At 41.6% G+C, this 123659-nt stretch overlaps 1 protein-coding gene across 1 annotated transcript; it reads right to left on the minus strand.

Moving 5' to 3' along the window:
* Window positions 1-2110: 2110 nt before the first annotated feature.
* On the minus strand, window positions 2111-120912 carry TAF3 (TATA-box binding protein associated factor 3). The gene is made up of 7 exons (XM_043479338.1): window positions 120539-120912; window positions 115769-116011; window positions 35557-37385; window positions 28025-28107; window positions 7973-8228; window positions 4932-5038; window positions 2111-4011 (listed from the first exon to the last, which is right to left on the minus strand). Exons 1-7 carry the CDS (start codon window positions 120702-120704, stop codon window positions 3897-3899), a joined length of 2799 nt encoding a protein of 932 aa, XP_043335273.1. The 5' UTR covers window positions 120705-120912; the 3' UTR covers window positions 2111-3896.
* Window positions 120913-123659: the final 2747 nt, after the last annotated feature.

Genomic DNA, 123659 nt, shown 5'->3' on the forward strand with positions numbered 1-123659 from the left:
AGGAGACTGCTATGATCTGGAGAGATTGGCCATAAAACTATTTGTATTGAGAACTTAGCCCGCGCCTTTAGTGGACTTCATTCATTAGCATTCTCACCGGCCGGGTTTCCATATCTCAGTGTTCCTTTTATACTTTAATTTGGTTACCAGGGTCTTTGTTGAATCGTCCTATTCAAGGGAGAACAAAGGCGGGTGAGGTGATACCCCGGAGTGAGGCACTATGTTTTATCTTTGCGAAAAGCCAGACAGGGCCAGAGTGCTCCGATGCCCTCTGATTTTCTGCAGGACGTTTGGAGCCGCAAATCATCTGGAGGGTAGGGCTCCTGGCTGTGCTTCAGTGCAGACACCTTCAGAAGACAAGCAGCTTGGCGGTCAGAGGGGAACGTGTCCCACTCCCACCGGAGACACCCTCTATGCCTTTACATCACGTTTTCTCAGTCCCGGGAGTCTTTCCAATGCTTGCTGCTCTGTGACCTTTTTCTCCCTCAAAAGTCAAAACCCACTCTCTTACAACCCTCCTCCACTGTGGGTGGAAATGTAAATTGGCACAGTCACTGTGGAGAACGGTAGGGAGGTTCCTTAAAACACTAAAAATAGAGCCACCATATGACACTGCAATCCCACTCCTGGGCACACATCCAGAGAAAAACATGATCCGAAAGGATACGTGCACCCCAATGTTCAATGCAGCACTGTTTACAATAGCCAAGACATGGAAGCAACCTAAATGTCCATCAATAAATGAATGGATAAAGAAGATGTGGTGTGTATATATATATATATATATATATATATATATATATTTCATGTATATATGGAAATGGAATACTACTCAGCCATTAAAAAGAATGAAATAATGTCATTTGCAGCAACATGCATGGACCTAGAGAGTGTCATACTGAGTCAAGTAAGTCAAACAGAGAGGGAGAAATATCATATGACATCCCTTATATGTGGACTGTAAAAAGAAATGATACAAATGAACTTACAAAACAGAAAGAGACACACAGACTTGGAGAATGAACTTATGATGTGGAGGGTGGGGGAAGAAGGGTCAGTTTGGGTGTTTGGGACGGACATGCACACACTGCTGTATTGAAAGTGAATAACCAACAAGGACTTACTGTATAGCGCAGGGGCCTCTGCTCAATGTTATGTGGCTGCCCGGATGGGAGGAAGCCTGGGGGAGAATGGATACCTGTGTACGTGTGGCTGAGTCCCTTTGCTGTCCACCTGAAACTACCACAACATTGTTAATCAGCTATGCCCCAATACAAAATAAAAAGGTTTTAAAACAAGACCAAAAAATGCCGTGAATTTTCCAGTCAAAAAAACCCCCCCAAACCCACTCTCTTTCTATTGCATGGGTCCCCTCAAGGTTTTCTGCTAATTAAAACCATCATCTTTCCCAACATAACCCTTCCTTCTCTCGTCCAACACAGGCTTTTCATTTCCCTATTTAGTTCGACTGCATTGGGATGACTGAATTCATCTCCATCCTCTTCGTGACGTCTGTGAAACTCTTTTTCTTCAGCGCAACTTTATGTGGGGTGAGTCAGCCCAGCTTTCTAACTCTGCTTCGGAACACCGGGGTTTTATTCTCTAATCCACATTTCCTTTTGCAGTTTCTTGGACCCCTTTTGGTTGGTGTACAGCTAGCCACCCTGTAGAGATGGAGACCACCAGCCCATTTCACACAGGCCGCTGAACAGTCAGAAGGTGGTAACAACTCCGAGTCTCTGGTGACCTGGGCTGGATTCAGCTCACTGACCCAGAGGTGAAAGGCTCTGTATTCCATTACTAATCCCCCGAGCTCTTCGGCCCCCTGAAAATGATTCTTTGGTTTTATTATTGCAAAGGCCATTTATAAAATCATGAACTGGATTTAGGAAAGCAACCATGAAATAGCAAAAGACAACGAACTGATTGAAATTCCTTCAGTGTCCTGTGGGCTGAGGTCTCTCAGACAGCGGGACTAGGGCAAAGTTCTATATGGGCACTGCGTTCTGATTTCAGTGGCGTGACCAGCTCACTTAGATGTGGCAAGGTCAGATCCACTGACCATGCCTTGAGGAACTAAATCCTAAGTAAAGAAAATGGAAAAGCAAACTATGAAATAGCCAATAATCCTTTATTTTGCACTTCCCCACCCTCATCCCTCTCCAAAAAGCACTAATGGGGAAGATTCTGTGCATGTGAAAATATCGTATAAAGTATTTAGGATGATCTGAAATTAATAGAACAAAACCACGTATCTCAACATAGATGCTTTCTTTGTAGGCATAGAAAAATGTTGGCTTCTAGAACAAGGAGGGCAATGAAATACTGCACTCGAGAGGGTGACACTGATCTGCAATTTAACATTCACGGCAGAAAACCTCAATATGATTAATTCATACACTAATATCAATTTACTTGGCATTTTTTAAAAAAAAATCACAATTTCTATTAATATATTTGTATTAGGTTCAAAGCCCATAGTCTAGCATTCAAGATATCCATTACACTGGCCCAACTTGGGATTATTTCAAAATCAAGTAAAAGTCCATATTTATTCCAAAGTTGCTAAAATATGCTAATAAAATTAAATTTGATGTTTTACATTAAAAATAAAATATTTGGTTTATCTCTCAGACATCTATTAACATATAATAAATAGTGGGCAGTATAGTAATATAATAAAGTTTTGTGATACCCTGAAATTTGATGAGTTTTCTTTAAAAAAAAATTGCATAATATACTTCATTTCAGCCTTAAACCACAATATAATGAACAGATTTGCAGAAATAAAACAATATAAACACAAAATGCTACAGTATTTTTTCTTTTTTTTTTTTTTACTTTTGGGCAATCTACATGTCCTTTGAAACAAAAGGAAGTCAAAGAAATTTACAGAAATGGAAGAGATAACAATTTCAAATCATAAGCCATAGATTTAAATTGCCTTGCTTTCCTTCCAACTGCTCAGGTCCTCCCCCGTGTTCTGCGAGGGTTCAGCTCAAGGTAGGTAACTGAACTTAGCATGGCTCTTTTTTTTCCAGCCTTCTTTGCTTATGTACAGCGGTAATTACAGACGTGGCTGAAACCGCAGCGCGTTTTCACAGAAAGCCAGAATTAAACACGATAAAAAAATTTTTAAAAATAACTACTTCATAAATATTTATTATTTACATTAGGGGAGATCTCCTTGTGTGCAGAGGTTTCATACAAGCTGATGAGATGGGTAAGCCATGAGAAGACCACCAGCAGTTTGGAGGAACGGGCAAAGTCCGCCGACAAGAGAGAGAGAGAGAGAGAGAGAGAGAGGACAGGTGAGAGAGTCAACAAAAACAACTTGCACGAGAGCCAACAGGACATGATAGAAACCTTTTTCTTAAAAAATATAAGGTATTTCACAAAAAGCCTGAACATTTTACATGTTAGTACTAAAAACAGGGGGTGGGGTGGGGGAAGCTTCATATATTTTTCATCACAAAAATATTTACTGACACTCCCCCTCGAGTTTTCTTTCATGTGATTACGATTATCTGACTACAGAGGGGAGGAGGCTGGAGACACATACAGCCGACCCACGTCACCCTCGGGCACGGTCAGGGCGGGCCACACGCCATCTTCTCAGCTAACACCTTAAGGAAAAGGCCCTGGAGAGAATTGAGGAAAATCGAAAGGAGAGAGTATAGTCTTTTTATTAATAATACTTGTCACTGGTAATAGGAAACGGAGGCGAGGCCCCCCCGCGTGAGAGTTCTTCTGCGGGGGCGACCACGTGGCCCTCGCCGGGGGCCCCGGCAAAGCCCCCGGGGGTGGGGGCGTGTGTTCCGTCCTCAGTCTGGCCGGGCTCAGCGTCCGGGCGGGCGACGCGGTGGCGGCGGGCGGGGGCAGCCCCGCTCCAGGCATCAGTGCGCCCGGTGCTTCCGCTTCTTGTGCTTTTTATCCTTCTTCCTGTTCGAGCACTTGGGGCAGAACCACTGCATCTCTTCCGGGGGCGCGGCCATGATGCCCACGCAGGGCCTACACGGGAACCAAGCGAGAGGAGCGTCAGACAAACCGGCTTCAGACACACACATCTTCTTGTCCTACGTTTTTCAGGACATCATTCAATAATCTGTTATGTGTATGGGTTCGATCCCTGGGTTGGGAAGATCCCCTGGAGGAGGAAAAGGCTACCACCCACTCCAATATTCTGGCCTAGAATTCCACGGACTGTATAGTCCATGGGGTCGCAAAGAGTCGGACACGACTGAGCGATTTTCACTTTCAAGGCGCATTTACCAGACACCCAAGTCACCAGCTCTGGCGGAGGATGCGGCTGCACCCCTGCTGGGCCAGTGGGCGATCACCTTACACGAGCCCCTTCCCCAGGCTCTGCTGGAGACCTTAATGAGCTCATTCATCCTTTCAGCCAGAAATAGTCTAATTCCTCTGAGCTAGGCTTTGTTTTTATCTCAGAGATATCCCACAGCACCTGACTAAGCAGATTCCTATCTTTTCATATCCGATATTTTCAAGATAGAACAGCAGGACTGTTCGCATGCACCCTGATGCTGCTCCTTCCGTTTGGGGAAGCTGTGGAGACCACTCCAGCTGCCCCTCTACTTCTGCACTTTATGGGGGTGTTTACGGGGTTCCCTCCGTGTTTCCACAGCTGCTACAGAAAATGACTGACAAGAAAGGCAAGGGAACCAACCTGCTGTATCTCCTTTTCCCTTTCTAAAGAATACGTGAGCTAAGCGACACATTCAGAATTTAGGCTGAAGAGCCACAGTCTAAAGACTAATTTTTTGCAAATAATACGAATGCCATTCTCTTGGCACAGGGATTCTGCTCCAGACGCTCCTCCCAGGAAATGAGCTGCTCTGGGAGATGAGCCTGCATGGGCCGGGGCCACGCGTGTCCTGAGCCTCTCCCCCGGTGCCCCGCAGGGGACTCACCAGTGGTACCAGTCATCACATTCGTCACAGCCGATCATGGGGCTCCCATCGTCGGGCTTGTTGCAGCCGGGACAGATCCAGATCTGGTTTCCCCACTCGTCTCGGATCTGGGGTGGGCGAAACGAGAGAGGCATTGAGAAAAAAGAAATCCCCAAAAGGGCATGATAAGGATTACTACACACTGTGGAGCTAATAAACTGACAGACTAAATGAACAGACGGAAAAACCCAGGAGCTAATAATTTATTAAAGCTGTGATCATGGTCCTCACTATCCTGGGATCATATGGAAAAAAAATGCTCCTTAGAGTTCAATGATAAGACCTTTCTTCTACTTTTTTTTTTTTTTTGGCCATGTTGCATGGCTTGCAAGATCTTAATTCCTTGACCAGGGATTGAACCTGGGCCCTGGCAATGGGAGTGCCGAGTCCTAATTACTAGGCCATCGGGGAACTCCCAAGATGTTTCTAATGACTATTTTAAACTGTCTTTTCAAAGTCATAAAAACAAAACCTTTGATAATCATTTCTGTGAGCAATGTGACCTACAGTCACCTTCATCTAAAGAAAGACTGAAACACACAGGTTCTGAATGACTAGTAACGCCTGATACTTCTGAAAGCTACCTAGTTCAACTCTGCGTTGTTCCCTCCATTGCATTCACAGGTCTGGAATCAATAAGTACGGCCTATGTGCATATATCGCCTTATTACTTATTAGCCAAACCCTCCTCCTGAACTGGCTGATAAGATCAAGGATATAAAAGAGTTGTTACTAAGTAACTTTCCATTCCCTTTATGACATTTTTAGCAAAGTACAATCAACTAAAGGGCAAATGAAATAAGGGACGCAGGAGGCCAAAGAGCCACGCGTTTTCACGTTATTTTGCAACAAATATGCTGTGCTCTGGATTTGACTTAGCAGTTCCAAATAAGAAGCATTCCTAACTGAACCACCTCCTCAAATTCCACATGAACAAGACCAATCTGGAAGAGACAATTCTCTGACAGTCTTTCAAAAAGCCAGCAATAACTAAGAGTTAATTTTTGAAGTTTTGCTGACCACACAGCATATAATTTCATTCCATTGATTTTGCAAGCTGTAGTCTCTCCTGGTGCGTTCAGATACAACGCTGACTGGATGTGCAGGAGAGAAACGGTTTTTTGTGTGTGTGACGGGTGTACGGGGGGCAGAGACGGTTCATTCCAACTCACGGAATTCTAACTATTTTAAGGTCTGCCATTCTGGAAAGTCTCTGCAAGAGCAGACAGGCTGTGAAGGCTTCCTGAACAAATCTGTGGGCAGCCACATCCCCGACTCGGTCCTAGTCTCCAGTTTCAAGCAGAGACCACCAGTCGGCCTGTGCCAGCTGTCTGGGGTGAAGGCCAGCCCAGTAACCTGCGCCCTGAAGCTGCCATGCATGCCCTGTCCTGCGGCTGATTCTTGAAATTAGGAGGCCGTGACCCTGCGACATGAGAAATCTGCTACAGCGCCCAGCCCCTCGCAGTTTACTAAGCTCTTTCGAAAACACCTGACTTGGTTTCATCCTCCTAAACAGTGCTTGGGTAGGTTAGAAATGGGGAGACTGGAGCTGAAGGAATGTCAGTGACAGTTCCAGTGTCATAGATCGGGCAGCAACAAAATCAGCCTGTGTCCTTCCTTCAAATCACACATTTTGTCTTCTGTCTACAAAATGTCTCTGAGGGGACAGAGGCTTTTCGTCTATGCTGTCTATGCAAGTCTGATCTATCTCCAGGGAGTTGACTCAAAAATCCACTGGAGAATCAGCTTTTAGAGCTAGAACACACCACAGGGATCACTTAGTCTAACAATCCCTGGTTACAGCTGAAGAAATGGAGGTCAGGGAGATCAAGCATAAAGTCCTCCCCGATTTACCCATCTTGGGGTGACGTGGCCTCAATTAAACACCTGTGGCAACTGGTCCTTGAATGCACTGATTTAATGACCACAGATCTTTGTACCATGTCTTCCATTGTTGTCTTGAATTGCCAATTTAATATTTTCTTGTTAATAGTCCATGTCTTTATATCCTCTCTGAAGACTTCTGAGACTTTCTTCTTATCCTCTGTATCATGATAGTGCCTCAAACACTTAATGATTCACTGAAATTTCCTTTCAAATGCCCGTATAGAAAAGTAATACTTGCATGATTTGTGACGTCAACGGCAGGGGTCCGAGTCTGTCGCTTCCCAAGCACATCTATTCTGAAAGATCCTAGCCGCCGCCAGGCTGACACATCTCAGTCTACACACTCGGTGGTCTCCCAGTGTCAGCTCACTGAGGACCTCTATGTGCCTGAAATCGTTTTGTCATGTGCTCGTGAGTCACACTACGGAGCCCAAAGAGCCTGTTTGTTACTTAACTGAATTCAGGGCTTCAGTTAGACCTGATACTAGTAAGTAGGGCACAAACATGAGAAAACGGTCTCATGACAACCGTGTGAACACATGTGTCAAGGTGAGTTTTTCCACCTGAAGACAGGCTTGGACTCAGGAAGTTCTGTGGTTTACAGGTTCATTTCCATTCATTCTGCAGGCCCAGATATGTTCTGGACCTCAGCCAGTGAGATACTATAATTAGTACTCCTGCTCAGAAACAGCGGCTGGCCTGTGAGATGTGTGTACGTCATGCTAATTATTCTCTGAAGTGAATCACTGCTTGATCAAGAAAGTCAATGAGGAGCTTGACTGTCACTATTCACCTCTATATTTATACGATTGTGCTGTATATATGTTTGTGTGTGTGTGTGTGTATAGTCATATTCCAAAACAATGATGCGTAACAAAAACAATGCTCTGGCATTGTTTATGGAGACTAACTATGCAGACATCCTAACACAATACTTTTCAGCCAAAAGCTTGAAAATGCAATGAATATGCCTTTCCAGTCCTGAAGAATCGCTTCTGAAATTCAATGATGATCCATCTGACACTGCTTTTTTAATTGGAAACATTTTCATGAGCAAAGAGTGAGCTCTTAATTGACTTTCTCTTAAATACTCCCCAAAACAGAAAGCTGCTCACCACGTAGGTGCTGACCGTCTCCGTGACCACACTGCGGACCGGGGCTTTGGAGCTGGCGGCTCCCGAAGCAGCAGGGGCTGGGGCGGGCATCCCGGCGAGGGGTGCGCTGGCCGGGGCCAGGAGGGGCAAAGGCACCGGGGCAGGGGTGACGTGCATGGGGGCCGGGGCGGGGGCCGGGGCGGGTGGCGGCGTCTTGGGTCTGTTCAGAGAAGGCGCCGGCTTAGCCTCGGGGGCTGGGACCACTTTGCTGATGACGCTGTCAACAAAGGAGAGAAAAGGAAAAATCAAAACACACAGTTGAGTCAAGCCAGGTAGCTACAAACACGATGGCACAATCGCTTGGTTCTTCTAGCAGCGAGAGACTTTTTGGAGAGAGCAGAGAGAGGCAGAGCTCAGGCTGCAAGGCTCTTGCCCAAGCTGCTGCTCCACGACCAGGGCAGGGAGAGAGGCTGGGCAGCAGGAAACAGGCAGGGGCTCCAGCTCCCTTCCATGGTCAGAGCTGCCTGCTGCTCTGCTTCTCCATCAACACTGCCTTCTTCACAGAACCCAAGCCAGGGAAGAAGAACTTGGCTCAGAACCAGGAGGTCGGAGGTCAAACTCTACGTCTTCCACAGGCTGGGGTGTGACCTCACACAAGGCATTTAAAAGCACTAGTTGCTGAGCACCTCTAAGCAGGTAGGTGTTATACTAGGTACTTCCCACACATTACCTCATTCAGTCCTCAGGGCAACGTCAAAGAAGCTGCAGTGACCCTTGTTTTATAAACAAGGGAACAGGAGCAGAGAAAGGAGTTTGGGTAAAAGTGGCAGGCTTTGAACTGAGACCTGCCTATTTGGTCCTCAAACTCTTTCTTTTTTTTTTTTTTATACGAAGTTCCTAGATTTGGCAGGGGGCCGTATATATCATTTCAAGTACAGAGAAAATGTATTTATTTCCGGTCTCTCTCCTTTCCTCCTCCAGAAGGATCCACGGTCCTCTGGCTAGCAGGTGTGTTTCCATATTTTTGTCCTTTGAATTTTTTCTGCAGATACCCATAAACAGTGCATCCCACTGCTGTTTTAGGCATTTCAAGTATACAAACAATTCACATGCTATTTATCGTTGGCAACAAGCTTTCCTCACTTAGTTTTTGCAACTGAGATATAACCAACAGGTAGCCTTGTGTCTGTCTGACCGCACAATGCGTCGGTTTGACACATTCGTACACTCCAATCTGATTACTGCCGTGGCTTCAGCTAATTACGTCATGTCACGTAATTATCATTTCTTTTTTCTAAAGAGGACCGTTTGGATCTAGTGTCTCCCTTACCTTCAAGGCTTGTGAATGGTACCCATGAAAATGGTTTAGCATTAGCAGTGAAGCCAATGGATGTAAACAGACTGCTGATCAGTTTATGGGGCAATACCTAAGGTCTCAGAAACACCTACCTGAACAAATCTGCTTATTTACCAATTTAGAGAAATGGCACTTTCATGAAAATAACTATTATAAAGATAATCCTTCCAAATGCGTATTCCTCCAATTCAATTGAATTACTCTAGTTCAATTAATTACTCCTTTAAATATGGTACGTATTGAGATATATATATATATATATTCACATATATATTTCTCATTCAAATTTTCTGAGTAGCAAAAGAAAAAACACTAAAGTGGGTACTCAGTGTTGATGAGACAAAATATGTACTAATTTTTTGCTTCTAGGAGATGAGACTGGAGTTCAGTTCAGTTCAGTCACTCAGTCGTGTCCAACTCTTTGCAACCCCATGGGCTGCAGCACACCAGGCCTCCCTGTCCATCACCAACTCATGTTGAGTAAACATGAGTTTACTCAAACTCATGTCCATTGAGTCAGTGATGCCATCCAACCATCTCATCCTCTGTCGTCCCCTTCTCTGCCCAGCTTCAATCTTTCCCAGCATCAGGATCTTTTCAAATGAGTCAGTTCTTCGCATCAGGTGACCAAAGTATTGGAGTTTCAGCTTCAGCATCAGTCCTTCCAATGAATATTCAGGATTGATTTCCTTTAGGGTGGACTGGTTGGATCTCCTTGCAGTCCAAGAGACTCTCAAGAGTCTTCTCCAACACCTCAGTTGAAAAGCATCAATTCTTCGATGCTCAGCTTTCTTTATAGTCCAACTCTCACATCCACACATGACTACTGGAAAAACCATAGCTTTGACTAGATAGACCTTTGTTGGCAAAGTAATGTCTCTGCTTTTTAATATGCTGTCTAGGTTGGTCATAACTTTCCTTCCACGGAGCAAGCACCTTTTAATTTCATGGCTGCAGTCACCATCTGCAGTGATTTTAGGGCCCAAGAAAATAAAGTCTCTCACTTTTCCCACTGTTTCTCCATCTATTTGCCATGAAGTGATGGGACCAGATGCTATGACCTTAGTTTTCTGAATGTTGAGTTTTAAGCCAACTTTTTCACTCTCCTCTTTTACTTTCATCAAGAGGCTCTTTAGTTCTTCCTCACTTTCTGCCATAAAGGTGGTGTCATCTGCATATCTGAGGTTACTGATATTTCTCCCGGCAATCTTGATTCCAGCTTGTGCTTCATCCAGCCCAGCGTTTCTCATGATGTACTCTGCATGTAAGTTAAATAAGCAGGGTGACAATATACAGCCTTGACATACTCCTTTTCCTATTTGGAACCAGTCTGTTGTTCCATGTCCAGTTCTAACTGTTGCTTCCTGACCTGCATACAGACTGGTGTTATGTAGGCTCCAAAGGGACTTGCCTTTCCCAACTCTTTTGAAATCCACAAGAAAACTGATGAGAATTTGGAAGCTATTGTTGGTTCCAGCTGCTCCGTTACTTTTGAGGTAACTGGAGGTAGAGTTTTAAGAACAACTTTTTTTATTATCGCTTTAATTTTGAACATTATCGAAAAAAATAGATAATGGTATCACATGATATAATTCCTCCTCAGTTGTAAGACAAACTGTCATCCTTCAACCTAATTTGATCATCATAAAAATAATTTTGGGTCCCCACTGGTCTTCGCTGTCAACCTTTGTTGTTTCCTCCTTTCAGACATTGCCTTCTCTGTTCTTCCCACCCCCAGAACTATACCAGGGGGAGTTTAAAGACCCTCACTAGTCAGCAGCTGTGTGCAAACACTGTGAGGCCGGCCATCAGAATCATCAAAGTCCAAATGGCAGGCTACTCAGTGCTCGAAGTTCACAAGTTCCCTCACAATAGCTCACTTACTCGCCCTTAAAAGCCAAGAGCCATTTTTAAATGGCAACAAAATGATGCCATAAGTAAAACCTACTGTAAGTGCCTCCATGAATTTTTTACATCAATTTTTCAACAGGGAACTTGTTTGATGTCTTGGAGAAAACTCACTTTGATAAAGCTGCAACTTGCTTTTCTCCTTCAGATTTAAACCTCTGATCAATCTCAGCAACTCTGTGCATCTTTTAAGACACACATGAAACAGACTCCCATGGTGTACTGTAAACTAGCCCCTCCTTACCAAAAAGAGACCACTGAGCTTTCACTATGTATTAGGGTGGTTGTCGTCCTAGCACTGCTGCATCAGTGGTTATAAGACATCACAGCTCTGCTTTCTTACTTTTCTTTTAAAAGTCCCAGAAATACTGAGCCCAAGAGTGGCCTCCAGCAGCACCCGCTGCCCTGGGGTAGTCTCCTCGCAGCCTGAGTGGGTCTGACTCGGGTCTGACTTGGGTGGCTGCTAACGGGCTGTTGTGAAAACAACTACACATGACGGCCGGCGAGGTCATGAGAGACACTGCAGCTCCTGCCTTGCTCTCTTTCGGATCGAGAGCTCTGGGGAAGCCAGAGGCTAAGTCATGAGGATGCTGAATCTGCCTTAGAAAGACGCCCACATGACCAGCCAGTGGGGCCTCCAGCCCATAGTCACGTGTGAGCCCACAGGCCATTCTCCAGCCCTGGGGAGGCCTTCCAGTGGCCGAGGCCCAGGGCAGTGGCTTGATGGAGACCGGAGTCAAAACCACCCCAAATTCCTGACCCACAGGAAACTGGGAAGTAATACCTGTTTATGGCTTTAGCTGTTAAGTTTTGGGGTCATTAGTTATGTGGAAATAGAAAATTAATATACCAAGTATTTAATTAATCTCAATTAGGAACAAAAATAAATACCTAGAATTTAGGAGAAATTATATTTGCGAGCATCAGGACTTAAAAGAACAAACTGTAACACAGTCATTTCCATATTTCACGTGTGATCAAAAGGAACAAACACCTAAAGACAATTATGGGAATTGGTGTTATGTTGATTCTTCAAATCAGTCATTACCCTTCTTCTTCTTGATCCTTACAGCTCAGCTCTGAGTGCTCATATAATTAGCACGCAGCTGCAAATGGAACGGAGCTAACTCCTTCAAGCTCGTGGCTTGCCTCCTAAACACTACATCATCTTATCTTGTCATAGCCCAAGTACATACCAAGTGGCAAACATTTTATCTTTTAATTCAGGCATGACCTATTTGAAAAATGAAACAGATTGCATGAAGTAATTAGAGGAAAATATAGCCATTGTAGAGTGTTCCTTTCCAAAGGAGATCACCAAGTGATTAGACTTAATAGAAGATGTTCAAAATCTGTAAAATGGTCTAGAAGGACAAGAGTGCTTAGATAAATAAAAATGTATATTTCTTAACAGTATTTTCAGAAATATAGACAAAAAGATAATTTAAAAAAGCAACAAAAATGGTAAGGTGTAGGGCCATGAGGATAAAAGCGGAAGGATAGGATGGAGAGCAAGACTTCTCTGAATACATCTTATTATACAGTCTCAACTTTGGAGGCAAGGAAATGTCTTACATATTCAGAAATTTTAAGTTATAAAACTGCCTACGAGTAAAAATAAGCAGAAAAGAATGAACCTCAATGTATATCTTGTTGGTGACACAACCAGCTACACCCACACACACACAATGACTTCAGGAGGACAGCATTTGAGACTCTCCTCAAATTCAGCTCCACCCAAGTCTTTTCTGATTCTTTTGGGCTGGAAGTAATCAACTTGAACATCTGGATCAGTTGAGATGTATCTCTTATAGACTTTCACACTTTCTACCTTCTGTTATGATTGTTTGTATCTATGTTCCTGAGAGAAGACACAACATCTGATCCAAATTTGTCACTTGCACAGTGTATTTCTGACAGTTTTACTATGTATATAATCAAAATTAGTATTTTTCAAATGCAAAATAATTTTTAAAACATGTAAAACCAAGAAGATGTTGTCCAGGACAAGGCCAGGGTTCTCTTGGAAAAAAACCAAATTCCCCGTAGTCAGAACTTGTAAAAGATTTTGTGATGTTAGTAAAGCTTCTGCTTCTCTCCAGCAAAGAAAGGGTGCCTTCAACAAAAAAAGCCAAACCAAATGAAACTGAAGAGTCAGCACTGATGAAAGCTCACCTTTATCACTTTCTGGGCCTGGAGTCTACAGAGGAGGATGAGATGCTTTTACATGAAAGTACGAAAGTCAACTATAAAAGATGAGCAAGCACTCATTCGTTCGTTCATTCATTCACTGTAGGGTTAAATAACATCCCAGTTATATGAAAACATTAAAAGCAGGAAGAGGATATTCAGTGAACTAGAAAAATGAACAAGAGTCTGATTAAGATCTGTGTCTCACTGTAGTGTTGTAATATTGTTATGACTGAGGTTGTGCTTGGAAAACCCAACGTTACTACTTTAAAATATACTAAAATTTGATAATAGCTGTTGTGTTTTTATCCAAAATGATCATGCTTTACATGAACTTTTACCTTCCTCTGTAAACAGCATGGAAACAATATATATTTATAGCCTGTGCTACATATGTAGATGTATGTTGTTGTTGTTGTTGTTTTAGTCGCTACGTCATGTCTCTTTTGTGACTCCACGGACTGTAGCCCACCAGGCTCCTCTGTCCATGGGACTATCCCGGTAAGAATACTGGAGTGGGTTGCCATTTCCTCTTCCAGGGGATCATCCTGACCAAGGGATCAAACCTGTATCTCTTGCTTGGCAGGCAGATTCTTTACCCTCAGCCAGCAGGGAAGCCCAGAGAGATAAATACACACACATAAATATGTACTTCCACCTTTGTGGGCTAAAGCAGCAGAAGTAACTGATTAAAATTCTAAGCACATGTTTGAAATGCCTCTCTGGTCCTCCCACTTGGGCTTTCTAGCAGGTAACTGGGCAGACTAGGCTGCATCTTGGGGAGAAATCTGAGCTGGAAGGAAAGATTTGGGAATCATCATCACCTAACTTTGAAAAGAACAAAAAAGAAAATTTAGGGAGAAAGAACAGAGTGGTGGATCAAGGGCAAGAAGAGAAAGTGATCAAAGAAAAACAGAAGCAATGATGGAGAAAGAGAGCACCGTGTCATGAAAAACGAGGACTGGAGGTTTTCAAAAAGGGCTTGGGGGGAAGAATGTATTGAACAGGAAGGATGAAGACTCAGGGCTGCGGCATTGTCTCGGGATGCATTTAATCATCTTAATGAGAAGCTTCAGGAAAGTTTCCAGAGCAGAAACCAGGATGTGGTGAGTTTAGGAATAAAATGGGGGGGGGGGGCGGGGAGTGGAAATTGGAAGAAAGTCCATATAAGGAATATGTTTTGAAAAGTGAAAATGAGAAGAGGCATCTATGTGACCTTTCCCTCACCTGGAGGGGAGGCTGGTGGGCGTGTGTATGAGGATTAGGATGGCAGAACCCAATGGAAGGTACCAGAAGGGAACAGAAGATACATTGGGAGGAAGTAACAAAGGAGGTGGGGGGGAGGTCAGGGCCAGGAAAGGTGGGGATGGAGAAGGAACAGGTCCTGAAGGTCAGGAGGGATGCTGGGCTCCCTCCTGGACCAGCCTGAAGGACAAGCCGTGAAGACAGGTGCAGCTCTGGAACCCCGAAGAATGAATCCAAACAGGGGTGATGTGGCCAGTCAGTCCCTGCAGCGACGAGTCCCTGAACCCAACCCGTGTGGGTTCTCCGTCACAGAGGTCGGGCAGGGACGTGAGTGTTCACCTCACAAGGAGGCCGGAGCGGGGACAGAGAGGAAGAAGCATCACACTGTGCCTCTAAAGTCCCTCCGGAAATATTTTAATATTGAAGTGAAAGTGTCAGTTGCTCAGTCGTGTCCGACTCTTTGCAACTCCATGACTGCAGCCTGCCAGGGCTCCTCTGTCCATGGGCTTCTCCAGGCAAGAATCCTGGAGTGGGTTGCCACTCCCTTCTCCAGGGGGATTTTCCCAACCCAGGGATCAAACCCAGATCAAAACTCTCCTGCATGGCAGGCAGATTTTTTACCATGAGCCAGCCCTATAAAATGACAGGAAGGATAGGACGCGAAGGATTGAAATTTTCTTTGTTGTTGTCAGTAATAATAATATACCTCCTGTTCTCATCAGTAGGTACACATTCTCTTTAAACACTAGAAGTGCAACTAGTTTGATCTTTAGGGGAAATTATAGGTAAGACAGTATCCAAAAGGTTACCATGATATAGCTAAATTACCTCTGCCTGTCACAGGTTAAAGAACATTTAAATGCTGGAAGTTCACATCAGCTTTTTCTAGATAACAAATCTTAAATGCCTTCCTATATTCACTCAATGAGTGATCCGGGGCCTTGATAACCAGCAGGGAGGAACTTGCCAACTATCATTCAAATCATATCTACAAAGGTGGTCATAAATATTTTAAAACCTAAGTCAACTAAATAAGACCTAGACCCATTAAGGATAAGATCTCTTACAACAAATTAAATAAAACAATTTATTGAAGTCTGGACGCAAGATAAGCTAGATTTACTAGCTGACCTTTTATTCATTTAAAGAACAAAATTAGCTCTAATTGCATTAGAATGGAATCCAGTAAATTTTCCCCAGTCTTCTAATGTGGCATCAGTGTAAGGACCGCTGTAATTGTTTACAAGTAAGATGGAAATGCTTTGATTATAATCTTTCCACTTGTTTTACTGGGTAGTAAAAACATTTCCCAAAACCTGAAGCCAGTTTTTCTGACAGCATACTATTTTTTTTTTCCTCTTGGATACACTGTATCTTTGGCAATAGTCGACAAACTACCATGCGTCAGGGGAAGAAGTCAAACTTGGGGATTTCATCTAAACTTTAGCTGGGTAAAAAAGAGAGAGTGCTCTAAGAAGGTCAAGATCCTCCCAGTCTGGAAAATATCAGAAAAGGGCTGAAGACCCAAGCAAGAAAAATGTTAACGACCTGCTTCCTCTTGGAATTATAACTGAGATATATGGGTTTGGGTCTGCTGAATTTATCAATATAAGTACAAAAAGTAGCAAGAATAATGGATACCACCCACAATTTGTGTTCTCATTGTTCAGCTGCTAGGAAATTTCATGTGTCACAGTACCATATTTCACTAGCATTAAAAATAAGTTATTTGCCATAGATTTTAAATGCAGTCATTCTTAAGTTTTTTATTCTTATTTATTAATTTTTTGGGGGGTCACTGTTCTTGTTAGATAGTTTCTCATACAGGCAAAATACCTATGAAATGTTTCTGTGTCCGCGGCAAGTTAACCAGGGCAAAACAAAGAAAACTATCAACACTTTTCAATCTTTTTTTTTTTTTAATCAAAGCAGACAGTTTTACTGCAAGAGAAACAAATTAAAACTAGAAGAAGAAAAGGCCTTCCAAGTCTGACGGGACGATGGTCTGAAATGTTCTTGAACTTTATTTCTAAAGGATCATCTTTTTTTTTTTAAACAACAAGCTCCCTTGCTCTGCCTCTTCAGCATGCTTTTATAAAAACATGAACTTGACTGCCTTTCTCTACATAAAAGAAAAGCATATCAATCGTTTCTGCCTGCCCCCCCCCCATCCCAGTGGGCGCGCCCTTCTCTGCTGGAACCTACCAGCCCTCGCCAACAGGGCCCTGCACCCTCCCACTGGGGCTGGCTTCAGGATGGGAGCCAACGAAGGGTGCTGTCAAGTGGGGGGCTGGGGGCGTGGGGGGGTGCAGCCTATGAGCACAGAAGGAACCACACTGGCCAAGAGCAACCAGGACCACCTCTGCCTCCACACAGAGGCCAGGCGGAGAAAAAGAAAGCGAGCAGTCTTAATGACACTTTGAACCTTGGTTAAAGTCACCTTGCCTAAAGTCAAATAAACTGCCTTAACCACGGTTTGAGCTAGTTTAATTAGGGTTTCTGTTACTTGCGCCCAGAGTCCTGACTAATAGAAAGCATGAGAAGTGTTTCTTTATTTTTTTTTAGTATCTCTACTAGTTTCTTTTTTTTTTTTCATTTATTTTTATTAGTTGGAGGCTAATTACTTTACAATATTGTAGTGGGTTTTGTCATACATTGACATGAATCAGCCATGGAGTTACATGTGTTCCCCATCCCAATCCCCCCTCCCACCTCCCTCTCCATCCGATTCCTCTGGGTCTTCCCAGTGCACCAGGCCCGAGCACTTGTCTCATGCATCCAGCCTGGGCTGGTGATCTGTTTCACCCTAGGTAATATACATGTTTCGATGCTGTTCTCTCGAATCATCCCACCCTCACCTTCTCCCACAGAGTCCAAAATTCTGTTCTGTACATCTGTGTCTCGTTTTGTTTTGCATATAGGGTTACCGTTACCATCTTTCTAAATTCCATATATATGCGTTAGTATACTGTATTGGTCTTTATCTTTGTGGCTTACTTCACTCTGTTATAATGGGCTCCAGTTTCATCCATCTCATTAGAACTGATTCAAATGAACAGTATGGTACTGGCACAAAGACAGAAATATAGATCAATGGAACAGAATAGAAAGCCTGGAGATAAATCCACGAACCTATGGACACCTTATCTTCGACAAAGGAGGCAAGAATATACAATGGAAAAAAGACAACCTCTTTAACAAGTGGTGCTGAGGAAACTGGTCAACCACTTGTAAAAGAATGAAACTAGAACACTTTCTAACATCATACACAAAAATAAACTCAAAATGGATTAAAGATCTAAATCTAAGACCAGAAACTATAAAACTCCTAGAGGAGAACATAGGCAAAAACACTCTCTGACATAAATCACAGCAGGATCCTCTATGACCCACCTCCCAGAATATTGGAAATAAAAGCAAAAATAAACAAATGAGACCTAATTAAACTTAAAAGCTTTTGCACAACAAAGGAAACTATAAGCAAGGTGAAAAGACAGCCCTCAGATTGGGAGAAAATAATAGAAGTGTTTCAACTGGAGAAGAGAGTACTCTTTATGAAGCACCCGCACTGTGCATGCTCCGAGGCTACACCCTTGGACTAGGGGTTGGAGTAAGAAAGAGTCAAAGAAAAACATGCCTTTTATCTGCTGTAAAAGCTGCTATGGAAGACGGCTATTTTGCCATCAGGTTCCTATGGAAATAAAGTTTCAAATTTAGCATCTTGAAAAACATTGTCTCTCCTGAGAAACTAAGGGGTACCTTCTCTTTAAAAAATGTATCTCACTCTGCCCTTATTGCTAGGAAGTTGTGATCATATCTGATGTATAAATTTTCTTTTTTCCTCACCTTGTTCTTGGTTTCCTAGTATTTTCCAGTATCTTTATTTTATGTTCTCTAAGTCACTCTTAAATTTATTTAAACTAGAAAAAAGCTACATATGAATAAACAACATTTTAAGTGTAGGAAAATATGCAGAAAGTGAAATAAAAATAATTTCCTATTATTTTTCTAAAGAACTTGCCACTAAAATACCACTATACACATTTTACCTATTAAGGGCCTTTCAGTTAAATCTGGTTACATAAGAACATAAAATGCTTACTTTCTTTAAAAATATTTTAAATGGTTACTTTTGTAATTGTGCAGTTATCCTCTATTTCTGGTTGTACTGTCAAAAAGAGTTAATCAGAAAAGTTTGGATCGCAGAAAAGACAGCAAATATCTATACTTACTTTACATTTTTAAAGGTTAACCATTTATTTTTCAGGACTAATGAGCAAAAAGTTTTAGCTTCCATTTTTATGGTACATATAGATAATTTAGAAATTAAAACTATTAAGCAGCCTTGGTTCAAGAGGAAGGAGACATATGTATACCTTTGGCTGATTTATGTTGATGTTTGGCAGAAACCAACACAATATTGTAAAGCAATTATCCTTTAATTTAAAATAAATAAATTTTTAAAAAAAGAAGCCTCTTCCTCAGCATAAACTAAACTCTATAAACTGCAACAAAAAAGTGAATTACTTACAGGAAAAGGAAAGCATCCAATTTTCAGCACTTCTGCTAAGAGAGGTCTGATTAATGAAAGAATTTCCTGGATTGTAAGAAATCTGATAATACTCATGGCCTTGGTGACAAAGTGTTAGTAGAAGGAAAACTCTAGTTGCCAGCAGTAAAGTAGTCACTGAAAAATAGTTTCGCAAATTGTGCGCATTTGGGGAACAGGATTAAACTTGTAACTGACAGTATCTATTGTGTCCTCTAGCCAAAAGAAAATTTAGACTTGGTAATGATACTGTTTTCATGAAAGTGACACAGAACGATTCTGGGTCACTTGACCAAATACAGTATCAGGTGTTACCTGGAGCAATGACTGAGCATGACTGGATGTGTGTACGCCAAGCCGCTCAGTCGTGTCTGACGCCTTGGGACCCTTTGGACTGTAGTCCACCAGGCTCCTCTGTCCTTGGGATTCTCTGAGCAAGAGTACTAGAGTGGGTTGCCATTTCCTCCTGCAAGGGATCTTCCTGACCCAGGGATTGAACCCACGGCTCTTATGTCTTCTGCAGTGGCAGATGGGTTCTTTACCACTAGCGCCACTTGGGACGCCGGCTGGATGTGTGGAGGGGCCCAATTCATTAGCTGTCCCTGGTGAGCGCTCTGAACCAGGGCAGCAGTGCCCTGAGAGCAGGACCAGCTCCAAACTTCTCCAGTATAGCAGCGCCACCAACCAGGCCAAATGATACTGCTGGCAGGACAGCCACGGGACAGACGGAGAAAAGGACAGACCCACCTCCCCAGCGCCAGCGAGAGGAGAGCCTAAAGAGACACGGAGAAACGTGAGGCGGGGAAGACCGCGTAACCCCTAACCGCCACTGTTACCCTCAAATCTTTACATACAAGGGCCTTTCCTCTTAATACTTTACCAATACTTTAAGTTACCTTTTTAAATGAGATGCTCCTTTAATAGAATTTTGAGCTTTATAAATATAACCACACATTTAATGCTCTGCATGTCTCTTCTGACAATCCTGTCTAAGCAGTCCCACCCCTCAGATGCTCCCTTGCTTACACCACTGTGTTCTGTTTACGTCCTTCATAGAAATGACTAAACGCACGGATGCCACAAGTTAGCCCAGCTTTCCTAGGCTTACTCATAATGAACTGACTCAGTAAATGACAAGGCCGGGGCAACAGGTAACACGGCAGCTGTGCTGCCACCTGGCAGCCCATAGCGCCTCTGGTCCCAGGGACACTCACTGCCCCTTCCGGCACCAGGTCTGGGGGGCCTCAGCAGCAACATACTGACCTGACCGGTAAGACGTCAGGCGCTGCTCCCAGGCCAGCTAAACCCACCTGCTCTCTCGGCATCAAGGCAAAGCTTGGCCCTTAGGCCAGACTCAGTTATTCATTGATTTACTTGAATGCATTGCTTCTTCCCCTTCACACCACCCCTACAAGCTACAGATGCTGAGACTATAACTTCAGGATCAGTATCTTAGTTTCCTCTTCAATACAAACTAAGGGGAACTCTGGGTCCTCATTCCTGGGATACCTGTTAAAGGAATCTGAGGTGCCTGGAGAGTGACCTTGAACTTTAACACAATCAGGAGGTGGCACTGGGTCCCCACAGACCCTTCACACCACACTCGGCAGGAGTGCTCAATCAAGGGAGACAAGGGCCCTCTGTCTGGCTTCCAGGAACAATAACAGAGAAGAGAGGAAACAGTCTAACCTCAAAGCACTTTCCTGGATCATGGGTCAGAGGCATCATTTCTTTATATAAGATTTAGAAACTAAATATTGTCCTAGAGATCTTCCAACAAGAGGGTATAATTTGAACCCTGTAAAGTGTTTTCTTTTTCCTATGGTTTCAAAAGACTCTACTCTCTGCCTGTTCTTCAGAAATAAACAACTCCTCCTCCTAGACTATTCAACCCCCCACTTTGAGTCCTAGTCTACTCATTAATTCTACTTCAAAAGAGCATCATTACAGCCCCAGGTGAATACAAACTATATACAGGCATGTTTATATGAACCTACCGTCTCTTTTCCATCATTACTGCCAAGGAATAAGCCATGATCCCTATGCTACAACAATAAAAGATTACTTTTAATTTCATATAATTTTCAAGTGTCATAAAGTGTTATCCTTCTTTTAATTTCTTTCAGCTGAGCCATAAAAAACACACAGTGGGATGGATTGGCCCATGGCCGTAGCTTGTTGACCACCGATTCAGATTTAAAAAAACAAAAAACAAACAGAAAGACCCCTCTTTACTGATTATGTTGTATTTTATATAAAATCCTATTGCTCATGGCAAAGGGGCTTGTATAACTCAACGAAGCTATGAGCCATGACGTGTAGGGCCAACCAAAACAGGTCACAGTGGAGAGTTCTGACAAAACGTGGTCCAGTGGAGGACGGAATGGCAAACGGCTCCAGTATTCTTGCCTCGAGGATCCCCGTAGACAGAATAAAACGGTAAAAAAATATGACACCAGAAGATGAACCCCCCCCCAGGTGGGAAGGTGTTCAATATGCTATGGGGAAGAGTGGAGGGCGATTACTAATAGCTCCAGAAAGAATGAAGAGGCTGGGCCAAAGCAGAAGCGACGCCCAGGTGTGGACGTGCCTGGTGGTGAAAGTAAAGTCCGATGCTGTAAAGAGCAATATTGCATAGGAACCTGGAAGTCAGGCCCATGAATCAAGGTAAGCTGGATATGGTCAAGCAAGAGATGGCAAGAGTGAACATCGATACCTTAGGAATCTGTGAACTAAAATGGACTGGAATGGGCGAATTTAATTCAGATGACCATTATATCTACTAGTGTGAGCAAGAATCCCTTAGAAGAAATGCAGTAGCCCCCATAGTCAATCAAAGAGTCCGAAATACAGTATCTGGGTACAATTTCAAAAGTGACAGAATGATCTTGATTTGTTTCCAGGGCAAACCATTCAACACAGTAATCCAAGTCTGTGCCCCAACCTCTGACGCTGAAGAATCTCAAGTAGACCGGTTCTCTGAAGACCTACAAGATCTTCTAGAACTAACACCAAAAAAAATATATCCTTTTCATCATAGGGGACTGGAATGCAAAAGTAGAAAGTTAAGAGATAACTGGAATAACAGGCAAGTCTGGCATTGGAGTACAAAATGAAGAAGAGAGAAGGCTAACAATTTTGCCAAGAGAACACCCTGGTCATAGCAAACAACTTCCAACAACACAAGAGATGACTTTACACATGGACATCATCAGATGGTCAATACTGAAAGCAGACTGATCATTTTGCATCAGTATTCAGTTCAGTTCAGTCACTCAATTGTGTCCGACTCTTTGCAACCCCACGGACTGCAGCACACCAGGCTTCCCTGTCCCATCACCAACTCCTGGATTATTTTGCATCTTTGCAGCCAAAGATGGGGAAGCTCTATACAGTTAGCAAAAATAAGACCTGAGGCTGACTGTGGCTCAGATCATGAGCTCCTTATTGCAAAATACAGGCTTAAATTGAAGAATGCAGGGAAAACCACTAGGCCATCCAGGTATGACGTAAATCAAATCCCTTAAGATTATATAGTGGAGGTGACAGATAGATTCAAGAGATTAGATCTGGTAGAGAGTGCCTGAAGAACTATGGGAGGAGGTTTGTAACACTGTACAGGAGCTAGTGATCAATACCTTCCCAAAGAAAAAGAAATGCAAGAAGGCAAAGTGATTGTCTGAGGAAGCTTCACAAATAGCTGAGCAAAGAAGAGAAGTGAAGAGCAAGGGAGAAAGGGAAAGCGCCAACCAACTGGATACATAGTTCCAGAGAACAGCAAGGAGAGATAAGAGGCCTTCAATGAACAATGCAAAGAAATAGAGGAAAATAATAAGGTGGGAAAGACTAGAGAGCTCTTCAAGAAACAGAAGAGATTAAGAAGAGGTGGCAAGAATACACAGAAGAACTATACAAAAAATATATTTTAATGACCAAGATAACTATGATTGTGTGGTCACTCACCTAGAGCCGGACATCCTGGAGTGTGAAGTCAAGTGGGCCTCAGGAAGCATTACAACAAACAAAGTTAATGGAGGTGACAGAATTCCAGATGAGCTATTTCAATCCTAAAAGCTGAAGTTGTTAGGTGTTGCCCTCAATATGTGCGCAAATTTGGAAAACTCATCAGTGCTCACAAGCCTGGAAAAGGTCAGTTTTCATTCCAGTCCCAAAGATGGGCAATGCCAAGGAACATACAAACTACCATACAACTGCACTCATTTCACATGCTAATTTCACATTTCACAACGTAACGCTCAAAATCCTTCAAGCAATGCTTCAGCAGTATGTGAACTGAGACCTTCCAGATGTACAAGCCGGGTTTAGAAAAGGCAAAAGAAGCAAGCGAAGCAACTGACAAAGAATTAATCTCAAAAATATATAAGCAGCTCATGCAGCTCAATACCAGAAAAATAAACGACCCAATCAAAAAATGGGCCAAAGAACTAAACAGACATTTCTCCAAAGAAGACATACAGATGGCTATCAAACATATGAAAAGCTGTTCAACATCACTCATTGTCAGAGAAATGTAAATCAAAACCATAATGAGGTAACATCTCACACTGGTCAGAATGGCCGCTATCAAAAAGTCTACAAACAGTAAATGCTGGAGAGGATGTGGAAAAAAGAGAAACCCCTTACCCTGTTGGTGGGAATGCAAACTAGTACAGCCACTATGGAGAACAGTGTGGAGAGTCCTTAAAAAACTGGAAATAGAACTGCCGTACGACCCAGCAATCCCACTGCTGGGCATACACACAAAGGAAACCAGAACTGAATGAGACACATCTTTCCCAATGTTCATTGCAGCACTGTTTACAATAGTTAGGACATGGAAGCAACCTAGATGTCCATCGGCAGACAAATGGATAATGAATTATCCAGGAATAGCTGTATAATTACTGGAATTAATGTTCCAGTAATAGCTGGAATATTACTCAGCTATTAAAAAGAATGCATTTGAATCAGTTTTAACGAGGTGGATGAAACTGGAGCCTATTATAAGTCAGAAAGAAAAACACCAATACAGTTATATTAACGCATATATACGGAATTTAGAAAGATGGTAATGATGACCCTATATGCCAGACAGCAAAAGAGACACAGAGATAAAGAACAGACTTTTGGACTCTGTGGGAGAAGGCGATGGTGGAATGATTTGAGAGAACAGCATTGAAACATATATATTATCATATGTGAAACAGATTGCCAGTCCAGGTTGGATGCATGAGACAGGGTGCTCAGGGCTGGTGCACTGGGATGACCCAGAGGGATGGGATGGGGAGGGAGGCGGGAGGCGGGTTCAGGATGGGGGACATATGTACACCCATGACTGATTCATGTCAATGTATGGCAAAAACCACTAAAATATTGTAAAGTAATTAGCCTCCAATTAAATTAATTTTAAAAAAAGATAAAAATCCACCAAAAAAATTTTTTATTAGGGTATAGTTGATTTACAATGTTGTGTTATCAATATCAATTTATATTTCTAATACTGGTGAATGGAAACACTGAGAAATCTTGTTCACATAAATATGCAAACAGAAATGAAAAGTGATTTGTTATAGTAGGGACACTCAATTCTTTGAATTTCTTCTGAGTTAAATGACAAAAATGAAAAAAACAAACAAACACAAAAAAGAAAAGGCAGAGGAACCAGAGATCAAATTTTCAACATTCTTTGGATCATGGAGAAAGTAAGGGGATTCCAGGAAAACATCTACTTTAGCTTAACTGACTACACTTCACTGACTCTGCTAAGGCCTTTGACTGTGTGGATCACAAAAAACTGCAGAAATTCTTAAAGAAAAGAAAATACCAGAAAACCTTACCAGTCTCATGAAAAACTTGTATGTGGGTCAGGAAACAATAGTTAAAACCTTACATGGGACAATGAACTGGTTCAAAATTGGGAAAGGAGTATATCAAGGCTGTATACTATCACCCTGCTTATTTAACTTATATACAGAATATATCATATGAAATGCCAGGCTGGATGAACCACAAGCTGGAATTAAGACTGCTGGCAGAAATATCAACAACATAAAATATGCAGATAATACCACTTTAATGGCAGAAAGCGAAGAGGAACTAAAGAGCCTCTTGATGAGGGTGAAAGAGGACAGTGAAAAAGATGGCTTGATACTCAACCTTTAAAATACTAAGATCACGGCATCCAATCCCATCACTTCAGGGCAAAGAGAAGGGGAAAAAATAGAAGCAATGAGAGATTTTCTTTTCTTGGGCTCCAAAATCACTGCGGACAGTCAATGCAGCCACAAAATTAAAAGACACTTGCTCCCTGAAAGGAAAGCTGTGACAAACCTAGACAGCATGTTTAAAAGCAGAAACATCACTTTGCTGACAAAGGTTCATAGAGTCAAAAGTACGGTTTTTCCTGGAGTCATGTATGGATGTGAGAGCTGGACCATAAAGAAGGCTGAGTGCTGAAGAATCGATGCTTTTGAATTGCAGCGTTGGAGAAGACTCCTAAGAGTCCTTTGGATTGCAAGCAGATCAACCCTGAATATTCACTGGAAGGACTGATGCTGAAGCTGAAGCTCTAATACTTTGGCCATCTGATGCAGAGAATCGACTCTCTGGAAGACCCTGATGCTGGGAAAGATTGAAGGCAAAAGGAGGAGTAAGCAAAGGATGAGATGGTTGGATTGTATCACTGACTCAATGGACAGGAATCTGAGCAAGCTCCAGGAGACAGTGGAGGACAGAGGAGCCTGGCGTGCTGCAGTCCACGGGGTCGCAAAGAGTCAGATAGGACTTAGCGACTAAACAACAACAACATGTGACTTGGACCTCTTTTTCTTTCAAGTTTAAAATGTAACATATTTCACTTAGTTTACTCCTTTGTTCATTATAAGTATATATTCCCTTGTTTCTGACTTTGGTCAAATGATTGATTATTCATATGATATGGGAGTTATTTCCCTAAATATCAGAAAGTTCACGTTACATAACGTTATACTTTCAAGGACAATTTGTCTAGAATGTCTGGGTACTATAATTTCCCTAATACTGGACATTCTGTTCCAGAGTCATAGGATCTATTTCTCACAACTTCCAATATCTTAGGTATATGAGTGATTTATTGAGAGGAAAAGGAATTAGTCAACCAAATAACTGAAAGATGCTTAAAGGCAGATGTGATGAATACTACTATCAATGCCTTTCTAAAAATCTTATTCCTCTAAAGGAATAAGCAAGCCGAACTTGTATGTGTAAGGAAAGGTGAAGTAATGGTGAGTTAGGACAAAACTGGAATAAAATATGAATGGGTAGGAGAAAAATATTTGTCCAGAGATAGGTAAGAGTATCTTTCCTTCAGAGAAATGAACCCAAGGACAGGAATTCTAAAGAGACGGCAGGTACAGGTGCTTTGGTTGGGTCCCTGTGCTAACTAGCTCTCTGCTCTCTAATGATAAGGACATGATTAAAATTTTTGTAGGGAAGGTAGAAGGGCATCAGCACAGTATTTGGTTTAAAAAGAGCTCAATCTATGGTATTTTTGTTCCATTTTCTAAGCTTGTCAGTAATACTACAGCCTACTGTCTGGGTCTCTCTTGGCACAACCAGAACAAGCAATGTGGAAATTACGTAGATAATTTAGGCAAGAAAAGCACTAACCAGATTTTCTTCTTTCAATCATCAGAATACACACTCTCCTAGAAGGCCATGTTTGCCCTACACCATCATTCATTGGAACGATGCTGGACTTTTCCTCAGTATTACGTTTGGAACTAACAGAAGCAGTGGCTGCATAAAATACACACTACAAACTCTAAGATGGAACGAACGACGAGAATGCAAGGCAAACTTCCTGTTGTCTACTCTACCTACTAAAGGAACAAGTTCATGGCTCCTACTTTGATCTTTATGGTTAAAAACGGAATGAAAGTTAAATGCCTTGTGAACCTATTTTCTATATAACATTTGATTGCTTGTGATGTAAATAAACTAATCCATCTTTAGGCTTTACTGGTAAAAATACAGTTGTAAATTTGTACTCTGAGCTTACAAAATTCACTGAAATGATGCATAGTATGATTTTTAGATGAATGATTTTCAACATGATTTGCAAAAAACAAGATCAGTGTTCATCACCTTATTAGGATCACATAAGAGCATTGTAAGCCTTAATTCATATCACAAATATGAATAAAGAAACACAGCCAACAAATTTACTTTGAAGAAGGATAGGTAGATGTGATGATTCCATGAAATTAAGAAAGTAAACAGTAAACACCATGTCTCCATTTCCAGTTCTCTCTTAAAAAAAAAAGGGTGGATAATTCAGACTTCAGTTGTCACTGATACAGTGCTTGACCAAGCTTTTGGCATTATCCTTGTTCTATACGCACAGAATAAAAGCACGTGCCATCTGAGCAAGAAGAGAATCTTCATTCTTTGTCCTGCTGACAGAGAACACACGCTTGAGGAGGTTTAATACTACGTCCACCTGGGTGTAATGTGGGCAGTCAGTCCATTCAATACAGTTTCTTATTTTTCAGATAACTGGGGCCTCACAAACTAAGCAGAAACAATGTCCTGTATTAGTCTTTAAAAGAGAAGAACTGGGGCGAGAGGGCTGGGGTTGGGCAGAAAGGCTCCTATGTGCTGAATAAAGCAGTAAGCATTTACTCTGAGAAAGAAACCAATAAACATTTTAGAATGAAGCCTTCTCGGAATAGAGCCTGACTGCACACGTCCACACTGGAAAGATCCTCGAGTTCTAACCCGCTAGGGTAGAGGAGTAAAAGGTACGTTCAATCTCTTGCCCTCTATACTGAACGTCAATACTTACATTTTGTCTTGGCCGGCTCCAACTCTGAGAGTCAGTCTGGGGATAACCGGGCTTGGGGCTGGGACCACGGGCTCCACTTTGATCTGTTGAAGACAGCACATTAGAGTCAACTACACTTTTCTCAACAGAAGTACTACCTCCCTTTTCTCCTACACCCTCATCCCCACAAACTTGACAGGCTTTTGAATTTCAAATGTGGCTGAGGTGCTAGAGGTAAAGCTAACCTGGGGCTCTTTCGTTTTCATTTCTCAAAGACTCAGGCATCATGAGAAATTCCCCAAATTTAAAACACTTTAAATATGGGAGCTATTTCTGTATTTGCTTAGTTTTGATTAATTTCTCAGATTTTATTGTCAGAATTTTTAAACAAGAATTGTTGCTTCGGTCATTCAGTGGAAAAATTACGTGACTGTCAGATTTAATATATAACAGGAAAAAACTGCAGCAGGGGCTCCATTATAAGATAAAATTTATGGGTCTTGAAAAATGTTAAACTCACCTTACGTTTATCATGCCATATAGGAAAACCGACACACCCAGTGTAACTACAGCACTGAACTGCTTCATTTTTTGACTAATAGAAAAGTGATCTAAAATAGTGTAAGCGACAAAACATATTTACTTAGAAAGCATTCACGGTGAAGGCAGTGACTGCTGAGTAAGTTGAAGATACCAGCTCGAATAGCTGAGCTAATAATCAAAAGGGAACATACACATGAACTATGGTGTTGAAAGGACTTTGTCACGATTTCTGACTTGAAGATCCTCTGTGGTAAAATCAGTATTTTAACTGAACAAAACGAGAATCATCTGCAGCACAGTTTTTCAGCAGGTTTTACGGGCGTTCTCGGTGGGGTGGGTTGCTGCTGAGTGGGTGACCCACTCAGCTACGTGTCAACATCCCTGGCTCGGCAGGAGGACGCTGCTAGTCACTGCGACAACTGGTGCCAGCCTCTGATTTATGTATTTCAACCTCAAGAGAAGTTAAGAAAAGAAGTAGTGCAGTGGCTCTCAAGGGAAGGAGTTTATAACACAGTGCTCAATATATTGCCATTGGCCAAAAAGTTCATCATGGTTTTTTCCTATGATGTTGAGGAAAAACCCAAAGGAACTTCTGGGTCAATCCAATAGTATCTCACAGAAACAATACATTGCACATTGATCAAACCGACCTTTTTTTTATATGTTTTAACCTGACCCCTTCTTGAGTTTTGTTTTTTTTTTTTTAAATCCACGGTCACATCAAGATCTATGACTTCATTCATTCTCTTGAGCAGTGCATGACACACAGGTGGTACTCAACCAACATCTGTTGAATGAACCACTCATCCTGCAAGTACCCTCAACTCCCTGCCTCTCGGTCATTTCACCATTTGTCCAGGACCAATCTGAAATCATTCCCCAGAGCACTAATTCCAAAGAAAAAATTTAAAACGGCTCCAGCTTCTGCCATCAAAACTCCAATTTCATCTGTGCCTTTAAGACTCTCTGCCTATTTGGATTCTCTGCTAAACTAGATAAGAGTGGAGACCACTCTGTGCATTGCTATTTCCCAGTGCCTGTTGTAGGGTCTGACACATAAGTGCTTAAGGTATATTTTAAGAATTAATCGGAAGCAATGATTTCAAACATTTACAGCTTTTAAGACCCATCCCATGATTTCCTTCCCCTTCTGCTCACAAACCCCACAGGAAAAAATGCTGAAACCACTGGGCACACAACTCCTCCAATTCCCTACAAATGTCTGCACCCACGATTACACTAGAGTCCATCACCTCCAGCCTTTGAAAGAAACTTCCTCCTTATTTGTGGCATCTTCACCTTCTCAGTTCATTATTTTCCTCCAGCGTTCTAACGCGCTCAACTCTCATTTAAAAAACTTACCTCCCCTTTACCCTCTCACTGATGACACGTTCTAGTCTTTACTTCATCTTCTCCACTTCTCATTCACTCCTCACCCAACTTCACTCTACTTTCTGGCCCCAATAAAGTCACTCTTTCTAGACACTTACTCTTCCCTAATGTTCCTGTCTATTTCTCCACTGAGATCTTCACCATGCTCCTTCCCTGACCCTAACAAAGTCCTCTTCTTTGGCCTGACCTCTCTGGGTCCTCTCCTCTCGTCGCCCGACACCGACTTCATTCACATTCACGGATTCAATTGTAAAAGTTTTCAATATGTCATGTCTTCAAAATCACCCTCTCTACACCAGCACTGACTGGAAGTAACACCAGAATATAATGCTGTCTACTGGACATTTTCAACTAAATACTCTAGAAAGACTTTACCACATCTAAATCTTATCAGTTTCCCCACAAAAACCGGCTCCTCTAAATGGTCTTACTTTTGCGCGATTCTTAATCCAGTGGTTTCCACGAAGCTTCAGGGACCAAGGGTCACTGGGGTGGAGGCAGAGAGAGACCCATGGAAGAAACCTCTGTATTCACTTTCTCTGATTCTTTGAACACCGAGGTCTATATCTAACACAAACCTGAGGACCAATGGTCTAGCCTATTTTGTAAACAACTAAGGTTTCTGTATTTTTCTCACCATTCTGGGTTACCTGTGGGAAAATAAATATGTCCCAAGCAAACAAACATTTATAAAACACTTAATTCTTGCCAGGCATTGCATTTGGTTATTTTTCAGATGTTCTCATTCAGGTTCTTTAACAAACAGGTGGGGTAGGTATTATGGTTTCCATTTTACAGAGGGAATGATCATACACGAAGCAACCATTTTTCCTTTCTTTCTGTTTCCTTTTCCTTTTCTGTTTTAAGGTCACAAAAGTAGCAAACCTAGGACTGAATACAGTTTTTTAATTCAGAGAATGAAAAATTGTATAAAGTTCCTAAATTTCTTCAATTCTAAAATATTTTAGGGTCTCACACATACACTCATAAGTGACCCGAGTATTAGAAGTAATATTCCATATTCCTTCAACCCACAATACTATTATTGAAACCCCTTAAGCTTTATTAAAAAATTAAAGCTGCTTGCCCTATCTTTAAAAAAATCTTCTTTAGTATCATTATGCTTCTCACTTTACTCTGGTCCATTCCTATGACCACACTGCACAATAATTACAACTTACTCGCATTGTACTTCACAAAGTCTGTCCCATACACACAATCCCGTGTGATCTCCATAACTCTCTAAGCTAAGTGTGGAAGGAATCATCACTCACATGTAACTGAGGGCTCAGAAAGACTGAGTGGTTTGGCCAGAGTTACAGAGCTAGTAAATGACTGAAATTCAGTTCTCCGCCCCCAAATTCATCCTCTGTTTCACCACACTATTTGTGACTCTTTGCCACATATTTTGGGTCTTTTTTTATGGTAATGCTGATGTCCTGCACGGAACTATTCAGTTTCTTTGTCAATGTCTTTTATGATGAGTGACACATACTTGTGAGATGGCTAGGGTAGAGTGTAAAATACAGTTTTTCCTCCTATGGGAAACTAACTAGCTTATATGGAAATTGAGATCAATGTCGGACTCACCTCCATTCAACTAAACTTGCTGGCTTTTTGAGGCTGACTGCAAGACTTGGCAGGACAAAAAGAATCAAGGCATGGTCTATTTACAACCTACTATTTAAAAAAAATTAAATGATACAATATGTAAAAGCAAAAGAAAACAAAAATGCAGAGCTATTTTAAGAGTCAGATTAAAAATGGTATAAATGTGCCCTGAGGACAACAGATATTTAGTAGAATTGCTGAATTAATGAATGACTCAGAACCTGTTACCTCAGCTCAAAGTTTTCCCTGTAATTAGGGTGACTACCCCGTCCAGAAAGAACTTTGACAGCGAAAGTAGGAGCTGTTATTTATGCCATGTAACAGGTGTAAATGGATTGTCCCAGGCAAGCCAGGACATATGGCAACCCTACTGAAAAACAGTTAAATACTTTCATTTCATTCTTAAAGAGGTCAAAGAAGATTTAACTGAAAGATAAAACTCAAGCAAGCATAGAAAAAGACTAGTAAGGATGCTAACAATGTCGATAGAGAAAGCACAGTTTCTAAATAAAAATTTCTCTCCAGACTTTTGTTCACACTGACTTTATCTGAGCGGCCGCCCAGATGAAAACACAGGGACGTTTCCTATAATCGTGCAATGACTTCTCATGTGCCCATCCCATGGCAGTCAACACACTGGATGACAACGGCTTCGATTTCTTGAACAGTAAGACTGACACCATCTTTTAATGGCATGAAGCCAAAATCCAGGGGAAAGAGGAGCTTGTAAGGGTTAAAATAAAAGAAGAGTACTTTAGAGCGATGCTGAGAATTGGGGCGCGTGGAAGAGCATTTACAGTGGATTACTAAGCTTCCCAATTCACTAAAGAAGCAAAGTCCAGTAATATAAGACTCCTTTGTAGCTAACTAAAAATACATTGTCAGTGGATTTGTCCAGTTTTATGTATAAGCAATACTTCTTTCACCTGAACTAATACTAGTAGTCATATAAGCCCCTTATTGCCATGTGCTGCATTTTTTTTGCTAATCTTCAAGGATTTAGCTTCTTTGCCACATACCTCAGGGCACCAACTGATAAAGCTCTAACTCTCCATTTTTCCAGGACACCAGCAGTGCGGCCTTGCAAAAAATGAAAATCGCTCAAGAGATTTAAAGGGGAAATTTATTTTTAAAATCCTGACTTGAAGCAAAGAGGTGGATTTTTTAAAAGCTTATCTATAAAGAATCAGTTTAAATTTAAATTCTATCTTGGAACTCTTTCATGCATTCCAGCTTTAAAGTTTATCTTCTGACAGGGACTTTCTGCAAAGGTAATGGGCAGCTTTGTCAATATAATCTGGCCAAGTTTTTACTTTCTATTTTTTTAATGTTAAATTTCTTTCATTAAACATACACACACACACACAAACCTAAATATGTGTGCCACTGGCAGCAAGTTCAGCCAGCACTGGTTCAGATAGCTATCTATGGTAATATATCAGAGAAACACCCCAAAATAGTACTGGTGGAAAGCTGAATTTAATAACCTAACATTTTAGATGCTCAACTATGTCAACTGGTAACTACTCTGCTGTCTTTCTTAACAATGAAGGTCTTTACATTATTTCCATTCAGAAACATAGTCTAACACTGATAAACTGTTTAAAAATTAAACAGATGGACATAAGATCTGCAGTTGTGGTCCAGTGGGGACAATGAAACAGCATTCGGGCTCTTGGTAAAAGAGTTCAGTTCGTGCCTCCATAGCCCTGGGTGTGGGCTTGAGGAAGCATCTATAAACTCAAACAGACTCATTTAACATGAAGTTACTAGTTTCCTTGTGGAACAGACAGTTATAAGAAACAGGAAGGGCCTATTCCCTGCCCCCCCTTCTTACTGAGGTTAGATTTTATTTACTGAAAGCCCCTCATTTCACTAGTGTATCATGGAAGCTGATGAGAACACGATGGAAATGAGTCAACAGTATACTTACAACAGAAAGGTAAGACGCCGGGGACCTTTTATCAAGAGGTTCGAACCGAGGAGACCACTCTTCAACCCCACTTAGTCTTACATACATGCAGAGAAGTCAGACTAAAGTGAGCACAGCAGGCTGCCCCAGGGAACATGGTGAGGAGGGCTACAGTCACCCGAGTTGCCCAGGCGCCCAAGCTCACAGGCTGGAAAGGTCGGGGTGGGAACTCGGGCTTAACTCCAAAGACAGCAACGTTTATTAATTGTAAAGCCCTCCTGGCTGATTTTGATAAGTTTTTATCTTTAAAAACTGCTCCATAACCATCAAAACTGATACAAGGACCTGATTACCTCTGTTAGGTGAAATCTGTGTGGCTTGTAACTGAGCCTCCAACGACGATGGTCTGAGGGACTGGTCCTTCCCAAAGGCAGGGGTCGTTTTACCAGCTAACCTGATGTGTTAGGTCCCCCACCATGGACTTTCCAGGCCTGAGATGGTGATGAAAGCAAGTGTACTCTTAATTTGCTAAGGGGTCCTCTGCCAAGTTACTATGTACCTAATGGACAAGCAGCTAACTACCGTAAACATTTCAAAACGGGAAGTCACTTTTCTGTGTAAAGGACCTGGCTCTTGCTGGCTGTGACCTCAACCCTGGACAAGTCGCTCAGGCTGTTTCTCATCCATAAACATAAACATCCATAAACATGAGACATCTTTATGTCTCATCCATAAATGTTGATAACAATACCCATGGGACCCATGTCACATGGGTGTCAGGGGAGAAACTAAGGCATGTGGAGGTGCTTTAAAATCTTCCAGGTACCACGGAAAAATAATGCAATAATAAAGCGATTTCAAAAATGGACAAAAAAAGAGTTGGATTTCTGTGTCTTGTTAACCTGCTGATGTTCAGTTATTAATTTCAGAATTTCCACTCTACTTCCTTCTGTTTTAGAATAATAGCCAAGGGGAACAGAGAAAGAATAAAGTTAGGCAGGAAAATGTGAGATTATCCTGGTGAGCTCATCAGCTAAACTAATTTTCCCAGTTAAGTCTGAAATGAAAATCAGTGCAGGAGTATGGATTATGGAGCTGCTGTAGGTCAAATACAGCACACTTTACCATGTGGGAAAAATTACTGGGTATGATTTTGTAGCCAGCCTCAAAGAGGGATGCTCCCAGAGGGCAGGGAGAGGCTCTTTGAGGGTCTATGTGTATGGCAGCAGGAATACTTGGACACTTTTTAAGAAAGTTTAAACGAAATTGTCTGATCAACCAGTCAACCACTGTAATCCAAAGCATGGTGGGGAGAGAGCAAAGCTCTCAAGGCAGAGGTCACACCCTGTGCCCCAGGACTCAAGGTCCTTCCCGCAGGATGTATCAATTCATCGGTTTCTTAGACTGTGTCCTATGGAAGCCTGAGCTACTTACATGGAAAATATTCAGCATTAGTTTCTCCCCACTAACCAGGCTGTCAGATGAGCTAGATACTCAAAAGATGTGTCCTCATCTTATTAAAGCAGAAAACAGAAGGATAAGACGTGTTACAGAAAGTAGAAGATAGGCATGACCTTAAATACTTGCAAAACGGCTCACCAAGCAGAGAGCCGCGTGAGGGAGCGAGGACCCATGGACCTTGCTGTCCTCTTAGGAGGGCAGGGCCATGGTTTCGCCTGCTCTGAGAAAACGAGGTGCTGCTTTTTCCAGGTATCTGCTATTTGGGTACAGATCGGTATGCAGCAGACTTGATAATTGTAAAAAAAAAAAAAGAAAAATACTATTTACAATTGAAGAGATTACGGATCTTTTTAAACTAGCCAGAGATTAGTGAGGCTAACAGAGATATGATGGCCTGTGGATTGGATTCCTCTCAGGCTATGAATTTTGAATGTTTTCTGGTGTACGGGGGGAGGGGGAGGCTGATGACAGGTTCATGGGTTTGAGAATTAAAATTAAGTTTTGTAAACACATTACAGGCCAGCTTCCGGTGAAGCCGCGGGTGATCTACATCGGGTCGGACAGACCGCTGCTGGCTCTGCCTGCGTCTCGCACCGGGACAGGGTTCAAAGGGCCCCGAAGGTAAGGCGCTTACTTTCTCGTGCTTGTGTCTCTCCTTCTCCTTCTCCCGCTTCTCTCTCTCGCGCTTCTCCTTCTCCCTCTCCTTCTCCTTCTTCTCCTTCTCCTTTTCTTTCTCCTTCTTTTTCTTCTTCTCCTTTTTGTCCTTCTTCCTCTCCTTCTCCTTGGGCTTCTCCTTCTCCTCGAAGAGCTTCTCGGGGAGCACGGGCGTCAGGGAGGGCAGCACGGCCGTGATGCGCATGGCGGCGGCGGGGCTGAACAGGGGCAGCGCCACGTCCTTGGGGGGCAGGACCAGCGGGGCCGGGGTGGCCTTCAGCTTCTCCTCGCGGCCTTTCTCTTTCGCTTTCTCTTTGTCCCGCTTCTCTTTGTCCTTTTTGCCCTTTTCTCGGTCTTTTTTCTTGTCTTTGTGCTTCTCCTTTTCCTTCCTCACCATCCCATCTTTCAACCTGGCTTTTGGATCCACATCTTCGAACTCTTTTATCTTAAACTTGTAGGGATCTGCCTCTTCGTCTTTGAGAAAGTCCTTCCAGGGATACTTGGCTTCCTTGCTGGCCTCCCTGTCTTTCTCCTTCTCCTTCCCTTTCTCCTTCTCTTTGCTTTTCTCCTTGCTTTTGTCCCGGTCCCTCTCCTTATCTCGCTGCTTCTCTTTCTTCTTCATCTTCGTCTTCAGTTCCTTTTTCAACTTCTTTTTGACGTCCAAGGAGGCGGGTGGTTTGGGTTTCTCCTCGTACACCTTGTGCGAGGGCTCGGGGGTGGGAGGAGAGACCGAAGGGGAGGAAATGTAAGGGAAGCTGGGGGGCATGCTAGGAGGGGTCCCCATCTTGGCCTTCCGAACCACCTCGTCGATGGATGCGTCCATTGTCCACGAATTGTCCGAACTTGAAGTTCCACCTGAAAGAGGCAGAGGGGTGGACCCGGACTTGGGGAAATTATTGGAGGAGGTGGAGGCTTTGGGGGTAGCAGATTCTGAACCTGAAATTCTCTTAGGGCTGGTAAAAATGTCTCCTTCTGATTCGGACCCAGAAGAGAACTCAAAAGGATCGGGCTCACGTTCCGCGCAAGCCCGTGCGATCACGGCATCGATGGAGTCGTCAATGGTCTTGTCAGTGATGACAGCCTTTCTGAGCTGACTCTCATTGTTCAGTCGCCCAGCATCAGGCAGTGCTTGTATCTGTTTCACCTGAATAGCCTCTTTACTGATTTTCTCACTTATTGTGGCTGAAGGAGTCCTGTTGGGTGTGTCAGGTCTGACAGGTACTTGGGGAATGTGAGTCATGACCTTGGGGCTCTTGGGGCTCTTGGGGCTCTTGGAACGTCCAGGAGATTTCTTTTCTTTGGATATGGTTTTTGGAGACCGAATAGGACTTCCGACCATGGCTGGTGACGGAATCATTTTGGGTGATTTCGTCTTCTGTCCTGGAGAACTGGTTTTAGTCTTTGTTTTGGGTGTAAACGACTTTGCTTCCAATGGTTTTGCAGTTGGCATCTGTGATTTTGCCACTGGAGCTAACATTGGCGGCTCTGGTGATGGAGGAGCTGGGTCCGTGCTGTCCTGGGTGTGGACGGGGGACAGCATGGGAGGGATCTTCTGGGGGTTCAGCGAGCTGAGTGGCTCTCGAGCCTCCAGTACCACCACGTCCAGGGCGTCCCCCTTGGTGCTCAGGAGGCGTGGCCGCTTCATCGCGGGCATTTCTTCAGCTTCCGGACTGTCCAGAGGTCTCTTACCCAAGAAGTTCTCATCATTAATAATCTCCTCATCCTCCAGCTCGTCGTCTTCTTCCAAGGGAACCTGCATGGCTTCTGCTGATGTGCCTCCATCTGTGGGCACCTGCTCCTCTTCTTCTTCTGGGGAAGGAAGAAAAAAGAAGTGTTATAGAATATATATACTAAAAAAATACCCTAAGGATAAAAAAAAACAACAACACTTCAAGACATGATTTCTAGGAAAGAAAGGAAATTATTGACAGTTGTTAGAGAGTAGAGTGGTTAAGTTTTCTAGGACCTTCCAAATACGTGTGCTGTCTTTGTTTGAGGAGTGGCGACCAGTGACAGGAGACATATGAACTGTTTTCCTTCTGAGCGACGTGGCCCTAAATGCAGGATCTGAAGTCTGCTAAGGACTTCCTCTTTGCCGTCTGCTTCCTTAATTCTTTTCCTAACTTGACTAAATACTGCCTTTCTCTTCTTCTCTTCCTCTTGTGTACATGCGCGCACACACACCCCTCTCAAAACCAAGAGATGGGTTAGCATGTAAACTACTAACCTCAGAAATGACAGAAAAGAATACTTTTTAATAGTTCATATGCTACTTCTTTCTCCCGTCTGCTGACTTGAGGACAGCCACTTTGAGAAGTGGTGTGGTGACATGGAAGACACTCAGCTTGGCCTTAGAGATGCGGTGTTTCCACAGGCGTGCAGGCATTGCAGAGCAATGGGCCCGAGGCAGTCTCTCAACCTCTCGGAGGCTGTTTTCTGACCTCTCAAAAGGGGCTAATGTTACTTGCCCTGCCAACCTGACCAAGTTGTTGTGGGGTCATATTCTTTCCTCCCGCACAATATTAACTACGCTGCATCTACCATGCACGATGATAAAGGCTGAAAGGGCTACTGGAAGAAGTCAGGAATAAACCACAACCTAAAAGACCTTACAGCTCAGCGGGAGACACCGCGCAGGTGGACAGCATGTGGCAAGTGATCAGGACCATGAGACAGACCAAGTGTCAAAGCAGCTCAAAGGAGAAACAGATCACCTCTGTGTCAAGACCGGGAAAAGACCTGACAAATGAGGTAGTGTTTTGGATATTTGGAGACTGGGAATGAAGAAGTACAGGATGAAGGAACAGATGACGCAGAGATGGAGGGGGGCACAAGGAAACTGTATAAGAAACTCAGAAAGTATTAAAAAATTTATGATGGCTGCTTACATTTAAGTGAAAAAAATTTTTTAACATAATGCTTGATTCAAAGTGGGTCTCCACCAGCTAGGGAGGATTATTCCATTTCTGTTATTTTATTTTTAATGTTTAATTTTCATGTTTTTATTTCCAGTCCCTATTAACTTATATGCATCTAGAAGCTTTATGTCGTTTAGAGGAATATAAGTGAATTATAAAAATACTTAAAAATTAATTTAATTTACAAATATTTTACACTTAAAGATTTTATAAGAAAGCTTCAATGGTGGCATCAAAATTAATCAAAATGGAAGAGGGAATTTTGCTGGAAGAGAAAGACTTTAATAAAACTTTAATAAGAACAGGAAAAGTGTGAAAATATTTATAACAGTTTTCTGAATTAGAAACAGATACATAACAGAGTGTGACTGCATGCAAGGCGTAAAGCATAACGATGAATGGGTACCTGTAAAACCACCACCCAACTTTAAGAAGACAACCCTAGCAGCACCATCAAGACGCCCCTTGGTCACTTTCTGATGGATGCTCTCCTCTCTCCACTCCACCCCATTCCAGGTAACTCCTCTTCTTTTTACTGTCCTTCCCTTGTTTCCTGTACAGTTTTACCACATTTGTATGCAGTGACTTGTTTTTGAACTTTATGTAAGTGGTATCATACTATAATATCTTTCAGCTCTTTTCCCCCCCTAACAATATGTTTCTGGGCATCTCCTATGTCCATGCAGGTTCATTTTCACCATTATAAAAATGTACCACGCTTATTTATCCATTCTCCTGGTACTGAAAGTTTTCCACTTAAGCAAATATATTTTATTTTTAAAATATTACAAAATGCAAACAAATGAATACAACTGATCTAGCTTATGCTTGTTCAAACACAGACTTAATTGATGATTCTGCATAATTAGTGTCTGGTTTTCTATTACATGAGTTATTTTAATTCTGTGGTCTAAGAGTTTGGAATAAGATAAATATGTAATAGCTACTGAATGGTTTATTCTCTACTGTCACCCAAACTCCCCCCTGCAGGTTAATTTCAGCTTGATTACAGGTGACTGGCAAGGAAGTGCTCATTGTGTGTATGTGTATAATGAGCACAATTCATAAAAAATCTGGAAAGTGCCCTAAAAGTGGTTTTTAGCATTTTCCTATACTTATCCATGAAAACAGCTTTATTATAAAATAGCATATAATTCGGTTAACAGAAGTTTAATATTACAAGATACCTGATCTTTTGACATGTTACTACACAAAGGTATAAAAAATAGTATAAAAAATTTGAGTCACAACTCTTTCTAATTTAACACAAATATAGATACAAGAACAGAAGCTGTGCTCCAAAGTCAAATAGGTGATGTTACTTAATATGAGAAGTATTTTAAAGATTTTTTTATTTCCAGAGAACTAAGAACTCACTTTCTACTGTTTAAAAATGTTTAAACTAGAGGGAAAGACTCTTCTGCATCCATGTGACAAACAAATATTGGGGAAAAAAAAAACTAGTTCAAGGAAAACTACTGTGACATTTAAAATAAGTTCTTTTTGACTTCTCAGTGCTTCAGGTCCTTGATCGAGAAGATGGGGACACCCTAGTATTGCTTATCTTGTGAGGACAGTGAAAAGTAATTGCTAATTAGAGTTGGGTAAGTATTCAAACCACTAAATAATAACAATGAACAATAATAGAGATATACCTTTTAAAATTGACTTTACAATCCTTTTTGAGAAGATTAAAAAAAAAAAAAACAGCTCTCCTCACTATAATCTCTCTAAGACCACATAACAGGGCAAGTCCAGAGTTAGCATCTCCAGGTCAAGTGGACAATCACTGCGGTCATCTGCCCTAATAACTCCATCCAGCAGTGAGAGCGGTCTGGAGCTGTTGGGGAGACTCTGGAAGGATAACAGAAATTTTACTCAAGGAGGCTAGTTCTCTGGAAGTGTTACGGTCATGCTGCCAAAGGTAGGGTTTGGAATTATTTACAAAACTGGTGTTTCCCTTCCTGCTCATGCTAAGATTTGGATAAAGGTAACAGATGACTTTTGATCTGATTATTCTTTGTGAGAGGGTTTACTCAAAATGTTGATATGTGTTATAACTGACTACTAGCACTGTCATTCATCAAAGACTACCATAAATTATGATTAAGTCCTACACTTCTAAGAGAAAAAAAAGGCCATAAAAAATGACATATGAAGAACAACATATAAACCAGGGTAGGAACCCCTATTATTTTTTTTTAATGTTAAATTACTGGGAGAGATTCATGTCCACTACCAAGAACCTTACTCTTCATATAAATTCACTAAAATGTGTGAACACTATAATCCAATCTAAGTAAAAACCTGACATATTAAGAAGTAACTTCTCATTCTGTCAAACGTTGTCCATATGTAACAATACTTTTTCATTTGTCAAAAAGGGAACAACAGGCAATAATATGAATGATTCAGCACAAATTTATCAGCACAGTTAGAAATATCATTTAAAATATATTTAATTGGTAGCAGAATATTACAACATGCAGAAAAAGATGGAGTTAATCTCTCTTTAAACAATCAATGATCTCAAGTCAACATTTGATTGTGAACATTTTTCAACTTGAAATAATTTCAAACTTATAGAAAAGTTCTAAGTGCTACAAATTACTCACAAATAGCTTTTACCCATATTTACCAAATCAATATTTTGCTAGTGCAGAACAATTGTCAGATTCTTTTAATGATATGTAAGAAAACAAATGGATCTATATTGCTGTCCATTGTTTTAAAAATTCCATAGATATTAAGCGGAGTTGGGGAGACACTACAAACACCACTCCAACTTCCTTCATTGATGACACAAATAAATAATCCACACTTCCTACATTTCCCAGGGAAGTAACAAGCAAAACATGTTTCTTCCCCAAACTTCTCTACAGCCACCTTTTTGGTCTAACACATGCAAGTGTACCTGCTCCTCAGGTGGCTCAATGGTAAAGAACCCGCCTGCCCATGCAGGAGACCAGCGTTTAATCACTGGGTTGGGAAGATGCCCTAGAGTAGGGAATGGTTACCCACTTCAGTATTCTTGCCTGGGAAATTCCATGGACAGAGGAGCCTGGCAGACTACAGTCCACAGAATTACAAGAGTCAGACAACGACTGAATGACTAACACACTTCTAAGTTATTAAAAATATTGGTTAAGAACATCTTTTTTAAGAAAAATCTTTTAAACCAGAATAATAAATGCCTTTAAAGAAATACTATAATCTTAAAAGCTGATGGATGTTAGGAAATTGTTTGCATGGGCATGAAAGGTTTTTATCTCATTAACTATACAGATGCATGATCTCAAGCAGAAAATATACTTGTGCTTCTGAACTTTATAAGGACAATAAAATGCTACCTGTACATCTCACCAAAAACTAAATGTACTGAAAACTAGATTTCTTGTGATTTTTTAGAAATGTACATGCAGAAATTAATTTCTAGCAACAATGACACAAACTTTCCCACTGTCTAATTAAGTTATGCATACTAATGTTTTCATAATAGATATGAAAAGATTCATTTAAAATGGATACTTTTCAGAACACATCTTTCTATATATTAGGTATGTTTATTACAACCAGTTGGAGTGACTCAATACTACTTACATTCATTCATTTACTCCTTACTCATCACTCATTTATTGGTTCACCTTCCAAGAGCCTTGTAAACACCAGCAGAGCAAGCACCTCGTTAGGTCCTAGGAACATACAAATAAGACACGACTTCCTATCCTGAAGAAGCCACCACACTGTGTGGCCACTGATTCAAGTGCTGTGGCAGTCACTGGCCTACGGTACCCAAGCTGTCACATCCAGGGACATGGGAACAGAAACCCCAAGGTCGATCATAGAGGAAGCTTGATGGAAATGAACTCTGGGGCCTGTTTCCAGAGCCGCAACTCGACCCAGGACAGCCCACTTACTTTCTCAGACCTGAGTCGCCCCATCTGCAAAATATAAGATTGACATCTGACTCCTGCTTCAAAGAACTGAAGATTTCTAATATTAGGGCCATCTCCACATGCAGGGGGGTGCTCTACAGGGCAGGACAGAGCCCTTTTGCCCCTAAATATCTCTCTAATCACACGCCTCAGAGCTTGGCATTCTGACCACTTGATTCATGTCTTGGATAAGGGCTGTATTTTTTAAAATACTGCTGCTGGAATATTTTTAAGACTGTAAGCCTGACAAATGATTGAGTCTACCCTACTTTTTGAGGTGAGGAGACTCTGAATAAGTGAAACTTCAGTGAAGCAATTTGATGGAATGCTGAGGATGGAGAGGGTCTGGTACCCAGGGTGCTCTGAGGAGGGCCAGGCTCTAGCGGGATGCTATGGGGCGAGGACAAAGACCTTGGGCAGCTGGAGAATGTCAGGCAGACACGGGACACCTTGGAAATGCAGGAAGAGTAGCAGCATTAAAACCACCCAGTCCAGCCAACATTTTCTCTTAGTTCCAAATGAGGACAAAACAATTTTTTGCAGCCCATCTGTCTCTTCATAAGATACTTTAAAAATTGTCCTGTCTATGACGTGACTGAAATTAGACCCTTTAAAACACAGCTCAACATGTATGAGTGCGTAGGTATTATCAAAACCAAGCTATTTTCCTGAAAAAGAAATGAAATTACTAACAAAGACAAGACAATTAGGCCATGACAATTCATACAGTACAACCAATCAATAACACAATAAATTAATAGCAGAGTGAAGCTGATGCATTACAAATACCTATATATACACTGACCTGCAGAAAAGCACTTTTTTCACTAACATTTGGCACAATAAAAAACTAAAATGCTATATAAGCAGGCCAACCTGAAATGACACCTGGTATTATAAATGGCCTAATCTATATGTTAATAGTGTTGTATCACATAACTGCAGCGAGGCCAAGATAACAGTATGACTTTGGGGTTTCTATGGCTACACCCTGGGCGAGCGCGCCTGAGAGGGCTGGCTGCTGACACCACACGGGCGCTCTGAGTGCTTCTTCTGGGTTATTTATGATATGATTTATGATAACAACAACATCTCCTATTTTCTCTCCTCCTCAGATACAATAAATTGCTATCGTTAATCACCCTTCTTGGTGCAACTATGATTACAACAGCATAATAGGGCCTAGCTATGGTAATACTGTGTTTTGTTTTTTTTTTTTGAAAGAAATAAATACAAGGAGATCTCTCCAGACAATGTCAATATCTCTAATATTTTAATCATCTGCCTTTAAGTTTTTCAGAATAAATTCTATTACAACTAAGATTCCATATCCTAGGATGTAAGCCTTTCGTGCAGATCAAATCCACAATCGAGCCCCACACATTCACAAGTCACTTCCACCAGGACGTTCTTACACTCACGACAGTTAAGACTATGCACAGGGTATGGAATCCTTTCCGAGAGAGATGACGGCAGTTGTTGCTCTCCTGTAGCAATGAGGCTAATCTTACTGCGGATTCTCCATCCCCAGAACTAGTCAAACAAGTTAAATCAGCCAGTGGTCTATCAGAAGGGAAAAGACAGAGAAGAGAAACTCTGCCATCATGCAGTGTTGTGTGACTTGCCTTTGCCCACCACTGGTGGTGTGGTTGCTTAGTCTTTCTGAATTTCTGTTTCCTTTCATGCCCATTCCAGGTAATAGTCAGCACTGCCTCTTTGGCTTCTGAGTATCAGAGGGATCCCTTCCTCCCTGTCCCAATGCCCCAATGCCCTTTCTATGGGTGACTCTAGGTCTCGGCAGGAGGTGGAGCCTACTTGATCTGGGTGGTTGCGTGACTTGCCGTGGCTGATGGATCAGAGTTGGCAACAGTGACGGCAGAGGACTGAAAACCACTTGCAGACTGGGGCTTGCCCTCCTGCTGCTCCTGGGAGACCTGCAACCCCCCTAGTGTGAATGAGCTTGGGTTAGACTCTAGGAGGTGAGAAATGCATCGCTCAGAGCCCTGGTCACACCCGTCAGACATACAAGGGAGGCCACTGATCACTGAGTGAGTGAAGTCTCTCAGTCGTGTCTGACTCTTTGCAACCCCATGGACCATACTAACTGATGGAAAAAGTATATCCACACCCAGCGGAAGAACCGCACTGCTGAGCCAACCCCAAATGCCAACTTGCAGGATTATGAGTGAGTATCAACAGTAATTTTAAGCCACTAATCTCTGAGGTGGCTTGCCACATAGCAACATATTAATTATGTGTTCACATGAACAGTAGATTTGTGTGATCTGTGGCGGTTACATTCTACAAAGGGGCTGCAAATACTAAATTAGTGAAGACTGAACCACTGTTCCCAGAGGAAATACAAGGCTAGGTTCCTCAGAGGCCCTGGTCACATCTCTGACAGCAGATCCATATGTAATCTCGCTTCATGTGTGTTTCTGTCTAAAGACATCTCATTTAACACACATGTGGACTCCCTCACAGTGAGCTCCCTGCCGACGGCTCTATGACCACGGCTGCATGGAGCACTCCGCTCTCACCATTAGTGCATCGCAGCCTTCTTGCATTTGGGAGCGCCAGTCAGCATCCTGCCTGGGGGCCACTCTGGAGAGCAGAATCACCAACAGCAAGCCAACAATGCGAGAAGCATGGCAACAAATAGAAAGCACACCCGTCGACAGTCTGAGTTGAAATAAGAAGGCAGGGTGTCGCCATGTTTGGACTCAGTTAGAAACATGCACAACCCAAGTGTCCTGTCAGCCATGCACCAAAAAAACAGTGGTGGTTTTTTTTCGAAACACCGAAGAAACAGTGGTGGTGGAGGTGGAAGTGGGAAGGCAGAAGGGTAAGAAGATAAAGACCATTTCATTCATTCATTCCTTTCTTTACCCAGCAAATGTTTATTATGATCAATGTACAGCAGGCCACACGGACCTAAGTAAACAAAGGACAAGGTTTCCCTTCCCAGAGACTTTACATGTCGGTAGAGTGGATAGGCAACTAATAACTATAAACAATATTCCATAGTGATTAAGTGCTCAGAAGTTCATAAAACAGGATCACATGTCTGGGGAGGGAAAGGGCTATTTTAGACAGAACATTCACTGAGGAAGTGACATATTGGCGGAGACCAGACTCCTGAGAAAATAACAGTTCTCTAGCCACTCAGGGGGAAAAATGCTAAAGGACTAGTCAGATTGAACACAACCACACTCAATAGAAGATCAATTATTATATGAAAATACACACATGTAAAAAGTCACTGAGCTTGCATAGCAGCACTGCTTTCCCAGTGTACACAGTGAAGCAAACAGGCACGTGCCAGAGGCCAACGTACTTAAAGAAAGTGGATCAAGAAAGGCCGTTTATCCTTGGGATGATACCTCATTCTATTTTTCACAGTTTGCTACCATAAAAACAAAGTAAAAACTAACAACTACATTAAGTAGTTGATGACTGACGCTATGCCTTTACACTGCACAGGCTTCTAGGTACGGAGTATACATGCTCTTAACCAAACCTTTATTCTAATGCAGGGTTGCTCCTGTGCTGTAAATGACCTTGACAAAACTCTGGAAGAAATATCCCAAGACCTGGGGCTCTGAAGCTATTTTAGAATTAGCTCTGAATAATTGTCCCACAATATGAGTTTCTTGATTAATTGCTTCAGATAAGGTCTCCTTTTCGTCGCTGGCCTCCAGTGGCTCCCTCTAGTTCCCATAATCACTTTTGTCTCATTCTTCTGAACCCTGGAAGGCCGAGAGAAAAATCAGAGATACACCAATTCCATTACTCAAGGATTAGCTAAGAGATAACCCTTTGTATTCCATTACTGACCATTATTTGAGTAATTATTCAGTAACTACCATACGTCTGAAAGATGCACTAATTGTTTTCTGAGGCTCAGTGCTGCTCTGCACCAGACAAATTGTGAATGTCATGTTCTTTAACCCCACAAATCTACATTTGGGTCACAGGAGAAAAATGGCTAGCAACTTCTACTGGATTTCCTTTTTCTTGGATTTCTTTCGCTACCTGAAAAAGAAAAGCTGAAACAAGAATAATTAGTCTGCTGAAGGTCTTACTGACTAACTAGAAAATTAGGACTCTATTTTTTACCAGATTTCTGTCTTGCAAGAGTCAGATTTCTGCATAATTTAGACAGAAAATTGGCAGGGGATGGCTGTTCCATCCAATTTCAACAAAATTAGTATTCAGCCACCTGAATTTTTGGCAGTATTCCAGTATATTTATCCAAAGCGATAAGTAAACAGAAAATAAAAGAAAATTAACAATCATGCCTAAATAAGTTAGTTTCTCTCTTTACCTCTGTTTTCTCTCACACGCACCAACATTTTAAAAAAAAAGTGAATAACTTTAAAAGCATATTTCATGAATGGATTCACAGTCTTGTGTTCTCCCCTTAGTACCAAATGCAGACAGAACAAGAAAATCCACCCAATTTTCAAAATACAAAGAACCCGAGGATGGTCAACAGACTCAAATGTAGTCTACAATGGGGGAATGTGTCTTTTTTCATTGCTTATCCTCCAAATAAAGCACATCAGTTATGTCAGCTCTTGATTACCCTTACTAACAGATGGGAATGATAGAGACAGTGATTCCAAATTCACTAGAAACTGCTTTGGAATGCATCCTGAAGAAAGCTGAAAACCCAAAGAGCTCATGTTTGCTTACCTTTAGTTTCTTCTAGAACTCTAGTAGGCACCAGGGAAAAAAACAAACAAAAAACCCAAGAGGCACAAATCATGCGTTTAATTTACCAAGTACCTACCATCTGCAAGCTCTGAGCTCAGAGAAAACTGGAAAGTGTCTGAGTTTGGCAGCTCAGAGATGCCCCCGGAAGCTAGCAGGGTGTAAGGTCTGGAAGCCACGTGGAAAGGTCAGCAAAAGGGGCGCTTCCATTCGCCAGTTTGCTGCGCACCTACTATACGCTGGGCACCAGTGCTAAGGACTCAAGTAAAGACCTTCAACATGCTCACCTATGGGAAAGTTACAAGCTGAGAACCACACGTATCATTTAAAACAAGACAGTCTGCAATGATAGACAATAAGCAGAGTGCTAAGGCTCTCAGAAGCAAACAGTAAGCGCAGCACCCACCAACAGAAAGTGAATGTGAGCGGAGCAGAGGGAGGAGGTCTGCTTCGGGCAGTGGCCACCGAGGGGGCAGCTGGTGAGCCCGAGCACAGAAGACCTGCCTGCCAGCCCCGCCTCTCCCACCTCCCACTCTCTCCATCTCTCTGAAGCCATCAGAGAGTTACTTGGAAGCCTGTACTTGTCAGACTGCGATCCAGAAGAAGAACCAGGAGGTGAGCCTGACAGTTGGTTTTTGGCTCCAGGAGCCTGGAAAAGCCACAGTCCAGAGCCTGGGCACAGTACTTAGCAGGCTCGCGGGACAAGAAGAACAAAACCTAACTGACACATGGTCTCAGCAGAACCCCAAGAGCCACTGTGTTGAGAAGAGACTTGGCGGGGACGGGGGGAAACAGGGGCACAGAGAAAAGCTGGGTGGCAAGCGTGGTGGCCCGGGGGTGGGGGAATGACTGGGGCCTGAGTCAGCTGATGGAGACCATTACAGGCGGTCACAGTCCTGTTGAGAGAAGAAGATTCTAGAAGTGTCTTTTGAGGGAGGCAGCGAACAGGAGGGGGTATATAATGTTTCTAAACATTTTCAGTTAGCTGCCAGGATTTGAGAATCCAGAAATGCCAAGAAAATAAAAACCTAGAGATCTAAATATTCTGCCTTTCCAAAAACATCAGATCTAGAGCCCCATAGCCTCATCCCCGTGAGGCTATCACCCACTATAACCTCATCCTCATGGGGCCACTTCACAGTCACCATATCCCCAGCTCCTCTAGGGATCTCCACCTGCAGCCCCCACTGGGAAGCCTGGAACAGACTGGCCCCCAAGATAGTCTCGGTTGGCATAACCTAGGACTTTGTTAGAATCCTTGAAGTTTTCTCTAGAACCTGGTTTAACTAAAGAAAGACAAAGCTTAGGGTTTATAGGCACATCAACACAAACATCCTGTTCTCATCAACACGGTTTCCTGTTACCTGTGTGAAGCAACATCATACAAATATGTAAACACAGTAAAAAATGTTTCTGGCTGAAAAATAAGTGCTATAATTTTAGGCTGAAAAAAATCCCTGAACTCCCAGAGATGAGTCTTATATATATGCCAATGAAATCCAATTAAAGCAAATGGATTAAAAATATATTTGATAGTAAAATGTTTACCTTAAAGTACCTCTTCAGATAAGGAATATTTGTTGACTCACTGTATATGGGAAGCCCTACAGAGAACTATAAAAGGCAATGTATGTATCCCCATGGATGTCTGAGGCTGACTCCTTTTCTCTGACTCTCAAAGGGATTGCTTCCAAATCGGAATTATGAGTTAGAAGAACATAACTAACAGAACACTATAGAACTAGTAAAAACGTCAACCTGCCACCTTTTGAAATATAACTGAAGAGGAGTCATATGACACAACCCCATTTGTGAAGAAACTGACCTCAGAACAAACGCCCCCGACTCCTTGAAGCTGTACTCAGTGTGACACTTCGGGGGAAGTGACAAGATGCAATTGAAATGGACCTATTAAAAACAAAGTATGTTCTAAAGTTAAATGTTATTTAAGAAAGCAGGAACACAGTGCCATGTTCCTCACATACTGTTGTCTTTCTTCTTCACTGCTTACAAATACGTTCACAATCCTCGATCACGAAACACCCAAGATTTTAAAAACTCAGACAACAGGCATTTCCCAACCCCAAGAAATTCAGTCGAGCTGGGAAGACACACAAGAAAATGAGAGCTCAGGGAAGCTAGGGAACCATCAGAGTACAGAAGAGGGTGCTCAGTCCTTCGTCAAATTGCTCCAAAAAAGGAGTTTTCCCCTGATTGTTCCAGTTCGCCACTTATTTACTCTTCAACTCTTTCCTAAGTGCCCCCACCACTTGCCTGAAATGCCCTCCGCTGGTTCCTTGTAACTTCCTCACCTCTCACTACAAAGAATCCTCTTCCTGCCCGCCCTCTAGATGAGTAAAGGCTGATTACGTTTCCATTTTACTGAAATTCTCTTTTGCTATATTCAGTTCAACTTCAGTTTAACAAATACTAATTTATATCTGGCAGTCTCTTTGAGAAGGTGGGGACTAACTAGTAATCTCTCTGTATCTTGTACCTGGAACTGCCTGTGAAGGTTTGTTAACAAAGGAAATAAGTACCCAGTGGCAGTACTTGTTGCCTGACAGTCTAGGATCAATTGGCAAAATTAAACTGCACGATGTACAATGTTGTCATCATCTAAGATTTGAAAACATGGGCTCTTAATCTTGCATTTTGAAGACTTCAAGTTATACTTACCATCTTGCGTTTTAGAACCACCATGATAATCCATGTTCTGTTTATTTACAAAGTCTTCTTGTAATCAGAAATGCAGGAGGGTATGTTCTGATGGTCTATGAGAACTTAGAACGGGAGCTGAAATTCCCCGGACCCAAGCCCACAGTGAATCACAGTTTCAAGTATCCACGGAAGCTCTCTTCCAGGGTGAGAAAGGGGACTTTGTCGTAAACGAACTTTAGAGTCAACAGAAACAGAAACACCACAGTGATTAAGAACAGAATTTTTAGGGTTTGAGGCCCAAGTCTGCCATGGATTAGCAGCAGCACCGGACGTCTTCATGCTCTGGTTCATCATCAGTAAAATGGGAATGATAATAAAACCAACTATGAGTTACTGTGAGAAGCAAAATAAATGAGACAATGCATGATGCATAATAAATGCTCGATACATTTTAACTTACATGAGTTACTAGGTGAATTAATCAAGCATAATGTCTAAATTATAAAAAGAAAAAGAAAAAAACCAAACACAACCAGAAGAGCCAGACAATGCTACTGTTAGTATGTGCTGGTGATGGACACATCAGGCTCTCCATGCTATTAATATATCTGTAGTGCTGCCACGGGCTTGGGAGACACAGTTCTGGAAAGGGAAAGTTGTGGGATTTCTAGAGATAAAGACCTCTTTCCCCAGTAGAGATATTAACATATTACATGTGCTACAAAAATATAACCCCCATATTTTCCTATGCTAATTGTACAGTATTAAGAAAACAGATATCAATCAGCATTACACACATTTATAGTATTACTAACTACAAAATTAATTATTCAAAATTACTTTTCTAGACGAACTTTGTTTTTTAGGGAATATGTGACCTTCATAACCCATTCATTGATGGTCAAGAATCAGTTATACATAATTCAAGTAGGTACACATTTGCCTATTTTTTTCCTTTTCTATTTACTGACTCCTACCTAAAAATCTAACCTATGTAACGCTTAGCCTTTTAGGATTTCTCTTAAGCTATATCCTTTATATTTACACAGAAATTCAATTTCTTACTTGGGTTTATCACTGTGGGTAATATTTTTACATTGGGTTTATTTTTCCCTTTTCTTGTCATTTTTTTTTTTTTTTGCATCTTATTATTTTAGACCACTGTGAAATTAAGCCCAACTCTTAAATGAATATAAACAGTATTCTATACTCTTATTTATTGGTAATGTATTGTTTAAATAATATAGGCTTATTATTTCAGAAAAGTAGAAAACACAGATAAGCAATGTGGAACATCAAAACAAAACAAAGCAAAACAAAATGCCACACATAATCCTAAATCCCAGAGGAACCACTCCCCGTGCTCGTCTTAACTCACACAGTCATCCTTGACTGGAAAGGACTGAGTTGATAACAATAATAGAGACTGTGGAAGAATGTGATCAAAAATAGAGAAGAAATTTACATCTCTCAATTAATGAAAATGAGGAGATTCTTACAGTTCTAGGTACAGGGAGACCTGTCTCAACATAAAACATTTTCCAATCAATAACAGATTGTGGAAGAACGCGATCAAAAACAGAGAAAAAAATTTACATCTCTCAATTAATGAAAATGAAGACATTTTTGTAGTTCAAGTTACAGAAGACCTATCTTGGTATAAAACATTTTCTAATGTTTAGAAATTAATTCCTTCTGAGTTGAATAAAATGCAGAAAGAGAAAAATTTGAAAGGCCAATAAAACCCCAAAAAGCCTCCCTTAACTATGCACTGCAGAACAAATGTAGTTTTATTACATTAAATTCAAGCTTATGAGAATTTTGCTTATGGTAACTAAAGACTGCTTATGATAACTAAACATTTCAAACAGAGCAAACAAATGGGAAACTCTAAAAAACAATTCTCCTTTTGAGATGAAAATTTTATCATAAGCACATGCCTTCAACCACATGGTGTAACCAGTTTTATAATATGCCTACTTCTCTAGAGGTCAAGCATCCAAAAAAAAAAAAGCAAGAAAAATTTTGATTTTCCAGACAGTTCTCTGAACCTGAAAACAAAAGCTACTAAATAGTAACTACCTGCCAAAAAGATCATTTCATTTGCATTTCCTGATAAGAGAAAGGGAGCCAGTCTTGGGCTATTACCCAGATAACTGTGGGTAGGCAGGTCTACAAAAGCCATTAGAATATTAGTTTTTATCTTTTCTAAGTTGCAGTTATTAACATAAAGGCAGTCCCACAAGCTTTGCTTGCCCACATAGGAATTATACCAATTATTATTCATAATGACATCCTTGAGCCAGCAGGTGAAGTATGTTTGGATGGAATACTCCAGTATTAAGAAATTAATACAGTGCATAATACAATTTGGAAATGTCCGTGATGCATTCAAATGGCATTTCTAACACAAAGTAAAATTTCATGGAAAATCCATTTATGGAACCCCCCCCCCCCCCACACAATACCTAAGATTCAGGTCAAGGGTAATTCTGTTGTGTATAACTATTTTAATTAGCTCATTTGACAACTACTGAGTGCTTCCTGTACCCTGGGCGGGCACTGTTGTAGGCGTTGGGGACCCTGTGAAGAAGTCAAGTATACACGTGGACTCTTGACTGGCTGGGGAACCAAGTGGTCACACACATGAGGAACATGAAATTCTCTGTTCAACTCTGAAAGCAGAACACAACTGCTCCAAAGATCAATAAAGAACTACAATTCTCGGCAATTAATTATACATTTATGAAGTTAAAACGAATCAACATAAGAACTGCTTTACCCCAAGGTTCACAGGAAGCTTGCTAGGTTGCCAGTATTAGTTCACACCTCAGTGGTCTCCTCTGGGGTACAACCGGGTGCCCTACGCGTTCAAACAAGTTAATTTTGAAAAAATTATTTATCAAGTTTGAGTGAAACAGTAGTAAGATAAGCAGCAGGAAACTAAATCGACATGATTACTCAAAAAGCAGAATCTTTAGCAAGCTATGATTTCTCAATGGCCTACCTTTTCAGTGAGATTTAGACATACCCGTGTCCTCTGATAGAATGAAACTAAGAAGACAACTAGAAAACTAGGACTTCTCAAAGTTTTAATTCTGATTTCCCTCCTCTTCACCCTTTGCTGCCCAAAAGCATAGACAGTTGCACTGGGATACAAGGTTATGGGTGTTTTTCTTTTATACTTTCCAATCTCTCTTTAATGCTGTGCATATTTAAAGAGAAAAAAATAACCTGAATAGATTTTTAAAGAATACTTCATCACTTACAGGGTCACCACCAAGAGAGTACACTCTTCACCTTTACCAAAACAAATGACTTTGGTGTTGAAAAAGGTTAAAGAAAAAGGAAGTAGACACAGTCCCATGAAGATGTGTGAATGACCTACATGCTTGACTTCTATGTTTGTTATGGTTTGATAGGCAGGTCACTGGGCTTAACGACTGAGGCTTGCAGGGAATTTCAAATTCCTGAACGATAAATGAAGCACAGACACTAAGGCAGACCAGTTTCCTGACAGGACAAAGTGCTCAAGACTGCTTAGATGTACTTTAAAATCAGAACACGCTAGCAGGAAAGTGTCACTTTCTTCGGTGTTTTTATACCAATATATTTTCTCATCAAGTCAGCACAAAATGAAACACATTTCATGTACAAGAAAACCAGCTTTGGCTTCTCCATCCCTCCTCATCTCTCAAACACCCTTGCACGAAGTACAAAATAGTAATTAATAAACAGTAAGCATGAGCTACTCAAACTTCATCACACTGACAGAAAAAGGAACTTTCTAAACAAAATTATGGCCTAAGTATTGTGAACTGTATGGTTCAACTGTCCTAGTTTTAATGTTTCTATCAAATTTCATAAACTTCAAGTATGAAATATACTTCGTATCTTGGAGTGGTCCTTTATTTTTAAAATGAAAATAAACAGTTTTGTTATTACACCACATCAAATGTTAGCTTTATAGATGTCCTGTTTGAGATATCTAACCTTGGTTTCTGTATAAAGAACCAAACACATGTGCAAAAATTTAATTCTCCTCCCAATTATTCAAATACAATGAACTATCAACTTTAGTAGTATTTGTATAGTGAATCCAAAAAATTGGGGAAGAGGGTCCACATTTTGTTTATATTTAAAGTAAGAAGGTACTCCTTAAAAATAAATATTATCATGCATCAACTACTGTATTTAATTCAGGATGAACATTAAGTCAATAAGGGACTAATGTGACAACTAGAGGTGGAAGGAAAAAGACAAGATTTGTTTTTACTACACAGAAAACACAGTAATACTAACTCCAAAAATAAGAAGAAAGTCAGAAGAAAAGAATGAAGCTCATTCAGACTGCTTTAAACATAAAGATGTGGTAAACACGAGAAAAATTAAAATTAGTTTTCATGCAAGTAATATTACAGATTACAGTAATAAATAAAACCCTCCTCCAAAGTATACAGGAGTCCGTTTTCATGACATACACACACAGAATCCATGACAAAGAGGTTAATAAACAGACACATAAACCATATATTATTACTTAAGATGTGACACAAAGCAATTTTCAATTACATCTGATAGTCTGCTCTTGCAGACTCTTTATTTTGGTTCATACAGCGTGAATCAAGGATATAAAATGTCAGCCTTCAACCTGAACTGTTTTGCTGTTGGAGATTTCTGTCATAATCATAATAGGATTTAGATAAAGATGCTCATTTTAATGATTTCGGTTTACTCACATAGATAGAAAAAACTTTTAATAAAGGTAGTATGAGGAAATAACTGTTGGACAGGCTGACCAGAAATCTTATATGGAAGATTTACACATATTAAAAGAACCCAATGTTACTAAGTGGTGTAAATGTATATGCTAGGAGATACAAGTTTCCTAATAAACCTATTATTTATGACAGAATACACGGCTCCAATTATGAATTGTAATCTGCTTTTGTTTTCTCTAAAGTGATATATTTGAACTGAGATAAAATGAACTGGTTTCTTAATGTTTCAAGGAGTAGTAGTATTATTCTAGAATGCTGCTTTAAAATAGAACACTTTTCTTATGCACCAATATATAAAACTGGCAGTTACTCAGTCACTAGGTTGTGTCCGACTCTGCGACCCCATGGACTGCGGCAAGCCAGCCTTCCCTGTCCTTCACTATGGACAGTAACTAATCAAAATATACACTGAAACAGGAATAACTAAGTAATAAACCATGATCAGGGGATTGCTAGTCATCTGCTTTAAAAGGCAATTAAGTGAGGATAGAGAACAATCACTTTGAATCAATGAGTCTTATTTGCCTGGCACAGTCATTATCTCAGTTATGCTGTACGTTTATCCAAAGAGTACTTAACATAAAAACACCAAGCCAGCTATTACTAATCACTACACTGTCATTTATAATGTCTTGGAGATTTGCATATAATATTATTTTAAATTAGATACTGAGGCATCTGTTTGATATCTGGAGTACTACTTGGTTATCATCTATGGTCTCCTAAAGAGGAAAGAAATGTCTGGAGAAATTAAGGGATGAGACTGAACAGTACAATTATCACACTTGAAAAACTGCACAAGTTTAAAACTCACAAATCGGTCCTCACCTGATTCCAGAAAAAGCAGTAAATGTATCCATCATATTGGGACCCCAATTCAGACCTAGTCCAAAACCATTCAATAATTAACATTAGTTCAATGACAGTTTATTTAATAAGCAGAAAAAAAATTCAAGCAGGAAGAAGTATCAATACTCAATTATAGCCTGGAGAAATCTGACAAGGTTCCAGGGACAAACATTCCTTGTAAAAATTCCTTTGCGTTTGAACGAAGAGTTGAACTTACTAAGTAAACAGATCACCATTTTTAAAGAGAAAAAAATAAAACATATATGAACACCAACTTAGGCTTGACAAAAATGTGACTGTGATTTCCTGGGAGATGGAAAACCGTACCTTACCCAGTTGAGTACATCTATGACCTGGCATGAGATCTTTAAATCTTTCTTGAATTAAGAGAAGCATGGTTTTTGCTTAGCTCTGGCATTTCAGTTCTTGATCCATAGGATAATGCCCACATTAGAAAATAAATATCACTTTCAAAAAAACAGAAAATTTCTCTTTTAAACTTCTAAAATATTCAACTAACAACAGTATTGGCCATAGAGCTGAAAACTCAAGATGTTTTCATCTTGAAATGTAAACTTACAAAAAAAAAAGGACTATAAAACCTTTACCTGAAATCTTCTTGGTACTAAGTTTCCAAGCTTTTTGACGGCAAGCCACAGTAAAAAATATTCTATATCTTCACACTTATACACACACATCTATGTATAAGTACAGCAAAAGTGTTGTGAGATAATACTTGCCCTCACTGTGAGTGCAGAATTCTATAAAAAAATTTTAATGCATTTTCAACCCACTAAACTGACTTAACAATCATTAATGAGTCATGACCTAAAGCTGGAAAAACTGCTCAGTTCGTCTCAGGAAAGTTTTTTAAAAGGGGGGAGGTGTCTAAGGGAACTGATGTAGGTTTGAGCTTTGAACAGAATATTTTGGATAAGTAACAGAATACTAAGTAGGAATTTTTAAAGCCAGTAGGGCAGCAACCTCAAGCATGGTAGTCTGAATACTCTTAATTTTTAGCAACTAAATAATGTGGAAAGGATAGAAAAACTACCTTATAAATAAAACTACCCTTACTGTCCTGCTTCAATTAGGTATGTCTTTTATTAGTTTAGATTTCCAAGAGGAACAGTGTGCATCATTAACAAGACGAAGAAAGAAGGAAGAAATGTAGAATGTCCAAGATAGCTTCTGACCTAAAAAAGAGCTCCTGAGAATTATCTGGGGATTCCAACTTCCCTCAAACAGAATACCACTAATATCCTCCAGATTGTCTGGCCCAAGCCCTTGCCATCTCCAGAAAATGTTTACATTACAGCTGGGTTCAAATGCAAGGTCAGTTAGCTTTAAGATTTGGGAAACCACCAAGAGCTTTTTAGCTACAGTATAAATCACTGTTAACAAAATTATTAAGTTTCTAAATTGACAAAAACAGTTGCACTCTATTTCAGTGCTACCATGTTTCCTTAAAATATATGGTGAAAAGATAAGCTTTATTCCAAAAATGTTTTACCTGCAAATCAAAAGGCTTTTCAGGTTGAGCCATATTATGTTAAAGAAGGACAACAATTAACTGTGATTTTTATCTCCCTTCTGCCTTCAAAAACGCCAGTTTATGTCAAGTAAACAAGATAAGGCATTTATATTGTACAAATGCAGACTTGTTCTTCAGAAATTGTTTCTGTGAATAATACAGAGTAGACACCAGGAGATTATTTTCTATTTCATTATATGCTACACAAAAATCAATATGACTTTATTGGGGATAAGATGGCTAGGAATGCATTTTATCATTTATATCTCGGAACAAAATGGACAGCATGAAAACCTCAACATTGTAAACAGAGATTGGGATCATACAATTCCCACAGCATTCATCTGGTGGGGGAGCAAACCCAACAAATGACCCAAGTATTATGCAGATACGTATGTGAGTGTATATATATATATATATATATATATATATATATATATGAATATAAGCATATACATGTTTTAAATATGTATATATATTTAGGATAATGTTAATAAATGAACAAACCATTATCAAGTACAAGCAAGGACTAGAAATGCTTAAAACACCTTTCTCTGTACATGTAAGGGGAAATGTCATGCAGCACTGCTCTAACTCCAAACCCTACTGGGTTCTATACATGCATCATCTCTAAATCTTAAGTACAGGCAAGCCTGGACTTGTCTCCATTTTACAGGTGAAAACACTGAGGCTGGGGAAGGCCCTATGACTTGCTCACGTGTACAATTAATCCAAGAAACAGCAGGTCCACGTACTCTGCGGGACAGAAGCAGGACTGCTGAGTTCCTGGTGGGGCCGCCCCCCTACGCTCAATACCATCCACCTCACTGGGGCCGGGCGCAGAAGAGACAGACCCCACAAGGAGCCCGTCGCAAAGCAAGCCGATCGGCTCCCCAGCCCCGGATGGAGGCATGGCTGACACCTCACAGGACAGCCCCGTTACCTCAGCCTTTCACCCCTGAGGCCGAGCCCCCCGGATGTCCATCCATCATCACCTGGCCGCTCGCCCTCGTGTGGCTCTCCACCCCATCTGCCCAGACTCCGCGCCTCCGAGGCTCACACCCCGTCAGGAGCAGAGCCTCCTGTGGGGCCGGGGTCTTCTGCCAAGGCTTCCCTGAGCTTTCTGTGGAATCTCAGGGGACACCCTGCCTATGACGGCCACTTCAACTGGCGCCGTCTTCTCTCCCTGGACCGCATGCCAGCTGTCCCCGGTGACCTGGGTCCCTTCTCCTCATCTTGCTTCCCCACCATCCTCCCCCCCTGCCATGCTCCCCGTGGAGTGACATCATCAGGCAGCATCATGACCACTTTCTAGAGTGCTCATCTCTGGCCCAAGGAGTTAGTCCTCTGCGTTTTGGGGCAAGTCTCATCCCCACTGTATTATCTCCACCTCTATTCAAGTGACCCAAGCAACATCCACGTAACGGCTTAAAGGCTGAATGACAAGAGCGGCACCCCGTGCGCCCCATCCCGGTGGGCTGATGCCCGACTTTGTGGAGCCTCGTCTGTAACCGGAGGACGAGGGCGGAGTCTGACCCACTAGAGATTCACTAGTAACCCCCACCAAGGCTCTCCTTCCTCCCTTCCCAGGCCAGCCTCCTCAGAGCACATCTGAACCGCACTTGCAGGCTCTTGACTCCCCCGCTCGCCGTTGCCATCGTCACACTCACTGGCCAAACGCCATCCCTGCTTACATCCAGCTCCTCACTCACCCCCAGCCTCTACCCAGCCAGCTCCATCTGCACGCTCAGGCCACGGAGCCATTCATGGCAACTGGGCCCCCAGCACTGCCTGGCGTTCCTGCACTCCTCCGGCTCTTCCTCTCTCCCATCTGCCTTGGAGAGCACGCCACGCCTGGGCCTGTTTCTTCACGCTGCCCCGTCCCCCTTCTCTCTCCCCAGCTCTCAGCCGTAACTGCCCCTCACTCTGCTGTGTCACCAGGGGAGCAACCAGCGCCGCCTCCTCCCCAGCCAGCTGATGTGCTCCAGACTCCCCTCCTCCATTTATACTCCCTTGCCACCACCAGCTGACTCCTCTCCAGCAGATCTTTCCTAGGAGCAAACACTATGCCATCTCCCATCGGAAACACAGAATAAAACTAACAGAAGGACCTTCCTTGGGCCTGCCACCCTCCTGTGTGTCTGCTGTCCTGTCTACACCCTTTGAAGTCCCCCGGCTGGCTGTCTCTATGACTCACCTCCCATCTGCTCTTCAACCTTCTCCAATCAGACTTTCATCCCCACCGCTCCCCTCAAACCACTCTAGTCAAGGCCAACAATGGCCTCTGTTCTGCCAAATCCAATGATCCGCTTTCAGTTTTCACCTTAGCTAATTTCTCAGAAGTATTTCCTTTCCAAATGCCTTTTTCCTCATTGGCGTCCGACTCTTCTCCTCACACTGTCACCCAGTCCATGAGCGGGCCACTCCACCACCTCCAACTGCTTCTCCCGCTGCCTGCTAACAGCCTCCTAATCTGACCCCACCTGCTAGTCTCCTAACAGCAGCCAGATTGATCTCACCAAAGCGCAAATGAGATGATGCCCCTCCCTTGATCAAAACTGCCTTTGGATTAAAAGAGATCCAGACTCTTCCAATGGGGCTTCCCCAGTGCCTCAGTGGTACAGAATTCGCCTGCAATGCAGGACTTGCAGGAGACTCGGGTTCGATCCTGGGTCAGGAAGACCCTGTGCAGGAAGGCCTGGCAACCCACTCCAGCATCCTTGCCTGGAGAATCCCATGGACAGAGGAGCCTGGTGGGCTACAGTCCATGGGGTCGCAAAGAGTCAGACAGGACTGAGCAACTGAGCACACACACAAAGGATACAAAGGAACTAGATCTCAAGGTTCCTATTCTCGATATTTCTGTATAATAATATGTGACAATGTACTTGGAATATATGCAATTACATTTTGAGTTTTACTAGAAAACTGTCTCATGTAGGGAAAACTGCATTAGAAGATAACAAATGTCAATCATGTAACTATGCTACTTACTCAGTGAGCTTCCCAGGCAGCTCAGTGGTAAAGAATCCCCCTGTCCCTGCAACTAGACTCGGGAGATGAGGTTTCGATCCCCGTCTCAGGTAGCTCCCTTGGAGAAGGAAATGGCGACTCACTCCAGTATTCTTGCTTGGAAAATCCCATGGACAGAGGAGTCTGGTTGGCTACAGTCCATGGGGCTGCAAAGAGTCAGCTGCAACTCAGCACGTGGGTTAACCCTTCCAGATGGCGGCTTACCAGCCTCTCCACTCCCGCCTCTCCACGCTCAGCTCCTCCCACCCTGCACTGCCACAGGCTACTGCATCATTCTAGAAGGGTGAAGTCCGCCTCCAGTGAGGCCACAGCAAGAACCCGAGCTGCACCCTCTGCTTGAAACGTTATACCTCAAGTGCACACACGGTGGGAGGGGAGACATCCTCCTGGACTTCTTGCTCAGGTTTGCTCTGATGCCACCCCGCTGGCTCCACTCAAAGTGCCGCCTCTCCGGATTCCCCGCCTCACCCTCTCTGCTTCCTTGCTTCATTCTGTTCACAGTACTTACTACTATGTGGTGGTGGTGTTTAGTCCCTCAGTCGTGTCCAACTCTCTGCAACCCCATGGACTGTAGCCCACCAGGCCCCTCCGTCCATGGGACTTCCCAGGCAAGAATACTGGAGCGGGTTGCCGTTTTCCTCCTCCATACTACTATCTGAAAATCTGTCAAATGTCTGTTTAGCTACTTTAGTATAGTCCGTCTCTCCAACTAAACTGCCTGCGGAACTAGCGCACGAACCTCGTGTGTTTTGTTTGCTGAGGCCCTTCTCTGTGGGGAGCACACGGCGGGGTGCAGCGAGCATCCGGTGGGATGCAGCGAGCATCCGCTGAGTCAGTGCACTTGGTAAGCAGTGGGGGGGCTGAGAGCCTAGGTTCCTATCATTCGGAAGCCTAAGAGCTTTCTAGGATACAACATACTGCCTGCATTTCTCCAGAAAATTAGACAAATAGTATAAACCCAATTCACTTACTTTTTGTCAATCAACTTACTTCAAAACTATGTATTATGTTTTAAGATACAGGATATGTCTCACATAGTAAACAAAACGGAAAAGCAGGAGTTTTGAAGGAAGAAAACTACATATACTCGTGGGGTGATTTAAAGCTACGAGATACGTGACAGTTTGAATCTATAAACACAAGAGTAAAACTGAATTCGTAAAAGGTTCCTTTAACTGCAGTTAAACTTAGACTCACAAACTAAATTAGCATACTGCAAAATCTCACCTGATATGAAAGACATGCCTTTCACCAGCTCAGCTGGCTTAGAGGTTACTTTAAATACGAAATTATGCAACAGATGTGGTGTTCATTATTAAAACAAACTACCTAAACTGAGATACATGTAGATACATCGACAGATATACGAAGGTTTTCAGAATTAGTCCAGTTCTTATATTTTTAAAATTAATTAACGTCTTCTATTTATTACATTTTATAGCTACGGTCCATATATGAAACTGATGGGCTGAAGCTGAGTGACGGTTCCATGAAGTTAATCAATTACACTATTCTACTTGAAACTTCCCATAACGAAAACCTTTTTAAAGTTTCTGAATATTCCACACTTAGTTTCTGTATGTATGTGACTTAAAAACATGGTCAAGACTGGAATATCTACTTTAATTACCTGAAGAAAAAGACATCATGGAATAATCCATCAACAAAGGAAACTTTAATAGCCACGTGACTGAGAGCCAGGTTTCTATTTTGTGTGGTGCTTTAAGGAGTAACTCCTGGGGAGTGTCCAAACCAAACACTTTGGGGTTAAGTGAAAGGACTACACTGGGACGATTTATGAACCCGTCGCTCACTCTGACACAGCAGGCACAGAGGACTGCTCAGACAGACGCTCAATGAGACCGGGGCTTTAAAAGCCACACCGCATTCATAAACTCGGGGAGACACAGATCTTCGGGAGCCTAGAAAGTCGGCGTCCTAAACCCCAACAGGAACTCACGGGTGACAGTGCGGGCAACTGTGGCCTTTCCTGGGACGGCAGCTCAGCGAGCGCTGATCGTTCAGTCTTCAAGGAAAGATCTAAAAAAGGCTTATGTGGTGCAGAAAAAACTATCCAATTTAAAAATGTTGGCAACAAAAGAACTTCTAAACATTTTTTAAACATGTGTAAGTCCACCTAAACACATCTGTGGGGTGAATGAAAAGTATGCCCCACCTAAGAAAGTACACATTATTCCTGGTTTGAACTTATAGATGGTATATTTTTAAAATTCTGACCTTGTTCATGATTCCACATACAAGCAGATATTTAAATTCAGGTCAGAATCCACCAAATTATTCCTAGCTCTTGGTTAGTAGTTAGGTTACTGTTCCTGAAAAGTCATTTTAACTTAATACTCAGTTATTATACTCAGAAACATGCTTAAAATTCACAAAGTATGGCAGTAATTTCAAAATTCCTGATATTTAGGAATTTTATGCTGCAATAGTTACTACTACCTATTTGCAACACGTCATACTATGCAATATATATTTTTTATTAGATACATTCTGCCAAGTAAAGCAGAAAAAATCCAGTGGGTACAAACTGTAGATGCTCAGCATCAGGAGGAGACTGGGGCCCTGGGGGCTCAATGGAATCATTATCATCACAGGGTGCAGTGAGCATAGGCTCTCGTGTCCTAGAGGTGCTGTGATTTAGTCACTCAGTTGTGTCTGACTCGCAAGACCCCATGGACTGTAGCCCGCCAGGCTCCTCTGTCCACGGGATTTCCCAGGCAAGAACACTGGAGTGGGCTGCACTTCCTTCTCCAGGGGATCTTTCTGATTCAAGGATGGAACCCTGTCTCCTGCATTGGCAGGCGGACTCTTCACCACTGATCCACCAGGAAGCCCAGTGTCATAAAGACCTGGGTTCAGATCCCGCCTCTGCCAATTCCCAGTTGATTCCTCTTCCCAAATGAGGACATCCTCACCTGCTTGCAGTGGTAATTCTCTTCACTCTTAAGATAATTAAATGTGACCCAATAAAGCACCCGGCATGTGTTAGAGGATTAAATCATACTAGTTTCCTTTTGCCCTAAATTTGCAGTCATCAAGCACAAATATTTCTAAAATTTAATTCATCACCCTCTCTATATAACTGGATTGTCATCCCATCTCATTTCCCATAATTTTAATCATTTTTTGAAATTCATTTGTTAGCCAACGCAGCAGTGTATCCAATGACAAAGAACACAGAACCTGGTGGAACCAGAGCTGTTCATTTAGCACCAGTGTGGCTCCAAGGGGTGGGGAGTAATGCGGGCCAAGTCCTGAGAGTGGGGGACACAGTTCTACCCACAGACTTCTTGTAAGCTACCCTCAACTCCTGAGTAGGACCAGCAATTCTCAAACCTCGGCATGTAACCAGAACGCTTTTAAAAAGCACAGATCTGGGGCTCCCAGGAGATTCTGGTTCAACAGGTCTGGAAGGAGGCCCTTGAACTTGAACTTCTAAAAAGCTCCAGGTGATGCTGCTATTGCTGGCAGGTGGACCAGGCTCTGTCTAGACCACCGAACATTCCAGACAACAGGCATCTGAGGAAGAGGGGAGGCCACAGCCATGGCTAAGAAGTAACACATCTGCTCAGATTCTGTTCAAGGCAAGGCAAGTGATGTAAAAATGTAACCTCGAAACATAGTTCTCAGCTGTGGTTCCCCCAACCCCACCACCAGTAGCACTTGGGAACTCGTTAAAAACAAAATTTCTTGGGCCCATCCCAGAGCCACTCATAAACTCTGGGGTTAGTCCCCAGAAATCTGAGCTTAATAGGCCTTCTAAGTGATTCTGACCTAAGCTAAAGTGGAAGAACCTCTCTCTATTCAGTTCCCCATAACCACTTCCAACAGAACACTTCCAAGTTCATCCTTCTTACACTTCAGGTTTCCATGTCAGCGTTTGCTGAAGAAAGGGTCCTGTGATTTGAACAACGTTTGATGTTCGCTTCCGTCTCGTTCCGTGCTCCGTGACTCTGGAAGCACACAGTGGCCTGGATGCTTCATGGCTAGCTTCCATGGCAGCTCTTGGCAATGCAGAAGAAGAAGAGAAGGTCGACGTGAATTTGGGGATGAAGACGATGGTGGTGCAGAGATGACATTTCTCAGGTACTACTCTACAAGACCTTTTCCTTTATGAACCCATTTAATCTTCATGGCCACCCCATGAAATAGCTATTGTGAGAATTTAGAGTATTGAAAGCTACCAACACTTAAAAACCAGGACGTTTCTGGTTTCTGGTTTTAAAAGTGAAAAACTTGGCGATGCAGGGCCTGCGTTCCTGCCTGAGGGTAATCAGCTGGGCTGAGCAGTGGCCGCCCACGGCTTTGACAGGAAAGGCGCCCTCGGGTTCAAGGGTCCCGCCCCCACCCGCGGGCTCCTTCCTCACGGTCCTCAACTCCTGGTCCGGTCCTCAACTCCTGGTCCGGAAAGGCAGGAGTCTGTGGCACCTGCTTTGGGGGGAAAAGGTATAATTGCTACGTAGAGGGGATTGGGATGGCGAAGCAGAGGGAAGAGCGCAGTCAGGGCCGGAAACGGGGCAAGGCTGACAGGGACTCACCTAGGCATGCGGGCACAGGGCAAACCCCAGATGACGCCGGCTCCCTGGCATTGCTGAGCCCCAACCACCTGCTGAGCCCCCGCCTTCCAGCAGCTCGCGCACTCCTCCAGCTTCTGATTACCGCAGAGCTCACTTCACTGGCTCCCTCCCTGAATCTTTTCTAGCTTCAATCCAACCTCCACTCTGCCTTCAGAGCGCTCTTTCTAAAACACAACTCTCATCACTTTGCCTCCTTGCCCAAAACCCTTCATGGGTCCACGTTGTTGTAACACCCACTTTCAAACTAAGACGGGGAATCGCCTCTGTGATGACAAAGTGTACCGGGAGATAAATGTGTCAAAAGGATGCATGTGGAGCAGCTCTAACTGTCCCTTACAACTTCACTCTCACCTTCCTCCCGGACACCTGCAGCGGTCCAGCGGGAGATGCCTCCTCGCAGCCTCTGGGGAAGCTGGGCGGAGGGGAGGGCCGAGTGTTGTGAATGGCGGGGAGGTACCGGCAGGGTCACTGCTGAGTCAAAGCAGCCCCCCGGACTCGGGGACACCCAGCTGGCAGTGACCCAGCTTCTCCCCTTGTGGACTTGGGCACTTCTAGGAGATGGCCCAGTGACACGGTGGCAAGAACCCAAGTTCCCAAAAGACTTCGGGGAAGACAGCTGTCCTCCAGGCCTAGACTAGCCACACTGGGAGCAGGGGAACTGAACTCCTGTCTTATTTAAGCCACTGTTTATTTGGCCTTCTTATGACTGCAGCTTAACCTTATCCTTAATGAATACAATTTGATATGTGTTTTCTTTCCCCTGATGTAGACTTTCAACCCTTTTAGAAAACAAGTCAATGATAAATTTAAAGGTCCTAGGTTCTAAAAAAATATTCTATGATCCCCAAAGTTAGAAAACACTAATACAACCCACCCGTATACCCAAACGTACAAAAATAATTAATCTGCTGAATGTTCTGGAAAAAGAAAAGGAGTTGGTAGAAGAAAGATACTCACAGGGTTTCCCTCCCAGTTAGGGGTTAGGCTGACTGCGATTTTTTTTCTAATTTAAAATGTAAAGCAAAGCAGAATCCAACAACATGGAGAAACTGACGGGAACAGAAAAGTAGGATTCCCTCCCTGAAGAGAGGCACAGGGAGACCTGGTGGCCGCCTGAAACAGCACCTCTCTGGAAGAAAGCGGGCAGTAATAGGAACTTACTGCACTTCCCCCTGAGGTGTAATCAGTTCATAAAAGCCAACACACAGGATAAGACACTACAGGGTTATACTATAAACTGTCCACCTAACTTGGGGAAAACCATTTCCCTTTTGCTTTTTTCCTGTGGTTCACCTGAGTCAGTATTTCCCAAACTTCTGGTACTTGTACAATACCTTTATAATTTTTTTATAGTATTGATATGACACGTGAGTTACTATCCCTTTATTTCTCTCAAAATTTGGCTGATTTTTGACTTGTGTGTGTGTGCTCAGTCGTGTCCAACTCTTTGTGACCCCACGGACTGTAACCCACCAGGCTCTTCTGTCCACGGGATTCTCCAGGCAAGAACACCGGAGTGGACTGTCATTGCCTTCTTCAGCAGATCTTCTGACCCAGGAAGCGAACCTTCATCTCTTATGTCTCCTGCATTGGCATGCAGGTTCCTTACTGGTAGTGCCGAACTTACGTACCCATTTTATCCTGTTATAAACAATAACACCTGTGAAATCACCCAGTCCTGTGTTAGTTATGTTTTTGTAGTATCCGTTAAAATACAAAAACTAAACCTAAACATTCGTCACCTGACATCACCTCGCTTGCCAGCAGGGATGTACACACACACTCTGAAGCACTGGACTCGGACAATCTCAGGAGCATGGTAACTGTCCTCTAAGTGGGGTCCCAGCAACAGACCCCCGGAAGGACCCCGGGCCTCCTGGTGTCCCGAGCACTGAGGCGACAGCACAACAGCCAGAGATGTGGATGCGCCTCCCTCCTCCGCGTTATCCCCAGAGCTTTCACGTGCGCTGGTACCCGCATGTGCCAGAGCCTGGGTTCAGAGCAAAAGCCTGCTAACAGCTATTCAAGCTATTCAAGTCTACAGAAGGCTAAGCCGCTTGGCCCAAGGAGCACTCTTCTTCCCAGAGACAGTCACCTAAATTCCAGCCCAAGATGCATGGGAGAAAAGCCCAGAGTCGCAGAAAGGCTGGACCGCACATGAGCAGTGTCAGATTCGAACACGCTGTCAGGCTGGGGGTGCAAACAGCTACAAGAGATCAACAAAAGAATATGATGTCCTTGTCAGTGCCACCCTGGTTCCACATGGCAAATAAACAGCAACGCAGCAGAAATCTTTAGGTTTTCCCAAAACAGCCATCTTCCTAAATCCTTCAACATTTTACTGGTTTTTTCAAAGCTTACCTCTGGGAGGAGAAGGGAGCTTCAGAGTGGTAATCTTAAAGGGCAAACATCAAGTTCTCCCACTGACCAGGAATCATGTAGCTGTGGTTAAACCTGTCTCTGACAGCTCTGTCAGAAAGGATATTGACTGAACCAGGCCTGCTCTCTTTAAACGTGGGCATTATTAGATGTCGTGTGTGTTCTACCTCTGGGTTAGAGAGGAACGTTACCATCCAATATTCAAATTAAAGACACGACGCTGTGAAACAGTAACTTCAGAAGGAAAAGTTAAAGGAGAATTGAGTGGAGAGAGGAATTAGACAAAAGAAGAAAAGCAATGCAAGTATTTACCTTCAAAAAAAAAAAAAAATTAATGTAACTGTTACTGGCCTTAGTTGATCAGGTGGAAAATTTTTTCATGCTATGACATGTTTGGAATGTTCTAATGTGAAATACTAATTTAGGAATTTTTCTGATTATTCCCAACAGATTTGACAAGTTAACTCTGTTAAACACTAAACACTCAAAATAACTGGGCTCCAGGCACACGGCACAGTGAGTCTAGCATATAACCTTAGCCCCCGAATGCACAGATTACGGGAAAGAAGCTGACGATCCAATGATACTCGCCATCTGAACAGCTACACGCAACGCTGTTTTCCACTCAAGCCCGATTTCAAAGGAAAGTCGTTCTCAATGGTTGGCTGGTCAAAAACAACATTAAGTAGCAAGCACTAAAAAGTTAATTGAATGTTTGCCAGAAAGAGTATGGCTCGTTTTTTATGCTGGATAATTAATTTCTTTGTTTTTATAAGAATTTTAAAGAGTGACCAACATGCACCCCGTGGGTAATTAACTTCACTCAAACAGACTTCTTACTTTTGTGGCATGGGCTGCGCCTCAGAGTGGAAACACTCCAAGCATGGTTTTATTTCAAAATTTGCGTCTTCTAGTATTTTTTTTCCTTACCTTAAGGCTATATATTTAGTGTAGTATTCAGCCTCCACTACAAATAGCTTTAATAATATCACTGACAGTACACGCCTAAGTAAATCCCCATAAGGAAAACAGGTTTTAGAATATGAGGCATTCTTAAGTAAATTACAATCAAATGTAACGATCTTAGTGACTGTAAACGTGCAAGCCAAAAATTCATTTGGGGATGACTGGTCTGGGTCTTAAAAAAAAAAAAAATCTGAACATCTGGAAAGTTTCCATAAGCCTGCTGAAAGAAATTATAAATATTTATATACACTACTACTTTATGAAGCATGACTTTAAGAAATCATTTTAAAGATTAACAAGGCATCCTAAATGTGAATTATTTTGTGATGAATTTGCTATGATTTAAAAAAATTATGATTTCTTTCTGAGAATAAAATTCACATGCTCCCAATCAAAATCTTATTTTGTTAATATTAATTCTGAAGAGAAGAACTTCTGTAAAACAGAATAAGCTAAAAACAAACAAGACCCTAGGACAAGTAGGTGTACCTTCCTTACAAAATCTCCCTAAAAATTGGGGTCACTGCTTCTTAAATACATCCTATGCGTGACCATTTCTACAAAAATGTTTTTCTGTTGTAGTAACTCAAAGAACCTGAGCCATTTCATAAGTTTCTATTCTCTGAGGCTGAATCTCAGTCGACACAGCACACGTTTTCAAGGTGCCAGCGTTGTAATGCTTGTGCCTGGTTCCTGGTTCCTCTTAGGAGTCACACAGGAGCAGCTGGCTGACCACCTCGCTGTTCAGTCATCCGGGTGGCTGCATGTAAAACAGTCATCCGTCTTATCTGTAACATCCTAGCTCCCCAAATCAATCAAAATCCCTAGAAATGATGCAGTATTCTAGGTATTTCGTCACTCACGTGACTGTGAGACAAACACCTCTATTGAAAGTGTAATCCATCAACACCTGTATATGAAGCTATGGGACTCTTCATGTTTTCTGGGCTTTTTAAATTTTTTTCTTTTAAAGATTAGAAGGCTTACTTTAGCCACTAGAAATAATGGGGGGAATGGGAAGCAGTGGCTAGATTAAAACCCTTAGGTAAAGGCAAGAGTGCAGAGATGATTAGCCAAGTTACCCCATCAGTGGATTTTTCACTCTGCCATCCCCAGTGGCTCAGTAGTAAAGAATCTGTCTGCCAGCACAGGAGATGTGGGGCAGATTCCTGGGTCGGGAAGATCCCCTGAGAAGGAAATGGCAACCCACTCCAGTATTCTTGCCTGGAGAATCCCCATAGACAGAGGAGCCTGGTGGACTACAGTCCATAGGGTCGCAAAGAGTTGGAACGACTTAGTGACGAAACAACAACAAACTTAACATTATGCAAATGTCATCTACTCCTCTCCAAAATATTCCAACAAACAATTAGTGGGCAAGCAAACAAAGAAGCAGTGCTATAAGTAGATGCTAGTTTTTATGGCAATTGAAGAAAATGAATGGAGAAGGCAACCCTAATTACAGGTACTTTTCTTGTAAGATTACTAAAACTCCATCTAAAAAGAAATGATACAAATGAGCCTACCTACAAATAGAAACAGAATCGCAGACTTAAAGAATGAGCTTATGGTTGCTGGGGAGTGGGAAGGGATGGAGGGAAAGGACAGTTAGGGAGTTTGGGATGGACATGTACACACTCCTACCTTTAAAATGGAAAACCAACAAGGACCTCTTGTGAGGCACAGGGAACCCTGCCCAGTGTTACGTGGCAGCCTGGGTGGGAGGGGAGCTTAGGGGAGAATGGATATACGTGTATGTATGGCTTGGTGCCTTAGCTGTCCGCGTGAAACTATCACAACATTGTTAAACAGCTATACTCCAATACAAAATTAAAAGTTAAAAATAAAAAAACCAAAATTCCACAATCTGCCGGGGGAGGGGGGGAATCACTGTTAATATAATTAGGGTTTTCATTTTACAATTTTCTACACATATTTAACTGAAATCATATAAGAGTTTGCACCCTATTTTTACTTAACATTACAGCCCAAAGCATGTTCCTACTGCTAGATGTTTAGTTTTCCCTCCATTTTTTCTCTCTGTTTCTTAGTGTTCAACATCAACAGAACTGGGGAGCGTCCTGAGGCCACAGACTGCCCCTACGGTCTGGCTCCCCAGCGTTAGCACATTACTGCACAAAGAACAGACATTTATGTTTGTTGGCTTAGAAAGGAACCACGCTGTAACCTGGTCCTCTGTGATGAAAAACTGAGCTTTATAGTGGAAGCAAGATCAACACTCATGATTGAACAATCAAAGGCAGAATCTCTGAATCAAGATGGAAAAATTAAAGAGGGATTAATTTTTGTCCATATCCAATTCTCCTGCCCCCACCAAAGGTATTAAAATCATAGATGAACTTGACATTTATACTAATTGCTATTGTTGTTCAGCCTCTAAGTTGTGTCCAACTCTTTCCAACCCCACGGACTGCAGCACGCCAGGCTCCTCTGTCCTCCTCTATCTCCCAGAGTTTGCTCAAACTCATGTCCATTGAGTCGGTGATGCAACCATCTCATCCTCTGTCCCCTCTTCCTCCTGCCTTCAATCTTTCCCAGCTTCAGGGTCTTTTCCAGAGAGTCGATTCTTCACATTAGGTGGCCAAAGTACTAGAGCTTCAGCACCAGTCCTTCCAGTGAATATTCAGGGTTGATTTCCTTTAGGATGGATTGGTTTGATCTCCTTGCTGTCCAAGGGACGCTCATTAGGCTCAATAAACATTAACTGACTGAATAGAAAACAGGTTTCCAGGAAATGAACTCCAATGTAAAACACTGAGCAACTGCAAACCGTGTCTCCATGTCCACCAGGTCAGTGTTCACTGGCCATCCAGGGACCAGCACACCGCTCTTGCCAGGGAGAAGGGACCCCCCACACACACCCAACACGAGGCAGCACTGAGATGCAACACACAGGCAACGACGACCTGGTTACTTCTGTTTTCCTGTCTTGTCATTTTCTACCTTATGTGGCCATTTTCTTCTTCTTTGCGCTTATGATCAAATGCATTCCTTGAGGGCGAAGGCCCGCTAAGGACAGCAGGGACAGTGTTTATAACACTGAACAGTGTATACTGGTTAGGTGAAGAAGAAGTTTATGAAATATGCAACATTCCCAAGTCAAATATTGAGAGTAACCACAGTTGTGGATTGCATTCCACTGCCTTCATTAGAACAGCTAATCATCAATTGAGAGTTTACAAGACAACATAAAAATGGAAAAGGGAAAGGATGATTTTAGGCCTAGTAAAATTAAATGTGCAATTCTTTTGGTAATACAGGGCAGGAGATTATGGTTGGAGAGAAGATATGTATTTTGAGCTCAGTACCTACTCTGTTGGCAACAGCATTCAGTTAAAGATAGAAGACGACTAACTCTTGCTTCCTTCTGTTTTTCTTCGAGGGTTCCTTTGAGAAGGAGGGTTAAAGAGATATGCGGTATACAGAAATATTAAAAGAGGTGATATTTTAATTATGAGAATGAATTTATATGAGACAACTCCTATTAAGGATTAACAATATCTGATAAAAGGTTGACCTGAGCAAAAGAGAGGTAGGAAGCTGAAGCTGGATGAGGAGGAGGTGGAGATAACCTTGTATACACACATCAGATAGGCTAGGACAGTGCTGGAAGTCAGGGCATCAATGAGAAGGAAATGGCAGCAGTCGGAGCAGAAGATGACCAGGAAAGAGGTGGCCACAGGAGTGAGAAAGAGTGCCAGATGCAATCAGTGACACGAAGGGAAATGAGCCGCTGAGGCACAAAAGCCAGATGAGACACCGAAGCGCAGAGGAAGGTACCTGAGAAGGCCGAAGTTCGGGCTAGGAAAGCCAGCCCCTGGCTCTGTAGCGGTTCTGATGGGTCACCTCACAGGACAACCTGCGACAACCCACACACCGTGTGGCTCCTCCCTACTTCTCACATGTTTATCAGGTCTTAAAGAGCACAGACCTTCCAAGAGACAAATTCAAAACCACAGATAAGACACTTCTCCCATGGAAGTGAAGTGTTGCTCAGTCGTGTCCAACTCTTTGCGACCCCATGGACTGTAGTCCTCCAGGCTCCTCTGTCCATGGAATTCTCCAGGCAAGAATACTGGAGTGGGTTTTCATTTCCTTCTCCAGGGGAATCTTCCTGGCCCAGGGGTCGGGTCTCCTGCATTGCAGGCAGATTCTTTACTATCTGAGCCACCTTCACTGTTAAGTAACAAAGCTTTCTTTCTGTAATTTAGGCCTTAAAGTAATTAGCAACTTTCTCAATATACATCTCAAGTGCTCCAAGACTATATTTTAAAGCTTATTCATGAAATAAATTTTAATTTATTGAAATAATATAATGAAGAATTATTTCCATTTTAGCTTCTTAGACATTTCAAAGAAAAGATGGGTAACTGACCAACTGAAAGATCACCCAACAGACACATAGGCTGTTGGGATTCTTCTCAAAAGAACCTAAATTTTATCGCAGAACTGATAATTACCAGTGAAAATTTTTTTGTTTTAATAATCTGACAATGTATTTTACCATGGTAAGATTTAATATTTTAACATAGTTTTAAAATTTATGAAATATTTTGTGCTGCTTTTAAAAAATCATCACTTTTGATTGTAGCTGAAGAAAAAGTAAAGCAATTAAGTTTTCTTCTGCTTTTTTCACCTTCTTTTATATTTGTAAATTTTTTGCAATCAAGCAGAATAAAGAAAAGAAAATTAATGGTGTTTTCTTATAAAAGTGGTATCTGAAAAATGAGTGAAAAGTCCCCCAAGTTGAAAACTCAGAGGAGCTGAAACACACTGTCTGTACTACAGACACTTACAGACAGAATATGCTGAATTTGATTATTGATACATTTAGTTCAGCTCAATTAATTAGTTCTTAGCCAAGCAAGCCCTTACAAAATAGATTAGGGTGCACAGAAAACGCAAAACTCTTCCAGAGAAAAGGGGTAAAATAAGCATTTACAATGTGTATCTTAATTTTGTAATAAATAAAGTTGTATACATGGAAATTGCTTAATAAATATTTAATGACTGAATGATTAAACATCCAGGTTCTGAAGCTAAATTGTTAAAAGAGGGAAATCTCTTCTTTGTTAACATGAAAATTGGTTATAAGTTAACCATCAGCAAAAGTCATTCACTGCTACAATTTATACGCGTACTGTAAGGCCATATAACACCACTGTGCTTGCGTTAACAAGCAAAAGAGCTACTCCATTTATATTGGCAATGTTCCACAAACAACAGAGCTAAGTCCAGGAGATACAACATTTTCAAAATGCATGTAAACTATTTAGATGAATTCTTTCTGCTGACAGTCCCCAGGGAGAAAAGAGAAAATGATGTGTTTTACCCTAAGAGCTCAAAGCCCTCTTGGGAGGTAATTCAATTGAAATTTTACATTCAGTCTAGCCAGGCAGTGATAAACAGATGCTTGAATTAGCTGCCATATACCATAATCAAATATCTTAAGGAGAAAACTTTCTGACAAAAATACAGAGAAGAGGGTGAAGAGAAAAAAAAGAGGGGAAAGAAAATATTTTTTTAAGCTAACTGCTATTTTTAGGGGGAAAAAACTGTTTTTCTAACTACTTCTGTAAGTAGTATACCATAAGAATCAACAATGCCTTTCAATACATTTACTGGTTAGTTCACAGCAGGGGGCCAGTTAGCTCACAAATACTCAGAAATAACTAAACTTATACTCAGTTTTTTGAAATTGATATAATTTGATTTTTTAATGGTTACATGTACAAAATGTAATTTGTATCTGTGTCTTTTACAGTAAGCATCTTCCAATCTTTGCTGAAAGTAACTTGTTGTACAAATAATAAATAAATGATGAAAGCTTAAAATTCATTCAAAAAATTACTCCCATGTATCAAAATGGGCAAAACCATAAAAGCAGCTAAAAAAACATAAATTATGACCAGCAACCAACCAAAGAAAGATCACTTCATCTATATCAAAAGTCTGCAACCTTCCTTTAGGTAACTCACTAGAGTAACTAATGCTCTTCATTTTTTTCTCTAAACCATATCTGCCGACACTCCCAGTCTGCAGAGAGCACGTAGCAAGTGAAGCCTGGAGCTACTCTCCACCAGTCACTTACAATATTTACAAATATTAGTCCCCACTAGTTGACCTGTGTGTTTACCACAATCAGTTGTGCTGTTCTCAAACTAGTGCCTGCCACTTATACTTGTTATTGCAGCTAGGTTACTTAATTAAATATTAACCAAGAAGATATGAATGCAAAAAAAGTGACTTGTTTCTAATGAAAATCAAATCAAAACAGTTCAGAAAGACTCAATATAGATTCATCACTGGAGGGGAAATGTCTGTTGATGTAAGTGTGGGCAGGGATTTAAAAAATAAACTGGAAGGATTAGAAGTTAAAAATCTAGAGGGGTTCTGTACTGATTACTTTGTAAGTTTTTAAAGTTCTAACGTCAGTTTAAAGAAAGGGACACTGGAGATCACAGATGATGTACCAGAGGGGGTTTGATGCACAAAAAACCATGCTAAATTCCAACCAGAAAACCAACACTCGATGAGCCTTGACCCCCACTGAGAGAGACAGGTGGAGGGACATTTATACGTCTCAGCTGAATATCGAGTGCTAAGGTTCTCACATGCCAATCTTGTCTTTTAAACAATTCTCCGCTTTGACTTCTTTTCTGTGATGAACTGACCAACTGAGGTCTGATAAGAGCTTCTCCAGGCTCAGCTGGGACCTGGCGCGCAGACGCAGAAGCTCGCTGGCAGGCGATAAGGGACCAGCACAGACACGGGGACAGGATGCTCCCAGCTCCCAGGCAGGCCTGGCTGGCAAGGAGAGGTCAAAGAGAACTTGAAAGGGGTTAAATCCTAAAAAGGACATAGAAGTTCAGCAGGCAGATAGGCAGAGGAGGAGGTCTCTGAAGCAGAGGAAACCAAGGCGGGCAGGTGAGAGACCCCCGAGCACTGCAGGCTGGCAAGTAAAGGGCAGAGGAGGGGCGCAGAGAGCGAGGCTGGTCCTACCTGCCGTGGACAAGCCTGTGATTTTTATCAGGAAGGCAAAATAATCTGAAGAACTGTAAGTAAAGCAGTAACTAGATCTCTGTTACAGAAATACTGCTCGGGCCCAGTATGGTGGACAGAGGAAGCAGGAAGGGTAACGGCGAAATCAGAAGTGGGCCCTTGGGGTCAGAGAAGAGTGTGGACTTAATGTTGAGGAGGCAGAACTGATAAGAATTCAAGAGAGAGAGGTGATGAGAACAGTGAGAAAGAAAAGTTGTCAGAGGACCCCACAGGCATCTACCAGGGAAACGAGATAGAAGATGGTGGCCCTTGAAACATGGACATGGGGGGAGACCCAGAAAGAAGGGGGTGTGCTCCTTAGCCTGGAGGAAGTTAAAGGAGGGCTTTAAATGTTTGCCTTAAAATGGGAGAGATCTGAGCCTGTCTGCAGGCAGGGGAAGCGGGGAGAGAGGGAGTTGGAAACAACGAGGTGATGAGATGCAGAGCAATGGACCGAATGCCGGCCAGGTGGGCCAGTTCACCGCGACAGCAGAGGCATTCTACAATATGGACTTGGGGGCCTAGAAACCTCTAGTTTAAAAAGGCCCCCAAGTTATTCTATTGTTGCTCTGTGGAATGGAGCTGGAACCACTGGCCCAGCACTTGCATGAAAGACTTCAACGCTCTCTTTTCAACTCTATCATTTCCTCTGGCACTCTGTTTTAAATGGCCAATTAAAATTATAAAGAATCTTAATAACCTAAGGGTACAATCAGGTATTTTCCTCTCTAATCCTTAACTCTGCGTTTATCACCCCCAATTCTAGCGTGGACTGAAAAGCCTTTCTTGAGGTTTGTTCTCAGACTTCAGATGATTCAGCATCAAAACACTCCCGGGGTTCTTATCTGTTTCAGTCCCAGGCAGTCAATTCATCTTCCTAAACAGTTCACAGTCATCGCCGGGAAAAGTCTTAGGTTGCATTTTCATCTACTCTGCTCTCTGATCCTCCTGCTTCCTTTCCCTATGAGCAGCAGAAGTGGGGAAAGAAAAAAGGAGAGAGAGAGACAGGAACAGGGAGAAGAGCTATACACACAGTCTTTTCACCGTGAGGAGAAAGCCTTTCTTGACTCTGCGCGATCACAAAAAGTTCTCTCCACACCCGCCACAATTCTTAAGCACAGTTCCACGCCGGCCTCGGAGCTGTGCTGTCTGAGACAGCACGGCACGTCCCGGGGGACCTTCATTTTCCAGCACCCCTTTCACAGCGGGAGCCGTCCAGAAACGGCTTTAGATCCTGTTCCCCTAACCATCTCCTCCACCAGCTTGTCTTCCTGACACGAAAGAGAACGTTTCGGGCAAAATTAAAAGATACTCCTAAAGAAGGTATTTAAAATAATTTCAATGTGAGATGACTCCGGTCTGTATGTTATTTTCCCATTCATGTCAGGAATGTAAGTTTCGCTTCCTGATTAAGACTGACAGAAGTTACTCGAGAGCAGAGAGCAGGTTGTAAGTGTTGGAAGTACACAGAATGCTGGGGCTAAGATGGGGATGAACACTTATTGGCTGTCTGCTGTGTGCTACGGTGGATACGTGAGGCCTCGCTTTTACGACCACCCTGTGAGACCCGATGACCCTCATCTTGTTGATAAGGAAGCGAGTTCACAGGGGTTGAGAGTCATCCAGCTACTGAGGGGCCAGGTCAGGATTCTCATAGACCTCTCCAAGGGCCAAGCTCATACTTTTCTTTGGTTATGACATATGGTGAGGAAATATTTATTTTCAGGATTAAAAAAATTAATAGGATTCTATGGAAGGATGTGATAAAGGAAAGAGGCAGGAGAAAGAAAAGAATCCACTAGAGAAACAGAAGAGGGGCCGGAGCTCCAGGTGACGCTGAGACCCCCGGACCTGGGGAGGGAAGCGGACAGTGCTGGGAGGGGGGCATGGTTGGTCACGTGGAAAGTGGCCGACTTGTCCCCAAGCACCAATGTGCAGAAGATCTGGCCTAGGAGGGATTCTTCAAATCTAAAACCCCGATGACAGGTCGTCAAAAACAATCACCCAGGGCAGCACCCATGAAAGCGCTCAGCTCAAAGAGCCTCCCCATGGCTGCTAAGCAATAACCCTCCAGCCCTTCCAAGAAGGAACTTCTGAACACAAACTCTTGACTATATACCTTCAAATGAAATATTAAACAAGTGAAGTAACTGTGAATAAAAACTGAAATCTAGCTAGGAGGACTGTTTTTCATATAGCTGTGCTAAATCGCTCAGTTGCATCTGACTCTTCGCCACCCCATGGACTGTAGCCCGCCAGGCTCCTCTGTCCATGGGATTTTCCAGGCAAAAATACTGGAATGGGTGGCTACTTCCTCCTCCAGAGGATTTTCCCGAGTCAGGGATAGACCCCTTGTCTCCTGCATTGGCAGGTGGATTCTTCCACTGTACCACCTGGGAGGCCCATATTGCATACTTCAGAGTTAAACAAACAAGAGAATAAACTCGGTTCTGGAGGCAACTTGGAGTTGGGAGTATAAACTGCTCTAACTACCTATGAAGAGAGAAATATGGAAAAAGATACAGATGTGTGTGCAGGACTCTGGAGAAATAGCTGGCTCCTGAGCTAGAGCTGGGAAGTACAGAAGAGATGGATCATGGTATTGGGCCAGAGAGTAAGGAAGTGCTCCGAGAATGATGGTGGTGGCTGTGGTTTAGTCACTAAGTTGTGTCTGATTCTTACGACCCCATGGACTGTAGCCTGCTGGGCTCCCCTGTCCATGGGATTTTCCAGGCAAGAATATTGGAGTGGGTTGCATTTCCTCCTCCAGGGGATCTTCCCGACCCAAGAATGGAACCCAGGTCTCCTGCACTGCAGGCAGATTCTTTACCAACTGAGCTCTGAGGGAAGTCCTCCGAGAATGGTGGGAACATGTTAAAGAACACCAAGGCAGCTTGAGGGGCTCACGTGGGCCAAACCAGGGAGGATTTAAGCACCAAAATAAAGGACCACTGACTAAAATAGAAATTCACAAGTGTACACTGATATAAATACATGAATACATAAGTGGTAAAGAAGGAAAAAACCTCCCTTAGCATAGAATGCCAACTAATAAATGTAGAAGAATGGATTAGAAATTTACTATCTAGCAACTCTGATGGTAATAACTGGTCCAGGTGAAAATCATCAGTGGGCATTAAAAGTGCTGGACAGAATATCTGCATCATCTCAAAGCATCTCCCCACAAGAGTGTTAGCAATGACAGAGAAAAAAGTAATAACTTGACAGTGGAGAGACCTGGCTGACACCATCTTAACCAAGGAAAGTCAAAATGCAATCAACACCTCTGGGCTCTTCACATGGCCCACAAGAAGACAGCACCACTTCCATGGGGTTCTGGACAAAAACACATCTTCCTAACTGGATGCTGGACCAGACATTCTCCTTTCCTTTTGCTATAGAGGATACTGTTGGAACAAGTGATATAATTGAATATGGCCTATAAACCAGATGATAGCATTATATCAATGTTAATTTCCCAATTCTGATGACTGTACTGTGGTTACATATCAGAAACCCCTTGTTTTTAGGAAATACACACTGAAATATTTAATAGTGAAAGGGCATCTTGTTGGCATCTTACTTTCAAATGTTTCAGGAAAAGACAAAAGAAAACGTGTGTGTGTGTGTGTGTGTGTGTGTGTGTGTGTGTGTGTGTACACACAAATAGAATGACAGAGTAAAGGAGCTAAGATGCGAATGTTTGGGGAATATGAATGAAGAATACAGGGGATTCTTTGTGCTGTTCTTACAACTTTCTATAAGTCTGAAATGATCTCCAAGTAGAAAGTAAAACAAAATCATCTCGCATATTAAACCAGCTATTGCTTAATACTTTTGCGAGAACCTCAAGTGCTCTCTTGGGCAGTTCCTGAACCCACCAGTGGCCCCCCGCTCCTCCTACCAGCCTGGGATGTGAACCACTGCCTCTTCAGACAACTGTACCTGTTAGACAATTCCTTCTTACACTGAGGCACAGTCTATGCCCCGGGTATTTTTCACCCCTCAAACCTCCCTGCCTTTCCTTGTGGTTACAATCTTATCCCCCTAAATCATTTTCAGGGGGCTTTCTACCATCTGTAGGTTTAATGGCACCATATTCTTTTTTAAAGACCAAACTTCTTACTCTCATTTTCTTGCTTCTGAAGATTTTTTTCTCAGTCTCTTAAATTATTATTTCTTCTACTACAAAATGAAGTAGATAGACTAGATGGCCTGTCACATCCGATCACAAGACTGTGAATTTCTTAGAGCAAGGGCAATGCAGTGTGCCTGGCAATGACACGTGCTAAGTGTGAATGCATGTGTTGGACCAGGCAAACCATCAAACCCAACACGCTAAGACCAATGGTTGGTTGACAGGCTCCAGTAAGCAGATCTCTGCACAATGCCAACTGTATCTAATTCTTCAAAAGCTGAATACAAAAACAGCTTTAAATGTTTAACTGCTTCCCTGAAACCCAGTAAAATATATAATGCACCCACCACTTTAGGATTTGCTGGGAGAAACTGAGGGCAAGAGAAGGCGGCAACAGAGGATGAGATGGTTGGACAGCATCACCGACTCAATGGACTGACTCAATAAGTTTCAGCAAACTCCAGGAGACAGCGAAACACAGGGAAGCCTGGTGTGCTGCAGTCCATGGGGTCACAATAGCTGGACATGACTTAGCGACTGAAAAACAACCACTTTAGGAAACAGCTGTGTCTGTGAAAACTTGTGGATTAATCAACCTGCTTGATTTCCAGTTTTGAGCACACTGTAATTACCCAATCGATGGCTGTTCAACTGACCTCACTATTTCTTTCCATTATTCAACCCATGGCACACCTGTGAAGTTACAGGAACAGCCCATAAGGAAGACGATCAACACCTAATATATACAGTCCCTAGTGATGGTATTTCTGCTTAAGAATCACAAAATGTTATTCTGTAATTAAAAACAAAAAAAAATAGTCAACTAGGGCAGAGGAGTTACACAGTGAATTAGATTTAAAGCTCGAACTAGAACTCAAGTCTAAGGCGCCCCCGTCAGAGTTCCTTCTGCCGTATCTCATCTCTCTGCCAACTTGACCCTGGAATGCTTCCTTGAGGATAAGTTTTTCATTTACATTTAAACACCCAGTTGTTAGTCTATAATGCTAAGGACCTCTCTAGAAACTGGGCGTTGTATTTATAAAATGTATAAACAAACATCTGATACAAAAGATGTAAAGTTCAAGCTTTATCACTAAGTATTTTCTAATCAATCTGTATATAAAAATATTTGGGGTTCCTCTAAGGCTTCTATGGGCTTCCTTGGTGACTCAGATGGTAAAGAATCTGACCGCAATGCAGGAAACCTGGGTTCAATCCCTGGGTTGGGAAGATCCCCTGGAGAAGGAAATGGCAGCCCACTCCAGTATCCTTGCCTGGAAAATCCCATGGTCAGAGGACCCTGGTTAGGCTACAGTCCATGGGGTCACAAAGAGTCGTACTTCACTTTCACTTTAAGGCTTCCATATCTAATTTTAAAAAACGTTTTATTAAAATGTAATAAAATACATACACAAAATACATATATTATAGCATACGGCTTGATGGATTTTCACAACACTCAGATCAAGAGAAGGGCATCACCAGCTTCCTGCACTTCAGTTCCTCCCAGGCTCCACGAGGCACCACCACACGCTCTTCTAAGAGCAGAAGCAGTGCTGTGTTTGGTCTGGCTTCCTTCACTGCCTCTCTGTTTGGGAAAGCTTTCTACACTGTGTATAGCTAGAGATCATTTTCATTGCTACATAATATTCCACAGTATATTTATCCATTCCACTGTCAGGAGGACTTCGAATCTGCTTTTTTGTATTTGTTTTTATATTACTTTCTTATAGAAGACTCCTAGAGTTTTAGAAGCCCTATGCTTCACAAAACCAAGATCTGCTCCTGGGTACATCCACATGATGAAATGTCTTACATTGTTTCTAAAAGGAATGTTTTAGAATAACAGATAGCCTGGGAAAGTCAGAAGCATGATACCTAGGACCTACCATTTTGCAGTCCAGTGGCACATAGTATGTATTCATGTCTACTGAAGAAATGCCACATTGCAAAGTACAGTAAAAGTCACTACAGGGAAACCGTGACAAGTGAGATGACAGAAACATTAGCTCAGATACATTTCACATTTGAATTGTCATCACACTAGCTACCTCTCTAGCCTGTCCCTTCTCAAACAACATACCCGGTGTACACGAGGCACCTGCAGGGGGGGAGATGGGCACTGAATTTATCAGGTAGTTTTAAAAAGTGAAGTAAGAACCAAGAAACCTCATTCTATTATCTCTATTTGTCACTAGCTTTTAAGATTTCATTACTATGGGCCTGAACCACCTTACTGTTTTACATTGAAGGACTGTAATCTCAGAGTCTGTTCAGCTCTGTGATTCTTAGACACTCTCACTGTAAGATAATAAGAATAAATGAAATATATTTCTATTTTTTTATTAAAAGAGTATTTGAAAATTCTAATAAAGATTGAGGAGAAGGGGACGACAGAGAATGAGATGGTTGGATGGCATCACCGACTCAATGGACATGGGTTTGGGTGGACTCTGGGAGTTGGTGATGGACAGGGAGGCCTGGCGTGCTGCGGTTCATGGGGTCGCAAAGAGTCAGACACAACTGAGTGACTGAACTGAACTGAATAATAAATTATGGTATAATATTGTATTCTCATTCATATTCTGAATATTTAGGAATTAAGTAAACAAGTAGTTTAATTTTTTTCTATGTGTCTAAAGAACGGAGCAAGAAATTCCAACTTAAAAACTTTTGCTGACAATTCTGGGCCAGTAAGTGTGTCTACTGACTGTACTGAGAGTTTTTTAAACCAAGAAATTAATCATGTAAAAACATTCCAAGGTGGAAAAAAAAAGAAAAAGACCTCCTAGGTATCTATACCCTTACTACCCACTCAATCCCTACTGATGAATTCTAAAGTTACAAATTCAGGTATCTTTAAAAAATTTATAAATTCAGTATTGATTACTCCTAAAGACTCTTAAAGACTGACAACTTTCTCATTTTTCTACAAGATTCTCAACAAAGTTTGCAGTTACAAAAAGGGAGTAACAAGCAGTAAACTGTAAAAAAAAAAAAGAGGAGAAAATAAACATCAGATGTGGAGTCTCCATTAAAAAAAAAAACGTAGTGAGCAGATAGGAAAGTGAGCAATTTGGGTAAAGGAAGTTCAAAGAGAGATTTGAAAATCAGAGTGACAGTTTTATTTAGATTTGCTAAAGATAAAGGAAGCGAGCCAAAGTAGAAGTGATAGGTGAGCCACACTGTCCTATTTCTAGCACCAGAAAAAGTGGAGGAAGAACTGGGTACATTCTGAAGTTTAAGCATCTATGAGGGAGGTGAGAAAAATAGTTTTAATAGTTGGCAGAAAAGTTAAAACGCGGATAAAGATTTCAGTAAAATAACTGATTTTGGCTCTATATTTCAAAGGTAAAGAAAGTAACCAACAAGCTCTATGACTCTTAAGACAATACACTGATATTTACAAATGAGCTACTTAAAACTAACTGCACGGAATGTGACCTACCAGTTAATAATGCCCATGACTGTGTGCACAGCCCACACACACATGAACGTGTGAGACCTCACTGGCTTCTCTCTCCCATGTGCACAATAAACGCACTTCTGACAACAGCATCTCAGTAGCTACCGTGACCATAAATAAGCTGTTCCTTCAAACATAATCCTTACGAAACAGGAAAACTTTCCGAAAGTGATTTGCACTTTAAAATACCCATTTCATTCAGAAATAAAATACCTCTAGGTGACAGTTCATGATTAAATTTACAGACGACAAAGTCCACAGTCAGGAATATGCAGACCCCTGAACACTGCAGGTAAGGCACATTTTTTTGGTAACAATCTTTTTGATTTAGAAATAAAGCACTTTACATTATTTTGGAAAATTAACCCTGAGCAACAGTCTTGTCTTTCTCTTGTTGAAATTTTCTATGTTTTGACTATAAGGGAACAAAGAAAAGAAAACTATCAATCATTTCACCAACTAACTTACACACGTGTAACATTTACCTTTTAGTCATTAGGGGTCTCCCTTTGTGATACAGAAGACACAAACCATAAATAAAAAGAAAGGAAAAGAAAGAACACTTTCTTTTTGTAAATACAGATTTGAAAGTTTAACAGGAATACGAGATTACTATTGCTTGTTTGGAGTTTGATTATATTCTGTCGTAAAACAGTCCTATGGGGGAGGGGAATTTATTTGCTTTGGAAACCAAGTTTGCTTTTACTGCCTCCTGATTAAAGCAGAATACACACAGGGTTCGCCACGAAGAGAGGCAAAAACCTGTAGTTTTTGCAGTGCACTTTTCTGTCGGCAGATAAGGATTTCTTTTCTCTCTTCTGTTTGGAGTAATTAGACACCAGAGGTGGGGGGAGAGTGGGCAAATTCACTAAATTAGATATATTTAAAAAGGGCCATTGTTCTATTTCTTAAGGCTCTGACTTTGTTAATAATGCATTCGGACCACCCTACAAAGGTAACTGTTGAAGAGACCATCAACTTGTATTTCACATGGCCGCCCCCGCCCCCGCCCCCACGCCGGCAGTGTGCGGGTTCCACTGAGCCTCCAACGGGCCGTCTGCCTCGGTGGAGATGGCCAAAGCTTCCGCCACTCGGCTGGGTCTTCTCTCTAACACAATCTGCATCAGCCGGCAATAAAATAAATCGACCTGCCGTTGATGGAAACGTGTCATTCTTCAGCCAGAAAGAGAAACGGCTAAGTAGGTGGAAATGTAGACCCATATTAGAAAGATTAATACACGTGAGGCTCCAAGACCATCATTTATAGGAACTTTCAAAGAAAACGGTTACAGTTTCCAGAAACGGTGCCAGATGTTTATATTACCTTCAATTTAAATGGTTAAATAAATAAACAGTGTGTGAAGTACGGAGAAGGGGGAAAAGGTAAGAGGGGCCGATTATGACAGCAGGAGCGTTTTTATTTACTACCGTGTAAATACCGATGGATAAATAATACCTAAAACCAGCGGGAAGACTGTTTTCAGTCTCCTTATTTCAATTAACGGCTCAGATAAGCAAGCGTCATTTAAAACAAGGAATACTTACAAATCAGTACCTTTAATTGAGGGCTAAAGGAAAAACAGTGCATTTTGGAGAATTAAGAAATGTAAACATGAGCAGGGATGGGGGTAATTCCAACCTATAAAACCCAAGCAGTTACTGAAGAGGGAAGGGAACTAAGTTCAGTCTATATAGCTTCTCTAGCATGTGTGTCCTCAGTAGTTCTAGGGTATTTGTAGGCAAGCAATCTGGGGAACATTTTTGAGAAATCTGCACCTTGGGAGAAAATTACCTCAATCAGCATTTCTCCTAATACTGTGGTGCTGTTTCCACAGAAAATTAATTGAAAAAAGCATCAAGACAAAACGTATCCTTTTAGACCCTACATTTTCTAATATATTCATGAACACGTGTCATAAAACTATTCCTCTGAGTAATACAAAAAACAAAAAAATACTTTTTGTCTTTCAACATATGAGCTCATATCCAGGTGTGAAAAGAAGTGTCAAGATCATGAAATACCATCACCTCTTGATAAGGGTAAGGTTTTTTTTTTTCCTACCACCAAGCAACCCGACATCTGATGTATATAGGTAAGCCCAGGGGTAAGGTACATATAACTTCATAAAAATGATTATCTTAACAGGTAAACCCAATTAATACTCATAGTTTATAAATGGATTGTAATATTTATTCTTTTGCATTTCTTAAAAAAAATTAGCCTCTAAAACTCCATCAGTACAGGTTTAAATGTAGGGCAATTAAGGACTTCCAAAAACATTTAATCTGTTCTCAGTTTCTTTTCTTTAAAATGCCTATAAAATTAATTGCACTCCTGAGCTCCATACAAATAAATAAAAATACTAAGAGGTATATTTTATATGACAAGCTCACAAGCTTTAAAAATTCATTAAGAGCTTGGCAATAATATTTTCAGAGCATTTTACTATTACATATCGATCCTAATGCACTTGACTTATCTGGAGAGATAAAACTTATCTTGACCTTGCTGAATACAAACAGCCTTGACTAAAACCTGTGATGGCCTCTCTGGGGGAAAACACAGCGATGATCATTACCGAGAGGATACAGGAACTGTGAGCAGGCCATACAAACGCGTCCACAAAATGCAAACTTGCTTTACTCTCCCTGTGGTCATAAGAAATGAGAAAACAATAGCTCTGTATCTACGAATAATTAAGCACTGAGTTACTTTCTTTCATTGACTTGACATATTTTCATTTCCTAGCAAGAATCTAGTACAGTTTCTATATATTCTTCTGTTATGTGACTGCTTTTTCAAAATACCTGGTCCAGTCTGCCTCATGACGCACCTAAAGCGCAGAGCTTGGGACCGGTGGGAGGAAGGGAGAAAACTACAAAGCCCTCCCTTGCCGAAAAATTTAGGGGAAATGACAGAGAGCCTGCTCAAAGCGCATTTCAATTTTCAGCTCACACTTGATTCCAATTCCACCAAAATATTCTAAAATTCTAATGCAGTGATCAATGAATAAAACGTATTTCTAATTTTTTTTTTTTTAATTACATGGTAGCTCCCCTCAACTACCTTCCTCCTCTCTCAAATTTTACCCCTGCAATTTTACTGTCAGGGTGAATGGCTAAGTCAACATTAAATCACCTATTCAGTTTTTCGAAGTCTGTGATACACAAAGTAAGCCAATGCAAGTCCTTTTTCACCATTTAAAATAGAGGCCTGTTTTGAGATAAACACAATTTCAACAGTCGATTACACCCTTAACTAGAGTATTACATAAAGTTTAAAAAAATACAAAAACTTCTTGAAGAAAATTCTAGTTAATTCCAGAATATCACATGGCTGCCAGATAGAGACTTAAAAATAAACTAAACCGTTAAGATTTCTAATTCTCAAATGCTTTCCTTTTACAAACATTAAAGTATAGAATGAAATTAATTGCAAGCACATGAAATTTTTACTACTTTTTTAAGTTCCTGAAAAATATACCCCTAGTAATCTACAATTTGATTTCAAATGAGGTCCCTGTTTGTTTTAAGCAACTTTAGGATTTATGGATAAATTATGATTTTATGAATCACAGCCCTGACACAACTTCAAATTCAGTCTTGGGTTTTCTCTAACCTCCCTGCCCCCACAGGCAGCCAGGCAGCAAATGCACACTTACTGTCATTTTATGTAACACTTATGTTCCTTTAAGAAAGAGAGGAGTAACTTTAATTGTGCTTTAATATTCACTATTTTACCAGCTAAATATCTACATCAATAGTGTTTAATTTTAAGGAGGAACGAAAAAGAAATTACATAGAGAATTGGCTAAGTAGATCAGTGGTTTCTTAAAGCAGTACAGTAATGCTGATACATTTTTTAAAACCCTGCAAGAATTCCTTGTCCTCTATTATTATTCAGATCACCTGAACCTAAGACTTTATTACTATGGCACATTAACTCTGCTATTTCTCAAGACAGAACCAGGAATTTTAAACGTTCCCTATCGAACAATTTGCTCCGAGCACCTAAACACAGCACTGTGATTTTATATATTTCCATCTACAATATTGCTTGGCGCTGATAAACCATAATACAACTTTCTGTGTTTTAACAGGCGACAGTTTTTGGCACTGGCTATAGAACAGTACAGACTTAAAAAAAAGAAAACCACCATCCACAAACTCTGCCACAAAGAATAAGGCTCCATTGCTAATTATACAGGGAACTGATTTTAATTATACAGAGAACATTGCTTTTAAAAACACTTTCCAAACTGCAAAAGCAGATGGGGGAGTTAGTGGATCAATAAAACACCTCTACTGCAGTACAACAGTGCCCTCTACTGGTACGTGTTGAACTTTGCAAAGAAAAAAACACGTCACTCAAAAACTAAAGCCATAAGAGAACAAATTACTGAAAATTTTGCTGCTTTAACAGAAGTAAATTAAATTTGTGCCACATCAATATTTAACTTTGTATTTTAAATGCTTATTAATGAAATTTAGAGTTTTTAAATGACTAAATTTAAGAAGTATGGCTTACAACGATACCATCTGAGTAAAAGACAGTTTTTTTAAAAAAATGATGAATAAATATTAAAAATATGTGGGGACTTCCCTGTTTATCCAGTGGTTAAGACTGCTCTCCCAATGTAGGGGTCTGGGTTCATCCCCTGATCAGGGAACTAGATTCCACATGCCAGGGGAAGTAAGACCCAGCATAGCCAAATAAAAGTAAAAAATGAAACAAAATATTTGGATCATTTATAAATAGTATTTCTTAATGTAAAACTTGCATATTTAGTAAAAGAAACTAAATTTTCACTCATTAACTGTATAAATTTTACCTAACTCTGTCCATCAAGCATAAAATGTCACAATATCAAGATAACAGTAGTTATTTGTAATACTTACTTGTAATAAACCTATAAGTTACTTGTAATAAACTTATAGTCAGAGAATATTTATTTCTTGTACTTATTTCTTTTAACTAGCTACTGTTTCTGTAAGAATACCCTTGGTTTCAGCAACAATTAACAATCTATGTTTACTTAGCACATGGATATCAGTAACAAAATATCGTTACTATTACAGTTCTTCTGTTTGAAGTAAAAACTCAACCATGTATGAAATCTGATTTCCAAGAAACCACATTATGAGACTTAAAGTTACACGGTTCTTTAAAATTTTTGAATCTTACATTTTACAAGATGTAAGATTTTATAAATCTTACATTTGGAAGATAGAAAACCTTAAAAAATAAAGTTTAAGGACAAGCACATTCAACTTACCTCAGTGTATTAATACTACAACTTTAATCTCTAGCAAAAATAAACTATTCCTTCTGTCTAGAACTGAAGAAACGTTCCTGTTGTCTTTCCTTTTAAATATTTTGTTTCTATCACAGATACATACAATCTAAGTTATGTAAACTGTACTTTAAAAAGCAGTTCAAGAACTTCTAACTGTACAGGAAACTGACTTGTTTTACATAACGTGAAACTCCGAGCTTCAAGAAAGGTGATGCCTAGCATACAGTCTTTCAGCAACTGAAAATCGGCCAGGAGTGGGGATGGGACACAGGAAGGGTCAGAACGAGGCAGCTACACTCAGGAAACTGGCAGGTGGGGGGTAAAGTTTTTGATGGGGGCGACAGGGAGGGTTGTTGAGTGGTCCAAGAAACAGACTTGGAGGAAAGGAGGAAAAGGTAGAAATATGTCAAATTCTGCTGCTGGACAGGGGTTAAAACTCGCAAGTGGAAGGGTTTGGTTGGTGGTTTAACCAGTTACCATCCTGACTCTACTTCAATAAAAGATCCGCATGTCTCAGCAGCAGTTAATTTTCAATTTTATAATGGATGTCAACAGAAACAATACAATTTACTTTATAAGCAATCACTTTTATAATCAACTACCAGAAAGTATGTTCAATTAGGAAAGAAACTATATTCAAACTGACCACTGGAAAAGAAGAAGCAGAAATAATTATGAAAGCAGCAGAGAATTACATTAGACATAAAAATGGAGGGAGTATATCCTGAAGGATCTGAGGATTTTTTTTTTAAGGATATACTTCCTGAAAAACTCAGAACTGGTGTGTCCTTAAAGCACAACAGTACAATGATGACTATTAAGACCTTCACAATTAAAGAAAGAGTTATGGATTACAAAAAGGAAAGGACCCAGTGGATCATTCTTGGGATCAGAGTTTTACAGTTCCTACTCCTGAGTTCAAAGTTATGCCTCATTTAACATGCAGCAGAAAAGAGCAAGTTGCCCTTTTCTGCTATCTGTATTACTATGGGTATAATACTACAGACCATCTGCCATTTTTCCCCATGATCTTAAAAAAGAAAAAAGGATGTGTATATGAAATCCCTAAATTTAAACATTTGTAAAGTGGAGTCAAACACCGTCTACCCAAGAATTTAAATTCCTGAAAATTATTTCTTTGGGCTGACCAAAACTCTGAAGTCAGGCATGGATAAGAAGAGGCAATTTACGATGATAAGAAGAGGCAATTTACGATGAAAAGAAGACAAACAGGTCATAAACACACCCACTGTTAATCAAAGGTATGTAAGATATAGCCATTTTTCACCACTCTGGCAAAGAGCAAAAATAACTCCCACGATGGAGGCCAAGTGACAGGGAAGAAGTGGACCCGTGCTAGGAGAAGACACTGGGGTTACCTTGCTGGAGGGCAATTTGGAACATGTATCCTTGAAAGTGTGGCAATCCTTTAACTGATTCAGCGATGCTGCTCTAGAAATTTCTCTTCAGGAAATTATTAGAAAGTGCAGATAGATATGTGACCAAAGATGTTCTTGAAAGCACTGTTAAGATGGTGAAAAATCCTAAATAACCTAAAGGTTACCACAAGGACTGACGGCACACCTATACAGGGCAATACTGCAGAAAGGTCAGCTGCCACCAGAAATCAGCTACAGACATGGAAAGACACGCTTAGTACAGGGAGAGAGTGGGAGGGGAAGCAAATCAGAACACAGGACACGCGGTGTGGCCTCACTCTGGGGAAAGCGGAACCAGTAAGGACTACACACATACACACACACCCAGGGGGGAAAGCCAGGCAGGTCCCATCATGAAATGTGACTATAAGTGATGCCTCTTTTTCTTATATGGATTTTAAACTTTTTCCAAATTAGTGTCTTTCTTATATAATAAAGTTCGTATTTTTAAAATAGAAGTAGGACATTAGAATAGAGTGTGAAATCTTCAGATTAACAAACAAAATAGGGGAGTCATTCTACGATGTGCTGGTTTATACTCTGAACTCTAAAACCAGTGATCTGAATTCTAATCTTGGAAGGATCTTTTTAGAAGATGATACGGGGTTATGATTAAAATGCATGAATTCTGAAGTCGGATCTTCTTCTATTTAAATCCTACCTCTGCATTTCCTAACTGTGTGATCTTAGGACAATTTCTTAAGGTTCTCAAAGTTGATTTTTCATCTGAAAAATAAGAATATTAATACCTGCCTTATGGATTTTATTATTATGGCTTTCCTGGTAGTTCAAAAGGTAAAGAATCTGCCTGAGATGCAGGAGACCTGAGTTTGATCCCTGAGTTGGGAAGATCCCCTGGAGAAGGGAATGGCTACCCGCTCCAGTAGTCTTGCCTAGAGAATTCTATGGACAGAGGAGCCTGGAGGACTATAGTCCATGGGATCACATAGAGTTGGACATGACTGAGCAACTAACACTATGGATTATGAGTAAACAGATAACAAAATTATCATGATTATTAATTACATTATTGTTGATTACTCAGTACTGTCTAGGGCCCAGAAGACAGGGCACTAAGACCTGTACACAGACTACATCATTTCATCTTCTCCACTTCCCATGAGGTAGGAACTATTTGTGATGTGTATTTCACATATGAGGAAATGAGACCTGGAACATTAAAAGCAACTCATCCAATGAAATGGCTATGAAGAGCTGCTCTAGAATTTGAACCTAAGACTGTGTACCTACAAAGCTTATGCTTTTAACTACTGTGTTGTACGCCTCCACCCCTCAATGGTCACACCAGCTAAGCTACTGTTGTTTTTACTCCTTCCGCTGGACTGACATTTTCTATTCTTTCATTTCAGAATATTTCACTTGTCAAACAATATAATAAAAATCCAACTCTTTGTTGTGACTAACACACCAAACTCCCCCCGTTCAGGGCTGTGTAAGACAATACGCCTGACCTTTAAACTTCTAGTAGCCACCCTTCCTCCTCCACGTGGAATGAGCATGTTCTTCAAATTCTCTAAATATTCTCCAACACCATGGATCTAGTAATGGTAAACCCATTTCCCGCCTGATTTAGAACAAGGGTGTGATTTTTAAATGAGCAGGAAATACTTGTTTTTAAGCTCAAATTTAAACACTGGATTTCAGCCTTTGCATCAGCAGAATAATTCTCAAAGAAGGGACTAAGAACTAGTTCCTTAGCCTAAAATATAAAACAGCTTTTAAATGCACACTTGAAATCATATCTCTAAACTGCATTCCTCTCTTTGGGATTTAGACTGCATATTGATCTAAACTCGAATTTATCTCTGAGATCAGGAGTTCCCATCTTGGGCAGATTACACCTCAGAGCGCACAATTAATAACTCTTTCTGGTCCTCCTCCTCGGCATCAGACTGCTGCCTTGAACACTGCAGGGTTTTCTTCAAAATCGCTTCCAAATGGGCTTTCCAGGTTCTCCTCCGACTCATCTGTCAACTCCAGCCTTCTCTATAGCGCTGCTTTCTTTCTAATAACTTGAAACTCTTCGATGGGTTCCCATTGCACTTAAAGTTCTGCTGCTTCTCCCCGCATACCACATCGGGACTGACCCTGGCTGCATGTTCTAGCCTGCTCCCCCTCAGAGGTACTGGCCTCATTCCTGGGTCTGCAAAACAACCACAGTCTCACTTCCGCCCTCTGGTAGCAGCTCACTGCTACCTGCACCCTCTTCCCTGACTGTCACCAGGGAGCCATGAGCCAAGATGCACCCCACGTGGAGGAAGCCGCCCCGACACCCCAGGGCGGGCCAGGGTCACACCTCTCCTTCTAACTCTCTGCACAGAGAGCATGGGCGTCGCGCCGCCTCTTTTTTCCTGTGCTGACTGTCAGCACACATGAGGCGGAACCCCAGCGCCAGGACGTGGGACCCTCCGCCTGTTCTACTTGCTGCCACATGCTTAGTGTTCAGCATGCTGATGGCCCGGAGGAGACGTCTGGTGAAAGAACTATGTTTAGTTTTCCAAGTTCACTAATCAGAAACGTGACATATACACACTGCGGGCTTCCCTGGTGGCTCAGTGATAAAGAATCTGCCTGCAATGCAGGAGACCGGGGCTCGATCCCTGGGTCGGGAAGATCCCCTGGAAGCTCTCTTGCCTGGAGAAGCCCATGGACAGAGGAGCCTGGCTGGCTGCAGCCCACAGGGTGGCCGAGAGTCGGACACGACTGAGTGACTCGGCAGCAGCAGCATGCACACTGCAGAACTGAGAAAAACACAGAGGGACATTTTAAAAATGACTTTACATTCCAAACAGAACTGCTACTGCTGTTTTGGCATGTCCATCACGAGGAGGACTCAGGAGTTCGGAGCTAGTACTTGGGAAAGAGCAGGAGGCTGTGCTGTGAGGGAAAGGCGAGGCGGGGCGGGGGGTGGTGGGCGCTGAATGCAGCACCTGCAGGAAATGGGGGGACGGCAAAATAGCATCACAGTCTCTTTTATCTGCATAAACAAACGGCGTGAACAGAGACGTGCAAGTGAGGGCCTGTGGGGAGAGAAGGGAATGAGATGGAGAGGGGAAGCCAGGAGAACCCGGCTCAGCGTGTGCTCTTACGTTGCTCTGATTGTGGAGCTAAGTGAGAGTATCGCCTGGCCAAGACAAACACCTTTGCTCACCTTTCTATTTGTTTTTCACTCTTGCCTGTGAAAAGCCCTCAGTCGAGGTGAACCCCGTTGCCACTTTCCACGGGCCTGCAACAGAACCGTGAGACACAGGGCAAGTGAAACAGCGCAGGCAGGCCTGGGCCCCTGCCAGTCTCCAACCAGGCCTGGCGCCGGCTCAGCCGTCGGGCCGTGCCCTTCTGGTCGGCCTGCTCTCCTTCTCTCTGAACCACTGGTCATACCTCCTCCACCCTGCTCTGCCTTCCGACTCTCGCTCCCGACCCTCCAGTCTCTGCTCATCACTCAGAAGCTCATGACTGGGGACTCCCCCCAACCAACCCCTCTCCAAACCTAGGAATCTTCCTGTGTTTCTACCAACCCCTCTCCAAACCTAGGAATCTTCCTGTGTTTCTATCAGACTCTCCCGTAACACGGGAGGAAAGTCTTATCAAAGGTCTTATCTCCACACATCCATGGTCAGCTGATTTTCAACAAAGCACTCAAGGCAATTCAATAAAGAATGGGTTACTTTTCAACAAATGATGCAATAAAATAGGATATCCATATGCCCTGGGGGGAAAAACCCCACAAAACAAAACAAAACCATCTCAACCTGTTTTCACTCTACACACAAAAATTAACTCAAAATGGATCATAAACCTAAAAGCAAAACCTAAATCTATAAAACGTGTAGAAGGAAACATCAAAATCTGAAATGCCTCTTCCCTGACAGACATGGTTAATAAAATGAAAAGAGAAAACAGAGGCTGAGAGAAAATATCTGCCCTCCAAAATGTTCATGCCCCTACACAAAAACCTACACATGGGTGTTCATAACAGCTCTATTCATACCTGCCAAAACCTTTTCTAAAGGGTCGGTCAACTGGTGAATGGATAAATAAATGGTGGCATGTTCATCATAAGGAATACAACTCAGCAACAAAAATATGACTACTGGCCAATATAAAAGGGATGAATCACCACAGCATTATGCTAAGTAAAAGAAGACAGACCCAAAAGGTTACACGGTGCACTATTCCACGTACGATGTTCTAGAAAAGGAAAAACCACAGGGCTAGGACCCAGGGCAGTGACGGGAGGGAGGGATGCCAGGGTGGGGTCTGGAAGGACGGGAGGAAATTACAAAGCGATACGAGAAACTTACTGGGATGATTTGCATTTTTTAAAAAATTATCTTGAAAATTCTGGGGAAATGGTTGTACGCAGTAGCAGCATAACTTTGGAATCTCTCTGAACCTCCACATGAAAACAGCAGAACCATGAGATAGCAAAATCAGAAACCCATGAATATTTACAAGAAAACTAAGGGGTATCCCTGACAATTCCAAAATACAAGCAGATGTGGACAAGAACACAAAAAACACAAGACCTATTTATCATCAGCATGTTATGGAAAAAGTAGAAGCAAGCTACAGAGCCTTGGACTTATCCTGAGAAATAACCAACAGACATTCACGGGAAAGTACAGGGGCCACGCTGAGAACGGTGGCTAAAACTGCAGGGGTGCTGGTCACTCCAGACCAGACCAGTCCCCAAGCCCTGCAGTGAAGTCCGCGGGCGCTGGCGAAGGTCAGGGCACCCTCCCAGCACAGGGCCCTGAAATCAGGAGAACCTCCTGGGACTGGTACCAGAACTGGAACAGAACAGGGACAATAGAGATGAAAGGCAGGCGAAGTCAGACAAAGTGGACAAGGAGAAGAGCAAGGGGAGCTCAGAAATCAAGCTGCAGTATTTCTGAACACCACATGCAGACACCAAAAGGGGGCGCCCTGGGAAGATAGAAAAGCCATCTGAACCAAGCCCTCTCCTAAGAAAACGAACCTCAACAAAAATGAGCATCCAAGAAGTGCCAAGGTCAAAACCCACGCAAAGCTACTATGGCAGAAAATGGAGAAACAGATTAACACTCCACTGAAAATGAAAGAAAAATTGGAAAACATATGGAAAAACAACAAACAGTTCAGCACCGAAACATACTATTTAAAAACAAGCTAAGGAACGTTTGGAAAATTATATAAGCTATGAAAATAAAAACATAAAGGAGAATTAGAAAAATTCAGAAACAAGATGACAGAAGCAAGATACTTCAAAAAATTTTTTAAATTTGAGAAAAAAAGACAAAAACAAAAAAGAGCAAATAAACTCTGATGTCTGAAGAGAAAGAGAAAAGGAAAATTCTATAAATCAAGTAGTTAAAAGGTTAGAATGAATCAAGAAGAAAAAACAAATAATGGTGAAAGGCAAAAAAGCCCCAACATACAGCTAACAGTAAGTCCTGAAAAAGAAAACCAAACGAAAGGAACAGAACCAACACAAAGGGAATACTTCAAGAAAAACCTCCTGAAGATTCTACCTACATTTTTATAGAGGACAAAATGTACCTGAGAACATCAACCAGAACACCCAGTGCCAAGATACGGTGATAAAATCAGTAGGCTTCTTAGAAAAACGAAAAAAAAAAAAAAAAAATCCTTTGAGTGTCTAAGTAAAAAGAACAAAATATTTTTTAAAAGGAAAATACATGATCAGAATTGACAGGCTAACCCAAGAGCAAGGAGCACTCCAGTGCCCAGACTGTGGTTCTGAAATATCATTTCCAAAGACAAAAACTGCTGATTGGAGTTCAATTTCCAGGAATGGCAGAACAGCATGAGCCAGACAAGACTTCCCCAGGTAACAACTGGGGACTCTGTATTTTCTGCTCAATTTCACTGTGAACCTAAAACTCTTTTAAAAAACAAAGTCTTTTTTTTTTTTTTTAATGCCATGTAAACAGCATCAAATATGTGAAATACTTAATCACTTTTATAAACACAAGTTTTCAAAAGATGTGTAAGAGCTGTACACTGAAAACTACAGAACACGGCTGAGAAAAACTAAAGAGGGTCTAAATAATGGAGAGCTAACCCATGTCCATTTATCAGAAGGCTCAACAGGGTTAGGATTCCAATTCTCTCCAAACTGGTCTACAGATCTGATGCAGTCCCAACACAAATTCCAGCAGTGTTTCATGTAGAAATTTATAGGGTGGTCCTAAATTTCATATGGGAATGAAAAAAAATCTAGTGTCAAGTACTTATAAAGCCTCTGAAATGCTACTCTACTTTCAATCAAGAAAAATTTTAAAAATGGAATGAAACAGGAGTGCAAATGAATTTCCTTCTGTCTCCTTACCTCATTCTCAACTGAGGATGGCCTCAGGTTCCTGTCTCTCTCAAGGGCAAAGGCATGGCAGGAGGAATGAATGAGTGAATGAAGGAGGTGAAGAGCAGGCAGTCTCACCTCAGACGTGGTATCAGGAAGTGGGTAAGTCGGAATATGGGTCCTGTTATTCTCACAGACCAATCTGGGATGGGCTGCAGGAAAAGCCCATAATCACGGCTGCCCTCCCGGAACCCAGAAACCACATGGCAAGACCTGAAGACAGGATGTGTATGGATGGAAAAGGGCTCTGATTTTCCACGAGGTGTTCCAGAAAGTCTTGAGGAGATGCCATATGACTGAAGACCTGAAGAAGGTGAGGATGCAAGTAGGACACACATTCACAGTAGCATATATACACACAAGTCACACACTCACATACACACACACAGCGAAGGCTCTGGTGTCATCCCCACTGACAAGCCTCAGGTCACTGACCTTAGACAGGAGAGAAAGCATGGTAACTTTCAGAATCTCTATGCATCCCTGACTGATCATGTACACTTGTTTGATACGAGATTAATTAAGAGACGATTAAAAACAGACACACGGTGAGTCCTACAAGTCCCAGCTTTCAGACTTGGCTCTGCCAGTTGAGAAAGGATCTAACCTCTCTGAGCCTCAGTTTTTTATCTAAAATGAGGACTGAAGACCTACCTTACAGTGAGGCTCTGAGGATTAAGTAGATGCTGTATTTGAGGGGATGAGCCCCATGAACACATGGTGGTTCCTAACTGTCGAACAGAAACTCGCCTTCCGGCTCTGCTCACAAAGCAGACACACGAAGTGCTGCAGCTACAAGGTGACGCTGCCTGGGTCTGAAACTGACAGGTCACACCTCAAGATCAAGTGCCTGAAGGTACAGCAGGTCAGAGTCAGTCTTATTATAACAAACCAGAAGCGACTATGTGAAGTCCCTGTGACGGCTGGTATTCTGCTGTCATCTTTACTGAAACAAGTGGGCTACAAGGCTTCAGCCACTGTCGATCAGACGGTGTTTTCAGTAGAAGACACAGGGAAGAGAGGGGGTAAATCTGCTTCTCTGTGAAGTCAGTAACTACAGCCTATTTTCGTTGTTTGGGGAGGCAGAGAAGAGGCTGCTCAGAGCTCACCCCTTTCTATCTGAGGACACCCAGCTTTCCAACTCTCTCCATCCTGAAAAGAACTGCTTCCAGGTAAGCAGAGCCAGGGCCGTAACTCCGCATACACTTTCCCACTTTCTGTCCTACAAGCAAAGCTGTATCTTGGATGATCTAATCAAGCCAACAGACAAACAAAAATGAAGAAGAAATGCTGTAATGTATCAGCGCATCTGAGGAGGATGACGATGATGACGATGTTGATATTAAAACACAACTAAAGAGCTGGGTGCTTGACAAGGTTCTAAGCACTATTCCCATTATGTTACACAGATTACACTCACAATAACCCTACAGTAACTTCTATTAACAAAAGATGTATCTGAGTCAAAAGAAACAAAAAGACAGAACTCAGTTAGTAAGCTAAGACTTTTCAACATAATGCAGTGAGGAACTAAGGAGCCCATGTGAGAACCTTCAGACTCCTAGTTCCATGTTCCAGCCTGCAAGACATTGGAAAAAGAAGTCTGGAGTTTTCCTAAATAGTCAGGAACGACCAGAGCTCGTGAAAAACTGGTTAAGTATATATCCAAGAATAAATCAATGTTATTAATGATATTAACTGTAGCCCAGCTGATGTGGGAGAAAAAATGTCACCTGCCATATCAGCAAAACAAAGGATGCTGCAGCTGTCAAGCCATCAGCCACTGTGGCGGCCTGACCGTGCACCCTGAGGTGATCCTTCAAGATGGAGAAAAGCAGGATGCTGGCCCTAGACAGTCAAGGTCCACCTTCAAAGGAATGATTTCAAGGAGCCTAGACTCTCGCAACTTCCTGTACGCAGAAAAGTGCTAAATTTATTAACTCGAGATGTCTGGTTTTCTTTAATTGACATCTTTTGATGTTCGCACTACCTACACATCTTGGATTCTCCCTTACCTCTTAGGAAAGGTAGCTCTGAGCAACCTGAGAAGCTGTTTTCTGGGTTTAAGTCCTCAGAAAATCCGACATAAATGATTAGGTCATGCGGGAGGTTTTAAGGTACCAAGTGCCAGGAAGAAAAACTGATTGTTAATTCAGTGAAAGAACTAGAATCCAAGTCCAAATTATACAAAATTACTGGAAATCTCTAGTAATACCGCTCATTTCTTTGATGTAAACCAGCACCTTTAGGATAAAGATAAAGAGTTCATGATTCTACCATTAAAATTCTTTGGGGAAAGACTGTTTTTAACAGCCAGGTCAGTTAGTATTGAAAGAGGAGTTGTTCTATGAGGTGACAGGATATAAGGCAGTTATATAATCTCACATCCCCATTTGTAATAAAATAGAGCTCAACAGTTAATATGCTACTGAGGCCATTTAAACCTATTCGTAAAGTGTCAACCCCATAAATCCTCAAATTCCACTCTTCCCTACTCCCACCTCCCCCCTCAAATAATTCAACTGACAAGTAGATAAAGTTTCTGAAAAATCCCTAAGGTTGGTAGGAAAAAAACAACAACGTATTTCAGAAATGCTGAAAAGGCCCTGGGGGTGCAGTATGGCTGAAAATCAGAGTATTCCCCTAATGAATTTAGAAAGCTAATAGCAGTTTCATAATTTCTCTAATTTTCGCTTGGGTTTTCTTTCTTAACCTTAACAAAACATGGCTTAAGGTGCTGAGGTAAACAGTCGTGTAAAAAAGCTATGAGAAAGCTCAGCGCTTTCCTTGGATGATATTTATACCCGTGTGAAAGGAAAAAAAAGTCATTATTCCCCTCAAATCAAAATACAATTCCCCTTTCATGAAATAACTCACAAACAGGATGAAGAATTCAAGCAACATAAAATCAAAATGCCTTTTAAAACTCCAGAACTAGTCTGAGTGGAGTCCTGTGACGGTTCCCCAAATGATACCCTATCCAGTGTCCACTTCGACGTCCCGAAGACTCGCCGGCACCAAGGCACTGCCTCTCTGGGGGTACCCGGTGCTGCCCTGCAGGCACGCGGCCAGCTTCTCCTCCGGCTCCAGAGAGCTTGCTCCCTGACAGACTGCCTCTGAGAGCGGTGGTGAGAAGCAGCTCAAGTCTGCGAATGGGATAAAACGACGTACCCATGACAGGAGAGACACCATATCAGAAGGGAGTTTAGGCGGCTTGCTGAAGAGCCTGCATTTTCATTAATCCTTGTTTTTTTTCCTTTATCTTCCTTTCTTTCACATTTACTTATTTTAGGCACCGGCATGACCACCCAAATAATACCGCCTTAGAAACAAAGTGCCTACTTGCTCTGATTGTGACTCAAACAGAAAGAGGAGCGGATCTGATTCCATTAAGAAGTAAATTCAAAAGAAATTTTAGAACATTAACAGGGGAATTTCTAGTTCTCATAGTCCTTTTGGGATGGAACTGTAATATCGTTATCATAATATGCTAAATACAAAGCAGGATCTATCTTCCTTCCAGGGAGTAAAGTTCAGTAGAGTTCTTTTGGCTTTTATGGCCTTAATTATATATAGATAGATAGATAGACAGATAGATGGATGTTCCTCAGTCTGAGAGTGAGATGGCCATTTGGTTTTCAGAAGGATTGATCACTTTACAAGGGATTAGGGACAAGTATCCTTTAAGTAGGGAACATTCTGGCTTTATTTTAAATTCTATTTTTAAAAATTTGAGTGACTGTTTTTTTCAGATATACATTTCTTGGGAAAAGGGAGAAAATTAAATTAAAATCAGATCATATAAACTTGCAATTAATTAAATTATATAAAAACAAAAGTAATGAATGACTTAAAATGCATCACTCCGAATCATGTTGTTCTTTGAGTTATTTACATCTTCTGCACCTGTGTGGTGAAAACATTATTAATAACATTAGTCACCAGCTCTCTTCCCAACATCACATGGCTTTAGTGCTTGAAACCAGCCATAGTGGGAGTATTTACATCATGTGTGAAAGTGAAAGTTGCTCAGTCGTGTCTGACTCTTTGCAACCCCATGGACTGTAGCCTGCCAGGCTTCTCTGTTCATGGAATTCTCCAGGCAAGAATACTGGAGTGGGCAGCCAGTATTCCCTTCTCCAGGGGATCTTCCTAAATGGGGGATTGAGCCCAGGTCTCCATTATGGAAATGGGTAAACATCATAAAACACAGAAGGATTTTTGTTAATTGTCTAGACTTAAGAAGATGATGGAGAAAGTGCTGAAAATGTAGATTAGCACAAACAAATGGGAACATATTCTTCCAGCATTCAAAGACCAGTATCTAACTCAGCAAAGGAATCTTTCCTGTTACTAACAAATGAGACAAGTTTCAACACAAATTCTTTGCTTCACTTTTGTCTTCCTTGTTAATACAAGGGAAAACATCAACCACCATGCATGTTGGAACTATACCCACTGGGCAGCTGCACCTGTAGTTTGGTTACAGATATGAAAGTTAAGCAAAAAAAAAAAAAAGAAAGTTAAGCAAAAATCAACAAGAGCATTCTGTAAAAACTAGATGACTATGTAGAACCTACAATTAAGAGTCTTATTTTTTATAGTGAAACAGATCACCAGCCCAGGTTGGACACATGAGACAAGTGCTCAGGGCTGGTACACTGGGAAGACCCAGAGGGATGGGATGGAGAGGGAGGTGGGAGGGGGGATCGGGATGGGGAACACATGTAAATCCATGGCTGATTCATGTCAATGTATGGCAAAAAACCACTACAATATTGTAAAGTAATTAGCCTCCAACTAATAAAAATAAATGGAAAAAAAATTTTTAATAAGTCTTATTTTTTATTATTATTTGCAAATGGTGTACTACCCATTTTTATATTAGGAAAATGTGTGATAAATCTGTGAATGCATACATATGCATTCTTTTCTTTTCTCTTCCTTCCTTTCTTTTTTTGGAAGAGGTTATGAAACATCTACCAGAACACCAGTCAATGGGACTGTCTCTAAGCTGGCCTCTGAGCCCTTCTGATTCTACCCGTCTTTGAGAACTTGCTGCCAACTGTGTAGATGTTCCAGGCTGCTCTGTGGACTTACTGCCCCAGACTCGGAAACAGCCATTTTCCCGAAGCACCCTGGCTTTCAGACTCCGCCGGAAGCCTCCCAGGATGCGCCTTTCCAGAGAACCCTACCACCTCGCCCTGCCTCCACCCCTCCATCACCACTCCATACCAAGTCATGCTCACCGCCAGGGCAAACCCACCAGACATGCACCCTGGAGAGGGCTTTGCACTATTTCTCTGCTGAAGGCTCTTTCCCCAGATGTCCTGCACAGCTACCTCCCTCGCTTCCTTAACATCTTTGCTCCGACATCCCTTTCTCAGTCATGTCTACCTGGCTACCATAGTTTTAATTGCAACTGTCTTCCCAGCCCTAGCATTACTCATAATGCCCTATTTTTTTCCCTCATAGTACTTATCCCCTTTCAAGAATACTATATAACTTGTTTTTCTTATTTCCTCTCTATTCTACTCACTAAAGTATAAAAACAAATCCCTTACAATTATACAGTGAAAGTGAGAAATAGATTCAAGGGATTAGATATGATAGAGTATCTGATGAGCTATGGACGAAGGTTTGTGACATTGTACAGGAGACAGGGATCAAGACCATTCCCAAGAAAAAGAAATGCAAAAAACCAAATATGTCTGTCTGATGAAGCCTTGCAAATAGCTGTGAAAAGAAGAGAAGTGAGAAGCAAAGGAGAAAAGGAAAGATACATCCATCTGAATGCAGAGTTCCAAAGAATGGCAAGGAGAGATAAGAAAGCCTTCCTCAGGGATCAGTGCAAAGAAGTAGAGGAAAACAACAGAACGGGAAAGACTAGAGATCTCTTCAAGAAAATCAGAGATACCAAGGGAACATTTCATGCAAAGACGGGTTCAATAAAGGACAGAAATGGTATGGACCTAACAGAAGCAGAAGATATTAAGAAGAGGTGACAAGAATACACAGAAGAACTGTACAAAAAAGATCTTCACAACCCAGATAATCATGATGGTGTAATCACTCACCTAGAGCCACACATCCTGGAATGTGAAGTCAAGTGGGCCTTAGGAAGCATCACTACGGACAAAGCTAGGAATTCCAGTTGAGCTATTTCAAATCCTAAAGATGCTGCTGTGAAAGTGCTGCACTCAATATGTCAGCAAATTTGGAAAACTCAGCAGTGGCCACAGGACTGGAAAAGGTCAGTTTTCATTCCAATCCCAAAGAAAGGCAACGCCAAAGAATGCTCAAACTATCACACAATTGCACTCATCTCTAATGCTAGTAAAGTAAAGCTCAAAATTCTCCAAGCCAGGCTTCAACAGTACGTGAACCATGAACTTCCAGATGTTCAAGCTGGATTTAGAAAAGGCTAAGGAAACAGAGATCAAATTTCCAACATCCGTTGGATCATTAAAAAAGCAAGAGAGTTCCAGAAGAACATCTATTTCTGCTTTATTGACTATGCCAAAGACTTTGACTATGTGGATCACCCCAAACTGTGGAAAATTCTTAAAGAGATGGGAATACCAGACCACCTGACCTGCCTCTTGAGAAATCTGTACGCAGATCAGGAAGCAACAGTTAGAACTGGACATGGAACAACAGATTGGTTCCAAAGAGTGAAATGAATGCATCCAGGCTGTACACTGTCACCCTGCTTATTTAACTTATATGCAGAGTACATCATGAGAAATGCTGAGCTGGATGAAGCACAAGCTGGAATCAAGATGGCCAGAAGAAATATCAATAACCTCAGATACGTAGATGACACCACCCTCATGGCAGAAAGCAAAGAACTAAAGAGCCTCTTGATGAAAGTAAAAGAGGAAGAGTGAAAAAGCTGGCTTAAAGCTCAACATTTAGAAAACTAAGATCATGGTATCTGGTCTCATCACTTCACGGCAAACAGATGGTGAAACAGTGGAAACAGTGACAGACTTTATTTTTTTTTGGGCTCCCAAATCATTGCAGATGGTGACTGCAGCCATGAAATTAAAAGACGCTTACTCCTTGGGAAAAAAGTTATGACCAACCTAGGCAGCATATTAAAAAGCAGAGACATTACTTTGCCAACAAAGGTCCGTCTAGTTAAGGCTATGGTTTTTCCAATAGCCATGAATGGACATGAGAGTTGGACTATAAAGAAAGCTGAGCATAGAAGAATTGATGCTTTTGAACTGTGTTCTTGGAGAAGACTCTTGAGAATCCCTTGGACTGCACAAAGATCAAACCAGTCAAACCTAAAGGAAATCAGTCCTGAATATTCATTGGAAGGACTGATGTTCAAGCTAAAATTCCAGTACTTTGGCCACCTGATGTGAAGAACTGATTCATTTGAAAAGACCCCGATGCTGGGAAAGATCGAAGGCGGGAAGAGAAGGGGACAACAGAGGATGAGATGGTTGGATGGCATCACTGACTCAATGGACATGAGTTTGAGTAAACTCTGGGAGTTGGTGATGGATAGGGAGGCCTGGCGTGCTGCAGCCCATGGGGTCACAAAGAGTCGGACACGACTGAGCGACTGAACTGAACTGAACTGAAAGTATAAAATCCACAAGGACGAAAACTACTGTCTGTTCTGCTCATATGTATTTTCTGTGTTAACTGGCACACACAATCACTAAGTACATGCTGAATGAATTCAATAAGTGAATATGTATTACGAGGTCAATATTTTAAATAGCATCCATTTCTAACTTTAAATTAATGTCTGGTATGGATTTTGCCTCCAACATGACTTCTCCAAATTAATAGTATGACTTGTCCTACAATTCCAAAATATACTGAATGCTCTCATTCATGAGAGCAAATCAATGAAAGGAGTAATAACCATCAATTGTGCTTCTCAACTAAGACATCATAAAGATGTAATCTACAAGTACATCCCTGCTAACAGAAAATAACACTTCTAAATAATGCCCTCCTTCGTAACAACAAAAGATATCATGAATGCCCACAACAACATAGCTGTAATGTTAGTATACACTAACTAGGGAAATGCATGTGTACATGCTCAGTCATGTCTGCCTCTTTGCAACCCCATGGACTGTAGCCCACCAGGCTCCTCTGTCCATGGGATTCTCCAGGTGAGAATACTGGAGTGGGTTGCCATTTCCTTCTCCAGGGCATCTTCCCAATCCAGGGATTGAACCTACATCTCCTACATCTCCTGCACTGCAGGTGGATTCTACACCACCGAGCTACCTGGAGAACCCACTTAGGGAAATACGTAATAACAAAAGACTATGAACTAAATGAAATTGTATGCTATTAACCACAACAGTTGTTCTACACACTAAAAATATAGTTACATTATATGTTCATGTAAGTTCTTTTACTTAGCCTACATAGGATGCTTCACACGACTCAGGCGATACCCTCAAGTCTTCCCAGAAGTCTATGATCAACAGGGTTAAATCAGTGGCATAAAGTAATCAAAAGCTTCATTGTGGATATTTGAACCTTATAAATGGGACCATCACAGTAATACAATTTAAGCATAAAAAATGAGCTCAAGTAACTTAAAAAACAAACAAAAAAATGAGTCGTTTGGAGTCAGACTTTGGATCCCCCAGTTATTAGTCTGTGATTGTTAAAGTTACCTGCCGCCCCACACCGCAGTCTGCTCGTCTACAGAAGGACCAGCACTGGCTCTTCATCCTCAGGAGGGCTGTGATGAGGATGAAATGCGGCAGCACGTGGAAGGCCCTCAGAGGAGTGTGTGGCACCTCAGTCAGGGCGTCTAAGTGCTGCTGCTTCTCACCAAATCCCATCACATCCAGCGTTCAGGCCCTTGTCGCTCAAAGTCTGATATAAACTCACCATGTGTCATACCTTTTTGCTACTAAAATTTAGAAAGACAAGGTTGAAAAAAAAGGTCTTAAGAAAAAACAAACTCTGCCATGAACATCTGTGGAAACCTTAACATTTGTTAAACTATAAACACACATATACTGATAGGCTCCGAGGCCACGGTGGGTTAAACACCACTTTGGTGGGTGCAATAATTGTACAGTATTTGCAAGAAGACTTACGATGTGTACCACACAGACAAGTAAAGATACAGAATTCTTTGCCATTAAAAAAAAATTTCCCAGAGCATTTCTGGTAACACCAAAGAGGACAGTTCTAAACAATCCTTTCCTTCCCGACAAAGCAGCTTTAATAATGATGAATTCACTGCCAGGCTTCACTGGAGGCTGAACTTTCAGAAACCCTTTAAATGCAAAACTAAGTGTATCCCTGTTTCATATTGAATGTGCAATAGGATATGGAGCAGTTCTCAGGGGACCTGGCAAGGTCTGGGCACTGACAACCCGATGCCTGCTGAGATGGGCCCCAGCACACAGGTAACACTCGACTGCGGACAGAGTCTTCCCACCGACAGCTCAGGCCCCTTCAAAGTTAACCTGAACACGCTGTACAGGAGAGGAAATGAAAAGTGAGTTTTTCTCCTCCACCGTGCCCTGGGACTTCCTGAGGTTTCCGTTCCACTGCTGACTGGCCCAGAACTACTGCTTCCTTCTAACTATTCCCAATTGTGTCTGTCAAGACATAATGAGGGCTGCACACTAAAGAGAAGTGTTCAAATGTAATAGCGTCATTAAATCCGACAAATGTTTCTAACTTTCACCCTCAGGATAGCAGGAAAAATAACTATTATCATTTGACATCTTGGCTCAGTGGAACCTTCATATTTTTAAGCCATTTTATACATAATTTGCAGAAATATAAGTAAAAGGAGAGTAAAAACAAGGCAAAAAACGTTGCTAGCTCTGCATTTAATTTCTGATTTGTCTAATAATTATGCAATGTTAGTTTTTTCTCTTTTCCAAGTGGAAAATGAAAAATTTTGCACTTTCAACTATGTTCAATTAAACCTAAAAGTTGGCTAGAACGATGCTTTCAGTCTTCTTAATTACATTCTTGAAACAGAATACAGAATTAGAAAATGGCCCCAAAATCAGAAAAATGAAAGGTGGCAATTTATTTCATTATTGGATCATCCTTATCTAGGTGATTTCATCATTCTTCCATTTTATTAGCATATTTGCATTTCATATTCTTCCATTTTTAAGCATATTTGGGAATAATTGATGAGTAATGATGAGTCATAATAAAATAATACCTATGATGATTAAATAGCAAAATGTTTCAAGATAGAGAAAATATGATCCATAAGATCCCATATTGTAACTTAAATTTATATAAGGGTGCAATGGACCCATAGGGTAATGGCAAGGCAGAAGGAGTTTTATTCAACTAAAAAATTAAATAAATTTTCTCTTTGTGCTTTTGACAATCTCTAAGAAAGAATAAAAACCATGAAATGCCAATCCTTTCAAACAAAAAGAACTGCTCAAAACTCAAAACCAAAAATTGGAGCTAATCAAGTCTAACAATACCCTGAAGGTTAAGAACACGTTTTCTCAAATTGTGTTAAATGTTAATACCAGAATAATTAAAATGTTAAATGTAAATAATATCACCTATTAAGTTAGAAACACTGTTTTAAATGAAAGATGAAATAAAATGGATATTTTATATTACTAGTACTATAAATTAATACAATATTTTTAGAGGAATTTCATTAAAATTTTTTAACTTCATAGTCTTAACTCAGTAATCAAATTTTCAAAAGTCAATCAGAAATAATCTGAAATACTGAGAAAACTGTATGAATAAAAGCATGTATTACAGTGATATTCGTGTAAGTTAAAACTTAGAAGAGGCCTAAATCTTCAAGACTAAGGGGTGTCCCATCACACAGTCACTTAAAATGACAGTTAAAGGGAATTCCCAGGGGGGCCAGAGGTTAAGGCTTCACGCCCTTACTGAGTAGAGCCTGGGTTCGATCCATGGTTGGGGAACTAAAAATCCCACAAGCCTGTGGTGCAGTCAAAAAATTTTATAAATAAAATAAAGTGATGGTTATAAAGACTATCCAGCAACATGGAATAAGTAATACTCTTCATCTTTCATCTCAGACCAGACCTCTCAACCATCACTCTATAGCTGAACAGCTAACTGCTACGGGGCAGATACTCAAAGATATTCACTAAGTAAGCACCACAAATCAAAATCTCTAACAAACCTGCAGCATCTCCACACCCCCATCCTACTAACACAAGGACAGAACGACAAACCCACACCAAATCCTCTGAATCTATCGTATACATTTCCTGTTCACGCCGACATCTGCCACCGTCTCCAAATAAAAACTATTTGATGGCTAGCACATAGTAGGTGAATTAATTAAATGAAAAAGTACAGTATATAAAAATTTATGCTGTAATTAAACTATGTTAAATGGGCACAGGTAAACACACACACTTTGAGGACTACATCATAGTAACAGTTGTTACATGTTCCAGTTGGAGATTATTTTTTTTTTAGTTCCCAATTTTTACCTAAAAACAAAAGTGTTCCCCACCATTTTAAATACATTAATACAAATGTATTTTAATCTAAATTTTAAAAAACAGACTTTGAAATTCAATTCCGGTGAGACCTCTAGCATACTGGTATGGTCAAAAACTTATTTTTGACCGTAAAAATCATCATAAAATGATGATCATAAAAGCATCATAAAATGGTAACTTCTTTTGGAAAGCAGTGTGTAATATCAAAAGCCATACATGTGTGCATACCTTTGATCTAAGAACTCCTCCCTTGGGAATTTATCATAAAAAATAATATAAAAGAAAAATATGTACAAAGACACTTGAGACAAAATTATAATACTTAAAAACAGTAAAAGTCTCTAAAATTAAAGAGATTGGTTGAGTAAATTATGGTACATTCTTTAAAAAAAAAAAGTAAATATAAAAATAGGAACTAGGAAAAAAGATGATAGAATGTTAAGTTTTAAAAGCAGAATATAAATAATGTTGAATTAAGAAGAGTTTTTTTCAGGTCTCTATCAGAGAGTTTTAATTTTTATTTTTTTAAATTATGAAGGTATGATAACACATTTACAGCAGACTTGGAAAATACAGAACAAGGTTACATATAGTTCCACTCTATATTACAATTATTTTTTAAGTAGATAAATTAACATTTTTAGTTGTAGTTTTAATATCAAACTTCCAAAAACTAACAGAATGAATATACAGAGAAGTAGAAGGATATAGTAAACCTGAAAAGCACTGTGAAAAAATTCAACATAATTAAGATTTATAAAATTTTCAAACAACAGTAGGACACAAATTGTATTAACTATGTCAATTAACCAAAACTTCTCTTCATAAATGAAAAATGGGTGGATACACAAGGGGAAAGTGAAAATGGGGAAAATATGCCCACATAAAAGTATCTTCTAATGGGACTTTGAAGATGTTTAAAAATCAAAACAGATGGAAAGGTAGTTACAGATAATTTAAAATTTTTGAAAAGAAAAGCTAGAGTTTCAGGAAGGATAATATAGGTCTTTGCTAAATGATAAAAAGAAATCTTGGCCAGATACAAAAGTTTCCTTAAAACAAACAGTAAATATATTCATGTGTAACTGCTCTAACAAAGTTCCAGAGACAATAAATTATTAGCAATGCTGCTGTCTTTCTTTCTAAAACAAGCCACCTATGGTTTAAGTTATATGCTTTTTCTTAAGACTTTAAAAACTTTGGGGGGCATTTAACTGGATATCAAACACTAACAGAAAAGGAAAGAGTGCCACCTACTGAACTGTAATCCCTTCCACAGGAAAAAAGAAATCAATATTCTTATTTAGACTGCAGAGTTTAAAGTCTGCACCAGGAATAAAACGGTCCTTCCTCCGATGGTGTCACCAGTCAGAATCCAGGCCCCATCACCTCCCCCTTGGATGACCAAGTTCCAGCCAGACTCTTCTCTCTCAAAGCCACCCTCCGCCCTCACCGTCACCGTATCCTGGCCACTTAAAACACAGTCATCAAGTCCTTCATTCCTTACAGCATAATTTGAAATCATACATAAATATTAGTCCAGTCTTTCTGCCACCCCCTCTTAGATTAGAAACTCTAGGAAGGCAAAAATTGGCCCTTTCTGGAGACACACCCCTGTATCTCCCGAATTAAGCAGTTATAAATAAATGAAAAGACGATTCTGAATTTTTTTTAGCACCAATGGTACAAGATCGATATACCACCATTGTAAGTGAAGCAAATAACTTGGTATTATTCTATCTGAAACAGAAAAGCTCCATGCAGCCATAGCAGCTAATTAGTTAAATAAAATGCAATTACTGCACTGTCCCAGATAAGATTCAAATTCAGCAAAGCAAGAGAGAATAAATCCTAATTTACGACAAAAGCACTCACACTGGGGTCTTAGTCTAAGTCAGCCGTGTAACATCTATTGCCCTATTCACCTCTCAAGCTCTCCCTCCGCTACATAGGAAACTTTCCAAGAAATCTAACTGTGGATATTAGAAATTTCTGAAATTTCTAAAATTTTATTAAAATCAACAAAATACTTTTTCTATCATGGAAGGGAGAAACAGACAAATGTAGTGGTTGAGGTATATAAAATACCAAATGCTGAACTTTCCTAAGGCATTAGATACTATTAATACTTTGCTTATTTAGAAGCATACAAACGATTTTATTATAACATTGCAAGTGAGCTCTTTTTTTTTTTTTTTTTGAGCTCTTATTTTTATAAATCCAGACAGATTAAAGGAAAAACATTTCAACCAGAAGAGAATTCTGGCCTGGTCCACTGTAAAGTGGAGCCCATCACAGCTGTGTGTGCTGGAACCTCTACTCACCACTCTGAAATATATGCACCTCTGCTTAAGGGCTGAATGCAAAGCTGGAGACACCCATATATTTTAAAACTCTAACTCAAAAACTTACACTATAGGTACAAACCCACATCTGTCTTGCCAGAGGCAGGGAAATGAGGTCTGATCAGTCCTTATAGATCCGTGCTGCCAATTTCAAAGAAGCATACTGAACTGCACCACTGACAGTACAGAGTACATAGCAAATCCAGACTGTGGGAAACCCTAAAAGTCCGACACCCCAGGCTCCTCAACAAACACAATGCATTGTAAGGGGGAAGGGAGCAGGCGGGGCAGGGAACCAGAAGTGGGGCCTGTAGACTAAAAGAAACTTAAAAGATACGAGAAGTAAAAAAAAAAAAAAAACCTGGTGGATGTGAAAAGAAATTAAAGTATCTAGGGATACACATTTGACTAATAATACTATTAAGAAAAACAAAGCAGTATTCCCTATAATAAAGTGAGAAGAGTGGAAAAGAGAGGGGTGGGCACACGGCGGGGCTCTGGAGTGGTTGGTAAAGTTCTGGGTACTGAAATGGGAGGTGGTTATAAGGTATTTGTTTGTTTAGTCGCTAAGCCAACTAAGCCAACTCTTTATGACCCCATGACTATAGCCTGCCAGGCTCCTCTGTCCACAGGATTCTCCAGGCAAGAATATTAGAGTGGGTAGCCACTCCCTTCTCCAGGGGATCTTCCCAACCCAGCAATCAAACCTGCATCTCCTGAATTGGCAGGCAGATTCTTTACCACTGAGCCACCAGGGAAGCCCTTTATAAAGGTATTTGCTTTGTAATAATTCACTAAGCTATACCCACTCCTCCAAAAAAATAGATCGGTAAATAAGGATAAACACTGCCTTTAAGTCAACCAGTCAGGTGGTACTTGGTGATCTCAATGAGAGCGACTTCAAGAGAAGGATGGAGGAAGTCAGACAGCAGCAGCTCGAGAGACAAATGATAGGAACTGAAGTGGACACACATCCTGAGTCAAAACACTTCCCATTAAAAGACCTAGAAGGATTCACACCTTAAACACATTACTCTTGGAGAACGAGAGTATGAGGAAAATGAGGAAGACCTTTCATTTTATACTGAATATACTTGGACAGTATTTTTTTTCCCCCAACATGCTTGTGTTACTTTTTAAAATTATTTTGAACCTATAAATGTTTATTTTTGGAAGTGCTTCATAAAATAAGCCCTGGGAGAGAAGAGACAAATGGAGAAGAATTCCAAATAATTTCTGCAGAAGAGTTTAATTTGTGGAAATACTCCACCTTTAAAGGGGGGGGAAGTATAACTCCCTACTCCTTAACAGTGGTCTACGCATAGGGGATTCTTTCCACAGGTGACAGTGTGGGAAGAGGGAAAAGAGGGTACCTTCAGAGTGGATATACCAAGACAGACCACCTCTGCCACGTGACCACGGTCAGCATCAACAGTGATCGATCGCGTTGATAGGATGTACCTTTAATAAGATACGATGAAAATGGCACTTCACAACTGTGGTCTTCCTCCCCCAAAACCTGTCATTCCAGTGCAATCATGAGAAAAGCCTGACAAATTCCAACAGAGGGGCATCTATATACCTCTGACCAATACCCCTCAGAACTGTCACAGTCATCAGCAATGGAAAGTTTGAAAACTGTCAGAGTCAACAAGAGCCTAAGAAGACATGATAACTAGAGTTATGGGCATACGGATGGAACAGAAAAAGGTTATTAGGTAAAAACTACAGATAATGGACATTAATAATGCATAATAATAATGTATCAACGTTGGTTCATTAACCATAACAAATATCCCATAGTAATATATTAATATTACATGAAACTGGGTACGGGATTTTCCTATAAATCTAAATCTACTCAAAGAAAGTTAACTTATTTTATAAAACCCTAAAAGTAGCAACATCACAGTATCTTGACCAAGTTTGCTAGGTTGCTAAGTTTACTGCAATAAGTAAAGCAGAGTAAATGGTTTCTATTTCTTTTTTCCTTCTCAAATATTATGGACAGATCACCTAGAATACCAGTGATCTACTGACCATACTTTTGAGAACCAAACAATGACTCTGGAAGAGAATACTATTTTTCACACATTCCTTGGTACAACAAAACAGGAAAGAAAAATATGTTACTGGTGTGAATCTGAAAATACATATGGCGGGCTGGCGGGTGGGTAGTGTTCTTGGCTAAAACACACCGGGTACTGGCCATCAGAACTTTAACAGTCTACGCAAGATATGCATTTATAATATCCTTTCAAAGAGGTTTCACTTGTAAACACATAATCAGTTATAACAGGTAGGAAATCATCTCTCATCTTCTCCCACCCCATCTTCACACAGCTGACAATCAGAGAGCTCTTCCATCAAGCACACACTCCAGCCCAGCTATTAAGTCTGTGTCTCCTTAGCCCCTAAGCATGTGATTAACACTGTTTTAGATTTATTCTTATTGTTGAATCACTTCCTCAAATGTATATTGTCCTTCAAGGGAAAAGGAAATTCCTCAAGAGTGAAGCCGCAAGATGGGAAGGGGACCAACATGCGTTATTACGTGTTAAGCACTGTCCTATTTTATATAAATGTCTCACAGAAGCTCTCCCTCAGTCCTCCCATCACTCTCCTGGCAGGTATTATATACCTGCCTGACAGACGATGGAAATGACACTGGGAAAGGTAAAGTGACTCCGTGAGACCGTGAACTCAGTAACGAACTGAGTCACATCTGAATGGCTCCAGGAAGCCCAGGCTGCTGCTTCTACAGTTCAACAAGGGACCGAACCCACACCCCCTGCATTGGAAGGCAAAGTCTTAACCACTGGACCACCAGGCGGAGTCCCCACACGCTTTTTCGACATAAACCAAGTTGAAAGACTGATAAAAGGGTAGCCCCATGACAGAACTTTGCTAGTAAGATTTTATGACCAAAGTCTGATCAGGCCTGTGGCTCTTAGGAAAATAAAACAAGAAACTTGGTGAACAGATGTTACTATCAAAGTTGTTCACATCTGTACCACACTGCACCACTAACCAGAATACCAGATACCTTCTAATGTGCTGTGCCAGTGGAAGAAAAGACTTCAGGTTGTACATGACTTACTAAGTTGACTTGTGTGGCTGTATTAAAAACCGGGTAACCACAGGACTGTATTTTATGTTCTTTTCCCTGAATAAAAGGTTTTAATAAGCATCTTATTGTACTGCCTATCATTACTATATCCTTATGAACAATATGCACATCATATGAATCAGCAGTATTTCTGCTCCTTAGAAAATCGACAAGTGTTAGCTGGAAAAAGAAGTGGTCAAGGCTTACATTATTTTCCTCCTAGAATGTTTATAATTTCTATTTCAGAAACTTCAAATAACATAAGATTCTTCTTTTGCTTCAAATAATCCAGAAGAGAAATTCAAAAATTTACTATCGTAATTTCAGAGAGCAGTCAGTAGCTAAAATCACTGAATCATTTTTCACTCTCCTTCACTACCCAGTACAAATCTGCTATCTTAGCTACATTTCCTTGGCAGTATTTAAACATGATAACCATATCACTTTGAGAGAATTTCATTGTGTATAATTTGCGTGCCATAAAAACGAAACAAGAAGGTAAGCATAGATTATAATCAAAGTCCTAGCTTTGGTTCTGAGTAGTAAGCTCATCAGGGTTTAAATATTAAAAATAATTAACCCTCTAAATTATTAAAAATAACTCACTCTCTAAATTAATAAATGCAGGCCATGCAATGACCAGAGAGGAACCTGTGTGTGAACCAGGAAGTGAGATTAATTGAACTTGAATTCAAATTAAAAAAAAAAAAAAACAGAAAAAAATTTAAACAATCTAACTACTAAACAGGAGGTTAAATGGGAGGCAAAATGATATGAAAACTACAAAATAGATTTAGAAAGCTCCAAAGTACACAGAGAAAGTGGACTATATAACTCTTTATATGGAGAAGACAGTAGTTCCAGCTCAAACACATGCCAATTGATAACACACATAGTCTTGCTGTTACACTTTACCAGGGTTTAACTTGCTGAAATGATACACATATCACTCTGAGAATCACTAATGTGCCAGTTCCTTACAACAGTGTCTTTCCTTCAGTTTCCTCCTACGTAATGCCTTCCCTTCTCTCCCAGCATTTGATGACCATTCATGTTTTCTTAGCACAATTTAAAATTTTGTGTACTTCCAAATAGCATTTTAAAGGTACTTGTATACTTCTAAGTGGCATTTCATCTAAAAAAAATTTCAGAGCCATACAAAGGCTATTCTTAAAGTACAAGAGGACACATCAAGGCTAACTTAATGCTACTTTCATGAAGAGGAGTTCTTTTCAACACAGTTAGTACCAGGTCTCAGCCCAAGAAACCCTCCTTTGATGATGTTAATGTTGAAATTCATTTGTTATTAAAGTAAATATATGCTTAGAGAAGCTGTAACAAATATAAGTTTCTAAGATCAAGAACACAGACATTAGGGAATGAGGGGTTTAAACAGAATGCCTTTACACAAGGGGTTACAAACAGTAAGACTTCCTCCAAGGTAATAAAGGTTACAAATACAAATAAATTCAAAGGTGGGGAGGAGACAGATTCTTAGCAGCTACTGAGGAACACTGGGAATGACTGATATCCAAGTGTGAAGATTTCCAAGCCGTGCTGTTAATGTACCATTAGTCAGGAAAGGAGGAGAAACAAGGAACTTCTACAGGCAAGACCCTACAAACAACGCTTAATTAAACTCGATTCAAGAACACCTACTGAAGGCATGCTTTGTATCACATTTACTGGTGAAACTGACTGCTGCCTTCAGTCAGGATTAAACCTCTAAGAACTTTTAAGTAGAAAAGTGCTAAGCTGTCAAGTAGCGTCTTTTTCCAAGGGACTCAAACCAGACAGCTACGACAGTTTTCCATGTCTAAACTGTTCCTCAAACAATACAGAATTACCATACGATCCAGCAATTCCTCTTCTGAGTAGAGACCCCAAAGAACTGAAAAGCAGGGCATCAAGTGTTTGCAACATTCACAGCAGTACCATCCACAAGAGCCAGAAGGCAGAAGAAACAACCCAAGCAGCCATCAAAAGATCGATGGAAAACAAAATGTGGCTTAATATGCACAACGAGGTATAGTTCAGCCTTTAAAAGGAGAGAAAGTTTGACACTTGCTACAACATGGATGAATCTTGAAGACATTATGCCAAGTGAAGAAAGCCAGATAAAAGATAAGTAAAATTCCACTTCTAAGAAATACCTAGAGCAGTCAAATTTGTAGACAGAAAATAGAATGATGGCTGCCAGGGGTTGAGGGGAGGGGGCAATAAGCAGTTATTGTTCAATGGTTACAGAGTTAGAGACGAAAATGTTCTGCAGATGAACAGGGGTGCTGGTAGCATAACAGTGTCAATGCACTAAAAGCCACTGAACTGCACAGTAATAAAAAAGTTATAAAGTTATTTCTGCCATCATTTGCATTATCCTGAAGCACATCTACAGTTTTAGAATTTTAAAAAAGAAAGATATTGTAACTTTTCTATTTTTTAACAAAAAATGTTCTGTACCTGCATTAGAGACCACAAACTACATATGTATTTCTTTAGAATCTTAGTGAACATAAAAGATGAACATGTAAAATCATGCAGGAAAAAAGGAACTCTTCAAGGATTGACTATGCCTGAGAAGGTATTATTTTTGCAATAAAATTCTGTATGACCAAACATAAATATTTCTACTCATCATAAAGATACAGATAAATCTACATAATATTAGTGAATGTTCACCCACTGTTTCCAGTATCATCCAACTCACATCTACAGTAAATGGGGACAACCACCCCAATTTTATGCTTCAAAGCCTTTCTCACTTACTGAATATCTCATTCTCATTTACTGAATATCCCATTCTCATTTACTACGTCTCCTGACAGGCTTCTCTCTGAAGTCACCTTCGGTTCTCCCCTACTTAAAATTTACAAAGGAAATTAATGCCTTGATGATTCCAGGGCTCTGCCTGCTGAGGCTGGCTGCAAGTTTGTTGTCTTTAAGGTTGGAACAATTTGTAAGTAATATTAAAATATTTTTATTGCATTTCCAGAATTTATATGTTAGCATAACATTTTCTAAATTCAGTTAGAAAACCTAAGCAGATTAAAAACCCATTAAATAAGTTACAAATACATAAGCAAGAAACAAAAACTCCCACAAACCTTCTTGAGAAGACACAATGGGTGGCATGTAATCGGGGATGTACTCTTTTCTTTCCTCGGCATCTTTACTTCCGGGTTGAGGAAACTGAAGAACGTTGTTCTTGCTAACAGGAAACGAAGGGATCTGATGTGGGAAAGTGACGGGTTCAATATTGTGGATGTAGTCTTCTAGTTCGTGAAGACTAACCCCCATGAGTTGGAAAGCTTCACCAACATCATCCAAAATTGGGTCTGTCCGGCCATCTGAAACAAAGTCAAAAGCAGAGCAAATTATTTTAAGAAAAATTCCATGAATATCTTTGAAAGCATTAAGAGAAAAAGTATTAGGTAAATATACAACTCAGAAACAAATATAGTATATACTTAGGACTCAGTTATTGGAAAGAGTTGAATAGAGTTTCAACAGAACGTCGAACTGTTTAGATATTAGAAAGCTGACTCTGAAAGTCGATTTAAATACAATCTGATGACCAGCCAGAACAGCACAGACAATTCACACTGACAACCAGCCAGTACAAAACTAATGTCAATAGTAACTCAAGGATGGTCAACGGCACCTGTAAAGTGGCTGACACAAAGTAAATGTTTATTATTATTTTTCTTATCAAATATGCAGAATGCTGAGCTAGGTAAACGTCCATTCCATTTTCTCTGTTACTAATACAGTGCTGGAGACTACATCAGTGGTTGGCATACAGCTGCCCTCCATAAACATCTGATCAATGAATTACATCACTGAATCAAATTTTTGTAAATCTAAGAAAATGTGTTGACAGGACTTAGATGATATAGGCAATTTAAATACACATTTTAAATGTATTTAGAAGATACTATATAAAATGGGTAGAGATAAAATGATAAAGCATTATATATAGTGAGATTCTCTTTAGAAAAGGAAGTTCCTTCTCTGCCTGCCCTTAGCAGAACTTAAGGTCTCTACACCTTTTAAAACTTCTATGAAAATTCCAGTTCCAGATTTCCGATAGCCTATTTCTTTCTTTTTTTTTTACTGTAATATCCTATAATCATATCAAATTCAGTTTGCCTGAAATTAAATCATGATGTAAAATAGAAAAGAATAATACCCAGTTTGCAAAAACGAGACATGCTTGCTAACACTCATTCAGAAAACTTCTGCAAAGATACACATTCAACTTTAACAGTTTACGGGGCTGAAAGCAGCAGACAGGGGAAGGGAAGAAGTGAGGCATGAGACTCACATCTAACTTCAAGAATTTTGTACTCTGAATTTCTATACAAGTATAGGTTACTTCTATGATGTATAAGAAAGAGAGAATACATAAAATGAGTACCTGTTCTTCCCCTTAATGACAGGCAGGCATTTTCAACTCTTTGATCCTCATTAAAAGCACTATTCTTTTCTCACTCTAAAAAAATGTGATCCTCTTGAATTCCTCCACATTTGCGCAGTTTCAGCCCAAGACATTCCAGTCCTTCCCCCTGCACCATCCTTGTTGGCCCCGGCTTTCAGCACTTCTCCTTTCGCTGGGTTCCCACTCTCCCCGTCTCGGCAGAGCTCCAAGCCCTCCCCAGTGCATCTCTAGCGCATCTCACCGACAGCGCGACTGTCTTCAAGCATCACCTGCGGCCCCTACCCCCTGCTCCGAAGTGTGCAGCGTCTCCCGCCTCTATCTGTGAAGTCCCTCCCTCACCTGATTTCTCTCCATTTAACACTTTTCCCTAGCACCTTCTAAATGAACTGGTTACATATGCCAAGCTGGCCGCCTCACTGAATCCCACTTGGTTATCTCAGCTTATGCTTGTCTTCTACCTGGCGTGCTCCCCACCTCGCACCACTGTGCGTCACGCCTCAACATAAGTCTCGTCTTCTCTGTGAAGCCGGCCCTGGAACCCAGAGTGCGCATGCGTCTCTCCGTCTCTGTCTTTCTCCTGCAGTTACTGCCGACACCGCGCGCTACTTTCAGCGTACACACACATTGTTTAATGTATAATAGAGTGCATGCGGAAACTTCTGCTCCTGAGCGCTTTGGTAAACCGTTCCCTTTGGGAAATTTTTAAATGTACTATTTGTTGAATTAATAGTAACTTCCGATACTTCCTTTCTGAAAGAGCATCTTTTTAAAAAGGAACAAATAGCATCATTTTGTTTTTACTGACATTTCGACACCCTTGTACACAGCTTATGGGCAGGGATTATGCCTAAGTAATCCCACGTCTCCATCAGGTAGCACATACATAAGTGGTGCTCAATAGACATTGTGTCAGAAAGACAAAAGAAATAAAGAAACAGAAGACAAGATTGCATAGCGGGGACCTGATGTTACAGAATTCCAGTCTGAAATAAGAATAGTGGAGAAAAAGGAACCTAGAAAAGTCTGTAACCAGTTAAGTATACCAGGAAGTAGCATTTTTGAAAAGTCACCAAATCACAATGGGGAGTAATGAACCTGATCACCCTATTCTCACTAAAAGTAAGACAATCATTACAGAGACTGGGTAATTATCAACAAGGCTCACCCGATGACCCTAGAATACCTGGCTGCTGACAGTGCCAGAACCTAGCTGGTTCTGTGTCAATCAGGAAAGGGAACTATGTATTCTGGGGATATTTTGACCTAAAGGAACAGAACATCCGTCCTCATTTAGGGAATTTGGGAGCAAAAAATATAACCGGGACCACGCATACCGTACCAGTAAACTCACTCAAGGGCCAGGAAGGGAGGAGGGAGGAAAATGAAGCAAAAGCAGAGAGCAGTGTGTTGGCGGTGCACGTGCAAGACAAGAGTGAATGAGAGCCACTCGGCAGCTTCAAGTTCAGATCTGACACAGCTGTGAAAACAAGCGGTCCAAAAATACACATTTTTAAAACACAAAATGTTAAACGACTAAATAGTTATTATGGTAGTGGCTTATCAGTTCAGATATTTATTCAACAAGTATCTCCTGGCTGCCTATTATATTATGGCATTGTACTAGGTTACTGAATACAAATATAATAAATTTGTCTCCTGGGGAGGGAAGAGGAGAGGGTGAGAGACATACACAGATGATTACAAAACAAGGTATTCAGGGACTTCCCTGGTGGTCCAGTAACTAAGGCTCCGAGCTCCTAATGCAGGGGGCCCAGGTTCCACCCTTGATTAGGGAACTAGGTCCCAAAAGCCTCAATGAAGATCCAAGATCCTGTGTGCCGCCACTAAGACTCAGCACAGCCAGATAAATAAATATATTTAAAAAACAAACAAGATGTTCAGTTAACATGGCAGAAATATGCACAGAATTATAAGAAGAGATATGATGAGTTTCCTAAAGCAAATGATTTAAGTGGATCTCAAAACAGAAATCATACTTCTGGGGGCAAAAGACACGCTAGGAAACAGCACGCAGGCAGGAATGGTGGGCTTAAAGTTTTCAGGAAAGGCAAGTAGCATGGCTGCAGATTGAGGATGACAGTACAGCAGAAGATAAGAAAATGTGAGCTCACAAAGGAAAGCATGTGCTGCTAGAGAGCTTAGATTTCCAGTCTGTAACTAAGTGGAATATTTTTAAGAATGACACAATCAGAGTTGTGTTATGGAGTGACTAACAGGTTATTCTGATAGCACTATGGAAGGTGGAATGGAACTTGGTACCTAAGAAGTAAAGTGTATCCATGTGTGTCAATTTTTCAGAGGAGTAACCACCTTAACAAAACAAAATGTTCAGTGAAACATTTTACCCAGTTCTCCAGCTCACCACCTGAAAAATAAGTCCCTGAAACGTCAATGAGAGTCAGTTCCCTCTCCACACACAGACTTCCCATAAATGAGATGATGTGTTGCACCCCAACTTCATAAATGCCACCAGCTATAGATACTCCTGGGGCTTCCCTGGTGGCCCCATGGTAAACAATCAGCCAGCTAAGGCAGGAGACTGCCAGTTTGGTCACTGGGCGGGGGAAGATCCCCTAGAGAAGGAAATGGCAAACCACTTCAGTCTTCTTGCCTGGGAAACCCCATGGACAGGGGAGTTTGGTGGGATGCAGCCCACGGAGTCGCAACAGAGTCAGACACGACTGAGCCACGAAAGAACAGATACTACCAGATAATTCACTTAAAAACCATCCGCTGTAGCCCAGACTACCTGGGGAACCTTGTAAACTGCCTATGATCTCTCTACCACACTCTTGATAACCACTGACATAAAAATACAGAGGAGGAAATCAATTGAGATGTACATGAAAGTGAACATAAGTGAAACTGACCAAGTTGGCAGAGATGCTGTCCGTGAAACGAACAGAAACAGAAAGAAGAGGCAGTGTCCCTAACGGAGCAGAGCTGTCAACGAGTCTGTGTTGTCAGGAGCTGAAGAACGGCCAGGCTTGTAAGAAACGGCCGGTAGACGGAGCGCCTGTGACAACTAGTTGTAGTAGTTTGCGGGCAAGGGGAGGGAAAGGACCAAACAGAGGCTGTAAGGCGTTTTGGAGGGGGTTCTGCACGCTGCCAAAGGAGACGATGATTAAGGCCGATGATCAGATCAGAGAGGAGGGCAGAGGGTGTGGAGCTGGGAGCGGGGACCCGGCTCCTGCTGCACGCGGGATAAGTTAGCGGCAGGCGAAGAGGCAGCAGAGGGATGACTCGAGTTTCCAGGGGCAGTGGGAGCGAAGGAGCGTCAGGGGCCGAGAAGACACCCGATCGCGGGGTGAGAGCGAAGGACCAACACCTCCCGGACGCCGGGAGAGCACAGGGGAGCGCGGAGGTGTCACTCGTGACCGGCCAGACAGCCTCCCGTACCCAGCCCGGTACTCACACAGCTCCGAGTACCGGTGGCAGCCCCGTCCCAGCTGCTGCAGGTAGCGCTGCAGCACGTCCGTGAGAAGGTGGCAGGCGCTCAGTTGCACCGAGTCCCAGCCCAGCGCCTGGCAGATCTGCGCCACCGAGACCCTCAACAACGACCTGGAGTAACTCTCGCACATCCCGCTCCGTGGACTCCACCGCAGTCCGTGCCGCCACTTCTCTCCACCTCCGCCGCCTAGCCTTAGCAGGGCCCCCGATTCATCCTCCAGGGCCTCCGCGGCGGGGAAATCGTCCCCCCCAGACCCCCGGCGACCACCTCAAAGCCTCAGCAGCACGGAGCGCGCCAGCCTGAGAGCCGCCATTTTGGACTCGCTCCGCCTCCCGCTGGATGGTCGCCGGGGCGAGGCAGCACTAGCCGAGTGCTGAGCGGGCCGATGCGGAAGCTCCGCCCCGTTGTAGCAGAGCGATGGTCCCGGTGTTGACTCTCGGGCCTGGAAGGATGCAGGAAACCGCGGCGCGGGGCGCAGGTGAAGGATGGGCCAGAGGAGGCAGGTGCCTGGGGCCTCCTCGGGCCACTCGCTCGGAGGGGACCCGGGAGGGGACCGTCAGCGGTTCGGGGGCCGAAGAAGGAGCCAGGATGTGGGTGTTAGAGAGAAGTGAGAACCCGAGAGGCTGTGAGTGCAAGGGTGGGATTTAGGGGCGTGGAAACTTCCAGTCGCGGATCTAATCCCGCCTCTGTTTAAAAAAAAAAAAAAAAAAATCTGTTTACCGTTGTATAGATTAAATCAGGTCCAAGCTGTTAATCATGTCATTCGAAGCCCTTTACAATAGGGCGGGGTGTAAGGTGTGGCCTGTGCGGCACTGACCACCGGATACAATTTAAGCGGCCAGCAGAAAATGTAATGAAAATTACTAGTATTTTAACACAGTTACTTAAAAATCCGAACTACTACCCTGCCCCTTTCCTGTCTCGGGTCACCTCTTTCTAATCGCAGCCCTGGTTCCAATGAAATTTTATTTACAAAAACGGGTGGCATGCTGGTGGGCGAGAGTTTGCCAGTGTGCCCTTCATCAGCGTCTAGGATCTGTCAAAGGAAGAGAGGACTCAGTTGCCTACGGAGGTCAAAGTCCTTAAATCAAGCTGGGTGTATGAAGAACTGTTGCCTGCCCTAAATTCTCTCTCCGCTCCAGGTAAGGGCTACCAGATCTTAAGGAGCTGCAGGAAATCAGGGTTTTGTGATCGATCAATGGAGAAGGCAATGGCACCCCGCTCCAGTACTCTTTCCTGGAAAATCCCATGGACGGAGGAGCCTGGTGGGCTGCAGTCCATGGGGTCGCGAAGAGTCGGACACAACTGAGCGACTTCACTTTCACTTTTCACTTTTATGCATTGGAGAAGGAAATGGCAGCCCCCTCCAGTGTTCCTGCCTGGAGAATCCCAGGGATGGGGTCACACAGAGTTGGACATGACTGAAGTGACTTAGCAGCAGCAGCAGCAGCTCGATCAATATTTTTAACTATTGAGAATACATTTTAAAAAATCTTTTATTCTGTTCATTTATTTGGCTGAGCTGGGTCCTGACTGTGACGTGTGGGCTTCTCATTGGGGTGGCTTCTCCTGTTGCGGAGCGCAGGCTCTAGGTGCCTGGGCTTCAGTAGTTGTGACTCTAGGGCTCTAGAGAGTGGGCTCAGTACTTGTGGCTCATGGGCTCAGTTGCTTTTTGGAATCTGGAATCTTCCCGAACCAGGGATTTTGCCTGCATTGGCAGGCAAATTGTTATTCACTGTACATGCCACCAGGGAAGTCCTGGGAATACATTCGCAAGCCAGACTAATCCCATATTTAAGCTAGATTCAGCCTATAGGAAGCCAGGCTGTACTGACTCACCTACTCAGTCTTTACCCATTTTTGCTTTTTTCTTGTAAAAGCTTCTGGAGTGTTCCTTCCTCCCCTCCCCTCCCCTCCTCCCTAGGCTGTGTTCCTCTGTTCTTGCACCTATCACAGTGCATTTAGTATTTGAGTTCATGTGCCTCTCCAATAAATTGTGAGTTGCTCCGTGACTCTACCTTCTCCTTTTAGGGACCATTCCAGAACTTTGAACATAATATTCATTTTTTTGAAGTCCCAGAAAACCAACAGAATGGAAAATATGATACTGCAGCTAAATGACAACCTGCAGACAATGAGCAATATAGTAGGCGGCAGGGTGCCTTTATTTTTCTCCACCGACAGTTCTGTCCCCAAGATTATCAAGGACCTTCTGGATGCTAAATCTCTGGGACACTTTTCAGTCCTATCCTTGCTTGACCATTTTGTAGCCGTTTGATAATGTTGAACACTATCTTAATTTTGAAACTCTCTCTTCTGTTCCTTTAATACTTCTGGAAACTCCTTTTACATCTCTTATATCGCCTCTCTGTGTGTTTTAACCCCTTAATCTTTTATTTTGGACATTTTCAAACCTACAGAAACACTGAAACAGAAGTACAAACACAGGTACACACATCACCTAGATTCACCAATTGTAAATATTTTGCCACATTTACTATATATATCTATACATGCACACATGTAGAGCTTTTTTTTTTTTTTTTTTTTCAGAAGAGTTTGAAAGTAAATTGCAAACATCTTGACATTTAACCCGGAAATACTCCAGCATGTATCTCCCCAGAGATGGACATTCCCCTCTATAACCGTGTCATGGATTCAGTTCTCCAGTTCTGGGGTGGAGATTGACCTGCAGGTTTACCGAGTGCTCTTAGGGTCTACCCCTGTTCAAGGAAAGGGGTTTCCAATGCACTTTTCATTGGACCTCGGGCAATCCCATAAGGAAGTCTAACTTGGGATTGACCCTTCGCCTCTGTCCTGAGTTGGAACAAAGGGACTGGACCTTTATATTCCCATTTTAGCAAATGATTACCTGAGGAGAGCATGTGATATGGGACAATTCCAGGGAAATGGAAGCCTTCAGTCCTTCAGGGGAGTGGGCAGTGCATTAAGATAGTCTGTACAGTATTCGTCCCTTCTGGCTGCCGTAATTCAGACTGGGTCACTTATCAACAAACATTTATTTCTCACAGTTCTGGAGGCTGGAAGTCTGAGATCAGGGTGCAGCATGGTCGGGTGAGGGCCC

Source organism: Cervus canadensis, chromosome 10, assembly GCF_019320065.1.
Source record: "Cervus canadensis isolate Bull #8, Minnesota chromosome 10, ASM1932006v1, whole genome shotgun sequence".
Lineage (NCBI taxonomy): Eukaryota > Metazoa > Chordata > Mammalia > Artiodactyla > Cervidae > Cervus > Cervus canadensis.

What these genes read in the sequence shown, in the direction of transcription:
- TAF3 (XM_043479338.1), bottom strand. Translation starts at nt 120,704, where the DNA reads ATGTGCGAGAGTTACTCCAGGTCGTTGTTGAGGGTCTCGGTGGCGCAG. An exon ending in GGAGCCGGCCAAGACAAAAT is followed by an intron (nt 8,229 to 28,024) that starts GTAAGTATTGAC and finishes CTTTGTTGACAG; the next exon opens with CGTCATCAGCAAAGTGGTCC. An exon ending in AGACGGTCAGCACCTACGTG is followed by an intron (nt 5,039 to 7,972) that starts GTGAGCAGCTTT and finishes CGCCCACCCCAG; the next exon opens with ATCCGAGACGAGTGGGGAAA.